The sequence below is a fragment of the Theropithecus gelada genome, unplaced genomic scaffold (assembly GCF_003255815.1).
Source record: "Theropithecus gelada isolate Dixy unplaced genomic scaffold, Tgel_1.0 HiC_scaffold_15884, whole genome shotgun sequence".
Taxonomy (NCBI): Eukaryota; Metazoa; Chordata; class Mammalia; order Primates; family Cercopithecidae; genus Theropithecus; species Theropithecus gelada.
The window spans coordinates 1,730,579-1,874,757 of NW_020257641.1; the positions used below are offsets into that span (position 1 = coordinate 1,730,579).

At 42.8% G+C, this 144,179-nt stretch overlaps 1 protein-coding gene across 1 annotated transcript; it reads left to right on the plus strand.

Annotated features, from left to right (window-relative positions):
* The first annotated feature begins 27,237 nt into the window (after positions 1-27,237).
* Positions 27,238-87,016, plus strand: LOC112617150 (macrophage receptor MARCO-like). The gene is made up of 17 exons (XM_025373889.1): positions 27,238-27,469; positions 60,510-60,611; positions 61,461-61,685; positions 62,838-62,873; positions 66,970-67,077; positions 67,158-67,202; positions 70,009-70,053; positions 70,358-70,465; positions 73,995-74,093; positions 74,203-74,238; positions 74,731-74,829; positions 74,923-74,985; positions 82,917-82,961; positions 84,093-84,191; positions 84,747-84,791; positions 85,450-85,626; positions 86,746-87,016. Exons 1-17 carry the CDS (start codon positions 27,373-27,375, stop codon positions 86,877-86,879), a joined length of 1,563 nt encoding a protein of 520 aa, XP_025229674.1. The 5' UTR covers positions 27,238-27,372; the 3' UTR covers positions 86,880-87,016.
* The last annotated feature ends 57,163 nt before the right edge of the window (positions 87,017-144,179 follow it).

A 144,179-nucleotide genomic window follows, 5' to 3' on the forward strand; every position in this document is an offset into this window, starting at 1 on the left:
AAGTGTTATTGAACTGAAGCTGGGTCTGCTCACCTAGCACAGCAAAGCCAAACACTGACACTGAGATTTTCAGGGAGAGAAAGAAAGCATTTATTGCAGGACACCAAGCAAGGGAAATCAGCAGCTAACGCTTAAGATCTGAGCTTCTCGATGGCTTACAAAAAAGGGCTTTCAAGGGCAGGGATACATTTCAGAAAGCAGAAGTTACAGGCAAAATCATAAATCAATACATGGAAGTTATTGATTTGGCCCAAAACGGTGGGATATCTTTCTTTCTTTCTTTTCTTTCTTTTCGGAGACAGAGCCTCTCTCTGTCACCCAGGCTTGAGAGCAGTGGCGCGATCTTGGCTCACAACAACCTCTGCCTCCCAGGTTCCAGTGGTTCTCCCACTTCAGCCTCCTGAGTAGCTGGAACTACAGGCCCTCGCCACCATGCCTTTTGTATTTTTAATAGAGATGGGGTTTTACCCTATTGGCCAGGCCGGTCTCGAACTCCTGACCTCAGGTTGTCCGCCCACCTTGGCCTCCCAAAGTGCTGGGATTACAGGCATAAGCTAGCACACCTGGCCCGGAATATCTTCAAGCAGGGCTTACAGGTCACAAATAAATTCAGAGATTCATTGAACTGCAGTTGGTTAAGTGAGCAAGACTTTATGTAAAAGCTTGGGGTTAGTAGAAAGAAATGTTAAGGCTTGGCCTTAACATAGGTTACTTAGGAAAAAGAAACCCATAAACTATCACGTACTATGCCAGAGTCAGGTCATGCAAGCAAGCTGCGATATACTGGGCCAGAGTGACCAGCTTAGCAAGATTGATGGCCTGTAGGCCTGACTCTGTCTGTGTCTCTCAGGAAGAAATTTAGAACAAAAAACAGTGGTCAGAGTTCAGTCCTCAGCTCCCCCTTATCTAATGTCTGCATGACAGCAGTTGGCAATTTTCATCTAGTGGGAGTCGTGTTTTCTGAAAGAAAACTCAAGAACATATGCTAAGGTGTTATCTTTTAGTTTCTATGGGGAAGCAAACATCTCATGATTCTGGCTTACTTGGGTGGCTGTCGTTTAAGCTATTTCTACTCTCTTCTTGCTTACTGGGCTGTTCATTTACTTCTCAAGGCTAGCTAGATGCCTGGAATTCCCTTGAAGGGACTCAAAATGTTTTCTTTATTTCCATGCATGAGGGGTGGGGTGGGGAACATGGCAGGCCCCTAAGAGGGGTCCCTGCTTCTTCTTAAAAGGATTGTAGCTATGCGTTGCCCACAGGACTGGGCTGTCCCATGAGCAGAGTCAAACTCATTTCCCCATACTTGTCAGGGAGCTTTCTAAGGGAAGCACTAACATTTTGAGAGTTCCAAAAAATAAGTAGCTACTGTTATTTTTACCATTGTTGCAATCATCTTGTTTCCATCTGAGGGAAAAGCCAGGAGGAAGCTGAATAGGGGAAGTTCTGGGGCTCTTGGAACATTTGTTGTGCATGCAACAATTCCCAACTGGTGGTGTTTGTCTCTGCCTCCTTAAGTCCCAGGACATGTCTGATGCATTCCCGTGAGACTCACAGGAGATGATAAATCCATGATTGCTGATGGAGAGCTGAGGAATTTGGGTCTTGACTCTCCCTTCTGGGAGCTGAGGGAAACACTGTTTTCAGAGATCTAGAAATAGTCACCACATGATTTACCATCAAAACAGGGTCACTCTTAAGAGTAAAAGAGGACACTACTAATAATCACACTGGAATAACAGGCACAATGACAGGCATAAACTGGGACTGTCCTTTCTACAAAGCATGTGAAGTCTACTTGGGGGCCACCTCTTCAGTCATCTGTCATCTCCCATTCAGCTCATCTCCCGTTTTCTTCAACACAAGTTTGCTGAAGTCTGGGGAGGAGCAGAACAGTGGTCGGAGGGGCAGGACTCAATAAGGCCATTCCTAAGGCCCTTGTGGGCATAATCAGGAAGCCCTCAGATCCTGCACGTGCTGGGGAAAGCATATTCCCAGCCTTTGCAGAACCCCTAGTCTGATAGGGGAGTCACTGGCCTTAACCTTGGTGAGTGCCTAGTCTGACGGGGACAATGTGGACCCTTCTCTTGGGGAGCTCACATAGTACTCTGAGTGTGCCTGGACATTCTCACACCTTCTATTCCTTAAGCCTTTTCTCTGGGGAATACACACTGCCATCAGTTTCTTGTGTCTCTTGTGTAAGCAGGCAATGCAAATTAGACACTTTTTTTTTTTGTATCATCTGCTGCAGTGTCCCAAGCAACTGCACTGATATCCACTGAGATGTGACTGGTCCCATAAAGTGCTGGCACCCTCTGTTGTTGACCTCAGAGATTGCAAAGTCTTTCAGCATCAAGATTTTGCCTTCGGTGTCCTTTTATTCTAAGTCCAAGCCTCTCCTAGTGCCTGGGTCTAGTCCCCGGTGTATTTATAGCTCCTTGGTGCCCCAGAAGCCCACGTGCCTTCACAACATCATGTCAAGATCTGCCCTCAGGTCTACCTGCCTCTCCCATGTGGTCCCCTTTCGCTGCTTAACCAGGTGAGCCATGACATTAAGCTGAAGGCTCATCTCTCTCTAGGTGTTTCCTGGAAAAGTACCACAAGAGCCCCTGGCTGGTCCGATTTCCCACATTCCTGTCTTGGTGCACCGCAAGGGGAGTGCACCTCTAAACACTCACTCTGCTCAACCACTCTCTCCTTCCAGCACCTCCTGGCTGGCTGCTCCTTTAGCACTAGGAAGGGCCACCCCTTAGTTGATCACTTTAATCATTTTATTGTCAATAACTCTGAGGCCTGCCCTCCAAACTTCGGTTCTTGAAATATGAAAATCCAGCTTTGGGAGTTGTGAGACGCACCCCCTTTTTATTTCTGGAAGTGTTGAACTTTCAAGAGTTTGTGCTCATTCTGAACCTTATAAGGTCCAGAAATCAGAACTGAAAAAGACTTCCCTATTCTAAGCTGATTCAACCGTCCCCCACCCTGACGGGACAGCAAGCACTCCGCACAAGCCCCGGGCTTCCGGACTAGACTTGATGGCCCAGGGTCAGGGAAAGAAAATGGAAAAAAAAAAAAAGAGAGAGAGAGAGAATTAGAAAGATGGAAATTACACAGGGTGATACTTCAGAAACATTACTGGATTATAAAAAGGCTCCGTTGTATGAATGGATCATAATTTATTTAACTGGCTTCCTATTAAGAAACATTCAAGGTTTTTCCAGTCTTTTCCTTACAAACTCTGCCTCCATGAACATTCTTCACCACATATATAAGAATACCTGTAAAATAAATGTTTAGAAGAGGAATCACTGAACCAAAAGACAGCTATATTCACAGATATGGCCAAATTGTTCTTCAAAGGAGGAGGCGATTTACATTCCCATCAATTTTGCATGAGAATGCCTATTCTCCTGATACTTTTGCCAGTAATGTTTTGTCATGCTTTTAAAATTCTTTCCAATTTGACAGATTTAAAAAAATGAAACTCTAACTTGCATTATCATTTGTTTATAACCCACTTCCCATGCTTTAAACTCCCTGTTTATGTGCTTTGTCCACTCTCCTAGTAGTATTTTCATTTGTTTGTGAACTCTTAACATACTAAGAACATCAGCCCTTTGCGAAATGTGTTTTAACCATTTTTTTGTCTTACTCTCTTTTTTTTTTTTGAGACGGAGTCTTGCTCTGTCACCCAGGCTGGAGTGCAGTGGTGTGATCTCGGCTCACTTCAACCTCCACCTCCCGGGCTCAAGCAATTCTCTGTCTCAGCCTCCCGAGTAGCTGGGATGACAGGCGCCTGTCACCACACCTGGCTAATCTTTGTATTTTTAGTAGAGACAGGATTTCACCATCTTGGCCAGGCTGGTCTTGAACTACTGACCTCATGATCCACCTGCCTCGGCCTCCCAAAGTGCTGGGATTACAGGTGTGAGCCACCGCACCTAGTGTCTTATCCTCTTAAAGTAAAACTTTGTTTACAGGATGTTCTTCCCATACAGCTATCTCTTATGTAGTCAAACTGATAGCTTCTATGTTTTGGTGTTGCTTGGAAAATTCTTCCCCACTCCAGAATGCAAAAAATAAACTAAAACAGACCACCTTTCCTTCCGGTATTTCCCACTTTTTATTTTAATGCTATATATCTGACTCACCAGCATTTAATTTTTGGTAAGGAGCTCCTAACCAGTTGTCCCAACGTAATTTATTAAATAATCTATCTTTTCTGGTATAAAGCCTACTTTATTCCACACCTTGAATTTTAATGTTTATTTTCGTATTTGTGGACTCTTTCTTCTCTTCCATTGCTGTTACTTAGTCATAGGCAGATAAGAGAAAACTCAGTTGCAGTACCTTTATAGTACTTTATAATATCTGGTAAGATAGTTCCCCCTCCATAACTCTTCATTTTCATTTTTTTCATTCTTACCTTTTTTTTTGCGCATAAGTTTTAGAAAAAAGTTGTATCTAATTTTCTTCTCTCAAAAAAATTCTGTTAGTGTTTTTATTGAGCTTGCATTCAATTTATAGATTCATTTGGGGACAATTGGTGTTGTTATAACATTGAATATCATTATCGAAGACATTTATTCATGTCTCTTAAAAATATACTTCAGTAGAATTTACAAGTTGTTTTTTTCACATGGAGTCTTAAGATTTTGTTCGTTTGTTTTTAGAGACAGGGTCTCACTCTGTCACCTAGGCTGGAGGGCAGTGGTGCAATCACAGCTCACTGTAGACTCAAACTCCTGGACTCAAGCGATGCCCCCACCTCAGTCTCCAAAGTAGCTGGGATTACTGGGGCAAGCCATCATGCCCAGCTAATTTTAAAAAATTATTTGGTAGAAATAGGATCTCACTATGTTGCTCAAGCTGGCCTTAAACTACTGACCTCAAACGATCCTCCCACCTTGGCTACGCAAAGTGCTGAGATTACAGGCATGCACCACCATGCTGGGCTGAGTCTTAACTTTTTTTGGTTACATTTATTTCCAGGTATTTCATCTCTTTGCAGTCTTAATGAGGTATTTTCTTATGTTTATTATATATTCTAATTGATAGTTGTTTCTATAAAGAAAGCTACAGTTGCATATTAATTTTGCTACCAGCCACCTTACGGGATTTTCTTTATGTTTTTGTTATTACTTCAGTTGATTCTTTTGAGCTTTCCAGGTAAGTAATCACAAATCTGCAAATAATGGTAATTTCTATAAAATTGTTAATTATTTTACATATATCACTAAACTCATCCCCTTCTCTGCCCTTAAATCCACCTGTAATAGCCACTGAGATGGCTTCCTCAGCATCCCTTCACTCTTCCCGCAATTGACCCTTCAGCGTACCCACCTTGCCTGCATTGTCCATGTGCTTTGGGAAAAGCTGCTTTCCCTTGCTTCTGGCAGTGAGGCATGTGGCTCACACCTACAGTAACCATGACAATCTCTCTACCACCCCTGGTCACAGATAAACACTCAGAGTGGGACACGTGGTCCAAGTTGGAGTATGATGGGGGCTTCTGGATATGAGTCTATCACTCTTTCTAGGCAATGAGGAGGCTTTAGCAACCTTCAACCCCCAAAAGAACCCAAATCAGGATACAACTGGCAGCAGAAAGACTGCACATTGGTGGCATCATTGAGCTACTGAACTAAACCAACTCTACAGGCCACCCTCACTTTGAACTTGCAATTGATGCACCAATGGCTCCCCTATGGTGTAAGCCAATTTAAGAGGGGTGTTCTGATACTTGCAACTGAACACACTGTGGTCTACACACCACTATCAAAAGTTAGTCAAGCTCAGTGGCCTTAAAGATTGCCTGGGTCTTAGGTCAGAATCCCTAGAAAGCGCCCCAGACTTCTCAATTTCTCCAAATGGATCATAGACCTTAATTGGAAATCTAAAGCTATAAAACTTCTAGAAGAAACCATAGGAGAAAATCTTTGTGACCTTGGGTTAGTCAAATAATTTAAAAATAGAACACCAAAAGCATGACACATCAAAGAAAAATAAATAAGTAAATTGAATTTCAAAATTAAGAACATGTGCTCATCAAAAGCCACTCTTAAGAGAGTGAAAATACACATCATAAACTGAAAGAAAATATTTGGATATCACATAGCTGATAAAGGACTTCTGTCTATGATATGTAAACAACTCTCAAAACTAAATAATAAAAAAGTAAAGACTCAAAGTAGAATGAGAAAAACGTGAACACTTTGCCAAACTGCAAATACTGCAATGTCTTGATTAGCTTGATTAGCTTTAAAATCAGTCTTAAAGTCAGTAAGTGTAAGTCCTCCAACTTGATTCTTCATTTCAAGTTTATTTTGGCTACTCTAGGCCCTTGACTTTTCCATATAAATTTAAGAATTTGCTTATCAATTTTGTTTGAGATTGCAATGAATCTACAAATCAGTTTGAGAAGGAGTAACAACGACATTGAGTTTTTGTGATCCTTGATGATGGTATACCTTTCTGCTTACTTAAGTCTTATTTTATTTCTTTCAAAAATATTTTATTGATTTTTGTCTATAGGCTTTATACATCTCTTCTCAGACTTATCCCTAAGTATTTCATACTTATGGTACTGCTGCGCATTGTATAATTTTAAACAATTTTAGTGATTGCTTATTACTAGCATATAGAAAATTGAGTTTTCTGTATTCTTTTGTATTCTGCACCCTTACTAAACTTCTCTTTAGTCTTAGAAGCATTTGTGTAGATTCCACGGAACTTTCTATGTAGATGATTATGTTGCTTGTGAATAAAGACAGAATTAGTTTTTTCTTTCCAACTGAGATTATTTTATTTATTTATTTATTTTGCCTTATAATAGGAGGAAATCTTTCAGTCTTTCATCATTAAATATCATATTTAATTTAAGTACTTTTATAATATATTTTATCAGGTTAAAAAATTCCTTTCTGTTACAGGTTTGTTGAGAGCCTTTATCAGTAATTGATGTTGCATTATGTCGCGTGTTTTTTGTCGCATCTGAGACAACCACATAGTTTTTCCTTTAAACTTTTTTCTCTTTTAACAATCTCAAGAGAATGAGAAAACAAATCAAGGGCCGGACATGGTGGTGCATGGCTGTAATACCAGCACTTTGGGATACTAAGGCTGATGGATTACTTGAGACCAAGAGTTCAAGACCAGCCTGGGCAACATGGCAAAACCCCATCTCTATTAAAAATTAGCTGGATGTGGTGATGTGCCCCGTAATGCCATCTACTCAGGAGGCTGAGGTGGGAGAATCACAAGACTCCGTCTCACAAAAAACAAAGAAACAAACAAAAGCAAGCCAAGTCTGAGAGAAAAGTCTTTGCAAACTGTACACCTGATAAGGGACTTGTAGTAATAAAATATAAGTAACTATACATAAATAAATAAATATTATTAGTCATTAAGAAAATGCCAACTAAAGCTATAAAGAAATACCACTGTAGACCTAACAGAATGGCTCAGATTTTTTAAAGTCACCATAAGACATGTGTTGGCAAAAGTGTGTAGGAACTGGAATTTTCATACGCTGCCAATTGGAATGTAAAATGGTACAATTATTTGGAAAAACAGTTTGGCAATTTTTTGAAAAGTTGAGCATAAATCTACCATATGATACAGCCATTTCACTCCTAGGTATTTACCCAAGAGAAAAGCAAATAAATGTTCATACGAAGGCTTGTATATATGTTTTTTCAAAACAGCTTTATTTGTAATAGCCAAAAACGGAAAACAACACAAATTCCATTAACAGGTGAACAGATAAACAAATTGTGGTATATCCATTCAATGAAATACTCTAAGTAATAAAAAGAATGGACTATTGATACAAGCAACAAGATGGATATGTCTCAAAATAATTATGCTGAGTGAAAGAAGCCTGACAAACTGACTATATACGTATAATTACATTTATAGAAACCCTAGAAAATGCAAACTAATCTGTAATAATAGAAAGCAGATGAGTGGTTACTTGGGGATGGGGTCAGGATGGAGACATTACAAAGGCGCCCAAGGAAACATTTTGGAGTAATGGGTATCTTGATTGTGGTGATTATATCACAGGTGTATATATATGTCAAAACATCTCAAATTGCACACTTTAAATATGTGCAGTCTATTGTATGTCAATCATATCTCAATGAAGTTGCTTTAAACCTTTATTTAGTATTTTTAAGGCAATATAAGCACATGATACAAAAATTCAAGCAGTATAGAAAATTATTTGATTGAAAATTTCAGGAGGAGTTCTCTAAGAAAAATGGAATTATGAGAGTACCGAGTATGTCTGATTATTTGAAAATGAATATCTGTTAATTAAACATTTTTTGGGACATTTGGAAAAACTTAAGGATGAATTCATAGAAAATGAAAACAATGTGGAAAAAAGCCAAGTATTAATTTTTTAAAAATCATACCAGAAAGGAAAGACAATTACGGTAGATGACTGGGCTCAGCTGTGTATATATATATATAGTCATGAAGATTTAAGCACTACCTATAAATTTACGAATCATTCACTAAGTGTTGGGAGAGCAGGAGTGGGAGAAATAAGAGGTGGCAGTAGAAGAGAGCTATGCCTCATCTTCCATAACAAGAAGTCATGCTTGTAATGGAAGATTCTGCTCTAAAATAGGTAAATCAAAAATAGCAGCATAAACCTACATAAGAGAAAGAGGTAATGAACCAAAAGAAACAGAAGAGTTTGGAAATGATTGCCTCTGGGGAGGGAGAGTCAGGCAGCAGACTCCTCCTTTTAGATATCAGTATCTTATCAATTTTTCTGTTGTAATCTACATGCATGTACTGGCTAAAAATCCCTAATCCCCAAACTCCAAATCCAAAATGCTCCAAAATCCAAAACTTTTGAGCACTGACATAACACAAGTGGAAAATTTCATACCTGACCTCGTGTGTCAGGTCACAGTGAAAATCCAGGCACACAACACACAGTTTAAGTGGCATTCCCAAGGGAAGAAAGAAAGACCTTTCAGCCCCCTTCAGCTGCAATGTATATTTTCCATGCCTGCCTAAATTCCCTGACAGAAGGACATCCACAAAGGAAAATAAAATGGCACTGGAGGCTGGACACAGCAACAGCAGGTTCCCATAAATCCCCATGTGGGGCCAAGACCTATGTGCATTGTTCTGTTTTTTTCATTCATCTCTGCTCTGTGGTGTAAAGATAATTGCAGTATTGAAAACCACACAGATACCCCTATGGGTAACCCAGTGATAAGAATAAGAGGAAGCATTTATATTTATCTATAACACAGAAAATCAAGCTGTTGGAGAACCTGGACAGCAGTGTAAGTGTGAAACGTCTTACAAAAGAGTATGGTGTTGGAATGACCACCATATATGACCCGAAGACACAGAAGGATAAACTGTTGAAGCTCTGTAGTGATCAACAGAACTTAATGAAATATTGAAAAACACTGCATAAAGCTAAAAATGAAGATCTTGATCATGTATTGAAAGATTGGATTCATCAGCATCACAGTGAACACATGCCTGTAAAAGGTATGCTGATCATAAAACAGCAAAGATCTATCACAATGAACTGCAAATTGAGGGGAACTGTGAATATTCAACAGGCTGGTTTCAGAAATCTAAGAAAAGACATGGCATTAATTTTTAAAGTTTGTGGTGACGAAGCATCTGCTGATCACAAAGCAGGAGAGAAATTCATTGATGAGTTTGCCAAGGTCAAGGTCATGCCTGATGAAACTCTGATGTCAGAACAAATCTATTATACAATGCTGATAAAACATCAATGTGTTGGCATTACTGCCCCAGAAAGACTGACTACAGCTGATGAGACAATCCTTGCAGGAATTAAGGATGCCAAGGGCAGAACCGTGCTGGAATGTGTAAATGCAGCAGGGTTGCATAAGTGTAAAGTTGCTGTGATAGAAAAATCTTGCGTACTCACTGTTTTCAAGGGGTGAATTTCTTACCACTTCATTACTATGTTAACAAAAAAGCATGGATCACTAGGGACATCTTTTCCAATAGTTTTCACAACATTTTGTATCAGTGGCTTGTGCTCACCGCAGGAAAACTGGATTGGATGATGACTGCAAGATTTTGTTGTATCTTGACAACTGTTCTGCTTGTCTGCTGGTTGAAATTCTCATCAAAAATAATGTTAATGTAATATACTTTCCCCCAAATGTGACCTCATTAATTCAGCCATGTGACCAGGATATTCTTGGGAAAATAAAGAGTAAATATAAAAACACGTTCTTGAATAGCATCCCAGCAGCAGCGAACAGAAGTGTGGGTGTGGACAGTTTTCAAAAGAAGTTTAGCATGAAAGATACCATGTATGCTGTTGCCAAAGCTTGGAACACAGTGACTAAAAACACAGTTGTGCCTGCCTGGCATAACCTCTGGCCTGTGACTGTGTTCAGGGATGACAATGAACAAGGCAGTGACTTTGAAGGAGTCTGCAAGTCAAGTGAGAATAAAATGATGTTTGATCTCGTATATGCAGATATATACCTTCAGAGTCTGTCAGTAAGCTGGAAGAATTGGATATCAAAGAAGTGTTTGACATCAACAAGGAGACTCCAGTTGTTCATTCACTGACCAATGGTGAAGTAGCCAAAATGGTTCTGAAACAAGGGGATCGTGATAATATTGATGATGAAGATGATGTTAATACTGCAAAAAAAGTGCTTATAGATGATGTGGTCAAAATATGTGATGGGCTTATTGAAAGACTAGAGCAGTAAAACAGAACAAAAATCATGTCTGTGGCAGAGCAGGAGCATCACCATCTTGGATAAGCACTGCTATCTTAAAGTTCACTTTGATCAAAAACTGCCTAAATCCAAAGGGCATCAGCCTGATGGCTAAGGTCAGCATGACCATAAACCACAAACGACATCTCCAACCAGAAACATTCAAAAACCATAAAGTAAACCCCTTCCCAACCAGAGACATGCCAGCCCCAAGATAACTTCACCTCTGGCCAGAGATATGTCAGCCCCAAGATAACCTCCCCTCTGACCAGAGACATTCCAACCCTGCCATAAACTTCTCCCCAACATGGAAACATTCCAAGCCTGTAATAAACTCTCTCACCCTAAAACCAATAAATAGTATTAGTCTGTAAGAGAGAGTACTCCTGACCGAAATCAGCCAGAAGCCCCTCACAGGTTTATTCTCCAAAAAAGGCCTATCTTTGACTGTTGAGCCACTTTTCGTGTTTCTTTCCTCTTCAACTCGTACAGTCTGTTTATAAAATCAAAGACAGACTTCTAAGACAAAAACCATTGCTAATGAGGCAGATGACTCTGGAGGAAACATTTTTAAAAGCCATCTAGCAGAATGCCTCTTCATCCCTCAAGGACCCACTGCCTGGTGCCCCAACTGTTCCTGATGTTTCCGTCACCTAAAGAGTAAAATACACCATACCGTAATCCTTCAACTGAAGCACAGCATTGTAAATGGAGACCGAAAACCTGCCATTGTTTGTTGTGGCTGTTGTTTTGCAGCAGATCTAGGTATCTGATGATGCCATTGTGCTGCCTCATTACCATGAACACATTATTTTTTTCACTCTATTAATGATGTAATATTTTTTACTCTCAACTACTTATGTGTGAGTAGTGTTGGAAAAGGACTGCTTATCCATAGCATATAAATTCAGTCAGGATGATGGTGATGCCAGACAACCACAGGTTGTCCACACGGGTGGCTGAGATAGTGGCAGCTATGCTTTCTGATGTGCACAAACTTCGTTTCATGAACAAAATTATTAAAACGATTGTGTACAATTATCTTAATGCTATGTGTATAAAGAGTATACAAAATATAAATGAATTTCGTGTTTAGACGTGGGTCCCCTCCCCATGATATCTTGTTACGTATATGCAAATATTCCAAAATCCAAAACTATCCGAAACTATCTGAAATCTGAGACACTTTTGGTCTCAACCATTTCAGGCACGGGATACCCAACTGTATTATGCTATTCTAGTAAGCAGTATTGTGTAGTGGTTATGGGCCTGAATGCCTGAGTTCAAATACCTACCCTGTTCCTTAAAGCTGTAAGACCTTGGGCAAGTTACTTAACTTCCCTGTACCCAGATTTCCTCATCTGCAAAATGGAGATAACAATGGTACCAATTTTGTAGTGTTGTCATGAGGATTAAATACATTTTTTAAAATTTATTTTTTTAGAGACAGGGTCTCACTCTGTTGCCTAGACTGGTGTGCAGTGAGATGATAATAGCTCACTGTAGTCTCGAGACTCCTGGGCTTGAGAAATCCTCCTGCCTCAGCCTCCTGAGTAGCTGGGATTACAGATGGGCACTATTGCGCCCAGATAATTTTTTAAAAAGAGTTTTGTAGAGACAGCATCTCATTTTGTTGCCCAGGTTGGTCTCAAACTCCTGCCTTCAAGCGATACTCCTGCTTTGACTTCCCAAAATGCTGAGATAACAGGCATGAGACACCATACCCAACCTAAATACATTAAAAATTCATAAAAAGCTCAGGACAGGGCAAGGGTGATGTAAATATGATATAAGAATTACAGCTCTTATAATAAAGTGATAACAAAATTATTTTTTAAAAGACATTCTTCCCACCTTAACTCAAAGGCAGCTACTGCTGAAATTCTGGTGTACTATTCTATTTTTTAAAAAATTATAAATAACCCATCATATAGGTGTACATACATATATACTTTTTAACTTGCATCACCAGAATCATATTATCCATTTGTTCCACTCCTCTGTTTTCTGCATAATAATAACTCTTGCAATTCTTTCCATATTTACTTAATCAGATCTACCATATTCCTATTAATGTCTTCATAATATTCCAGAATGTACTGATTGTGTTCCCCACTGAAGCTCATTTAAGTTAATTCCAGGTTTTTGCTATGGCAAATAATACGGCAATGTATTCGGATCACAGTGAATTCTGTGAGTATCTCTTTAGGGCAATTCAGGCTGGGGAAGTGCTGAGTGCACAGCTTCTTGCGGAGGAAGAACAGGGACCTCAAGCCAGGGAAACAACGTATAAATTTTAAAAAAGAACACGTCAAAGATATATGTTGCCTAATTCACAAGTTTCCTGTGGACTCACCAGCTCCTTAACACTCTGTGTTTGTTTTTAAAGTTTGGTTAAAGTTGTTAAACAGTTGGTGGCATCAGTTATATTGCTTCAGACAAAACTCCTCCCATAAACACACCACTTGAAAACGTTTGGTGCCTCTTCAGTGCCCCAGTCACTCCAGCATTCAGGATGATGCAGTGAACACATTGGACTCTGCAGCCAGTTGGGGCTGGTTGTGTGACGTTGGACAGGGGGCTTTTAATGGCTCCTGTGTCTCAGTTTCTGCATTCGTAGAAAGGAAAAAAATGGTATTTACATTAAAGAGGATTGTTGTAGAGAAAGAACCTGTTTAAAAGGCTAACTAAGCTTGGCCTGGAGTAGGCACTAAAATGTTAACTGTTCACCTCTCCTTCCTGGGGAAGTGATTCTATCCTGTACGCCACTTTGGAAATGAGTCTACGGAAATGCAGTCACTTCAGCTCCCTCCACCCAGCTCTTAAAAACTGCATCGGGATTTTGCTTCTCTTCTTATTTGTAACCAGTTTGCACAATCACCATTAGTTAACTTCTTTCTGTGATCAGAAATGACACAGAAAGAGAGATAATAGTAGACTGGGAATTTTGCATCACTCCTTGCATTTATGTTTTAGATCATTTTACTGTAGTCAGCTCTTAGAATTGTGAGCCCCCAGATGTCAGCCTCATCTAGAAGAAAGGACAAAGAATCAGTCCAAAGGATGGAAAGAATCAAGCTGTGTTGCTTATTGCACATCTTTCAATCAAAAATGGTTAAAATGTGGAGAGAGGCAGAGTTTACCTTTGAATGGCTAGAAATGTCCTTAGGTGTACACAATTTCCCAGCAGGGGCAGGGAAGTGAGGAGGTACAGCCTCCACCAAAGCCCTTAGCCCTCAGCGTCTCTTCTCTACAAAAATTTAACCAATTTATAGTTTAAGTTCCCTATTAAAATGTGTAGTTCTTGGGAAGATGAATACCCAGGGTCAGTAGCAGTTGTTGGCAATTAGGGGCTGAGGTTAAGAGCCTTGAAGAATGAATCTCGAGTGCACTTGGCCATAAACTTCCTTAGAGCATTCACAGCATAAGTTTTTGTGCTGGACAAAAACAAATCACAGGTTCCACAGAGCCTTTCTGGATCGCTATTCTTTGAGATCTCATCTAACAGATTTAACAGGAGAATAAAAGGGACTTTGGCCTGCCCTTTCCTCCTCTTTCCTTCCACTTATTTCTAGGGGACATACACAAACCCTGGTGTAGCTGGAATGCAGCATGGGAGCTGCTCCTTGGCACCTGGCTATTTCCCAGTAATGCCTTGACTTCAGTCTTGGTTGAAATGGAGTTGAGGAGATGGTAATGTGTAGTTCCTGCTCTTGGGGAGCTCACAGTTTAGGAAGGAGACTAATAAACACTAGCACTCCAGAGTTACTGTGCTATGGATGAACGTCCATGCAGAATATACCTGGAAAAGGCAGGTAGGGAGTGTGGGGGTCAGCTCCACTTGGCAGTAGGCTTTATGGAGAAGTATACCTTTAGACTGAGTGACAGGCATTCCCCAGATGAGATGCAGGAATGGGAAAGTGTCTTCAAGCTGAAGGAGCAGCTGTGGTAACCTGTAGTAATTTCAGGATGACAGGAGAAATATGGATTGGGTAGAGGAGAGGGTGGTGCTGACAAGCACAAAGGCCGTTATTTGCCAAGCTAAGGAATTTGGACCTTTTTATTCTCCAAAACTCTAATCACCTGGGCCTCCTGAGGGTCTGAATTGCTGATCACATCTCTTTGTTCTCTGTGTCAGTCTGCAGTGTGCTCTAAGCAACAGAAATGGATAACTGGCTGATTTAAGCTGAGAAGGAAATTCCTGGAAGACTGTTGGGATCTCACAGATTTACTGGTAAGACCATCAAACGAGGGTCTAGACAAGATCAGGGACAAGGATAACAGGTCACAGCTGAAATCATGCCACAGAACCCATCCAGTGAGGACCCATCTACTGCTGTGGCTGCCTCTGCTGCCTATGCAGGCGAAGTCATAGGACCAAAGGCATTGTCTAGCTGCTGCCCCTTCCCTGGTGTGCAGCAATCCCTCTTCTTTAAAGGAATGTGGTGGCATGTCTGGTTTGCCTCATGCCCATGCCTGTCTGCAAGTGAGGTTGAGAACTCAAGCAATTCAACCCTTTGGCCTCTTTAGTAGACTAGGGGTTTTGCCTCCCATTAACTCTCCAAAGGCAGGGAAGACCCAAAACATTGAAACGGTGCTCAAAAACAGGTTAGTCATAAAGAAACAAGCATAAAACTGCCTTATCCAGGGCCTTTGGCACATTCTTGACTTCACACCAAGTCATGAGCTGCCTCTGAGTCCTTTCTTAAGCGATCTTTGAGAGGGAGACCCTCTACTCATCACCATGAATGGCCCAACCCATTCATGAGGGATCTCCCCACATGATGCAAATACCTCCCACCAGACCCCATCTCCAGCACTGGGGACTACAATTCAACATGAGATATCCAAACTGTGTCAGAGACAATGTGACACCAGAAATACATTTGGATCTGCACAGCCAGCTGTCCACCATGATGCAGCAATCATCAATCATCTAGCTACTCATCTGTCAGGTATACCAACCAGCTACTCAACACTCTCCTTCCTCTCAAAGCCCTCTAGGTGCTCTCTGGATCTCCACGAGATTGTAAATGGATCATTCTTCACCCTACATTTCCAATTTACATGACCATTTACCCCTCTCCATTCAGAGCCTCACTGCTAGCAGTGTTCAGAAATGAAAGTCAGAAAGACAAGAGAAACCTAAGCAATTCTTTCTGACCCAGGTCCTCTTTCACATGCACTTTCTTCCATCTTTTAGGCTCAGATTACGCCATTCATCTTTGAGGTTCCCAAGGAGTCATACCACCCTGAATGGTTAGTGAATGAACACTGATTCTCTCCAAAGTCAGTGTCCATCTGAACCCAGACTTCTTGGAGATAATGGGCAGGAACAGGCTTGAGGATAGAGAAAAGGCAAAATACACACCCATCCTCCAGATTTCCTGGGCGTAAAGTTCTGTTTTTTAGCAAGCCATGGTACTAGGCCATTTTGTCCAATCTGACTTACAGTTTGTTTGTGTGTGGTAAAATATACAAAACATAGTATTTATCATTTTAACCATTTATAAATGTATATATGTTTTGTCTCTCTCTTGCTCCTTCTCTGGCCTTGTGATGTGCCTCCTCCCCCTTTGCCTTCTACCATGAGTAAAATCTCCCCAAGGCCTCCCCAGAAACTGAACAGACACTGGCATCATGCTTGCACAGCCTGCTGAAACTGGAAGATATAAAATTAGCCGGGAATGACACATTTGATGGTTCCTGTGCAAAGAATAGGTTCTGGACCTGAAGAGAAATTAAATCTGCACCTGATTTAATAATAATTAGGTGGAAATACAAGACTAATGTTGAATATGATAGTGGACAGCAAAGAAAAAGTTTCAGTATGCAGGGATTTTATATTAAGAGGAGAAGAGATATATAAAGACATAGAGCAAATTCGGACACAGAGACAGACATGCATAGAGAGAAGAGAGTGTGAAGACATGCAGGGAGAAGGTGACCATGTGACTGGAATGTGCATCTACAAGCCAAGGACTGCCAGTCAATCACCAGAAGCTAGAAGAGTCAAGGAAAGATTCTCTTTTAGAGCCTTCAAAGAGAGCATGACCCTGCCAATACCTTGATTTTTGATTTCTAGTCTCCAGAGCTGTGAAAGAATAAATTTGTGTTGTTTTATGCAAACAACAACAACAACAACAAAAAACAAGTGTAAGTTTTGATATGCTGTGTTTTCATTTTCATTCATCTTTAAATATTTTCTAATTTCCCTTGTGATGTTTTTCTTTGACCCACTGGTTGTTTAAGAGTGTGCTGTTTATTTTCACATGTTAGTGAATTTTCCAGTTTTTCTTCTGTTATTGATTTCTGACTTCATCTTGTTATGGTTGGAGAAGATACTTTGTATGACACCAATCTTTTAAAATCTGTTGAGACTTGTTTTGTGGCCTAACGGAGTGTATCCTGGAGAAAGTTACTTGTGCCCTTGAGAAGAATGTGCATTGTATTGTTGAATGGAGTTTCTGTACATGTCTGTTGGGTCTAGTTGGCTTATTGTGTCTTTCAAGTCCCCTATTTCCTTACTTATCTTCCGTCTGACTAATCTATCCATTATTGAAAATGTGGTATCAAAGTATCCATTTCTCCCTTCAATTCCATCAGTTTTGGCTTCGTATATTTTGAGAGTCTTTTATTAGGTTGATTTGTGTTGCTGTAACAAAATACCTGAGACTGGTGATTTATAAACAAGAGAAATTAATTTTTTCACAGTTCTGGAGCCTGAGAAGCACAAGATCAAGGTGCCAGCAAGTTTGGTTTTGTGGTGAGGGCTGCTCTCTGCTTCCAAGATGGCACCTTGTTGCTGTAACCTCCTGAGGGGAGAAATGCTGTGTTCTCACATGGCAGATAGTGGAAGGGCAAGCAAGTGGAACACTGCATGAAAATAACACTTTTTTATGTGGACTTTAATCACAATTGCCAAAGGAAGAGCCCTTATGACCTAATCACATTCACCATTAATTTCAACACCTGAATTTTGGAGGGGAGAGATTCAAATCATAGCAGTCTGTAAATCTTTATAATTGTCACATCTTTTTTCTTTATTGAGTCTTTTATTAAAATATAATGTTCTTTTCTGTCTCTTGTGACCTTTTAGGATTAAAGTCTATATTTTTCTAATATTAGTATGGCCACATCACTTCTCTTTTTGGTTACTATTTACATGGAATAATTTTTTCCATCCTTTCACTTTCAACCTACTTGTATCTGAATCTAAAGTGAGTCTCATAGTTGGATCATGTAGGATTTTTTAAAATCCATTTTTCTTTCTTTTGATTGGAAGATTTAATTCATTTATATTTAAGGTAATTACTGATAAGAAGGGACTTACTTCTGCCATTTTGCTATTTGTTTTCCATATGCCCTGTAGTATTACTTTCCTCATTTCCTCCATTACCACCTTTGTGTTTAGTTGCTTTTTTTGTAGTGAAACTTTTTGATTCCTGTGATGATTAGTTTTGAATGTGGACTTGACTGAATTAAGGAATACCTAGAGAACTGATAAGGTATACTTTTTGATGTGTCTATAAAGCCATTTCCAGAGGATATTTGTGTGCAAGTTGGTGGAATGAGTGAAAAAGATCCTCCCCAATGTGGGCAGGCACCATTCAAATGGCTCGGGGCCCAGATGAAACAAAAAGGCAGAAGAAGGGAGCATTCTAGCTCTCTGTCTTCTGGCTATAATGCTCCTCTTTTCCTGCCTCTGGACATCAGAACTCCAGGCTTTCTTGCCTTAGGACCCCAGGACTTACACCAGCAGCCCTTTGAGTTCTCAGGGCTTTGCCCTAAGACCGAGAGTTATATCATCAGCTTTCCTGGTTCTGAAACTTTCAGGCTTGGACTGGGCCACTCTCTGGAATATCAAGGGAGCGTATGGGACTTCCTCAGCCTCCATGATTGTATGAGCCAATTCCCCTAAAAATCTTCTCTCATATATATCTCCTGTTGGTTATGCCTCTCTGGAGAACCCTAATGAATATGATTCCCTTGTCATTTTCTTTGGAAGGGACACATTCAAACCATAGCAGTCTGTAAATCTGTATAATTGTTATATCTTCTTGCTGTATTGAACCTTTTATTAATATACAATGCTGTCTGCCCCTTATAACCTTTTTGGGTTAAAAGTCTATTTTTACTTTAAAATACATTTTCTTTTTAATGAATTTAACTGTTATTTTCTATTGTGTTAATTCAATAGATATTTTCTTTGTTCTCACTTCAGGGATTACATTGAATACACGAAAGCTGTAACAGTCTAATTTGAATTTTTACCAATTTAAGTTCAGTAACATAAAAACTTTGCTTTCATAGTGCCCAGTCTTCTCTTTCTGTTATTAGTGTCACAGATTAAGTCTTTACAAATTGTGTCCCCAATAATGTATATTAATAATTCATTTTTACACATTCGTCTTTGAATCACAGAGAAAATTAAAAATATAGTTATGAACCAAAATTACAATAATACTAACTTTTATAATAGCCTCTGTATTTACCATTACTGGAGATCCTTATTTCTTCATGTGGCTTCCAGTTACTGTCTAATTTTCTTTCATTTCACCCTGAAGGGACTCCCTTAAGGATTACTTGTAGGGAAGGTCTAGTGGTAATAAACTCAGCTTTTGTTTATCTGAGAATATTGTAATTTCGCTCTTATTTTTAAGAATAGTTTTGCTGAATATTGAATTCTCAGTTGATAGGTTTTTTTTTTCTTTAAGTACTTTGAATATATCAAACCACTGACTTTTGGCCTTCTAGATTTCTGATGAGAAATCAGCTGAAATTTTTTTTTAGAGATGGGTTTTGTTATGTTGCCTAGGTTGTACTTGAACCCCCTGGGCTCAAGCCGTTTTTCTGCTTCAGCTTCCTGAATAGCTGGGACTATAGGTGCACACCACCATGCCTGGCTTGCTGAAATCTCATTGAGAGCCCTTCTATGTAATTAGTCACTTCTCTCTTGCTGCTTTTAAGATTCTCTCTTTGTCTTCTGATTATAATGTGCATCACTGTGGGTCTCTTTGAGTCTACCCCACTTCTTTGTTTATCAAGCTTCTTGAATTTGTAAATTCATGTCTTTCATCAAATTTGGAGACTTACCAGGCAATAATTCTTCAAATATTATTTCTGCCCTTTCCTCTCTTTTCTCCTTCTGAGATTACCAGAAGTAGAAATTTGAAAATCATGGAATTTAAAACCATGAGACTAGGTAACATCACCAAGAAAGTATGTAAGAATGGAAAAGATGACAAAGGCTAGAACCCTGGGGCACTGCAACATTAAGAGGTGAGGAAAAGAGAAGGGATGAGCAGAGTGAACTAAGAGTAACCAGTAAGATAGGAAGACTATCAAGAAACTGTTATGTCTTTTTTTTTTTTTTTTGAGACGGAGTTTTGCTCTTGTTGCCCCGGCTGCAGTGCAATGGCATGATCTTGGCTCACTGCAACCTCTGCCTCTGTGGGTCAAGTGAGTCTCCTGACTCAGCCTCCTGAGTAGCTGGGATTACAGGCATGCATCACCACGTCCGGCTAATTTTGTATTTTTAGTGGAGACAGGGTTTCTCCATGTTGGTCCGGCTGGTCTGGAACTCCCAACCTCAGGTGATCCGCCTGCCTTGGCCTCCCAAAGTGCTGGCATTATAGGCCTGAGACATCATGCCCAGCCAAGAAACTTTTATGTCTTAAAGGAAAATGTAGAGATTATTTCATGGAGGACAGAGTGAGCAACCCTAAGAAATGCTTCTGACAAATAAAATGAAAACTTGAATTTGACCATAGGATGTCACCATGCAGAGTTCACTGGTGATATTAACATGAGTGGTTTGGTTGAGTGATGGAAATGAAAACTCCACTGGAGTTGCTCTAAAAGAGCATGGGAGGAGAGAAATTGAAGATAGTGGGTATAGACAATTCTTTTGAGAAAATTTACCTGAATAGAGAGCAAGAAATTAGGTAGTAAGTTGTAGGACAGCGTGTCAAGAGTAGGTGTTTTAGAATATGAGAAATGGTATGTGTGTTCAGCAGTTGGAAATAACTTCAGTAGAGACTGTAGAATCAATGTTGTAGAGGAGATTGAAGGAAGAATTGCTACTGAGAAAATGCCCATGAGTAGGTGAGAGGGGATGGAATTAGTGCACAGGTTGAAGTACTGGCTCTTGATAGAAACTTAAAAAGTTCATCTGCATCAAAGAGAGGCAGGCAGAAGCCTTAGCATAGATACTGGTGATGGTGGAGGTGCAGAGAATGTTCTTTCTGGTTGTTCGGATTTCCTCAGTGAAAGTAAGGTAAGAGCGAAGACAAGATTAAAGAGAAGACAGGTATGAAAGATTTATTTGGGAGAGTGAGTTGAATAAAGACTATTATACTATTCCCAGATAGGATTAAGGTTTATTTGCAGTTCACATCACAAAATTAAAGTAAGATCATCAACAGGGCCACATCGTTCTCTCCAGTTACATTCAGCTGCACTGAGAGTTGGATCTAACCAGGGTTGTGGGTTTAGTCAAGTGAGGACAATGAAGCAAAAAAGGGATAAAGGAGTTAAGGATGTGTGCAAGGGGGTGAGTAACCATAAATTTAAGCTGATTACGTAGGGAAGAGAGGACATAAAGTAGATGATGGGCAGTGGCAGAGTAGCAGAATAATAGATAAGAGGTCCTAGAGTCAAAAGATTGTTGGAGTTAGCGCTAAAGAAATGAGCTGGAAAGATAGGAGGCATGGCCAGAAAGAGGAATAAATGAACAATTAGGAAGGAGTTACAGTTGCTAAAAATGACAAGATAGGGCACAACCCCACGAGTACATGACTAAGGGAGGGTGAATAGCAAGCTCTTTGGAAAGGGTAAGGTTCTGTTTTCTTTTCCTACTAGCACAGAGCTTGGAACGTAGTAGGCACTCATTATACATCTGTTGAATGAATGAATGAGTGAGGAATGACTATCACCTCCCCAGCAGCTCTAATTGAATTCCTGGCTTCTCTATTCCATCCATATGATCTCAATCCAGGATTGGTCAGGCAAAATGGTTTCAGGTCAATGCAAATTAGCACAGGTGACCCTTGGTAGAACTGTGAAACCCGTAAAGTTTTTATTCGTGGCTCTTGCTTTTCTTTCCATGCATTTATAGCACTCTCTTGTGTAGAGCTTCTAGGGCCTGGGTGCTCCCACTCTCTCTTGTGCTCCCATCTCCTTCAATCCTCCAAACCTGCTCTGAAAAAGAATAATATTGCTCATTTACACTTCGGTGTATGTCTCTGTTTCCTCTCCTAGAGGGGATGTATGTTTACATCTCATTTCTAATTGAGGGAATATAAGGTTTGGTCCCCTATGAAAACATTGCAGGTGTCAGGAAGGCAGGGCATGGTGTCTGGGGTCAGGAGAACTTGTGTTCCTGAAATCAGACCAGGAAGGCTGCAGATTTCCCAGCCTCTGCCCTTTATGGTCCCAGAATTGGGAGTGCTGAGTCAGTGGAAGAGTCTCATAAGAGACCAGTTTGCTTCTCTTTTCTTTCCTATGTTCTCACAGCAGAGTCTGCAGTCCGAATTCTGCAATCCCAGTGTTCCCGGAACCAAGCCGGGTCTGGCTGCATTTTCTCAAGGCCCAATAATGAGAAGCAAACAAACTAGGAAAGAAGGGAATTTATTGCTGTAGCTGGTTACAGGGAGATGGACAGAGATAATTCCATCGTACCAACCCAAAGTATTGCCATTTTTTTAGTGCTTATATAGGTTGGGGTTATGTGCCTACATGCAGTATAGCGTTCACTTAAGTCTATTGGTAACTAATTTTGTTTCAGCTAGAAGGTCAGAGGCAAAAAATGCTTGCTAAGTCCAATGAAAAGGTCCCTATTGCTTTCAAGCCCTGTCTACTATGGTACCCGAGTGATTATTTCTATGTTATCTCCTTTACCGCTTGGTCCAGAGAGCTGCCTTAGGCTCTCCAATGAATCTATTCAAACAGCTGCCTCGGTTACCTTGAGTGGTCTCAAATGTCATCGACCCGAGACGGGTGCTGGCACTAGGAATGTAAGACTGTCTCTATTATTTTGGCTTGCTTTAGGTTAGGAAGAAGCCCATGCAATGCTCCTACTGACCATGTTTCAATTTTAGCTTTGATGTCTGGGCACTGATTTCCCTAGGTTTAACTATTTGTTCAATGTTAAGGCAGCTCTGTGGAAATTTGTCTGTGTAACTGGGGTGCTGTGCAGGCCTGTCTGTGTGACTGTCATGCCTGCCTGTCTGTGTGATTGTCAGGGAGAACTGACCTACCACACCAGCGAGTGTAAGGATCCTCGTCAGGCAAGAGAGGGTGTGGGTGGCCAGTGCACACCTGTCACTGGGAGGCTGGCACTGTCACCCTCTCATTCCAATGGCTCTCAAAAGACAAACCTCTGTGAGTTGGGCCAAGGTCCAATAACAATGATTCTTTTTTGTCCTTTAACTTCTGTTTTAATTAACTTTATTGAGGCATGATTTATATACCATAAAATGCACATACTTCAAGTATAAAGTTTACTGACTTTTGTAACTAACACCCCAAACAAGATACAGAACACTTTCCTCTCCCTAGAAGTTTCCTTTGTGCTCCACTGTGGTAGAGTCCCCCTTACTCCCACCCCAGGACCCAATGGTTCCATTTGCTGACACTTTGAATGAGTTTTGCTTGTTCTAGAAGCCTGTATAAATGAGATCATACCGTATGTCCTGTTTGAAGTCTAGCTTCTTTTGCTCAGCATAATGGGTTCTGAGACTCATTCACATGGCGTATTTCATTTTACTGCAGACTAGTATTCCATTGCATAGATAGGACACAATTCATTTGCCTGTTGATGGTCATTTTTGTTGTTGATTTTCTCTAATTTTTAAATGATTAACACTTCTTGAGCTTCATTAAGTACCAGGAGCTTAGGTAAGCCTGGGCACTCACAACCGGCAGGAAAAATGAAGTCAATAGATAAAACTTTTAAAAATGTTTCTCTCTTATACATTCCCTTCAGTCCAGGCTCTCCATCCCTTCTGCTGGTGGACATAGGCAGATGACTGAGCAGATGCGTGGAAGGGACTCCAGAGTGGTCCCCAAGGCTCGGTTCGCCTGTCTGCTGTGAATTGGTTGGTTCGTTTCGGATACATGGGTTTGCGCTGGTAATTTTTATATCATGCGTTAACTTGGTTGCCCCAGTTTTAAGCTGGAATTGGGTTGCTCAAGGATTCTTCTTGATGATCTGCCAGGCAGCTCACTGACTGAACTAATTTGGAACCCACTAGCTGATAGGAAATCAGGCTCCATGGAGACCATCAAGAGTGGCCACACTTGCCTGGGACTGCAGCCCCACCACTCCTGTGTGATTAAGCATTGGGAGCCACTTGACCATCACTTCAGAGAATATCAGAACTTGATGTAACTACACTGGGCATTGAGCCCTCTCCAAACGCACATTTAAATACTCCAGTCCAATTATATGCATGCCGTTAGACAAATAAAACTAGACCCTGCATTTATTGGACAACTTGGTCTCCAAATGCCACTTCACCTGGGAAGAAACAGCTGGATCTGTGTTTCTGGAGATAAAAGTGTCTGAGTAAGACTTCAGAAGAGACTGTACCATATTTCCTAAATTGTGTGTTTTCTATTTATAGAAGATTTAAAGGATTTGTAAGGGATTCATTGACAATGCAGTTTTGTATGACATGCTTTCTTGATATAAAATGCTATTCTATATATAGCCCTTTTGTTTACATGTACTTGCTCATTTATTATTTTATTTGATCCACACATCCACTCCATGGGCAAACAGGGCAACTCTGGGTATCCCATTTTGTAATGGGGATGCTGAAACACAGAGCTAATGAGAGGGCTAGGACTACGGTAAGCAAATGAGGAGAGTCATTGTACGTGCAAAGTGGGATTCTGTCTTTCTTTAAGATGTTGATATTTTGTTCATCACAGAATTTTTGCATTACCTTTGATTTTTTAAATATATTGCACTAAAATATTATTTATATTGATTATTGAATCTTTTGTACTCAAGGATAGTGAATTACTTGCTTCGTCCTAATCCCTGAGTCTCAGGCCCTGCAAGGTGAATGGATTAGCTTGAATCATATAACGTATCCATTTATTACATATGAAAAATGGATGATATCAGTCATTTCATATCATTCAAGCTAATGGATCCTCCTAGGATGGAGTCAGGAGGCCACACTGCACGTGAGTGCCTCAATTATACTGCTCAATGGTCCTAAGCCTGGTGCACATTAGAGCTCCTTCTGAAATTTTTATTAAAACCAGAGCCTCAGGCTTGCGATGGGAAACTGGCATGTGTGTTATCAAAAAGCTCCTCTGCTGCAAACCTCTGGATTGGAGCCCCTGGATTAAACCAGAATTAAATCTGTCTATAGTCTGAGGCAGAGAGTCTGGATTCAAATTCTGGTGTAGCTCTTTATAACCACACAATTTGAGGCAAGTTGCAAGTTATGAGTGTTGAGCAATGTATGTAAATTAGTCTAGCACAGTGTCTGGCATAACAGTAAATCCCGGATAAGAATTAATGCTTGTACAAGCCATTACTCTGTGTGGAAGTTCAGAGAAGTAAGTCATTGAAGGTCACACAGCAAGTCAATGAAAGAGTTGAGTTTGGGACCCAAGTCTCTCTGGCCCCATAGCCAGAGGTGAAGTGACTACACTTGATATCCACTAAGTGCTTCCTCTAAGAACAGGGATCCTCAATAATTAGCCCATGACATTTTCTAATAAGTCCCCTCCCCACACTCACGAGAATCAAAGCTAAGCTGACTAGGCAGAGGCAGGGGCAGAGCAGGGAGCTCTGCCAGGCTAAGTGAGCAGGTTCCTTTGCCTGGGGGATTGCCCTCCAATGAGCAAATCCCCTGTTATCTGTTCCTATCTACCCCTCAGACTCTGGCTGGAGCCATCACTTCCTCATTTCCAATTCTCCTCTTTAAATTTTTCTGTCCTGGCTTCTGCTGCTTGTCCTCTGGCGGAACCAGTGACTTCCTGAATGTTGAAATTGTGGGCACCACGGGGGACCTCTGCTTTTCAGGGCACTGCTAGGAACTCACTTTCCTGAGTTTCATCCCTTTTCACTTTCTGACATACCACAGGCCAAAGAAAGTGACTTAGCCTGGCTCAGCTTCACCTCCTGCCACCCGTCTTCCTCACCTCTTACATTTCAAATAGGCCAAAAGTCTATGGCTCCCCTGTTCCGGGCCGTCCCACCTCTGAGAGGCTGTGCCTCCCCTCCTTCCTCCCTGGAGGGCCTTTTCCTCATCTTGATCTGGATCAATCCCCCATTATCCCTTTAAGCCCAGCTCTGGCATCCCTTGATTCAGATGATAAAGCTTTTTGTCATATTTCTGCCCTGTCTCCCCTGCCTCCAGGCACTTCTGTCTTCTCAGGGACATCAACCTTTGCCGCACTTCTCAGCAGCTTTCTGGAATCTGGTTGTAGCCGCATCCATCTTGCATGCTAGACTGTGAATATCTTTAATGAAAAAAAGGCCATTTCTTCATCTCCTGGGCACCCAGCAGGCTCACAATGTCTCCAGTGATAATAATAACAACATAATCATAGTGTTTATTACCTAATACTTCCATCCTAGCCACCTTACCTGATTTAATTCATTTAAGGCTCACAAAATTCATGTCTTCCTTACTTTCACAAACAGAATAGTGAGATGCTCAAAGCTCAAGTGACTTGCCCACTGCCAGACAGCTCCTATGTGGAAGAGGTGGAATTTGAAGCCAGGCTTTCTAGCTCATAGTGTCTGTGTCTTAACCACCATGCTATACGGCATCCCTGGTAGCGATGCCTGCCAGGAGGGAGAGAGGGAAGAGGTTACTTTCCTTAAGGAGCCCAGATCTCACTAGGGCCTGGAAAAGGACACCTGTAATACATGTACACATGTGCACACATGTGTACACACACACACAGAGAACATGGGAAAACTCCAAGAAGAAATACTAAGTGCTAAAATATGTGGTTCAGAGCAGTGCTTCTCAAACGGTAATGTGTATATAAATCACCTGGGGATCTAGTTAAACTGTAGGTTTGGATTTGATCTGATGGGGTGGGACCAGAGACTCATTGTTAGAACAAGCGAACTTGCATTTCTAACAAGTTCTCAGGTGATCCTGATACTGCTGGTCCATGGACCACACTTTGAGCAGCAAGGATGAACTCTAAAGGTTGAGGCAGGTCAGAGAAGGGAGATTTCACTGTGGGCTGGAGAGGTCCTGGGACGGTGAGCTGAGTCTGGGCCCATGGCAGGGCTTGGTTGGCTCTCTCTGGGGCCATGCAGCTTTTGGGTCTCAGGGACCTGGGAGCGAGGGGGTGCTTTCAGAGGCCCGTAACCTGTGCCCCAAAGCCTCCTCCATCCCCCTTAACAAGCAGCAGCACTGTGTAGGAGATCCACATGTGAATACCCCGTGTTTGAGAAATGTCCAATCCTGATCATGTCAGGAAACATTCTGCAAATTCCGAAATCAGAGCCAAAGGGAAGTGCTGCGAGGTATACAACCAGCTGTAGTGGTTCGATGGGAAGGATCTTTCTCCGAGTGGTTCCTCTTGAGGGGAGCATTTCTGCTGGCTCCAGGACTTTGGCCATCTATAAAGCTTGGCAATGAGAAATAAGAAAATTCTCAAGGAGGACGAGCTCTTGAGTGAGACCCAACAAGCAGTTTTTCACCAAATTGCAATGGAGCCTTTCGAAATCAGTGGTAAAGTACTATTCCTCCATAATGGAATTGATCAGAAATGTAGTCTTTCTGCTAGTGAGATACGAAAATAGACAAGTCAATAGAAAGTCTGGGTTTGGCCTATTGCTGCATTTTGCACGTAACCATCACTAATATGTGTCGGGAGTGCTTCAATTTGGAATTTCTGGAATGCTAATAATAGATGCTGTATCTTTAGCATATAGTCAGGTTTTTCTTAGCTTCACTATTGTTTTAATCATATTTAAATATTTTCCCTTGAAAAAATGCCAATGCTTATTAAATGTTCCCTTTGTTTATGAGTGTCTTATTCTGACACACAGGTTGGGTAATAAAAATGAAAACGCAAAACAGGGGCACTGAAAGGGGACCACAAAACTGAAGTCAAGCATGACAGTTTTCAAAACACAGCTTCTTTAAAATTGTTTAAGGGGATTTCTGTTATAACTGATATGCTGGTCAGGAAACATTTGGTATTTCATGTTGACTGAAATATGTTCATAGTTTCATAATTAGTTTGTCTTAGGTTAAACTCAGATCTGTAATATTCAGTCAACTCTGTCGTGTTTATTTTCTCACTCAGTGCTCAACAGGTGATGCATTTTTAAAATCTTCTAGAATTTGTAGCATTCGAAGTCATGGGTGGGCTTGCATTCCACACATGATCTCTGATTTCCTAGTTCTAGAACATTCTCTTGGGATCATCTTCCAAGTGGATCAGTCATTTCCACTCCCAGGCTTTGCTGGAAGATGTCTATGCAGGAAAATTGGTGGCTCTGTCTCCTGGCCAAAGTGTCCTTATCCCACACCTGTCTGTCCAGGTTCACGCCTCGAATTTTTTTTTTTTTTTTTTTTTTTTTTTTTGAGACAGAGTCTCGCTCTGTCGCCCAGGCTGGAGTGCAGTGGCCAGATCTCAGCTCACTGCAAGCTCCGCCTCCCGGGTTTATGCCATTCTCCTGCCTCAGCCTCCCGAGTAGCTGGGACTACAGGCGCCCGCTACCTCGCCCGGCTAGTTTTTTTTTTTTTTGTATTTTTTAGTAGAGACGGGGTTTCACCATGTTAGCCAGGATGGTCTCGATCTCCTGACCTCGTGATCCACCCGTCTCGGCCTCCCAAAGTGCTGGGATTACAGGCTTCAGCCTCCGCGCCGGGCCCCTGCCTGGAATTTTTATGGGTACGAAGATGAAGCGTCTGGGGCTCTGCCTCTAGGAATTTACAGTGTAATAACAGAGAAAGGCATGAGTGCTGATGACTATAATAATCATTGTCTATTTAGAACTTCTCAGAATGTAACATTCTGGATACACGACTGTTGAAGAGACTGAAGATGTTCAAGCATACTCAGCACCTATTTCCAGCAAGGTACTGCGCTCAGTGCCAAGGAAACAGGCTTGAATAAACATAGCCTCTGGCCTCTGGCTTCTGGCAGGAGGGGACAGGGGACAGGGTGAGCTGCCCCTGAACTGACAATTTCCATGTTGTGACTGAGACTTCCACAGGACATGATAGATGGATCTAACTGAGTGTAGGGCCCTGGAGGGCAGAGCTGACACCTCTTCCAAAGTTTAAAGGATAAAGGGGGTCCGTTAGAGAAAGAAGTGAGTGCCTGGGGCAGGGGTGGGCGCCACATGTTTGTATTGTATTCACAAGAAATATTTGGAGAAATATAAATAATTCCATACTGTTTGGCCATAATTGGGAGGGAAAGACCAGTGGGGACTGAGGCCGGAACCAAAAACATTGACTTCATCTTGAAGTCAGTGGGGAAGCGGGAAGGGGGCGATGTGGGGCTGAAAGGCACTAATGTGTATGTGAGGTTGCTCTTAGTCCTACATGGGAATGACTGGAGAGAAGCTGAGGACAGAGAGGAACTTGGCAGCAAGAGGTGATGAGGGGCAGTGGATGGAAGGCAGGAAAAGAGAGGAATGCTCTGGAGAAACCCTGGAAATCAGATCAATTGGACTACAACGGCAGGACAGGGCTGGGGAGGAAGACGCAAGAGTTAAGGGTGAACCCCAGATTTCTGACCCGGGTTGTGTGTGTCACCAACTAAAAATGTAACCAAACCAGTGCAGGAGGATTCCTTGAGCCCAGAAATTTCAGACCAGCCTGGGCAACATAGCGAGACCCTATCTCCACCAATAAATAAATAAAAAATTTAAAAGTGTCTTACCAAAACACTAAAACTACTCCAATTTGGATGAAACATTTTCTTAAATGCATTCACAACCTCCTGCCTTCTAATACAAAGACTGTGGAACATGTGAAACTTCCTAGAAGAGTGCCATTATGCAGGTAATCACTGTGAGGCTCTGTAACACAGTGACCCCTCAGGGCCTGCTCTACGCACCCTATTTATTTTTTGTTTGCTGAAGATTTATTTATTTAGGCCATATATAGTTTTATTTTCTTTTGAAAATGCACTGTCTTAAAATTTCCTCATATGGTTCATGAAAAACAGCTGAAAAACATTTCTAATGTCCTTTTCCCCATTTATTTTTCTCTATTGTTTGTATTGAAATACAAAATGCTGCTTTTCCCTGATGACAAAATATTAAACTAGTTTTTTATTATTATCCAAGGATACCGGACTAGGAAAGTTTTAACCACATGCTGAAGAAAATTTTAGAAGTGAGTTTGGGAAACTTCTGGAATATAACTTTCATTTTTTCTAAAATTAATCTAAAAAAATGATGATGAGTGTAAATTTCACAGTATACCCTCTAGAAGCACAGTGCACCTTACCTCCCTCTTTCCTGACATCACCTCCAGCCTCCCTCATTAGAACAAGCTTCCTTCATTCCATTATCTGCACTAGAATTAAGGTACTCTTTCTTTTCTTTCTTTTTCATTCTAGCTTTTTAGAATTGTGATTAACAATACAAACTGTATATATATATGATGTACACATGATGATTTGATATATGTATCCACTGACAAATGACCACCACAAAGACTACTTTAGTTTCCTGAAGGGACTTGACATAGGGTGGGCTTCTGTGGCCCTCAGGGTCCCACACAATCCCAGGTCTCTCCTCAGAGCCATAGAAACTGCTCTTTAGCCCCATCATCCACCTCAACAATGGAACATTTGGGCTTGAATGAGAGGATTTACCTATTGACAATATCTTTCTGGGATGTGTCTCTTTCTACCTTTTTGAAAATTAGCAACCTGTGTCTCGCTTTAGGCTTCCTGTCACACTTCTGGTACATCTGGTTTCTCAAGGAAGACTACTGTTACCACACCAACAAGCACTGGTTAGGCTGTGCAATGTGATCTGTCGAGACCTCTTTTTTTTTTTTTTTTTTCTTTTTCTTCTTTTTTGAGATGGAGTCTCTTCTGTCACCCAGGCTGGAGTGCAGTGGAGCAATCTCGGCTCACTGCAATCTCCATCTCCGGGGTTCAAGTGATTCTCATGCCTCAGTCTCCCTAGCAGCTGGGATTACAGGTGCCCGCCACCATGCCCGGCTACCTTTTATATTTTTAGTAGAGATGGGGTTTCACCATGTTGGCCAAGCTGCTGTCCAACTCCTGACCTCAAATGATCTGCCCCCCTCGGCCTCCCAAAGTGCTGGAATTACAGGCATGAGCCACACACCTGGCCCTGTCGGGACCTCTTACCCCAGCTTCTCAACTACTTCAGGCTTCCCACCAACTTCAGTCTGAAGAACATTCTTCCTGAGAGAGAAGATTGAAACAAAATACAAGAAGAAAAGTTAAGGTTTTTATTGTTGTTTTAATTAACACTAACCATTGTGTCTCAGTAGTGAGCCTAACCATCCTTTCTTCCCACCCTTAAGATACTCTTGAGCGACCTTTAACAAACCCAAACCCTCAAGTCCATTCAGGCTCAGTCTTGCTGACACGACTGCTATTATTTCAGGTCGTTGTTCTGACTTTGCTCTTTATCATACCAATATTTCTCAACATCTTTTAAAATCTGGCTTTAATGTAGAGTTCTGTCTTCACTTTCTATTGTGAAATAGGTATAGATTCACAGAAAGTTGCAAAAAAATGTACAGAGAAGAAGCTTTTCTGACACTTGACTCATTCTGCCCCAGTGGTAACATCTTACATTGCATTAATACAAAATTACAACCAGGAAATTGATATTGGTGCAATCCATAGAGCTTATTCATTAATTTTACATGCACTCATCCGTGGGTATGTATATAGTTCTACCAATTCTATACTAAATAACCCCACATACCCCTCACTCCCCCACCAGCAATCATCAACCCCTGGCAACCACTAATCAGCTTCCCATCTCTATAATTTTGCCATTTTGGGAATGTTACATAAAGAAGTTACACAGTATGTGACTTTCTTTAAGATTGATTTTTTTTCATATAGTGAAACCCATCCAAGTTGTACCCATCCGTAGTTGGCTCTTCTTATTGAGTAGCATTCCTTGATATGAATGTATCAGAGACTGTTTAACATTCACCCACTGAAGGACATTTGGGTTGTTTTCGGTTTGGGGGCTATTACAAATAAAGTTGCCATGACCATTTCTGTAAATGCTTTTGTGTGACTTTAAGTTCTCATTTCTCCAACGTAAATGTTCAAAAGTGTAATTGCAGGATTCTAAGTGTATGTTCGGTTTTACAAGAAGCAGTCAATATATTTTCCAAAGTGACTATACCATTTTACATTCCAGCAGCATTGTACAACTGATCCTGTTTTCTGCAACCTTGCCAACCTTTGACATTATCACTATTTTTAAATGTAACCATTCTCATAGGTGTATAGTGATATTTCATTGTAGACTTAATTTACATTTTCCTAATGGCTAGTAATGTTGATTATCTTCTCATGTGCTTAATTTCCATGTGTATAACCTCTTCAGTGAAATGACTCTTTGTGTCTTTTGCCCATGTTTTAATTGGATCTTTTGTTTTTTACTGTTTGGTTTTAAGAATTCTTTATATATTCTGTATAGAAGTCCTTTGCTAGATATGCGGTTTGCAAATATTTTCTCCCAGTCTGTAACTTGCATTGCTATGTTCATATCAGCATCTTTCACAGAGCAAAAGTTTTTAATTTTGATAAGGTCCAACCTAACAATTTTTCCATCTATGTGTTGTGCTTTCGGTGTCAAGTCTAAGAGCTCTTTAGCCCTTGTTGCTGAAGATTTTCTTCTCTATCTTATCGTAAAATTTTTTTAGTTTTATGTTTTACAGTTAAGTTCATGCTCTATTTTATTTTTATTTTTATATGTTAGAGACAGGCTCTCACTGTGTTGCCCAGGCTGGAGTGTGCAGTGGCTCTTCACAGGTGTGGTCACAGTGCATTGCAGCCTCAAACTCATGAGCTCATGTGATCTTCCCACTTCAGCCTCCCAAGTAGCTGGGACTACAGGCTCATACTACCATGCCCAGATCATGCTTATGATCCATTTTGAATTGATTTTTGTATAACGTATAAGGTTTAGGCCAAGGTTTTCATTTGTTTCATTTTGTTGACCATGGATATATCATCATTCCGTGCACCATTTATTGAAAGGCTATCCTTTCCCTGTTGAATTGCTTTTACACCTTTGTCAAAAACAACTTGGGTAAATTTGTGTGCATCTCATTCTGCATTCTTTATTCTGTTCCAGTGGTCTATGTGACTGTCCCTCTGCCAATACCACAGTGCTTTGATTACTATAGTTATATTGTAAGCCTTAATATCAGGCAGAGTTATTCCTCAAATTTTAGTCTTCTTTTCAAAACTGCTTTAGCTATTCTAGGGTTTTTGCCTTTCCATATAAATTTAAGTATCAGCTTGTCTACGGTTACAAAAAGATCTTGCTGAAATTTTGATAGGCATTGTGTTACATCTATAGACAAATGTAGAGAGAACTGATATCTTTATTATATGCAGACTTCCAATTCATGTACGTCTCTCCATTTACTTAGGTCTTTGGTTCTTTTAATTAAATTTAAAAAATTTTCAGCATACAGATCCTGTACATGTTTTGTTAGATTTATATCTAAATATTTCATTTCTTAGAAATACCAAAGTTGTTGGAAATAGATAATTGGTGCCACGAAGAAAAATCAGCACAGAGACAAAAGATCTCTCAGCAAGGCCATCTTTACTTTCTGCAGAAAGGGTGCACAATCACAGATGGAACAATGGCGGGAGCACACCTGAACAAAAGAAAAGCAGACATATTTATCCTTTACGCATTTGGGTCGTCCTTACTGTGTGTCCTGCATCCATTGGCTGGAGCAGGACCTCACAATCTTAAACTGATACCCGATTTGCTAATAGCCTAAAACTTTCCTAAATAGGTAAGTACAGGAAAGAACAAAGAAGTTAGTAACAAAAGGTTTAAGGAAGCAATAACATTTCCAAATAAGGAAGCGGCATAGGCTGTGAGCTGGAACATGCCTGTGAGCATGTTCAACAGTTACATAGGATAGGGCTTCACAAAGAGTTATTAACACAAAGCAAGGAGGCTTGAAGAAAGTTAGTCCTTAAAAGAAACCATCATTTCCAACACTTACAATTTATTCTTCAACAAGAAGGAAAACTTTGAAGAGGAAATTTTTACTTTCTATAATCCCTCCTCTTTTACTTTTTACTTTTCCTCTTCAAACTTGCTTAACATGTCTTGGCTTAATTGTTTGGATTAACTCCTGGATATATGGTACAACATAATACCTAAGAAGAAAGAGTATACTTACTATAGTTGTTAAAGAGGTAAGAATTGAAGCTACTTTGTTGTTGTTTTCCTTTTCTGGTCGACAAAATACCAGAGTAAAAGGGATAGGCAATAGAACTAGAGCATAAGTGTTGCTTCAGTTATTTGGCAGAGTGTCCAGCAACGGTCCTCCACAATCCCACCGTACATCCGCTCAGGGCGAATGTTGAATAAGGGCAGACTGATGGGTCAGCTCTTGGAAGTGCCTGACTTCACTGCATCCTGTTATGTCTCCAAGGAATGCCAGATTTTCCCCCTTGTCATTGGTGATATGAGGTAAAATTGGTTTTGGAAATTGGAGGCTGGATGGCCCTCAAGGGCTGACCCCCAGGGTGTTGAACTTCAGGAAATAGCAGAAAAAGAGCTTGGCACAATTCTTTATTCCAGGAGGTGGAATCTTGAAAAAGAGCTACCATGCACTCCATGTCTGCTTGATTTGAGGACCATACTAGTGGAAAGGCAACAACGTGGGCCTCTGGCCTACCATGCACACAAGCGTAACAGTCACTTTTGTTTAAAGTGCAAACAGAATATTTAATCTATTTTAACTAAGCATTTACATTTTTATACCCTGTTTCAATGGCTATGGTTTGCCGTAGGTCTCCCATTTATACTACTGAGAACTTGCTTTTGTCATTTGGCATGAGGCGAGTCATAGTTTGATTTTGTAGGTTTGGAAAAGGGGCAGCTGTAGGAGGTGCCTATAGGATCCTTTCCAGTGACCTCTGTTCCTAAACCACAGAAGCGCCCTACAGTGGGGTTAGAGTTGCTGGTGGTAGGAATAGTAATGGATATAAGCACTGGGTAAGGAAACGAAAGGAAAAGATAGATAGACTAAGCTTTCCTTAGCTTTAATTTGATAGGGTTTGATCCAGGAACAATGGCCTATGATTCTGAGGATAATGGTGCTCGCTTGACTCAGGTGTGATGTGTCCATCCCTTTCTGCTATATGAACAGCAGTCTCAGTGGTTAGTAGCACAAGGTACGGTCCTTCCCACACTGGCCCGAGTTTCCCTTCTTTCCACCCTTTGAGGAGAATGTGATCCCCAGGCTGGTGCTGGTGTACTGGAAACTCCAAGGGTGGCACCTGTGCTAAAAGACTTTTTGTTTTAAGGGAAGAGAAGGTGGAGGATAAACCAAGTATATAATTTCTAAGAAACTGATCTTTTGTTTAAAATGTGGGGACATCAACAGTGGACTTTATAGTCCTTGGTGCCTTCTTGCTGAGAAATTTTCTTTAGCACCTATTTTTATTAGTTTTTAGACCAAAGAAAGCCAAACATCATTTTATATTTGACAATGCTTCCTGTATGATTTTATACCACATAAGCTAAATTTTACCTTTATATTAGTGTTATTAATGTTAAACTTAATTTTAATAAAACTTTGTAGACGTATTTATCTAATTTTAATGTCTGACCATAAGGTAAGATTTTTATAGACTGTTTTTAACCTTTTATAATTTTTTGTTAAAGAGCAGGTTAGTGCTTTAAGGAAAACCTGTTGTGCTTTTATTTTAATGTACAGTTCACAGAAAAACTGGATGACACCCCTTTAACTTTAGCCAATATGTTTACACATAGAATTTCCTTTACAATTTAAGTTTCAAAACTTGCTTAAACCTTCAAAACAAAATTTTTTTAACCTTTTAATGTAGGTGAAAATCCACATTCTTATGCCTCTTTATAATCCTTTTACCAAAAGTATATATTACTTCCCTTACACACCTTGCATATAAACTGTTTCTTCAATAGTTTCACATTCAGAAGGCCTAATCACTTTTATATTATACAACATTTCTTGCATAAATTCCCTTTTACAACTTTTTTTTTGGTGACTTTCACAGAAAATTCTTCGATATACTTCAACTTTCTGAGTTGTTGCAAACATCCCTTTCTTTAAACAACCAGTTAATTTATTTTAGGACAAGAATTAACCATATAACATTCCTTTTTACATAAATTTTTCCCCCCTCCCTTTTTTTTTCCTCAAAGGTGATAACCATTCTTTTCCAAAGTGAAATTACTTCATGTCTGTGGACTAGACTGTTTAAGACCACAAGATTAGAAGTTAGGATAATACGCGTTACACTGTTAACATTTAGCAAACTTTACTTTTGTTGAAAACCTTGTAGGTTTTGGGTTTCAATTATCCTTTGCTATTAATAAAACCTAATTTCATCCAAATTTAACTGAGAATTGGTATAGATGACTCCTTCCTGAATCTGTAAGTATTTTAAGGCTTGGCTGAGTGCAAACAGCTCACATTTTTGAGCAGACCAATTATTAGGCAATTTTCCTAACTCTGCTTCTACAAGAGTTTCCTTATCACTTACTGAATACCCATTGTGTCTTTTTCCCTCAGTCACCCGGGAGGAACCATCTATCTTCCTGTCACCCAGGAGGAACCATCAGTCATACTGTCCTGAAGGGAGTTCCTCCTAGGTCTGGTGGCACCTTTTCTTGGTAATTAAGATTTAGATCCCCTGTTAGGAAACCTACTGGGTCAAGGGAATTTTCAGTGGCTAATGTCAAATCATTTTTTCCTAACAGAATAGCCTCATACCTTAAGGTTCTTGAGTCAGTGATCTACCTTTTAGCTTTTGGGTTTTTTTTGTTTTTTTGTTTGTTTGTTTTGACCTAGGATAGTTCTGACCTGATGACGTGTGCTCACAATGAAGTTTCCTCTGAAAGTTATTTTTCTACTTTGTTCTGGTAGCAAAGCAGTTGCTGCTACAGATTGAATGCATTTGGGCCATCTGTGGGTTACTGGGTTAAGGATTTTTTATTAGAAAAGCTACGGGTTGTCAGTGGCCTCAGTGCTTTCGGGCTACGCCCTTGTTCCCACTGACAACAAGGTGATATTGGAGTGTTATAGGGTCATGGAGAAGACCTTCAATTATCAATTATAGGTTTTAAATTTACCCTGGCTTTTAAATGAATAGGGTATACTGTTTTCTCTTTACTGCTTCTATCTCTCTTTCTCTCTCTCTCTTTGACTCTCTCTCTTCCTCTCTTTTACTCCCTCTTTATCTCTGTCTCTTTCTCTCTTTCTCGCTCTCTCTCTGATTCTCTGTCTCTCTCTTTCTCTCTCTCTCTTTGACTCCTTCTTTGTATCTCTGTCTCTCTCTCTTTCTCTCCCTTACTTCCTCTCCCAGTTTCTCTTTCCTCTCTGCTGGTCTTTCCCTGCCTCTGCCAGCCGCTTATGCTGCTGTTCTCCCTTCTCCTTCCCCTTCCCCTGGGAAGCAACCAGCAGGAGTGGAGCTTAGCCTCTTTCTTACCCCCGAGAAGAAGGGAAAGGGGAGTTCTGAATATTTTTCTTACTACCAGAAGTTTGTTTGAGGTTCAACCATCTGAAATTTGAGGAAGGTTCAACCCCTCAAACCAGGGATGTCTTGCCTTGCCTGTCCTGGAAGGCTCAACCCCTCAAACCAGGGGATGTCTTGCCTTGCCTGCCTTGGGAGGTTGACCTGGTTTCTCCCTTTCCCCCCTCTGAAGGTCCCTTGCAGACTTCCCACTTGTGCTGTCCTCTCTGGCTGCTCCCCCAAGGGAGAATTAGGCGCCTCTTAGTGTTGGCATGCCAGTATAAATCCCATGGCAGGATCCGCCCTAAGCCATATGAGGTAGCGACGGAACCGCAGAGAGGACACACTCACTCCATCCAGCAGTAGGACTTGTCACCATCCACACAAACAACACCGCAAGCAGGGTTGTCTGTGATCATTCACGCACATGCACATTTAGCCCTCCAGAATTTCATCACCAAGGAAGTACTTTACCGGCTCCTGTGGCTTTCTTTCCTTGGTCTGTGCACAAAGTCGTTACCGCAGTATGTGAGGATATTTTAAGCTAGGTTGCTGGCCAGTTTCTTTCTGCGTTGCTGAGAGCTCGGGTTATTCCTCGCACCAGGTAGGTCTTGGTCCCTTATGTCTGAGGCCACGGCAACAGGTGGTGTGGTGCCTCCTCATGAAAGAGGACTAGAGACGCCCCTAGAGGAGAATGTATCCCCATACGATTGCCACAAAAATTGTTAGAAATATCAAAATTGTTAGAAATAGATAATTGGTGCCACAAAGGAAAGTCAGCACAGAGACAAAAGATGTCTCAGCAAGGCCATATTTACTTTCTGCAGAACGGGTGCTCAATTGCAAATGGAACAAGGGCGGGAGCACACCTGAACAAAGGAAAAGCAGACATATTTATCCCTTACGCATTTGGGTCGTCCTTACTGTGTGTCCTGCATCCATTGGCTGGAGCAGGACCTCACAATCTTAAACTGATACCCGATTTGCTAATAGCCTAAAACTTTCCTAAGTAGGTAAGTACAGGGAAGAACAAAGAAGTTGGTTACAAAAGGTTTAAGGAAGCAATAACATTCCCAAATAAAGAAGGGGCATAGGCTGTGAGCTGGAATGGGCCTGTGAGCACATTCAGCAGTTACATAGGCTAGGGCTTAACAAAAAGTTATTAAACACAAAGCAAGGAGGCTTGAAGAAAGTTAGTCCTCAAAAGAAACCATCATTTCTAACACTCACAATTTATTCTTCAACAAGAAGGAAAACTTTGAAGAGGAAACTTTTTACTTTCTCCATTTGGTGTGATTGTCAATTCTATTATGCTTTTAATTTGGTTTCCATTTATTGTTAGTATATAGAAATGTGGTTGATTTTTATGTGTTGATCTTGTATCTTCCAACTTTGTGAATTTATTTATTCATTCTAAAAGTTTTCTGGAGGCGGGGGGGATCACGGTGGATGAGAGGTGGGACTAGATTTCCGCTCCAGACAGAGCAGCATGCAGAGGCTTGCTTTGTGAACTTTAGCTCCATATCAACTGCAAGAACAAATCAGCAATCCTGAGAGGATCCACAGACGCTCTGAAGGAAGTGGCCTGCTCCTGGAGGACCCAGTAGACACTCCAAATACTGTGAGTGCCCCAGCCATGTAAGTGGGAAAGGGAGACCCTCGTCTCCTGAACACACATCCCCACTGGAGAAGCTGAAGATCTGTTTGCAGGAGAACTTTCCAACTTTACCTGGAACTGATCAAGTTAAAGAGCAGTGCCAAGTGAAATATAGGGGTGGGGGAAGCAGCAGAAAGGCCCTGGGAGCTTGCTGGGTCCCCAAGCAGCCCATTCCTGGCTGGCACCACAGGGATCCATCAGGAAGGTGGCCAGAGGAGCAGGGGATAAAACTCCACAGGGAGAAGGGATTCTCTAGCTGAACTTTGTAACAATTTGAACAGGGTGAGAAGCCTCCTGACCAGAACTCAGGGGAGGGCACAAATCCAGCTTGCAGACTTCACAGGCAGGGGAAGAATTAAAGTCCTTTTCTTTGGCAGCTTGGAGGCAGACAAAGCTTCGGGCAAGTTTTCAAGGTTGTCTAACCCTCCCCCTGGAAACACACTTGGGGTGGTTGCTGGGAGCACAGTGGGAGTGAGACTGGCCCTTTGATTTGTGTGGCAGCTGGGTGAGGCCTGTAACTGCCAGCTTTCCCCCACTTCCCTGACAACCTGCATGACTCAGTAGAGGCAGCCATAATCCTTCTAGGTACACAACTCCAGTGACCTGGGAATCTCACCCTTATACCCCACAGCAGGTGCAGCAAGACCTGCCGAAGGAGACTCTGAGATCATATACACCTAGCCCCACCCCTGGACCTGATGATCTTTCCCTACCTGCCCTGGAAGCAGAAGACAAAGGACATGTGATACTCGGAGTTCTAGGGCCGCACCCACCACCAGTCCCCCTCCACACTACTACAGCTGATGCTTTCTGGAAATTGCCACCTCCTGGCAGGAGGCCAACCAGCACAAAAATAGAGTATTAAACCACCAAAGCTAAGGACCTTCACAGAGTCCACTGCACCCTCTGCTGCCTCCACTGGAACAGGTGCTGGTATCCACAGCTAAGAGACTCTTGGGCAGTTCACATCAGAGGACTTTGTGAAGACACCCGCCAGTACCAGTCTGGAGTTGGGTAGAGTCACTGGGTGGCTAAACCTAGAAGAGAGACAAAAATCACCGCAGTTTGACTCACAGGAAGCCACATCCACAGGAAAATGGAGAGAGTTCTACATCAAAGGAACACCCTGTGGAACAAAAAAATCTGAACAGCAATCTTCAGACCTAGGCTTCCCTCTGACAGAACCTACCCAAATGAGAAGGAACCAGAAAACCAACCCTGGTAATATGACAAAACAAGGCTCATCCAAACCCCCCAATCCACTGCCAGAAAAAAAAAATCACACTAGTTCACCAGCAATGGATCCAAGCCAAGAAGAAATCCCTGATTTACCTGAAAAAAAAAAAATTCTGGAGGTTAGTTATTGAGCTAATCAGGGAGGGACCAGAGAAAGATGAAGCCCAATGCAAGGAAATCCAAAAAATTATATGAGAAGCGAAGGGAGAAATATTCAAGAAAATAGATAGCTTAAAGAAAAAAAAAACAGTTAAAAATTCAGGAAACTTTGGACACACTTTTAGAAATGTGAAATGCTCTGGAAAGTCTCAGCAATAGAATTGAACAAGTAGAAGAAAGAAATTCAGAGTTCAAAGACAAGGTCTTTGAATTAACCCAATCCAACAAAGATAAAGAAAAAAGAATAAGAAAATATGAACAAAGCCTCAAGAAGTCCGGGATTATGGTAAACAACCAAACCTAAGAATAATCGATGTTCCTGAGGAAAAAGACAATTCTAAAAGCTTGGAAAACATACTTGGGGGAGTAATCAAGGAACACTTCCCTGGCCTTGCTAGAGACTTAGACATGGAAATACGAGAAGCACAAAGAACACCTGGGAAATTCGTTGCAAAAAGATCTTCCTCTAGACACATTGTCATCAGGTTATCTAAAGTGAAGATGAAGGAAAGAGTCTTAAGAGTTGTGAGACAGAAGCACCAGTTAACCTATAAAGGAAAACCTATCAGATTAACAGCAGATTTCTCAGCAGAAACCCCACAAGCTAGAAAGGTTTGGGGCCCTATCTTCTGTCTTCTCAAACAAAACAATTATCAGCCAAGAATTTTGTATCCAGCAAAACTAAGCATCCTGTATGAAGGAAAGACACCGTCGTTTTCCAGCAAGCAAACGCCAAGACAGTTCGCCATTGCCAAGCCACCACTACAAGAACTGCTAAAAGGAGCCCTAAATCTTGAAACAAATCCCAGAAACACATCAAAACAGAACTTCTTTAAAGCATAAATCACACAGGACCTATAATACAAAAATATAAGTTAAAAAGCAAAAACAAAAAACAAAACAAAGTACAGGCAACAAAAAGCATGATGAATGCAAGGGTACCTCACATTTCAATACTAACATTAAATATAAATGGCCTAAATGCTCTACTTAAAAGATACAGAACTGCAGAATGGATAGGAACTCACCAATCAACTCTCTGCTGCCTTCAGGAGACTCACCTAACACATAAGGACTCACATAAACTTAAAATAGAGGGGTGTAAAAAGGCATTTCATGCAAATGGACACCAAAAGTAAGCAAGGGGTAGTTATTCTTATATCAGACAAAACAATCTTTAAAGCAACAGAGGTTAAAAGAGACAAAAAGGGACATACATAATGGTAAAAATCCTTGTCCAACAGGAAGATATCACAATCCCAAACATTTATGCACCTAATACTGGAGCTCCCAAATTTATAAAACAATTACTAATAGACCTAAGAAATGAGATAGACAGCAACACAACAATAGTTAGTGAGGTACTTCAATACTCTACTGACAGCACAAGAGAAGTCATCAAGACAGAAACTCAACAAAGAAAAGATGGATTTGAACTATACCTTGGAACAAATGGACTTAGCAGATATATACAGAACAATTCATCCAACAACCAAAGAATACACATTCTATTCAACAGTGCATGGAACTTTCTCCAAGACAGACCATATGATAGGCTATAAAATGAGCCTCAATAAATTTAAGAAAATTGAAATTATGTCAAGCATTCTCTCAGACTACAGTGTAATAAAACTGGAAATCAACTCCAAAAGGAACCCTCAAAACCGTGCAAATACATGGAAATTAAATAACCTACTGCTGAATGAGGATTGGGTCAAAAACGAAATCAAGATGGAAATTAAAAAATTCTTTGAACTGAATGACAATAATGACACAACCTAACAAAACCTCTGGGATACAGCTAAGGTGTTGCTAAGAGGAAAGTTCATACTCCTAAACACCTACATCAAAAAGTCTAAAAGAGCACAGCCAATCTAAGGTCACACCTCAAGGAACTAGAGAAACAAGAACAAACCAAATGCAAACCCAGTAGAAGAAAGGAAGCAACCAAGATCAGAGCAGAACTAAATAAAATTGAAACAAAAAATACAAAAGATAAATGAAAAAATAATCTGGTTCTTTAAAAAGATAAACAAAATTGATAGACCATTAACAAGATAAACCAAGAAAAGAAGAGAGAAAAACCAAACAACCTCACTAAGAAACAAAACAGGATATATTACAACTAACACCACTGAAATACAAAAGATCATTCAAGGCTACTATGAACACCTTTACTCACATAAACTAGAAAACCAAGAAGAGATGGATAAATTCCTGGAAAAATGCAACCTTCCTAGCTTAAAATTACCCCACCTCCCCAAGAAAAACAACAACAACAACAAAAAGTCCAGGACCAGACCGATTCACAGCAGAATTCTATCAGACATTAAAAGAAGAATTGGTACCAATCCCATTTGACACTATTCCACAAGATAGAGAAAGAAGGAACCCTCCCTAATTCATTCTATGAAGCCTTCATTACCCTAATACCAAAACCAGGAAAGGACACAACCAAAAAAGAAAACTACAGACCAATATCCTTGGTGAACATAGATGTTAAAATCCTTAACAAAATACTAGTTATGGTGAATACCAAAAAGATAATCCACCATGGATCAAGTGGGTTTCATACCAGGGATGCAGGGATGGTTTAACATTCCCGGGTTAATAAATGTGATACACTACATAAACAGAATTAAAAACAAAATCACATGATCATTTCAATAGATGCAGAAAAAGCATTCAACAAAATCCAGCATCCCTTTATAATTAAAACCCTCAGCAAAATCAGCATACAAGGGACATACCTTAATGTAATAAAGGCCATCTATGACAAACACACAGACAACATAATACTGAATGGGGAAAAATTGAAAGCATTCCCTCTGAGAACAGGAACAAGACAAGGATGCCCACTCTCACCACTCCCCTTAAACATAGTACTGGAAGTCCTAGCCAGAGCAATCAGACAAGAGAAAAAAGATAAAGGGCATCCAAATCAGTTAAGAGGAAATCAAACTGTCCCTTTTTGCTGATGATATGACTGTTTACCTTGAAAACCCTAAGGGCTCCTCCAGAAAGCTCCTAGAACTGATAAAAGAATTCAGCAAAGTGTCTGGATACAAGACTGATGTACACAAATCAATAGCTCTTCCTTATACCAACAGTGACCAATCAGAGAATCAAATCAAGAACTCAACCACGTTTGCAATAGCCGCCAAAAAAAAAAAAAAAATACAATACTTAGGAATGTACCTAACAAAGGAGTCAAAAGACCTCTTCAAGGAAAATTATAAAACACTGCTGAAAGAAATCATAGATGACTCAAACAAATGGAAACACATCCCATGCTCATGGATGGGTAGAAACAATATTGTGAAAATAACTATACTGCCAAAAGCAATTTACAAATTCAATGCAATTCCCATCAAAATACCACCATCATTCTTCACAGAGTTAGAAAAAACAATTCTGAAATTCATATGGAACCAAAAAAGAGCATGCATAGCCAAAATAAGACTAAGCAAAAAGAACAAATCTGGAGGCATCACACTATCTAATTTCAAACTATACTATAAGGCCATAGTCACCAAAACAGCATGGTACTGGTATAAAAAATAGGCACATAGACCAATGGAACAGAACAGAGAACCCAGAAATAAACCCAAATACTTAAAGCAAACAAAAATATAAAGTGGGGAAAGGACACCTTTTTCAACAAATGGTGCTGGGATAATTGGCTAGCCACATGTAGGAGAATGAAACTTGATCCTCATCTCTCACCTTATGTAAAAATCAACTCAAGATGGATTAAGGAATTAAACCAAAAACCTGAAACTGTAAACATTATAGAAGATAACATTGGGAAAACCCTTCTAGACAGTGGCTTAAGCAAAGATTTCGTGACCAAGAACCCAAAAGTAAATGCAATAAAAACAAAGATAAATAGCTGGAACCTAATTAAACTAAAGAGCTTTTGCACGGCAAAAGGAACAGTCATCAGAGTAAACAGACAACCCACAGAGTGGGAGCAAATCTTCAATCTATACATCTGACAAAGAACTAATGTCCAGAATCTACAGCAAACTCAAACAAATCAGTAAGAAAAAAAAAATTCCATCAAAAAGTAGACTAAGGATGTGAAAAAACAATTCTCAAAAGAAGATGTAAAATGGCCAAGTAACATATGAAAAAAATGCTCAATATCACTAATGATCAGGGAAATGCAAACCAAAACCACAGTGTGATACTACCTTACTCCTGCAAGAATGGCCATAATCAACAAATCAAAAAACCGTAGATGTTGGCATGGATGTGGTGATCAGGGAACACTTCTACACTGCTAATAGGAATGTAAACTAGGACAGCTGCTATGGAAAACAGTGTGGAGATTCCTTAAAGAAGTAAAAGTAGAAATACCATTTGATCCAGCAATCCTACTACTGGGTCTCTACCCAGAGGAAAAGAAGTCATTATTTGAAAAAGATACTTGCACTTGCATGTTTATAGCAGCACAATTCACAATTGCAAAATCGTGGAACCCCAATAAGTGGATAAAGAAACTGTGGTGTGTATATGATGGAATACTACTCAACCATAAAAAGGAACGAATTAGCAGCATTTTCAGTGACCTGGATGAGATTGGAGACTATTAATCTAAGTGAAGTAACTCAGGAATGGAAAACCAAACATCATATGTTATCACTGATATGAGGGAGCTAAGCCATGAAGGCATAATAATGATACAATGGACTTTAGGAACTTGGAGGGAAGAGTGGGAGGGGGTTGAAGGAAAAAAGACTACAAATATGGTGCAATGTATACTGTGGGGGTGATGGGTGCACCAAAATCTCACAAATCACCACCAAAGAACTTCCTCATGTAACCAAATACCACCTATACCCCAATAACTTATGAAAAAATAAAATAAAATAATAATAATAAATAAATAAAAATAAAAGTTTTTTGTAGATTTTGTGGAGTTTTCTATGTAGATAGTCATGTACTCTACAAATAAGAACATTTTAATTTCTTTCTTTACAATCTGTAGGCCTTTAATTTCTTTTTCTTGCCTTATTTATTGCACTGGCTAGAACTTTCCAGTACTATGTTGAATAAGAAGGCAAGAACAGATATCCTTGCCTTGTTTCAAATCTTAAGGGAAAAGTGCCCTGTCTTTCACCATTAAGTATGATATTAGCTTTAGATATTCTGTAGATGCAATTTTTTAAGTTGAGGAAGTTCTCTTCCATTTCTAGTTTGCTGAGAATTTTTATTGTGAGTTTATTATTTGTTATGAGTCATATTTATGAATTATAATGATGATAGTTTTACCATGAATTGGATTTTGGCAAGTGCTTTTTCTGCATCAATTTTATGATTTTTCTTCTTTAGCTTGCTGATTTGGTGGATTATATTGATTAATTTTAAATTATTGAACCATCCTTGCATATCTGGAATAAATCCCACTTTGTTGTGGCATATAATTTTTAAAATATATTGCTTGGTATTATTTACTAATTTTTTAATGAAAATTTAAAAAAATTGTTTCTATTTTAGGTTCCAGGTTACATGTGCAGAATGTGCAGGTTTGTTACATAGGTAAACATATGCCATGGTGGTTTGCTGCACCCATCAACCCATCACCTAGGTATTAAGCTCAGAATGCATGAGCTATTATTCCTAATGCTCTCCCCATACCCCCACTCCCTGACTGGCGCCAGTGTGTGTTGTTCCCCTCCTTGTGTCCATGTGTTCTCATTGTTCAGCTCCTACTTATAAGTGAGAACATGCAGTGTTTGGTTTTCTGTTCCTGCATTAGTTTTCTGAGGATATGACTTCCAGCTCCATCCATGTCCCTGCAAAGGACATGATCTCATTCCTTTTTATGGCTGCATAGTATTCCATGGAGTATATGTACCACATTTTCTTTATCCATATGGATATCACTGATGGATATTTGGGTTGATTCTATGTCTTTGTCATTGTGAAGAGTGTTGCAATGAATATACATGTGCCATATATCTTTATAATAGAATGGTTTGTAATGGGATTGCTGGGTCAAATGGTATTTCTGGCTCTAGATCTTTGAGGAAGCACCACACTGTCTTCCACAATGGTTGAACTAATTTACATTCCCACCAACAGTGTAAAAGTGTTCCTATTTCTCTGGAACCTCACCAGCATCTGTCGTTTCTTGACTTTTTAATAATCCCCATTCTGACTGACATGAGATGGTATCTCATTGTGGTTTTGATTTTCATTTCTCTAATGATCAGTGATGTTGAGCTTTCTTTTCATATGTATGTTGGCTACATGAATGTCTTCTTTTGACAAGTGTCTGTTCATATCCCTTATTCACTTTTTTAATGAGGTTGTTTGTTTTTTTTCTTGTAAATTTGTTCAAGCTCCTTGTAGATTCTGAATATTAGACCTTTGTCAGATGGATAGATTGCAAAAATTTTCTCCCACTTTGTAGGTTGCCTGTTCACTCTGACGATAGTTTCTTTTGCTGTGCGGAAGCTCTTTAGTTTAATTAGATCCCATTTGTCAATTTTTGCTTTTGTTGCAGTTGCTTTTGGCAAGTTCATCATGAAATCTTTGCCCATGCCTATATCCTGAATGATATTGCCTAGGTTTTCTTCTAGGGTTTTTATAGTTTTGGGTTTTACAGTTAAGTCTTTAATCCATCTTGGGTTAATTTTTGTATAAGGTGTAAAGAAGGGGTCCAGTTTCAGTTTTCTGCATATGGCCAGCCAGTTTTCCCAGCACCATTTATTGAATAGGAGATCCTTTCCCCATTGCTTGTTTTTGTCAGGTTTGTTGAAGATCAGATGGTTGTAGATGTGCGGTCTTATTTCTGAGTTCTCTATTCTGTTCCATTAGTCTGTGTCTATTTTTGTAACAGTACTATGCTGCTTTGGTTACTATAGATTTGTAGAATAGTTTGAAGTATGATAGTGTGGTGCCTCCCAGCTCTGTTCTTTTTGCTTAGGATTTTCTTGGATATGCAAGCTCTTTTTTGTTTCCACATAATTTTAAGTTTCTTCTAATTCTGTGAAGAATGTCAGTGGTAGTTTAATGGGAAATGCAATTGAATCTATAAATTACTTTGGGCAGTATTGTCATTTTCATGATATTGATTCTTCCTATCTATGAGGATGAAATGTTTTTCCATTTGTTCATGTCCTCTCTGATTTCCTTGAGCAGCAGTTTGTAGCTCTCCTTGAAGAGGTCCTTCACATCCTCTGTTGGCTGTATTCCTAGGTATTTTACTCTCTTTGTAGCAATTGTAAATGGAAGTTCATTCACGATTTTGTTCTCCACTTGCTTTTTACTGAAGATTTTTGTGTCAAAGTTCATGAGAGAGTTTTGTTTGTTTCTTTCCTTCTTTTTTTTTGGACTGCCTTTGATTTTTGTGTTAGGATCATTCTGACCTCATAAAATGAGTTATAAAGTGTTTCTTCCTTTTCTATAAAAGGTTGTGTAAAATTGATGCTAATTCTTCTTTAAATGTTTATTAGGATATGCTAGTAAAACTATCTGGGCCTGAATATTTCTTTTCTGGGAGTTTTTAAATTAAAATTTAGATTTATTTAATGATTATAGATATTCAGATTATCTATTTCACCTTGGCTGAGTTTTGATAGTTTGTGGCTTTTCAGGGACTGGCCCATTTCCTTTAAATTGTGAGCATAAAGTTAGTGATAGTATTTTCTTATTTTCTTTTTAATAGCTGCAGGATCTGTAGTAATAGCACCTGTTTCATTTCTGATATGGGCTCTTTGTGTCTTCTTTCATTTTAATTTTTGTCAGTCTTACTAGAGATTTGTCAATTTTATTGATTTTGTTCAAAGAGCTAGTTTTGTTTCATTGATTTTTCTCTATCTTCCTATTTTAAATTTTATTTATTTATATTCTTATCTTTATTATTTCCTTTTTCTGGTGATCAGGAATTATTTTGTTCTTTTCTAATTTCTTGAGGAAAAAACTTAGTGTGTTGATTGGAGGCCCTTTTTATTTTTAGTGTAAACAGTTTGTGGTATAAATTTTCTTTTTCAGAGCTGCTTTTGTTTTATCCCATAAATTTTAATATATTGTACTTTCATTTCCTTTCATTTCTAGTTTTTTAAAATTATTATACGTTAAGTTCTAGGGTACGTGTGCACAACATGCATGTTTGTTACATGTATATACATGTGCCGTGTTGGTGTGCTGCACCCATTAACTCGTCATTTACATTAGGTATATCTCCTAATGCTATCCCTTCCCCCTCCCCCCACCCCATGACAGACTCCAGTGTGTGATGTTCCCCACCCTGTATCCAAGTGTTCTCATTGTTCAATTCCCACCTATGAGTGAGACCATGCGGTGTTTGGTTTTCTGTCCTTGTGATAGTTTGCTCAGAATGATGGTTTCTAGCTTCATCCATGTCCCTACAAAGGACGTGAACTCATCCTTTTTTATGGCTGCATAGTATTCCATGGTGTGTATGTACCACATTTTCTTAATCCAGTCTATCATTGATGGACATCTGGATTGGTTCCAAGTCTTTGCTATTGTGAATAGTGCCACAATAAACATATATGCACATGTGTCTTTATAGCAGCATGATTTATAATCCTTTGGGTATATGCCCAGTAATGGGATGGCTGGGTCAAATGGTATTTCTAGTTCTAGATCCTTGAGGAATAGCCACACTGTTTTCCACAATGGTTGAACTAGTTCAGTCCTACCAACAGTGTAAAAGTGTTCCTATTTCTCCACATCCTCTCCAGTACCTGTTGTTTTCTGACTTCTAACTGGTGTGAGACAGCATTTCATTGTGATTTTGATTAGCATTTCTCTGATGGCCAGTGATGATGAGCATTTTTTCATGTGTCTGCTGGCTGCATAAATGTCTTCTTTTGAGAAGTGTCTGTTCATATCCTTTGCACATTTTTTTGATGGGGTTGTTTGATTTTTTCTTGTAAATTTGTTTAAGTTCTTTGTAGAATCTGAACATTAGCCTTTTGTCAGATAGGTAGATTGTAAAAATTTTCTCCCATTCTGTAGGTTGCCTGTTCACTCTGACGGTAGTTTCTTTTGCTGTGCAGAAACTGTTTAGTTTAATTAGATCCCATTTGTCAATTTTGACTTTTGTTGCCATTGCTTTTGGTGTTTTAGTCAAGAAGTCCTTGCCCATGCCTATGGCCTGAATGGTATTGCCTAGGTTTTCTTCTAGGGTTTTTATGGTTTTAGGTGTAACATTTAAGTCTTCAGTCCATCTGGAATTAATTTTTGTATAAGGTGTAAGGAAGAGATCCAATTTCACCTTTCTATAAATGGCTAGCCAGTTTTCCCAGCACCATTGATTAAATAGGGAATCCTTTCCCCATTTCTTGTTTTGTCAGGTTTGTCAAAAATCAGATGGTTGTAGAGGTGTGGTATTATTTCTGAGGGCTCTACTCTGTTCCATTGGTCTATATCTCTGTTTTGGTACCAGTACCATGCTGTTTTGGTTACTGTAGCCTTGTAGTATAGTTTGAAGTCAAGTAGCATGATGCCTCCAGCTTTGTTCTTTTGGCTTAGGATTGTCTTGGCAATGCAGGCTCTTTTTTGATTCCATATGAACTTTAGAGTCATTTTTTCCAGTTCTGTGAAGAAAGTCATTTGTAGCTTGATGGGGATAGCACTGAATCTATAAATTACCTTGGGCAGTATGACCATTTTCACAATATTGATTCTTCCTATCAATGAGCATGGAATGTTCTTCCATTTGTTTGTGTCCTCTTTTATTTCATTGAGCAGTGGTTTGTAGTTCTCCTTGAAGAGGTCCTTCACATCTCTTGTAAGTTGGATTCCTAGGCATTTTATTCTGTTTGAGCAGTTGTGAAATGGGAGTTCACTCATGATTTGGCTCTCTGTTTGTCTATTTTTGGTGTATAGGAATGCTTGTGATTTTTGCACGTTGATTTTGTATCCTGAGACTTTGCTCAAGTTGCTTATCAGCTTCAGGAGATTTTGGGCTGAGATGATGGGGTTTTCTAAATATACAATCATGTCATCTGCAAACAGGGCAATCTGAGTTCCTATTTTCCTAATTGAATACCCTTTATATCTTTCTCTTGCCTAATTTCCCTGGCCAGAACTTCCAACATTATGTTGAAGAGGAGTGGTGAGAGAGGGTATCCCTGTCTTGTGCCAGTTTTCAAAGGGAATTCTTTCAGGTTTTGCCCATTCAGTATGATATTGGCTGTGCATTTGTCATAAGTAGCTCTTATTATTTTGAGATACGTTCCATCAGTATTGAATTATTGAGAGTTTTTAGCATGAAGGACTGTTGAATTTTGTTGAAGGCCTTTTCTGCATGTATTGAGATGATCATGTGGTTTTTGTCTTTGGTTCTGTTTATATGATGGATTACATTTATTGATTTGCGTATGTTGAACCAGCCTTGCATCCCAGGGATTAAGTCAACTTGATCGTGGTGGATAAGCTTTTTGATGTGCTGCTGGATTCAGTTTGCCAATATTTTATTGAGGATTTTTGCATCGATGTTCATCAGGGATATTGGTCTAAAATTCTTTTTTTGTTGTATCTCTGTCAGGCTTTGGTATCAGGATGATGTTGGCCTCATATAATGATTAGGGAGGATTCCCTCTTTTTCTATTGATTGAAATAGTTTCAGAAGGAATGGTACCAGCTCCTCTTTGTACCTCTGGTAGAATTCACCTGTGAATCCGTCTCGTCCTGGACTTTTTTTGGTTGGTAGGCTATTAATTATTGCCTCAATTTCAGAACCTATTATTGGTCTATTCAGGGATTCAACTTCTTCCTGGTTTAGTTTTGGGAGGGAGTATATGTGCAGGAATTTATCCATTTCTTCTAGATATTCTAATTTATTTGCATAGAGGTGTTTATAGTATTCTTTGATGGTAGTTTGTATTTCTGTGGGATCCGTGGTGATATCCCCTTTATCATTTTTTATTGTATCCATTTGATTCTTCTCTCTTTTCTTTATTAGTCTTGCTAGTGGTTTATCAATTTTGTTGATCCTTTCAAAAAAAACCAGCCCTGGATTCACTGATTTTTTGAAAGGATTTTGTGTCTCTGTCTCCTTCAGTTCTGCTCTGATATTAGTTATTTTTTGCCTTCTGCTAGCTTTTGAATGTGTTTGCTCTTGCTTCTCTTGTTCTTCTAATTGTGGTGTTAGGATGTCAATTTTAGATCTTTCCTGCTTTCTCTTGTGGGCGTTTAGTGCTATAAATTTCCCTCTACATACTGCTTTAAATGTGCCCAAGAGATTCTGGTATGTTGTGTCTTTGTTCTCATTGGTTTCAAAGAACATCTTTATTTCTGCCTTCATTTTGTTATATACCCAGTAGTCATTCAGGAGCAGGTTGTTCAGTTTCCATGTAGTTGAACCGTTCTGAGTGAGTTTCTTAATCCTGAGTTCTAGTTTGATCGCATTGTTGTCTGAGAGACAGTTTGTTATAATTTCTGTTATTTTACATTTGCTGAGTAGTGCTTTACTTCCAAGTATGTGCTCAATTTTGGAATAAGTGCAATGTGGTGTTGAGAAGAATGTATATTCTGTTGCTTTGGGGTGGAGAGTTCTATAGATGTCTATTAGGTCCATTTGGTGCAGAGCTGAGTTCAATTCCTGGATATCCTTGTTAACTTTCTGTCTCGTTGATCTGTCTAATGTTGACAGTGGGGTGTTAAAGTCTCCCATTATTATTGTGTGGGACTCCAAGTCTCTTTGTAGGTCTCTAAGGACTTGCTTTATGAATGGGTGCTCCTGTATTGGGTGCATATATATCTAGGATAGTTACCTCTTCTTGTTGAATTGATCCCTTTACCATTATGCAATGGCCTTCTTTGTCTCTTTTGATCTTTGTTTGTTTAAAGTCTGTTTTATCAGAGACTAGGATTGCAACCCCTGCTTTTTTCTGTTTTCCATTTGCTTGGTAGGTCTTCCTCCATCCCTTTATTTTGAGCTTATGTGTGTCTCTGCATGTAAGATGGGTCTCCTGAATATAGTACACTGATGGGTCTTGACTCTTTATCAAATTTGCCAGTCTGTGTCTTTTAATTGCAGCATTCAGCCCATTTACATTTAAGGTTAATATTGTTATGTGTGAACTTGATCCTGTAATTATGATGTAGCTGGTTATTTTGCTTCTTAGTTGATGCAGTTTCTTCTTAGCATCAATGGTCTTTACAATTTGGCATGTTTTTGCAGTGGCTGGTATCGGTTGTTCCTTTCCATGTTTAATGCTTCTTTCAGGAGCTCTTGTAAGGCAGGCCTGGTGGTGACAAAATCTCTCAGCATTTGTTTGTCTGTAAAGGATTTCATTTCTCCTTCACTTATGAAGCTTAGTTTGGCTAGATATGAAATTCTGGGTTGAAAATTTTTTCTTTAAGAATGTTCAATATTGGCTCCCACTCTTTTCTGGCTTGAAGAGTTTCTGCTGAGAGATCTGCTGTTAGTCTGATGGGCTTCCCTTTGTGGGTAACCTGCCCTTTCTCTCTGACTGCCCTTAACATTTTTTCCTTCATTTCAACTTTGGTGAATCTGACAATTATGTGTCTTGGGTTGTTCTTCTTGAGGAGTATCTTTCTGGCATTCTTTGTATTTCCTGAATTTGAATATTGGCTTGCCTTGTTGGTTGGGGAAGTTCTCCAGGATAATATCCTGAAGAGTGTTTTCCAAGTTGGTTCCATTCTCCCCATCACTTTCAGGTACACCAATCAGATGTATATTTGGTCTTTTCACATAGTCCCATATTTCTTATTCATTTCTTTTTACTCTTTTTTCTCTAAACTTCTCTTCTCACTTCATTTCATTCATTTGATCTTCAATCACTGATACCCTTTCTTCCACTTGATCAGATCAGGTAGTGAAGCTTCTGCATGCGTCATGTAGCTCTCATGCTATGGTTTTCTGCTCCATCAGGTCATTTAAGGACTTCTCTACACGGTTTCTTCTAGTTAGCCATTTGTTCAATCTTTTTTCAAGGTTTTTAGCTTCTTTGCAATGGGTTTGAACATCCTCCTTTAGCTCAGAGAAATTTGTTATTACTGATTATCTGAAGCCTTCTTCTCTCAACTCATCAAAGTCATTCTCTGTCCAGCTTTGTTCCATTGCTGATGAGAATCTGTGTTCCTTCAGAGGAGAAGAGGTGCTCTGATTCTTAGAATTTTCAGCTTTTCTCCTCTGGTTTCTCCCTATCTTTCTGGTTTTATCTACCTCTAGTCTTTGATGATGGTGATGTACAGATGGGGTTTTGGTGTGAATGTCCTTTCTGTTTGTTAGTTTCCCTTCTAACAGTCAGGACCCTCAGCTGCAGGTCTGTTGGAGTTTGCTGGAGGTCCACTTCAGACCCTGTTTGCCTGGGTTTCACCAGCGGAGGCTGCAGAACAGCAAATATTGCAGAACGGCATATGTTGTTGCCTGATCCTTCCTCTGGAAGCTTTGTTTCAGAGGGGCACCCAGCTGTATGAGGTGTCAGTCAGCCCCGACTGGGGGCTGTTTCCCAGTTAGGCTACTCGGGGGTCAGGGACTCACTTGAGGAGGCAGTATGTCCGTTCTCAGATCTCAAACTCAATGCTGGGAGAACCACTAGTCTCTTCAAAGCTGTCAGAATGAGATGTTTAAGTCTGCAGAAGTTTCTGCTGCCTTTTGTTCAGCTATGCCCTGCCCCCAGAGGTGGAGTCTACAGAGGCAGGCAGGCCTCCTTGAGCTGTGGTGGGCTCCACCCAGTTCGAGATTCCCGGCCACTTTGTTTACCTACTCAAGCTTCAGCAATGGCGGACACCCCTCCCCCAGCCTCACTGCCACCTTGCAGTTCGATCTCAGACTGCTGTGCTAGCAGTGAGTGAGGCTCCATGGGCATGGGACCCTCTAAGCCAGACATGGGATATAATCTCCTGGTGTGCTGTTTGCTAAGGCCGTTGGAAAAGCACAGTATTAGGGTGGGAGTGTCCCGATTTTCCAGGTACCATCTGTCACAGCTTTCCTTTACTAGGAAAGGGAATTCCCCAACCCCTTGCCCTTCCTGGGTGAGGCGATGTCCTGCCCTGCTCCATGGGGGAGCTGCACCCACTGTCTGACAAGCCCTAGTGAGATGAACCCAGTACCTCAGTTGGAAATGCAGAAATCACCTGTCATCTGCGTCGCTCATGCTGGGAGCTACAGACTGGAGCTGTTCCTATTCAGCCATCTTGGAACCTCTCCAAAACTTCATTTCTAGTTTAAAATTTTTTTTTGAGACTTTCTTAATGACCCATGCATTTTATAGAAGTCCTTTTTTAAATGTTCCCAATGTTTGGAGATTTTCCTGTTGCCTATCCATTGTTGATTTTTATTTTATTGCATTATTGCCAAATAACATATTCTGTATGATCTTTTTTTTTTTCATTTTGTTGAAATTTGTTTTATGACCTAGGATATGGTCTATTTTGGTGAATGTTCCATGTGTCCTTGAAAAGGATGTACATTCTGCTGTTGCTACCTGGAGTACTCTGTGTATTCGTTAGATACTATCAGTCAGTCGTGGTAGTGTTTAGTTCTTCTTTAACTTTGCAGAGTTTCTATGAATTTCTGAAAGTGGGTGTTAAAGTCTCAATTATAATTGTGTATTTTCTATTTCTTTTTTCAGTTAAATCAGTTTTTGCTTCATGTATTTGGAAGTTCTATTGTTTGATTTCTTACTTATAGCACATAGTTGGATTATGTTTTTAAATATAGTTTGGCAATATCTGTCCTCTGATTTAGACCATTTATACCAAAAGTAATTATTGATATGTCAGGGCTTAAATTGGCCATCTTATTGTGTGTTATTTTTTCTTTGTTTCCCATTCATATATTTCTCTTTTCTTGCCTTCCTGTGGATTATTTGAACAAGTTTTAGAATTCCATTTTGATTTATTTATAGTGTTTTTTATTGAATAGCTTTCTTAAGGGTTTCTCTACTTATTGCAATATATATATATATATGGAAGTTATCACAGCGTGACTATTGCAATATATATACAGAACATATCAACATTTTACCATTTTGAGTCAAGTGTAGAAATATTACTTTCATTTATGTTCTTTAGCCTTCTCCACTTTTTAAATGTAATTGTCATATTCCCATTACATTCACTGAATACCACATCAGGTGGTATAATTTTTGTGTTAAAAATCTAATGTGATTGTTAAAACTCATGAGGAGAAGGATGGTGTAGTATATATCCCTATTTTTACTCATTCTATTATTGTCTTTCTTTTTTGAAATTCTAGTCTACTACATCATTTCCTTTCTGTTAGGGGAACTTCCTCTAATCATTCTTCAAAGTTAGTTCTCCCACAAAAGATTCTCTTCATTTCTCTTCCTCTGAGAGTGTCTTTCTTTCTTGTCCATTCCTGAAGCGTATTTTTACTGGCAATAGAATTCCTGGTTGACAATTCTTTTTCTAAAAAAACACAAAATAAGCTGCACCTCTTACATCTGGTCTCCATAGTTTCTGATGAGAAATTTTCTGTCATTCAAACTGGTATTCCTGGCCAGGCACCATGGCTCATGCCTGTAATCCCAGAGTTTTAGGAGGCTGAGGCAAGCAGATCTCTTGAGGTCAGGAATTTGAGACCAGCCTGGACATCATAGAGAAACCCCGTCTCTACTAAAAATGTAAAAATTAACCAGACATGGTGGTGTGCACCTGTAATCACAACCACTTGGGAGACTGAGGCACTAGAATCATTAGAACCCGGGAGATGGAAGTTGAAGTGAGCAGACTTCATGCCACTGTACTCCAGCCTGGGTGACAGAGTGAGACATCATCTTTAAAAAAAAAAAAAAAAAAAGAGGTATTCCTTTATAAGTAATGTACCATTTGTCTCTGGCTGCTTTCTAGACTTTTCTTTTTCTTTAGATGTTTAATTTTCTCTGCCTTTTTACGTTTTCAATTTTTTAATTATGATGTGTCTTGATATGGATTTCTTTGAGTTTATCATGTTTGGGATTTTTACAGTTTCTTTAATCTGTAGGTTTAGATCTTCCACAAAATTCAGAAAATTTTTAGCCGTTATTTGCTTAAATATTTTTAAAGCCTCACACTTTTTCTAGGAATTAAATGATATGAATTGTAGGTGTTTTGTTACTGGCCCACAGGTCTCTGAAGCTCTGTTCACATTTTTTTGTTTGTTTGTTTTCCCAGCTGACTTTCTCTGTTTTTCAGATGTGTAATTTCTATTGTTTTATCATTGAGTTCACTGATTCTTTCCTCTGTTACATCTATTACACTATTCAGCCCATCTACTGAGTCTTTTTTCTTTAACTGGTATATTTTAGTTCAATCATTTCTATTCAGTTCTTTTTTTATTGTTATACTGTTTTGGTGAGCTTTTAAAAAATTTGTTTCAAGAATAGTTTTAATTGCTCACTAAGCCATTTTGTTACAGCTGCTTTAAAATTCCTGTGGAATAGTTTTAACATCTGTGTCATCTCAATGCTGGTATCTCTTGATTGTCTCCTCTCATCTGAGTTGTGATTTCCTCTATTCTTGGTATGATGGGTGATTTTCCATTATATAATAGATGTTTTGTATAGTATGTTGGGAGATTCTGGGTCCTATTTAAAACTTCTATTTTAGTAGACAGTCACATAGTCACACAGTTTAGGTTTATTAGGTATGTTCTGGCTGACTTGTGTGGGCTACGGTACAATGACAATTTAGTTTTCAGAGCCCTGTCAGTGTTATTCTGGTCCACTTTGTTTACGTGGTGCCATTAGTGTTCTTGCTCGTCCCCTGCTGGTCTTTCCTGCAGGGCAGAAGGCACGTTCCAGTACTGGCTGGTTCTGTCAGGTAGGAAGTGAGATACATCAGGCCCAAAGGGAAGACATCACTTCTCTGGGTCTGCTCACTAGGCAGCCCAGTGCTAGGGTAGAGTGGGGACTCCTGCTCAATGTCCACTAGTGTTATAGTATGGGACGAGGACACCCTACCAGCACTACCTGCTACCCCAGGAGGTGGCAGACCTGGAAAGACTAGAATTTGTGTGCAGCCTTTTTTTCTTCATTGAGATCTTTTGCAGACTTGAAACATTATTTTTATTTCCCTCTGGAGCCACATTTTCATTGTGGGTCAGACAACAGAGCTGTCAAATATCTGAAACCTGCTTGCCTAAAATCCTTTCCCATACTTACCGAGGTTTACTCCAGGGAAGGCCATTCTTATTTACTAGAGGCTGTTTTTATCCTCTCATGTCAAGCAGCTCTTCCTCTTTGGTCAAACCTGATCCAGAACAGATGTTTTCTCTATAGTTTCTCCTCTAAGAGATGAAATGAACAGTGTAGAGGCTAAAGACTTCATCAGACTCTCCATTTTGTACAGAATGAGTTAGATAGGCCTACAGGCTCAACGTTCCCAGTTTCTAAAATACTTTGCCTCTATGCCAGGTGGTAGCTCTGAATTTAAAAAGCATTCTGGGCCTGGATAGCTATCCATGAACTACTGTCACAGCATTACCATACTCATTTTTTCTCATTGTGTCCTTACTCACATGCCTTCCACCATGCTCTGACCATATGGTTTTAAAATATCTGTGTTTTTCATGCTCGCTCCAACCTCCGACATCTCTATTACCTGTGTCTCTAAAGCACAGTTTACCTTTCCATTCCCATGATGTTATGTTTCATAAAATTTAGCGCTGTCCGAAAACAGTGCTGTCCATGACACTGTATTTGCCAATTTGCCATCCACCACCTTGTGTTAAATGTGAGGCTCCCTTCGTGTGTTACTCATCTTCATCATGATGGTTGCATGAATACTCGAGGCCCTGAGTTGCATTCCTGATGCTCTTTCAACACTTCTAAACTCTGCACATGTTCAGCACCCAAACCTCTGCAGCCACTCATTCATTCATCTATTCTGTCATCGTCTTCCCAGCATATTGTGTGCCAGATACCATATTGGTGCTGGAATACAACTCAAAGAGCTTCCAGGCCATTTGGAGTGACAGAGATATAAACATACACAATCCAGGGTGATCTGTGCTATGGAAGAGAGAAACAGAGTGATGTGGGAGAGCCAAGAGGGGTTCCACCCAGCCCAGAGGAACCAGAGTAGGTGTCCTGAAACAGGAAGGGCTCTACTGAACTTCCAAAGGATGAGCAGAAATTAGTCTTGTGAAATGGAAGGAGGAGAGCCAGTATTCAGGGGACATACATTGCCCCAAGTCAGAAAAATGCCACCAGTTGTCATCTGGCCTGGCCGTTAGTCAGGACCCATGTGGTGGTGTGACATGGAAGTGCAGCCGCAGGAGAGCTGGCCAGAGGGGCTTCAGGTCCCAGGTGGGGAGCAGTGAGCCCCCACTGATGGGCTGACAGCAGAGAATGACTTGGCCAGGTTATGTGTTGTGGGGCTTACTCAGGCTGCTGTGTGAGCCTGGATTCTGGGGGGCGGGGTGCAGAGGAGACAGGGCACTCCATACTAAACTGAGTATAATCGAGTACCGCTAGCTAAAGAACCAACCCACCAACAAAACCACTCCTCTCTGTGCTGCCAGAGCTACCTCTAGACCATTGTTCATCTGGGCAATTCTCAAGCAGGGCTTCCTGCTGTTCAGGGGTTGGAAGGAATATCAGCAGGGTAAACACAGGAGCTGCAGGCGATAGGAGAAGATCTGGGGTTTAAGTGCATCTGTCAAAATAGTTAAAACCCACCTGCCCCTATCACAGAAGCAAACATGGTTGGGCACACATCCCCTTGGGCTGCTTAATTATAATCTCTTTCCCTTTCAGATGTGCCCTTGGGGCCCATTTCAACTGGATCTTTCCTAGGGGCAGTGGTCTGTGCAGGCTAGTGAGGCAAGCTCAGGCCTTGGAGTGAGACCAACCTGGGGTCACATGCCTGCTGTGTCACCTGCCACCTTAATTTTTAACCCCAGTTCTCTCCTCTGTAAAGGAGCGTAACCATGCCTACCTTGCAGGGTTGCTGCAATGGTTAGAGATGATGTTGGTAAATGCCTGGTGTGGAATAGGTGCTCATTTAATGTGAGTGGTAGGAGCTGCAGGGCCTTCTGCATCTGGGACCCTCCCTTTAATACGCCTAAACAAGACAGAGTAACAGCTGACAAAAGGCTAGAGTCAGGACTTCCAGGCAAGAATTATTACAGCCTCTTTTGTAATGTCACAAACTGGAAACAGCTCATCAAAAGGGAAATATTAGCATGAACTATGGCTTTTGTCTCTAAGGAATATTAGGCAGCTAATCTCTCTCTACAAAGAAAACTAGGAAAATGTCCATGAAAATCTTTCATTGTGAAAAGCAATGTGTGATATTTTATGTTCTATGATAGCGTTTGTAAGATTAAAAGGAAAAAAGGCTGTCTCAGACTCTATGGGTTTGTAGGATTTCTGAGCAGGAGGGATGGGAGGAAGACCATACCCCAGAGTGCTAATAGAGCTTATCTCATTGGGTTAGGACCTTAGGGGGTTGAGGGATGATTATTAACCCTTGTCATGCCCTGTACATTATTTGATAAAATATATCAAGCATGTTTTGCTTTTATAATTTACAAATCTTAAGAAAAAAAATAAAAGATCTAGACATGAATTCCAGATCTGCTTCTTATATCCTAATAAGTTATTTAATTTCTCCAAGCCTCACTACTTGTTTGCTAAGTGGGAACAACCTTCCTCCTCCCAGAGTTGTGAAATTTAAACACATTAATTCATAATTTATTCCACAAATACAGATTGAGAACCCAGCAGGGCCAGGCACCATGCTGGGGCTTCAGTGGTGAACAAGGTTGATATAACACCTTTTCCAGCAAATGATATATGGCACAGATGTTTGCTTGCCCAGCCACACAGATGAGTGACCAACAGTGGCAATTTTTGCTTTGTGGCGAGAAGGAGGATCAGGGGATGATTTGAGGCTCATGAGCTTTTGGTGTCTTTCCTAGCTGACCTCACAGGGTGCCCCTGCTCACATGGAGTAGGGCCTGAAGCAGGCGGGGACTCCCTGTGCTGTGCTCTCCGCAGCAGCCACCTTCTGCCTGGCTTGTGTTTCAGATCCAAAGCCCAAGAGGAGAAATGGGGTGAACTTCTCCCTGGCTGTGGTGGTCATCTACCTGATCCTGCTCACCGCTGGTGCTGGGCTGCTAGTGGTCCAAGGTAAAGCAGGCTTGGTCCTGTGTAGTCCCTCCTGGGGGAGAGAAGTGACCCAGCTGGGTCCCTCAGATGAAGGGCTCAGGTTGAGTGGAGAACCTTAAGCCACTCCTCCCATCCACTGGGAGAGAGTCTCAGCCCCTGGCAGCCACAGTGATGAGAGAAGCAAAGAAGGTAGTGTATGTTGTGTGTATGTGTGCATAAGAGAGGGAGAGAGAGACATCGAGAATGCAGTTGGGAGCCTATGTGTCTAAGCAGTGAAAGACACAATAATTTCACACGGGGTATGCCACACATGTCTGACATCTAAGACTCCCAGCCTCTGAGTGGGAAGGGCTTTGCTGATCCAAGTGTCCATTTGAACATGATTTTACTTTTGAAGTATTCCCAATCTAAAGGTTAGAATCATGAAGTAATTCCATGAGCAGACACTGAAGTCACTCAAGAACGCTGAATGCAAAGTTGTCATAAACACATCATGTATATATTAAGATCACACACAAATGCTGCTTGCATATATTTATGTCAGACCAGCATGTTAGCTGTCATGCATCCACACCCAGAGCATGCAGGAAGGCCTTAACTGCCTGAAGGTTGGAGATTGATTATGGATGCAGTAGGCACAGCTTTAGGCCATGCAGAAATGTTTTGTGGTTGTGCAATATCATGCCTGAGTGTGGAGCACACATGGTCAAGATGTAGAAAAGGCTCTGTGCTTACCCTAGGTCTGACAGCACGTGGAATTTGTGTTTACAAATTCAGGGCCCGTAGAAGTTATGCACACATGACACAAGAATGTCAGGGATATGCTCAAATGCCTCAGTCCCTAAAAGAATGCTGTGGGGTGGGGCCCAGTTCTGAATCTGCAGGAGCGGCTCCGGGTCCTGGAGATGTATCTCCTCAATGACACTCTGTCGGCTGAGGACAGCCTGCCCTTCTCCTTTCTGCGGTCAACACACTCTGGAGAACGCCTGGCTCAGGGTGCATCGAGGCTGCAAGTCCTGCAGTCCCAACTCACCTGGGTCCGTGTCAGCCACGAGCACTTGCTGCAGCGGGTAGACAACTTCACTCAGAACCCAGGTTTGGCCTCCTCCCCTCTGGGTTGGGACTTCTCAACAGAGGTCTGGGAGATAGCCGGATCAGGAACCAGGAAATTAACGACCCTGTCCAAGCAAAGTGTGACCTCCAAGAGCCAGGGACTTACAGCAACAAATTCAATGCCAAGTCTGAACCCAGAGTCCCCAGATGGATCCAGAATGTCTAGGAGGGAGGGTAAAACACAGAGCTTGGGGTGGTTCTCTGGACCACTCTTCCACAGCTGACTTACATTGACATGAGGTTGGGGAGAGAGCAACTCAAGCCACCAAACTAGTTCAGACAATATGGGGACTTTGGAGGGAGGAGGACAACCAGACCTGCTGGGGGAAACATGGTGACTTGGGTGGTAGGACTGCAGGCTGGGGAAAACTGAGCCAAGGGTGAAAACCCCGGGAGTGCCCCTTCCCTCGTTGCTTTCAGGGCCTTGCGGCTTTACCCTCTCCTCTCTCAGGCTGCCCCAAAATGGGAAGAGCCTCGCCCTCAGACAGTTTGGGCAAAACCAGCTGCTAGGTGTGGCCCAACTGTTGTAGGGTTTACTCTGTGACACAGAGCTCCGGCCCCAGCAGGGTTCCTTGTTCTGGGCCCCATGTGAGCTGAGGCTTAGGAGGGTGATCCCATGGCTGGGTCCTGTGACCAAGGGGTACGCCCAGCATAGACCCAGGAGGAAAATCCCTCCAGAGGAGCCTCCCTGGGAGCAAAGATGAAGGCTGAGTGGGGGTGTGAAGAGGAGTAATAGCTGTGGGCAGATGAATGGAGTCCAGGTTCAGACACTCAGACACCATGGGAGTGTCTCTTCCTTGAAATGTGAAGGAGCTCATTTTGACCAACACGAAGGGGTTCTACCTCCTCACGCTGGTTTGAAGCAACTTCCTTTCCCCACTTCCAAGGCTCCCAGGGATCTACAGGTCTCAGGGTGCAGACCGCTAGTTACAGCTAAGCATCTGGCTCTTTCCAAGGACTCTTTCCCAAAAAGCAGCCAGGTGTTTGGCTCCTGTTGTCCAAACCCCCACAGTCTGATGGGAGTCTCACATGGGAGGGCTCACCCTCCCTCTGCAGAGCCTGGGCACTCTCAGCTGGGGCTAGGGCCAAGGGTGCCGCACAGCTCAGCCGTAGCTCACTCTCCTTCCCTTGCAGGGATGTTTGGAATCAAAGGTGAACAAGGCCCTCCAGGTAAGTTCATTTCCACTGACACCCACCCTGCTCTTTCCACAAAACCTCCCCAGAAGGTCCCCTTGGCCTCTGCCATTCTGGGTCGGGACATCTGACCCCAGCTTACCTTCCCCTGTCCCCACAGCCTCCTTTGTCTTCAGTTGAGTCTCCTCTCTGTTCCTGGACCTTAATTGGACTCCCAGCCCCTGGGCTATGATCCCCCTCCTTACTTAAAGTGGCTTCCTCTCTCAACCCCGCCCTTCCAAATCTAGCTACCTTCCAAGGCCAGGCCAGGCAGCATTCCAGCTGCCAGGGCAGCCTCTCTCCTGGTCTCCCATAAGCACTCCTTCCAGGTGACTCTTATCTACCACATACATAGCACTTCCCACCAGAGGTGCTGTGCGCATTTCCATGGTGTCTGACTCCTCTCTCCTACAGGGCAGTAATGATGGGAGGCAGGTGTCATGGAGGCACAGGCTGTGCAGTTAGGCCGACTTGAGTTCTAATGCTGGGTCTGGGGCTTACTGGCTGTATGACACTGGGTCAGTTGCTTAAGTTTTCTGGAGCCTCAGCCACTCACCTGTGTAGGAAGCAGTGGAGGTAATCTGACTCGCCTCACGGAGTTGCTGTAGGACTCAAGCGAGATGCTGTGCAAAAGCTGTCTGACAATGGCATGTGCTCTCTGAGGACAAGGCTATGGCTTGTTTGCCTTTTCTTCCCTCCTCAACCCACATGTGTTGTGTTGCACACACGCTTCACTCACAGCCCTGTTCCATTTCATCAGCTGAGTGGTTGAAATGTCCCCCTGGGGATAAATATACATGCCATTTTCTGAACGGAATCCTTTGGTGCCATAATATTTCAAGGACGGCCCAGATCACACTATTGACCAGGGAGGGTTTTGAGGCAACCTTGCAAAATGATGGAAGCAGGGACTTGGGAGACTGGTGGACGTACAGAAAACCCTGGATCTGCCCCTGTAAACTGGATGGCCTTGAGCGAATCACCTAACATTTCTGAGCTCTATGTCCTCCCCAATAAGATGGAGATAATGGTAGGACCTCCTAGGATTAGTGTCAGGATAAAACAATAAATGTAAACCTCTTAGTCGAGTGTCCAGCAGAGAGCAAGTACTCAATGATGTTCTTGCCTTCGTCATTATTATGACTATTATTTGCTATTGTTATTATGGTTGTTATTCTGTTATTCTTGAGAAGACTAAATGTTAATACTAGGAGAGCCTCCAGCCTGATGAATGCTGGCTCCTCTCCTTCAAGGAGGGGCAGTTTCAACAATTTCAATTGCTTTTGCTGACAGAATCAATGCTTAAACTTCTTCTCAACCCAATGGGTTCAGTACAACCTTCAAAATCTGCCTGTCACCCACCCTAGGCACAGTGCTGCCCATCTCATCCCAGAGCACAGAACATGGGCTCCCTCTGGCTCTCTCTTTCTCTGTATGAATATAGATGTGCGTACATAAAGAAAAACTCCAACTCTCTCTCTTCGTGTCTCCCTCTCTCTCTCTCTGAATATAGATATGTGTACACAGAGAAAATCTCCATCTCTGTCTCTCCATGTCTCTCTCTCTCTCTCTCTCTCTGTATGAATATAGATGTATGTACATAAAGAAAACCTCCAATTCTCTCTCTCCATGTCTCTCTCTCTCTCTTTCTGAATATAGATATATGTGTACATAGAGGAAAATCTCCAACTCTCTCTCTCCATGTCTCCCTCTCTCCCTCTCTCTCGGAATATAGATGTATGTACATAGAGAAAATCTCCAACTCTCACTCTCCATGTCTTTCTCAGTCTCTCTCTGTCTCTGACTTCTGTCTGTCTCTCTCTTCCCACTCTTTCTTTTTGTGCCTAGAAACCAGAGACAGGAAATTTCTTCCAGCAGCTGGGGCTATAGAATTCTCGGCTCCTCCTCAGGCACCACGTGCCTCTCCAGATTCCCCGCCCATCGCCCTTTCCCACCCAGGGAGGCTGTGTTCTCTCCCCTTCCCCATGGCTTGCCTTGCCTGGTCAGGGCTCCCAGGAGGTTCCTTGGCTGAAAAGGCCCCAGTGACAAATAGGTGGGCAGGGGAGGAGGGCTGGGTGTGGAACCCAGAAGTCATGGTCTTGCTGGAGGCAGCTGCCTGTGGAACTGCCTTCCCACGCAGGCTGCCTGGGACACAGTCAGGGGAACTGCTCCTCAGCCAAGCTTCAGGGAAGAGGATTGCAAAACCCACCTGTCTCTCTGTTTCTCTCCCCTATCAATCCTGGACTTCTTTCCTTCCTCCCAACAAAGATCTATTGAACGTTCCATGAGGATAAGAAGTTGCCATAGGCATTGGGGATCCAGACATGAAGAAGACAGACGAGGCTCTGCCCTCGTGAGCCTTCCTGTTTAGGAGGCAACCAATTTGGAGCCTGATGCAGTCACAGCCCTGGCCACTGCTCTGAAAGGATGGGGCAGTTCCCTGGGTAAGAAGGCAGAGAGCTAGCCTGAGCTGCCTGCAGGCAAGGCAGAGAGAGCCATGTGTGCAAAGGCCCTTGGGTCAGGACGGAGCTTAGTGAGTCAAAGACCACAGAGAAAGAAGGTTCATGTGTCTGAAGCACAAGAGCAACAGGATGGTGTGGGGAGATGAGGCTATGGAGGGGCAAGGATGAGGCAGGCCCTGAGGGCGCCCCTAGATAAGCACAAGCACTTTGCTTTAGGGTTTGTTGACTGCTCACACTAACCCCAAGCAACTGTTGGGGTTCAGAGGCACATCAACTCACTCAAGATGATGCAGGCAGGTTTGGAGAAGCTGAATTAGAGTCCTGAGCCTGAGCCCTATCCCTATCCCTGCCCCCAGGGGACCAGGCCACCACAGTGGAGCCGGAACAGCTTGCACTGCTCTTCCTGAGAAGGGATGGTACAGATTCTGACACTAATGGGCACAGGATCCTAGGAGCTTACCCTGAAAATCCCCTTCTAGCCTGGGAGTAGTGGGGCACTTTCCCTCAGAAGTGCCAGAGGCAGAAACCTCCAGCTTTGATCACCCGGGAGGAGGGACAGCTCTGCAGGGGAGGGGTCTTATCTCTGGCATCGTGGGGTGTCTGAGGTTCTTGTCCCTTCCCTTTGGCCAACAGTAAGAGCCCCTTTCACTGGGTTTCTTCCATGCGCCATGGCCTCTGCAGTCCTCCCGAAGACCATGTAGGGTGGATGTGCTATTCTCATGTACAGAGCAAGAAACCAGGGCTAGGCCAAGTGAAGACCCCTATCCAGGTCATGCCGCTCATCAGTGGAAGCAGATGTCAAACCCTGAAATGATTCTCTCTCCAGAGACACATCCAAAAGGGATCCCTTGCTGAAGTGAGAGGTTCTAGTCACCAGTTGGAACTCCATCCTTCCAGCCTTGTATATATAAAATGATAGGACATATGGATCCCACACATTGGATGGGATTCTACTTTGAAATAGAAAGCACATCACAGGCTTCACCGCCACAGTGTCTTGGCAATAGTGCAGGCTTTGCCCTGGGGAGACCTGGAATCTGTGGTCACACTCTAAAGGTGAGATCTCAGGCAAGACCTGGGCATCTCAGAACATCACTGCCCACCTTGGCGATGGGGACGAGGAGCCCTGTATGCCCCCTCTGGTTGTTGTGAGATTCCAGTGAAACTCCATCTGAAACTCCATTTCCAAGTGGTCCTTGGAAATGGTAGAGAATCATGTGAGTTCTAGAAATTATAGGCTCCATTTATCCAGAGCTTGCCATGTATGTTTTCCATGATTGTCCCCACATGGTAACCTCAGGACATCCATGTGTAACTAGTACACTAATTCCGTCTTACTGATGGGGGAGTTGAGGCTCAAAACGATAATGTAACTTGCAGAAGGTCACCCAGCTAAAGGGGCAGTGCTAATACCTGCCTCCAGGACTGTTTGACTCAGTGTCTCTCTTTTGCTTTCTAGGCCATGGGTTTCTTGCAGGAGAAACTCTGTCTTCTTTCCTTCTTTCCACACAGTTGGCTCATCTCCATGCTCAGTGAACGTTTGTTGAATGAATCACCATGTGAGTGATGGCATGGCGTTGTTGCCCCATCCTGTTGGCTGACTCATTAGTGTCTCTGCTCCTCTTCCTCAGGTCTTCAAGGTCATAAGGGGGCCATGGGCATGCCTGGTGCCCCTGGCCCACCAGGGCCACCTGCTGAGAAGGGAGCCAAGGGGGCTGCGGGACGAGATGGAGCAACAGGTACAGGTCTTTGTCTGTTGACCCTTAATAGTTTTCCTCCTCCTTCTTTGGCTTCACTCTGAATTCCCTTTCCCTTCCAGGCCCACCGGGACCCCAAGGCCCACCAGGAGTCAAGGGAGAGGCAGGTGAGTAGGTGCCAGTTGTGTGCCCAGAAATACACAGCAAGCTTCTCAGAGTGACTGCCGCGGGTTGCAGACTCAGCCCCCTTCCAGAGTCTGGACCTCGGAGGGGTCTGTAGGTGAACGGAGGTCTGGTGGGAGACCCCAGAGGGGCTGAGAGGCTGGGAAGCACCCTTTCTGGTGGCCAGAGTAGGGCCCTCAGGGGCAGGTATGGCTAGATGGCCTTCATCCTGGGTGGGGCTGGTGGGTGTGACTCCTACCCGCTCCTCTGTGTGAGAATGTAAGTCTGCCAGTGCCATTTCGGAAAGTTGGCCTCCTTGGTCCAACAGGGACTCTGTTGTCAGGCACATGCACCTCCACCTTGGACTAGCTCTGTGCCCTTGGGAATGTTTCCTGATGTTTCCAAAGAAACTGAGCCTCAGTTTCTTTTTCTGTGATTGGGGATGAGAGGGCTACAGAGGGCTGCCGGAGGTGGGGGGATTAGAGACGATGACCCAAAGCTCGTGATTGTTCCTGGGAAAGTATTAGTTTCCATTTTTTTAGACTGTTGCCTAATTCTGCCCAGCCATCTTATTAATATAAATGGGTTCACGGGGCCCAGTCAGAGAATGGGGGACCCAGAGCTGTCCCTCCCCAGCGACAAACCCAAACATCGGTTTTCCATTCCACTGTGCTCCCATCCACCCTTCATTTAGAACCTCCATCTTGCAAATTCCCCAAGGGGTCAAGGCTGCTGGGATGTGAAGATGCAAAGACATTAAGACCTTTACTAGACAAAGGGCAGACGAGAGGATTTACAAGGGAGTTGGGAGTAAACAAACAGGGCTCTAAGCTGCCAGGCTGCTGAGGCAGAAAGAAAACACCACCAGTTACAAGAAAGGAAACTTTTTAGAAGGGAGAATCCTCCAGAAATTGATTTTGGGAAGAAATTTAATAGAAGGGACCCCAAAGAGCCTATTGATCTGTGTCCAGCAGGGGGTTTTCTGAGGAGGATTTAAGCGGGGAGGATAGGCAGACCATAAGAAGGAAGGTTTATGGTGCAGTCAGAGGTGTGCACGTACATTCACACCCCACACACACTCACACTCATGTGTGAGAGCACATCTGTGCACATACTTGCATTCTCACACTCACGCACAAACATAATCACACTCATGCACACACATGCACTCATACACACGCATATACTCATGCACACCCATGTCTGAGCACACATCTATGTGCATATTTGCATTCTTACACTTACACAAGTACAATCCCTATGCATATGCTCACACACATTCGTAGACATTCACACCCCCCATGCATACACACTCACACTCAGCCTGTGGGGGCTTGAGCAGAACAAGCTCACTCAGAGGGGAGTGGGTCTCCCTCCATCCTCTTTCCTCTGAGAGAGAGGGACTCAGGCTAGGTGCCTGAAACTCACCAGAGTGGAGCCATTGAGGCTGGCTTGAAGGAAAAGCCAGAAGCCTGAGGAGCTCAGTCATTTCCTTCAAGAAGGAATAGAGCTGGAGCCTCCCCTTCTCTTTAGGACTCTGACAGGCAGGCACATCACACAGCCCTGACAGAGGGATCAGAGCAGGACTGTGCAATCACTAGCACTAAAACCAGGCAACCCCTTCTTCAGCCCAAATCCTCTGGAACCCACATACTGAAACAGATCCACAAAGCAGGCTGTTGTGCTTCCATAGAGAATGTGGAGTCCAGAGCCCATCTGCACCTTCTGCTTGGGCCCCACTGGTGTCCTCAGGAAAACTTTTGTAATTCAGTAACTCACTTAGAGCCTCTCTATATACACCCGCCTCCTCTCACTCCTCTCATTCCCATCCTTTTCCACTTTGCCTCCTGGATCCCTCAATTTCCCCTCATACTCTTACCGTTTCTCTCCCCAACAGATCCCTCCCTGCCCCTGCCCCGGCCCCAGGAACACCCAGCACCTCCAGTCTGTACTCCACATGCTAGCCTTGGATACCTGGGCCACATGGGTGGGAATCACCATTCTCAATTGCATTTTTGTCTTAGAGCACTAATTATGCATCAGCTGAGGACCAGGTAGTCATTACCAGCCCCATTTTACAGATGAGAAAATTGAGGTGCAGAATACTTAAGTGGCTTTTCCAGGGTCATCCAGTTTGGGGAGTGACAGAGCTACAATTCAAACACACTTGCCTGACTCTAAAGCCTTTCCTGCACTGCCATGCACGACATATTCCTAGGTGCTGTTCTGGACCTTTGGGAAGAGAACTGTCTTAGCCTGTTTTGTGTCGCTATTACAGAATACCTGAGACTGGGTAATTCACACAGAATAGAAGCTCATGATTCTGCAGGCTGGGAAGTTCAAGATTGGGTAGCTCCCTCTGGCAGCTTCTGGTGGGGGCCTTGTGTTGAGTCAAAACATGGTGGAGAAATGGAACTAGCTCTCTTGGTAACTAATCTAGTCCCACAAGAGCGAGAACTCACTCCATCTTGCCAGATGGGATTAATCTCTTCATAAGGGATCTGCCTCTATGACCCAAACACCTTCCCACTAGGACCTGTTGCATTGAGGACCAGGCTTCGAATACACGAACTTTTGAGGGACGCTTTCAAACCGTAGCAAGAGCAAACACAGCCTGGAACTGCCAGGGACTCTGCTGTTTGTGTTTGTGCAATCGTGTGTGTGTGAGAGAGAGAGAGAGCAAGAGAGAGAGAGAGAGAGATCTCCTTCTGGGCACCTTCCCAGCTAAGTGGATCTAGAATGTCAGCTGATTAAAGACATTTTAGACATTCTCAGACCACAGCAACTGAGCTCTTTTTCCCTTCCTCACAGGCCTCCAAGGACCCCAGGGTGCTCCAGGGAAGCAAGGAGCCACTGGTAACTTGTGCTTGCTCTGCTAGGGACAAATGATGCATTCCCTGAGGCACTGGGGCAGTTCCCCCCGACCTCTCTCCACAGCCCCACCCCAGCCCCAGAAGGTTACCGCCCACCGTACAGTCCTCTTCTCTTGAGTCCTGCCACACCTCTTCAAGACCACCCAAGAAATGAGCTAGCACATCCCCCAGAAGAAATCTGGGGGTCCCATTCCCTTCTCTCCCAAACACTTCCTGCCCCTTTGCCTCTAGTAGCCTGTCCCCAAAAGGATAGTGGGAGCCCACCTCACCAGCCATTCTCTTTGCAGGCACCCCAGGACCCCAAGGAGAGAAGGGCAGCAAAGGCGATGGGGGTCTCGTTGGCCCAAAAGGGGAAACTGGAACTAAGGGAGATAAAGGAGACCTGGGCCTCCCAGGTGAGGGCCGTATTGGGGGTGTTGGTGCTTGCCAGGAGGCCTGAGGGAACTGGGGCCTGACTTCTGTCCCAATGGGTCTATTCAGTGCCGAGGGCAGGGCAGTGCTCTGTCTATGGGAACCTCTGGAGCACCACATGTGGTCTCTTCTTCCCGGGTGAGCAAAGAGATGCAACGTGAGAGGGAGAACAATGTCATTCCAGGCATGACTATGGCAAGTCGGGGCACAGGCAGTGCTACGAGCTCAGAGAGGAAGCCGAGGGAATGAGGAGGGTGGGCCTGCACTGGGCCTTGGGAAGCAGGGCAGACTGACTGGCGGCAAGGGCAAGAGGGTTGATTCCAGGAGGGAGACCCCAGGCAGCCAGAATCCCCCACTGACTGAGGGTGCTATCTCTAGAACAGTGTTCCTCAAGCCACGGGCCAATATGATAAGAGCTGTTTGGGTGCTTGCTTAAAATGCAGGGAGGGCTCGAGGGTCTGTTTCAAATGCTCTGGACGGTTCAGACCTTGAAGGTCTGGGCACCAAACTCGGAGAAACACTGGCTTAGAGGCTCTGGACTTGACTGAGCATGCCACGCTCTCCACCTCTCAGCCTCCTGCAGCCATCGGGGAGGCTCTGCAGTGAATGGCAGAGAGTGAGGATTGTGCGGCCAGGTGGGCTTGGTTCCCATCCCTCCTCTGCACCTGGTCACCTGTGTGACTAAGGCAATACTTCACCCTTCTGAGCTTTAATGTTCTCATTTTAGAAAATAATGGTAATTAAATTAAAATAGTAATTAAATTAGACATATTTTACAAGACAGTAATAAGGGTTAGAGACCATGCTTTCAAACTGTCTGCCACATGATAGGCATTAAATATCTGATAACTAGTAATAGGCATCAAATACATGACAGCTAGTAATAGTAATAGTAATAGTAATAGTAATAGTAATAGTAATAGTAGTAGTAGTAGCAGTAGTAGTAGTAGTAGCAGTAGTAGTAGTTATCCCGTAAGGTAGAAAGGGAAGGACTTCAGTTTCAAGATCAGACAGACCTGGGTTCTGATATGGCTCACTAACTGTGTGACCTTGGGCAAATGACTTAACCTCTCTTAGCCTCAATTTACTCACCTAGAAAAGGGGACTAATAATAATACAAACCTTTAATGAGGATGAATTACTGCAGGAATATAGGACATATGAGATGTGTACCACTGTACCTGGCACATGGGAATTCCTTACAAAAAACTGGGAAGGCTGGCCCTCAAGATGACAGCCCTTAGCAGGGATGTGTCAGCCATCCTCAAATATTCAAAGGGCATTTGTGGGAAAGAAAATGGTCTTGCCCAGGGTGGTGCCCAGCAGAAGAATAAGGACCAAGGGACCAATGGACTAAGGTTTCAGGAGGACCAACTGTGCTAAGGCAAGGGAGGAAGAATGATTCAGAACCTGGGGTTGACCCCTGATGAACTGGGTGGGCACTGGTCTTAGCGGGAAGCTGACTGCTGGGATCAGAGGAGGGGCTGCAGAATTCTCCTAGGCTGGGCTGATGGGGGATACTGGCACAGGAAGATGGTTGGGCAGTTGAACTCTGAGGATCCTTCCAAAGCTGGAACAACATAGTTCTCTCTATAGATGGGAAAGGGAAACCCATACTTTCTCAAAGTGGTCCCGCCAGCCCCAGAGAAGGGGCCACAGCTAGGTCTTTGCCCACTGAGTCTGAGTTATGCTGCTTCCCAATCACCCTGTCACAAAGGCAAGCATAGAATCCACACCAAGACTCAGGCCTGGAAACGCTGTGTTCGGTGAAGAGAAAGGCAGCAGTTTGAGTTCTTCAAAACTCAGGACTCCAGCCCACTCCTCCTCTTGCCAAATTTCATTTCCCAAGATCATGAGATCTCTCTTACCCATGGCTTGCTCAATCCACTGCCAGTAGCTGGGCTGTGCAAACCAAGGGAGACCTGACCCCAATGGTGCTGAGATTTTACCTATTCTCTTCCTGCTAGTAGACAGATAAGCCACCAACTTGAAGTCCCAGGGGACAAGCTTATTTTCCTCACCATACTACTTAGCTACAGTTGGAAAGTTTTGAAGTCAGAGGCAGCTGTGCTTCCTTGGCTAGAGCCAGAGTGTGGTCTTCTGACTGATGTGGTCCTCTGACTGCCCTCTTCCCAAAGCCATCCCCTTCGCTGGGGAGTGGAAGTTATAGCAATGCAGATGCAGGCCCAGACCATTCTGAAGAAACCTCATGTGGCCCAGCGATGCTGTAACTTGATGGTCCTGGCCCACAGCAAAAAAGGCACCAACAGATTCCTCCAGGGAAACAGTTCTCAGTGCTTTCTAACAGGTGCCTTTGGCCCCGTCTCCAGAGTGGACACTCTGAATGGCCAAGAACAGCCTTCTCTGCTTTTTGCCCCTCCAGCTGTTATAGGACGGCTCAGCCACAACCAAGTTCCTTAGGATTGCTTTGTCTTCCTCAAGGAGCAGCCATGCTTCAAGCATTCAGCCATCTCAAGGGGTCTGATTCATGAGCCTCACAACTCATGAACTCACAGCACTCAATGCCAAGACCCAGGTCTCTCCCTTCTTCCTCACCTCTTCAGAGCTCTCTGCCCCCTTTTCTAAGTCACTGGAGAGAAGGTTGGTGTCATGCCTGAGTCCTCCCCAGCTTCAGAATTATCAAAATCATAGAATGGAGCAATAAATGCCTTTTAACAAAATTGCCTCCCAATAAGCCTTTTTGAAAGCCTAAAAGGTTGTGTTGAAGTGAGATGTTCCTCTTTAGACCTTTGCCCCACTCTCCCCAACCCCAGGGGAGTGGAGTTGAGCACGGACGCCCAGCTGATGGTGGGACTTTGGCAGCCTACCAGTAGTGTCCTGCATTGAGTGCCTGGCAAGGTCCAGGCAGTCCACCCTTAAACCAAAGAAGTCGCAGAGCCCTACCCCAGTGAGGAGCCTCTGTCAATTGATATGCACCAGGCACCAGCAAGAGACGAGGGAGCGACAGAGGACTCAGAAGGGGACAGGCTAGGATGAGCTCTGAATTCTGATGATAAGTGGAAAATTTGAAATCTTGGGTACCAGGAAAGCCCATGTCTGAAGTGCTGGCAGGAATATGAGCTGTTGCAATGTTTTTCTGTCTGTTGACGCCTCAAAGTTGCTATTCTCGGCATTTGGGATCTGCTTTTTGGAATACTCAGGTTTCAATTTTTGAAATGAAGTCAAATAATTGCCAAAATGCAGACACGAAAATGAGCCAGACAGTGCTGGTTGAGCCTGGGCTATTGTCCCTCCCAAGGGGACCAGGGTTTTCTGTTGACTGTCAGCCATACCAGGTCTCCTCACCAAATTTTCATGAGTTTCTTTCTTGTCTCTGGGGCAGAGTGGTCCGCTCCTTGAGGGCAGCGGTCATATCTTCCACTTGTGGGCACCAAGTAGGAGCCCAAGGAGTTTAGGATTTAGGATTTCAGTGGAATGGGAAGTGTCAGAGGAGGACATGGTGGCCTGATTGGTGTTCCTCCCACACCTGACTGAGACTTTTTGGTTTTTCAGGAAGCAAAGGGGACAAGGGCATGAAAGGAGATGCAGGGGTCATGGGGCCTCCTGGAGCCCAGGGGAGTAAAGGTGACTCAGGGAGGCCAGGCCCACCAGGTAAGACAGCGCGTGGTCACATCCATTGACCTCTAGGCATTTCTCTTTTTTCTTCTGGCTGGTTGAGCCAAAGGGAAAAAAAATTCCTAAAAGTTCTTTTTCATCTTAGGTTTGGCTGGTTTTCCTGGAGCTAAAGGAGATCCAGGTAAGAACTACAGGAATCTTGGCGTCATCCCAGCTACCACTGTCCCTGGCAGAGTGAAGCTGGGGACCTGGCTCCACCATCTTTTGCTTCATTTTGGTGTTCACCCAGAGCACCTGGGGTTTCTTTAAAACCTGGCCCTGACTAACAGGAACAGAGCAGCCAGAGGGAGGCAGGCCTCACTGATGTTTCTTTCTAGACTTCACCCCATTTTGCCACCCATGGCATGAAGTTAGACAGTCACACCAGAGCTCCTAGTAAGTCCATAAGTCCCAAACCCTGCAGATGGAAAAGATTAGTAAGTTGCTGAGAATCATTTTCCTACTACTAAGAGGGCTAGCTCATGGCTTCTAAAGAGAGGTGTTAAATCTGCCAAGAGGACTTTAAGGTGTTAAGAGGTACATGTCTCACTGCTGAGAACAGAAGCACCAGGGGTTGGGGTAGCCGGGCCCTCTGCCAACCACCACAGCCTGGCAGTCACTACTTTCCTTTCAGGACAACCTGGACTGCAGGGTGTTCCAGGCCCTCCTGGTGCAGTGGGACAGCCAGGTGCCAAGGGCGAGCCTGGCAGTGCTGGCTCCCGTGGGCTAACAGGTGAGATCCTGGGTCCCGTGGCGAGCAAAGAGAGTGATGTGTGAAAACCTGCCTAGTCCAGCCCTTATGCCCTCTGTGGTGTCTGTTGTCCAGGACTTCCAGGGAGCCCCGGGAGTCCAGGAGCCGCGGGCCTGAAAGGAAACAAAGGGGACACAGGTAACAGAGGGTGCGGTGGTTGAGTAGGTGGGCTTGCTGGGTGGCAGGATGGATAGGGAGAAAAACCGCCTCCTGTTAGGCCCACGGAGGAGGCAGAGGATCTTCTGCGCCTTGGCCTCTGAGGTTCCTGGTTATGGAGGGCAGTTGCCCCTGCCAGGACCACTTAAGCCCAACGGCCTAGGGCTGTTCTTTCTCTTCTCATGGCTCATGAAAGGCCTTGAATGCCATGACCAAACATCCTGCATCAGGGAGGAGAGCAAAGCACCTTGCTCATACCATCTCCCTGGTCTGCCTCCCAGCTGTATGTTTCTGCTCTCTCCTGCTGACCCTTCATTGGGACCCCCAGGAGGGGGTCCAGGAGTCTGGATTCAGGCTGGAGGATCCAGAAAACTCTTCTTCCACATTTTCCTAAGGGAGCAGCCTGGGAGCACTGACCCACACTAGCCAAACTCACAAAGACGAGTTTATACCATAATGCCAACCCAATCTAGGTTATATACCATCATGTCCATTTAGTCTAGGTCGTAAACCATTGTACCAATATAGTCTATTTTATAAGCCAGTTTGGTCCAGTCGCAGTATGCTCACTTGGTCTAGAAAGTCCAGACTACTATCACAATGCATAAGACCAATTCCTGCCTTTCTGCCCTCAGACATGCAGGGTATTGCAGTGAACAGAGAGACTGTTGCCTGATGGTGTGGGCACACTCTGATTGGGTATTTCTATGGAGAACTGTTGCATACATTGGAAAGCCAGGAGCAGGCGGGAGGGGCTATGGGGAAGGCAGGGTTATGATGTAAAGCTGCATGTCTGCCAAGGACATCTGTAGACAGTCTGCCTCCACCCCTGTCCTCTGCCTGAGAAGAAGGTCATGCTTATGGATGCCCTCACCCCCCATGCTGTGCTAGAGACCCACACTGGGACCTGGTCCTCCACGGTTCTAATTGATTGATTGATTCATTCATCACCACCTCCCGGCAAACCTTGGACCCTGGGTCTGAACTTTTGGGTTTTTTTGAAAGCTGTCGGGAGCCATGGCAAGGGCAGCTTTTACACCCTCTCCGTCCTTGTAATCTGTCCAGCCCCACAGCAGTTGTGTTTTTTATGGATGGTGTGTCGGTATGGGAGGATCCCTGCTACCTGATCCCATGTGGATGCCACCTGAAGGCCACCAGCAAGGTCTCACCATGGGAAAGGTTCCATCTGGGTATGGTCGTCAGACGTTCCTGGCGTGTTCACTGTCCATTCTGATCTTATAATTCCATCTTCACTGGTCCCCAGTCTCAGAATCCGTCTGACTATGAGTCCTGATGCTCTCTTGCCCCTGAACCTTCTGTGTGGTTTCATGGAGATGATTGCTTTAATCTCTCGGTTGTAAATGGTAGCCACCCTCTGTCCCCGCCCCGACTGCTAGACTAATGTTTCTTGACTAACCAAGAGTATTGGAGGTAAAACATGATTTTGCCCACAGGAGCACTGTGCTCAGTCTCCGAGCCCCAAGCCTGGGTCTCCCACAGTCTGAGGGTAGGGAATCCTGCCCCGCCCTTTGCATCTTGGGAGGATTTGCAGAACAAAAGCAGTCCTGCTAATGAGCATCTTCTTGACACCAGTGGGACAAGCACTCTCCGTAGCGCAACTTTACAGTCAAACAGCCATTAAGAGACACAGCCAGGTTCAAATCTAAGCTCATACAAGACAAAGCTTGGGGTCTTATTAGTATAGTCTATCATGAGGTCTTCCTCCCCAGCCCCACCATCAGGGTGTGCTGATGAGTGACACCTCCTCCCTTCATCCCAGTTCAGAAAGGATCAGAGCAGAAGGTAGCAGCTTGTTCCATTCCTGGGAGGAAACATGAAGCTCTCAGGCCCTATCACAGTTCTTAGTTATGTACCCAGGACCCCACACCCATTTTAGCAAAAGACTTTTGGCCCATAGCTTGGGGATTGTTTTAATTTCATCACCATTGAGACCTTGTATATCTGTTGAGCACTCTTATGGAGTTCTCCAATAATTAGGCCTAGTAGTGAATACCAGCCAGCAAATTCTAGGGGTTACCCCTGGCTGACCAAGTAAACATGAGGAATTGCATTTCAAGTTGGGGGCTTGTGATAATTACCATTTATCTAAAACTGTGCAGGTTGCCCACCCAAGTCCAAAAGTTTGCCTTGACTAAGTAGCTGACAGTCCACATGCACATCGCAGAGGGGAATTCCAATAGGAATCTGACTAATCTGGCTGGGTCTGTAGATCATCCTGGAGTCACAGGCTAATAAACTTCTGGAGAGATTACATTTGACAACTTCCAAAGTGGGAGAAGGAGGGGCACGCGGAGAGTGGAAGCCCGATCTCCCCATCATGGAGGACAGTGTATACTTGTCAATGTCCGGATGTCGGTATTCCCCAAACTAAAGCCACTGCAGTGCTTGGCCAGTTTTGATATATCAAGCCAGGTTTCCAAACTGACATATTTCCCATTTTGCAAATAAAATCATTAATCTCTCAAGAGAATATCTAGCCACTTTAAATGAAAACAGAAAAATTACTGTGTGTTGACTTGACCTAGGTGACAGCTAGGTTTCATGACTGTGCATTAATTATTTTTAAAAGATGAGTGGTCTGTTCATTGTTATCAGTGCTTCTGGGCCAGGCACTGTGCCTGGGTCTTGACCCCTATGATCACACTGAACTTACCATTCTCCTCTACAACCGAGGAAGCAAAGGCTCAGAGAGAGTAAACCCTTTGCTCACAGTATCACAGGGAGCATGAACTGAATTCAGAATTGAATCCCAAAGTCTGATTCCAGAGTTGTGCTTTTCCAGATTCGGTTTTATGGAAGAATGTAGAGTGTATGATTTGAGAGAAATCAGTTACCTTCACCCTGTCCCCACCCCAGCCACACCTTCCACTCCTCCATAAATGGGTAAATCCTGGCTTGGTCACCAAGCCTTTCTACCTCCCCCACAGCCACTGACCATACTCTACCCTATTCAGGTGAAATGCTTCCTCTTGTTTGCCCCTCTTGAGAGAGAGGAGCCAGCTCATATTAAATAAGACAAAGGGGAAATTCCTTCCATTCTGGTGGGAAGAAAACCTCCACATTTTATCAAGCAAGGCATGCAGAACCTTCTCTCAGGGTCACTTTTTTTACCTGCTAGAAACAGACCCTGTCCAGTCTCCATCACTTAGTATTTCTAACATTTTCACTTTCAACGATTGCAGAAGAATAATCCAATTTTAGCTCTGCATGTCTTAGCTATTTTGATATAATATTTGTTTAGAAATAAGAAAGGACTCTATTTCAGCTTGTAATCATGACATTTCTCTTTTTACTGTTTCTACCTCATGAAATAACATTAGAAGCAGCCAAAACATTTAAACTCCAAAACATAAATCTGATTGGAAATTCTTTATCTCAATGGCCTTTATGTCTAAACTATAACAGTGTGAATTTTCCATGCCCTTTTATTTTCCTCTTCGGGCAAAACCGAAGTGCAAATAACACAAAATCCATTTTCTCATCTGTATTGGAAGATGTTTCTCATCTGTATTAGCAGGTATAATTTCTCAGTTAATTCCATTCCTCATATCTAGGTACTGAGATAGTCCAATAATTTATTAAATTCTACTAAGTCAAATCACTAAATTGTCATTTATAAAACTCTTCCTCATTTTTCTCTAAGTTTCTTAGAGAGCTCTGCAGAAGTCTACATATACCCCAATTTTGAGTCCCTTATCCTTCATGTCACTTCTTACCACAAGGCCAATTTGTCAGTTATTCACTCAATCCTCAATTTGCCAGGTAGCACCTAGCCTCCAAGTTGGCATGGTATTTAGGAAGGTTTCCCCAGCCTGGGCAAGACAGCAATGGCCCCCTCTCTACAAAATACAAAAAAGTTAGCTGGGCATGGTGGCATGTACCTGTAGTCTCAGTTACTCAGGAGGCTGAAGGAGGAGGAGGAGGATCACTTGAGCCAAAAAATTTGAGACTGCAACGAGCTATAATTGCACCACTGCACTCCAGCCTGAGCAACAGAGTGAGACCCTGTCAGAAAAAGAAAGGAGAGGAAAGAAGGAAAGAAAGAAAGAAAGAAAGAAAGAAAGAAAGAAAGAAAGAAAGAAAGAAAGAAAGAAAGAAAGAAAAGAAAGGAGGGAGGGAGGGAGGGAGGGAAGAAGGAAGGAAGTTATTTTAATGTATTGGAAATTTCTCCATTTCACTCAGAATCAGGAGACCTGAGCCTCAACTTGAACTTACCCCTGACTGCTGGGTGACCACAGGCTCAGCTACTTGACTTTGCTGATCCTGTTTCCTTTTCTGTGGCGTGCAAGCAGTGTAGAAAAACACCAGATCCCTGACAGTTTCACAGCATTCTAGGTTTGAAATAGGCAGCTTCCCTGGGAGCAGGAACAGTTGAAGACTTTAGTCAGAATACCAGCTCAACACTAAACAACTGGAAGGCATGTGTTTTCTAAGGTAACACATGTTTCTTGGGGGAAAATTTTTTCTGTAAAAATACTTTGCAAGTAAATATTTGGAGCCCTCTCAGCTTGATAAGCTTGTGATACTCGGGGAAAGCCAGCTTACTTATGGTTAAGAAGAAAAATCCAGCATTTATTTGCTCTCCAGTGTAGTTTTACAACAAGCAGCTCTGGAACCTATTTTTTTGGCCATTTCTCCCTCTACTCTGCAGGAGCTGATCCTATCAGGATGCTGCCTTGATTTATAGTGAAGTAATTACTAGTTCCTCCATCAATTAGTCCATGAACAACCACTCAGCCAGTGTTCTCTTAGAGTCCAGTGAGGCTTGGAGAGAAATCACACAAACCTCAATGCTAATTTCCAATACCCATTAAACACATATCAGAAGACATTTCATCAAGGTCCAACCTCTGCCATATGAACTGTGGGTCTGGGAGGGTTCAGATGCCAGAGGGGCTGTAAGTTCCTGTAGAGACAAGGAAGGCTGCTCATAGGAGGTGGGCTGTGAGCTGATCCCTCAAGAATGAGTGAGACTTGTTTAGGGCAGTGCTACTCAAAATGTGGTCCTGAGACTTGCAGCATTAGCATCACCTGGGAACCTGTTAGTAATGTGGATTCTTGGATTCCCACTCCAGCCCCACTGGATCAGTGACTCTGGGTGGGCCCTAGCAAGTTGTTTACCAACAAGATGCACCCAGATGATTCTGATGTATACTCTAGTTTGACTACTCCTCTTTTAGGGGGAAAAATGGTTGCAGGAAGGCTGGAGGTGTCTTGGGAACCAAGTGCATAGACCAAGTGAAACTCTGGAGAGGAGTGAGCCTAGTACTAGTGGAACAAAGGTGTCTTCAGGGAACAGTGGGAGGCTGGGCCTGGGTGACAGCCCCGACTTCCCCATTCATTCCTATGTGACCCTGGATAACTCACCTAGCATCTCTGAGGGTGTACTTTCTCCTCTGTAAAGGAGGGAAATCACACTGCTTTGGAGGGTGGCAGAAAGATCAAACAAGGCAATGTATGTAAAGCCCCTGGCACAGTGCCTGGCACAATGCAGGCAGCAGAAAATGCTGAGTCCCCTGGAGGTGAGGAGCTAGGAAGGGAGAGTATGGGAAGCAAAGAGGGAGGGTCAGGCTTGGGGCCACGAACCTGGTGAACAGGGGCTTTCCTATGATTCCTGTCTTTAGAGGGCGTTTACTGTTCAGTGCTTTAGAGGACAGTTGGAGGGGTGCATCTCTTTGGGTGGTCACAATAAAGGGAGGTCACAGTGTTTTGAGGCCACTTCTGCTTACCTGCATGTGAACAGCGTATGTCAAGACTGGTAGGGGGAAAGATCACATTCTATACGTCTATGATGGTGATGAAGTAGGAAACAGTCCACATCCAGACTCTCGGCCCCTTCTATCTGCATCCCAGAGGGTGCCATGTTGCAGAAATCTCTACCTTAAGAGCATGTCTCTAGAGACAGGGTTCAGGGACCCCAAGACACTGTGATGTAGACTGTTTCCTACTTCATCACCATCATAGACATATAGAATGTGATCTTTCTCCTAACCCATCTTGACATATGCCGTTCAGATGCAGGTAAGCAGAAGGGAAACATCTGTCGCTTCTCCTGGACAATCTCAGCTCAGCCCTTCAGGTCAATAGAAGACATTTGCTGGGTGCTAGCTGTGCAGCAATCCTGGTGCTCATGTGTGGACTCAACCTCAGTACCTGAGGTGCTCCCCCACCTGGAGGGGGCACAGGGTCCTGTGACATCATTTATTTAGCACTGGCCAGGCACCAGGCTCAGCACTTGACACACACAATTTCATTTCAGCCTCACAACTGCCTCAGGAGGCAACAAGGAGACTCAGAGAAGGAGACTGAGGCTCAGAGCAGGGACACCTGGTTCAAGGTCACAAAGTCAGTATAAGACAGAAGTGGACTCAAGCCCAGGCTGTCAGACTGTGGAACCACTTTGCTTTAATACCTTGGGAGAAAGGATATCATGTCTTGGGCGAGAGAGGGAAGGCTTCACAGGTGGTGACATCTGATATCATCTTTGCAGAGTTTACAAGCTAAATGTGAGTTCTCTAGGTGAACCAAAGGGGTGAGGCATTCTATTCAGAGGGACAGGTGTGTACACAAATGGCCCAGTGTAAGCTAGGGCCCGTCTGCCAGGGGCTGACCTCTAAGCACCTCCAGCTCTTACAAAAACCTATCCCAGCCTCAGTTCTGTCCCTTTCCCTAACATGAGGAACAGAAGTACATGCCCTCTCAGAATCTTCTGGTGCTTCCTGCTTCTCTTGTTGCCTTGGCTCTCCCGCCCTCCTCCCCAGGCAGCACCAAGCCTGGGGGTGGGATCTGAAATGCCCCTGGATTTCAGGGGCATTCACAACTGCTCTTGCTCATTATTCCAAGAAGGGGCCCTGAAGAGTCTTGCCAGCCCCTTGCCTCTCCCTCCACTAACCAACACACTGCAGGTGCTTGGAAAATCCAGGGACTGAAGTGAGAGGTGGGGCAGGGCGGCAGAAACTTCCCCAAGGCAACTGCAAGGAGGTTGACTGAGCTCCGTGCTTGGCCAGGGGCACAGATACTTATGACTCACTGTTGGTGTTCCCCTTGTTACCCTCTAGTAACTTTTATTGATAGTCAATAATGAGCTTGCATTTTCCCAAGTTTGTGTAACTGCTTTGAGGAGTCCTATTTCTCTGAAATAAAATAAATATTGGCACTTAGAATCAAGAGGACATGATCTTGCTAAATGGACAAATTATTATCTCACAGTGACCCAGCAGGGCGCTGGGGACAGTGGGTCTTCCATGAAACTTTACTGAAAAAAAAGGATGAATGGACAGAAAGAAGGAAGAATGGGGCAACTTTAACATTAACTACAATAGGATAATCACCAATGATTGTGGTTATTATTTTTCCATTTTCTGGACATTAGACCCTTTAGCCATGTGAATCTTTAGCCACTGGGGGCCGCAATGAAATAAACCAACAAATACTTGTAGAGCATCTATTAAGGGAGAGGACCCCCAAAGCTCCTGGTGGCCACTGAGCCCCCTCCACAGTCTTTTGGCAATAACTTTATTTTGGCAATTACTTTATTTACCAGATATCTCCCAATTCTCTTCCAATATAAATGCAACAGCAGGGAACGGGATTGGGTTTAGACGCCAGGTCAGGTTACTGGTGGGCAGGGAAGGCCAGCGGTGCATCTGAGGTCTGTCTAATCCAGGCTTTCATCCAGTACCTTGCTGTTTCACCCCCCGTATACCTGTTCTCATTCATCTGCAGACTGTCTCTTTTTATGATCTGCTGAAGAGGCTTTAAACAATCGTGGAGAACCAATGTATCTTTCCATCTGCATTAATCAGACAAAAGGTAGAGGTTGTCTAAGATTAAAAATGTCTAATATCTAAGTTTTATTATCTCCTCCCCCCCTTTTTTTGTTTTGATCTTAGGACTTCAAGGACAGCAAGGAAGAAAAGGAGAACCAGGAGTTCCAGGTAAAGGGCTGACTGCATTTTCATCCCTCAGAGTGATGACGGGGAAGGCCTGCCCACTCAGAGGGCAGGTCTTGTTGACTTTGAACGCACAGCTGTGACCTTCTTCCAAAGTGGAGGTTAAGACTCCAGGGCTCTGTCACTCAAGTCTCAGATTTCTCCACTGCAAAACCTGGGAATAACAGGAACTCAGCATCCTGAGGGGTGTAGCTTGTGGGGCAGGGGCTGAGGATGGCAAAGGGGGAAAATGTCAGGAGAGCTAGGGGTGCAGGCGGAGGCTCCAGGCTGTACAGCTGCCATGGAGATGTGCCCCTTCTGCTCCATCCACGGCTGCTGCTTCCCCGCCTCAGCTGTGGCCCACTTGCCTCTTCTTCTTGGCCCCCAAGCCTCTCCTGTCTGCCTCCCACTGCCTGTCACTGGGCTTTCTTATTCTTATCCTCACCTCCAGAGCCTGTGCTTCAGTTGGGTCCTGAGCCGGCACCAGCTGCAGGGTGTTTCTAGGCCTCTCGACAGCCCTGCCCCTGTGAGTGCAAAAGTGAAATTTTTCAGACACATTTCTTGAACAACTTTTCTTCCTCCTAAGCTAGATATTCTATTACCATTTTGTGTTGTGTTTTGTTTTGTTTTTTCAGTTTTTTTAGAGACAAAGTCTCTGTGTCACCCAGGCCCGAGTGCAGTGGTGCCAGGATAGCTCACTGCAGCCTTGGCCTCCCCACCTCAAGTCATCCTCCCACCTTGGCCTCCCAAAGCATGGGATTACAGGAGTAAGCCATTGTACCCGGCCTCTGTTACTATTTCAATTCACTAAAGGAGACATCGAGGCTTAGAAACATTCTAGCAAATTCTCCCAGCGTGGCTAGAACTTCCACGTAACTATGTAATTCCAGAAGGACCAACAATCTGTGGAATACCACCAGCTATTTTAGCCTGCCTGTTCTCGACAGCATTTACCTAAGAGTTGAGAGACCAGTGCAGCCCCCATATGGACCAAAGACAGGCTGAACGTTCAGATAGCCCAGCCATGGGGGCGGTCTGGCAGTTAAGAATAACTCTTTTGTTAAACGGCAAGGCCCTTGGGTCTCTCTTGGAAAGGCAAAGCAGGGTACCTGACCAGGGCACTGTCTCTCCTTCCAGGCCCTGCGGGTGTGAAGGGAGGACAGGGGAGCCCGGGGCTGGCAGGCTCCAAGGGAGCCCCTGGACAAGCTGGCCAGAAGGGAGACCAGGGAGTGAAAGGTAAGGCCTCTGTATCTGATTCCTTGGTTCTTAGGACTATGCTTTACAGCCAGTTCTGTACCTGAAAACAGGAAATGCCCTGTTTTAAGAGTTTTGGGGGTTTTCAGAACCCAGGAGGGTAGAGGTTTATTTCCTTAATTGGCAAGTCTTGCCTGGGGGTTGTCCTAGGCGTGGAGCACACAGCAGTGGATTAGGCACAGCTCTAGAATCCGAGGCAGGGATATGAATGTGCACTTGAGCCATGCCCCATGACCCAACACCCCTAGACGGTTTGCATGAAGGAGATGAGCCCATCCCACTCCATATCCCTGACCAGACCAAGCGTCCCTCACCAATCTAACTTCAACCCCTCTTGCTATAGCTCAGGCCCGTTTCTTGCTGCTTAATCATTGACACCCACAGGACGTCCTGTACCCACAATGCCAGGCCACAGGCGAGACCCAGGGAGAGTCTGACCACCCCCACCCCTCCACCTGCTCCCCACTCCTGCAAATGCAGGCAAAGGCATCCTGCCTGGATTTCTTTCAAACCGTGTGGGTTTTCTCCTCATGACAGGATCTTCTGGGGAGAGAGGAGTAAAGGGAGAAAAAGGTGAAACAGGTAATCACTATTTATATTCTCTTTAATGTGTGCTTTAAAGTCAATTCTGTACCTGAAAATTGTGTGTGTTGGGGGAAAAGACGGTTCTCAAATAAATTTCTCATTTTGGGGAAGAGTTGAGGGTCTAGTCCTGTGAATGAGCGTGCCCACGGCACACAGCAGCAGTTAGCAGTTTCCCTCCCCAGCCACTCTCACTTCCTTCCTTCTCTCCCTTCCTTCCCCCTTTCGCCTTCTTCCTTTCCTTTTCTCTCTCCCTCCCTTCCTCCCCTTTTCCTTCTTTCTTTCCTCTCCCTCCCTCCTTCCTTTCCCTCTCTCCCTCCTTCTCTCCCTCCATTCTTTCCTTCCTTCCTTCTCTTTTATCAATTTTTCTTTTTTTTCTCTCCACAACACGTGACAAGACCTGGTGTATGCAATTTGCAAACCAGCCACAGGGGCACCTGCCCCCCTGGCCTTGTGCCCGCAGGCCCCAGGTGCACGGAGGCTGCATGCCAGGTTGGGTGGGTGCTGTAAAGTGGGATCTTCCAGGCTCTGGTGACAGTCAAGCAGGGGTATTTCTTTTCCTTAACTGTAGAACTCCAAAATGAAAAGAAAGAGCCCACACTTACCCAAAGCGCCAAGGGGCCTTCCTCACCTCTCCCACGTGTGTTTCTTCACCCAGGTGAAAACGCAGTGTCCGTCAGGATTGTTGGCAGTGGTAACCGAGGCCGGGCTGAAGTTTACTACGGTGGTATCTGGGGGACCATTTGCGATGATGAATGGCACAATTCTGACGCCACTGTCTTCTGCCGCATGCTGGGTTACTCCAGAGGAAGGGCCCTGTACAAAGTGGGAGCTGGTAAGTGAGTCACCAGCCAAGGGCCTCTTCCTCAGAGGTGTGGATGTGGCTTTCTCTCGCTGGTGGGGTGTTGGCGAGTGACTCAGTGTGGTTTGCCTTAAAAGAAAAGAATTGGTCCAAGCAACCAGAAATCTCTGCAGCACAGGGCTCCAGGTATGCGTCCTTCCAGCTTGGCCACCCCAGCAGAAAGATGACCTGTCTTCTCCAGCGCTGACAGTAAAGGCTGGCCTTGCTTCAGTCAATGTCCATCCAGCCCTGGAGTCAGAATGCCACATGGCTGAGGGTGTTTGCCGGAGATGGCTCTCCAAAGGACAGATGAGTTGCTGGAACTAGAAGAACAGAGAGAAGATTCAGGGCAGGCAAACACAGATGTTCACTCCAGCTATCTGCAAACTAGCATCCTGGATTGACCAGCAGTCTTGGCTGTGATCATGTTTAAAGAGAAGATGGGAAGGGAAGAGGAAACAAATCAGAGCAGGGACTTACTAAAATTTGGGGGAAATGTCTTCAGATGCTAGAGACTCAGCCTATGTCTTTCAGCCAAAAGTTCAAACCTTGAGCAAAGGAGTTAAGTCCCCAGGCAGAGCCCTTTTCTCTGGCCATAGAAGCTGCCCCAGCAGGACATGAGGCCTGTTTCCCCGCTTGCTCCCAACCCCAAGTGCTCCCTGTCCTTACTCCAACCCAAAGCAAATGCTAGCTTTAGAGCAGGGCGATGGCATGATTACAGAGGCATGTGAGAAAGGTGGACACAGTAGGAGTGAATTAGCAGGGAGGAGACTAAACATTAGGATACCCCCAACCCCCCAGGAAGATATTTCAAATAGTGTGGGGTTTAAGTATTAAATATTTGCATGAGACTTTCGTCAAAGGGTAGAGAATAGAATGGAGGCAGAGTCATTGTTAAAAAAAAAAAAAAAAAAAAAAAAGGTAGGCTAAGCCAGCCATCAGCACATTGGGCCAGAATGGGCCAGAATGACTGTGAGAAAATTCGGCAGTCTATCCCGGATGGAATCTCCCAGGCACACATGTGGCTGCTTTGCTATGACTAATCCTACCCTTCTTGCTTTCTCTCTCTCTCTCTCTCTCTCTCTCTCTCTCTCTTGCTTTCTCTTTATCAAGGCACTGGGCAGATCTGGCTGGATAATGTTCAGTGTCGGGGCACGGAGAGTACCCTGTGGAACTGCAGCAAGAATAACTGGGGCTCTCACGACTGCAGCCATGAGGAGGACGCAGGCGTGGAGTGCAGCATCTGACCGGGAAACCCTTTCACTGCTCTGCTCCTGAGTGTTCTCGGGCTCACACATGGGAAGGCAGAAGATCTCTGAGGAGTTCCCTAGGGACAACTGAGCAGCCTCCGGAGAGGGGCCGTTAATAAAGCTCAACATCATTGACTGTGGCTGAGTGTCAGTGTGTTCATACCTCTCATCCCCATTGATGTGCCCACTCCATGCACCACAACATTTCATTGAATTCTCTCATGTCCATAGCCAGGGGAAGGAGAGGGTGGAAGTGGTGACACAGAAGGTGAAGGTCACTTATGGTCAACCTTAGTCTTGACCATCTCTTCAGTCATTCAGACATACATCTCTCATGGTGAGCTCTCTCTCCCCTTTTTTGTCCTCCCCTGACCGTGACCTGGTAACATTCCAGCACACACATGAACTCTCTTCATGCCCTGTGCTCTGTGCTCCACCCTGACTCCACCTGCCCCCGGGTCCTTGCTCTATCTCAGCTCCCTGCCTGCTGGGCTAAGCCCACTCTCCATGTTGCAAACCACATAGTAAGCTTGAAATCAGTCTTAGAGTCTCACTGAACTTCCCTTCCATACACAAGTGGGATTTACAGAATGGAAATAGTTATCTGGAGTGAGAGTAATCAAAAAGGTTTTCTGAAAAAGCACAATTTGAACTGGACCTTAAAGGGTGGGGAGGATGTGACCCCTTCTTGGCATACAGTGACTCTGTCATTCTAGGACCTGTAGGTATAAAAGACTTTGTTTTCCTGAGCCTATCCTGTGTCCCTTCTTGTGGCAACAACTGACTAACCATCTACTGAAAGAACACAGAACGCTAGGTGTCAGGTTTTGACTGAGGTCCGAGGGGAGTCAGTGGGCAAGTGGCAGGTAGCTGGAAGAACAACTCGAGGAATCGTAAGGAGTTTTGATATGGTTTTATTCTCTCTCTCTGGACACAAGCCAGCTGTGGGCATGAGTGAGCCATGGGCACAAGAAAGCCATGAGTGCAAGCCATATGTACAGCGTCAGCAAGGTAGTTATACCTTTTACAGACAACAGTGGCTCTGAGCCTCACATGAGCATGTGTGAGTGGTTACATAATGTGCCTCACGTGGCATGGTTACATAATGTTTGGCGTGTGCGCCTGCACTCCAAACCCACTGAGTCACGCTGCACCGGCTGGCTGCCTCGGCCTATTCCTGACTAAAGTGCAGCCATTTCCCTTACACTAGGGTATCACATAATATAAATAATATTATTCTCATTTTATAAATGAGCAAACTCAACCTCAGAGTGGTGAAGCAATGTGGTATGCTGGCTGTGCTTTGCCCAGCTTATATTCATGGCACTAACAATGTGACTGCAGCTCCTTTCCCAAGAAGCAAGGTCTGCTTCCCACACCTTGACTCTGGGCTGGTCTCAAAGACTTGCTTTGGCTAACAGAAAGTGGCAAAAGTGCTGGGAAGCAGTTCCAAGCCTGGGCCTCAAGGGACCTTGCACTGGCTTGCTCTCTCTTGGAATCCAAGCTGTGTTATGAAAACAAGACTGGCTAGCCCATTAGCGGGGGAGTGAGCAGGTGGAGGGGGCCCAGTTGCCCCAGCTGAGACCATTGTTCACCAGCTGGCTCACAGCTAACCACGGCTGCATTAGTAAGCCCAGCTGAGTTGGTCAAGTTCAGTCCACAGCGGAAGAACTACCTGCCCAACCAACCCACAAACTCTTGAGAAATCACAAATGGCTGTGGCTTACCACCACTAGGTTTGTGGGTGGCTTGTTATGCAGCAACTGATAAAAATTAGTTTACAGAGGACACACAGCTAGGAAGGGCAAGGCTGGGATTCAAACTCAGGTCTGTCTGACACCAATAAGATTGAGAGAAAGGAGGGTTGCTGCTGTTGGCATCTCTGCCAGGTGACTCCACCCATAAGCTCTCAGGCTGTGCTAAGCTGAAGAGATTTCTCTTTCAGATCCACAGGGGCTACCGCATGCACATGACTGCCATGTGTCAGGACACTGGTTTTGTAGTTGGTGAACAACTGGGTAAAATCAGCACTACGACGTCATCTAGGGCCGCTGAATGTGAAGCATGGTCTCCACATGACTCTGTGGCGGGAGACTTGGCTGCACTGTCCACTTGAAATGTGTCTTCCCTCCTATGCTCCTTTCCTGGCTGAGGCCTGCAGCTCTCTGCAGACTGGCTGGGCAGGACAGAGATGGTGGGCCTCTCAAAAAGAAACCCTGTGCACAAGCCCTCCTGCCACTCCCTCGCCTAGCAGGGCAACCCACAGGGCAGATCATAGTGGTGTGGCTGAGAACAAAAGTTCTGGACTCCGATGGCCCAGATTAGGGTCCTGGTGCTGCTGTACAACAGCTCTGTCATCTGCACAAGAACGGCATCAAGCCTCTCCAGGCCCAGTTTCCTTCCCTGTAAAATAAATAGTAACAGTTTCTTCCTCATAGAGTTCTTGTGAGGATTCATTGAAATCACAAACAAAAAGACAGCACACAGTAGGCACTCAGCCTTTGTTGTAGTCATCCTTTAAGACCCTTCCCAGCTCACCCCTCCCCAACATTGGCCCCACTGAGCCCTCTGCACAAGGTGGATAGGTCTTCTCAGACCCTCCCACCAGCACCAGGCTTGGGAGGTCTAGGATGGTGAGTCTGTGGCTCCTCCAGAAGCTGACAGAGATGGAGTGAGGAGTGCAAGAGACATATTGGGGGTAGTGTCTGTGAAAGAGAAAAAGTGGAGGGAGTGGGATGAACAGGAGAGCCTCAGACTGTGATGCAGACATGCCCTGACTTGGCTACATTGACAAGGAGATGCAGAGCAAAGATGGCCTCTCAGAGGGGTCCTGGGTGGGCAGGAGTAACAGATCCTAGTGCCCTGCCCTGCCCTGCTCGGTCCCTGGCCTGGGGCTGCCCCAAATGCACAGCCTTGCCTGGGGAGTGGAAGGGAGTCCTGAAGGTGCCACCACGGGGCTGGAGGCTCCCATGCTCTCTGTGGCCCGAAGGCACGTTCTCTCCAGAGGCCAGAGATTCCAAAACACTGGAGAGATTCAGAGAATCCCTGGCTGCTAGATGGTTTGCTGAAAAGAGAATAGGATTTGAGATCAGATTCAGATCCCAGCACTAGTGACCAGCTGTGTGGCTTTGGGAATGCCACAAAGCCTCTCTGAGTTTCTGTTTCTCATCTGTAAGGTGGGAATAATGATAATGAAAATACTGCCATCTGGAGTGACTGCTGTGCTCTTGGTACATACTGGGGACTGAATAACCATAGCTTGATTAGAATCGCTTCTGATACCAAGCCTCAATCTTACCACGTCTCCACCCAGCATACCTTCCCTTCTTCCTTCCATCACTCCAGAATTCTCCCCACCCTATAAGGCCCAGTTCAAATTGTGCCTCCTTTAGAAAACCTTTTTGATTGCTCTCACTTCAGAGAAATATTTCCTTTCTCTTTATCCATATAGCCCACCCACATAAAGAAGGAAAGTTCAGCAAGAATCTAAGACTTACTTACCATGTGGTTTGTAACATGCTACATGCTAGATGCGTTATATCTTTGCACTAAATACCCATGATTGTTTTTATTCCTCTCAGCAACATTTCGTGAAAAATTCCATTATTATCTCCATTTCAAAAATGTAAAAACGGAGGCTGAGAGAAATAAAATGATTTTCCTTTTGTCTTTAGTCTTTAAAACTCATCTTCTGGTCTTTCAGTTTTAAATACATTTTTGCTTGCACCATGCTAGATTCAAGAGGCATTCAGAAAACATGCATTGTTGCAAAATGAATCAGACAGTATATAGGAATCTTTATTATTACAATTGTACACAAATAGCACTCACCTGATGGTGTTGTTCTAAGTCTGTGGGATTAGCCAGGTGATTAAGCCGACTTCAAGGAATTTGTTGAAACACTCTTCAGTTCCCCTTTGCGGCAGGGTAATCAGAAGTGAATAAGGCCAAGTCCTAGGAATATAAACCAAAAACTCACAGAAAGAGAGACGATAGGCTAGTAAACATATTTTCTAAATGTTTATTCTCACTTATAATAAAACAAATGCAAAAAAGAGAGAACATTTATTTGCATGTTAAATTGGCAATTTAAAAAAATCCTTGATGTTGACGAGACAGGGAGAAAACAGGCCCCAGTACCCACTGTGAATAGAAATAGAGATGTATTTTCAGTGACAGAAAGGGGCAAAATGGCAAGACGTAACCCAAGCTTTTTTTTTTTTTAATTGTACTTTAAGTTCTAGGGCACATGGGCACAACGTGCAGGTTTTTTACATATGTATGCAACCATGTTGGTGTGCTGCACCCATTAACTCGACATTTACATTAGGTATATCTCCTAACGCTATTTCTCCCCACTCCCCTTACCCCACAACAGGCCCTGGTGTGTGATGTTCCCTTCCTGTGTCCAAGTGTTCTCATTGTTCAATTCCCACCTATGAGTGAGAACATGCAGTGTTTGGTTTTTTGTCCTTGCGATAGTTTGCTGAGAATGATGGTTTCCAGCTTCATCCATGTCCCTACAAAGGACATGAATCCATCCTTTCTTTTTTTTTTTTTTTTTTTTTTTTGAGACAGAGTGCCGCTCAGTCGCTCAGGCTGGAGTGCAGTGGCTCGATCTCTGCTCACTGCAAGCTCCGCCTCCCGGGTTCATGCCATTCTCCTGCCTCAGCCTCCGGAGTAACTGGGACTACAGGCACCCGCCACCACGCCCGGTTAATTTTTTTGTATTTTTTTAGTAGAGTCGGGGTTTCACCATGTTAGCCAGGATGGTCGCGATCTCCTGACCTCGTGATCTACCCGCCTCGGCCTCCCAAAGTGCTGGGATTACAGGCGTGAGCCACCGTGCCTGGCTGAACCCATCCTTTTTTTATGGCTGCATAGTATTCCATGGTGTATATGTGCACATTTTCTTAATCCAGTCTATCATTGATGGACATTTGGGTTGGTTCCAAGTCTTTGCTATTGTGAATAGTGCCGAAATAAACATACGTGTGCATGTGTCTTTATAGCAGCACGATTTGTAATCCTTTGGGTATATACCCAGTAATGAGATGGCTGGGTCAAATGGTATTTCTAGTTATAGATCCTTGAGGAATCACCACACTGTTTTCCATAGTGGTTCAACTGGTTTACAGTCCCACCAACAGTGCAAAAGTGTTCCTATTTCTCCACATCGTCTCCAGCACCTGTTTCCTGACTTCTTAATGATTGCCATTTTAGCTGGTGTGAGATGGTATCTCATTGTGATTTTGATATGCATTTCTCTGATGGTCAGTGATGATGAGCATTTTTTCATGTGTCTGTTGGCTGCATAAATGTCTTCTTTTGAGAAGTGTCTGTTCATATCCTTTGCCCACTCTCTGATGGGGTTGTTTTTTCCTTGTAAATTTGTTTGAGTTCTTTGTACATTCTGGATATTAGCCCTTTGTCAGATGAGTAAATTGCAAAAATTTTCTCCCATTCTGTAGGTTGCCTGTTCACTCTGATGGTAGTTTCTTTTGTTGTGCAGAAGCCCTTTAGTTTAATTAGATCCCATTTGCCAATTTTGGCTTTTGTTGTCATTGCTTTTGGTGTTTTAGACATGAAGTCCCTACCCATGACTATGTCCTGAATGGTATTGCCTAGGTTTTCTTCTAGGGTTTTTATGGTTTTAGGTCTAACATTTAAGTCTTTAATCCATCTTGAATGAATTTTTGTATAAGGTGTAAGGAAGGGATCCAGTTTCAGCTTTCTACATATAGGTAGCCAGTTTTCCCAGCACCGTTTATTAAATAGGGAATCCTTTCCGCAATCCAAGATTTTTTGAAACAAACAAAAAAACTAATCAAAATGCCAACTGTATTGGTCAGCTATTGCTGTGTAACAAATCACACTTAGATGGTAGGTTACAACAATTATTTATGCTGATCCATACATCTTTGGGTCAGCTGGGGATTGGCTAAGTTGGACTCGACTAAGCAGCTCTGCCTCAGGCCACAGGACCAGCTGGACTTGGTTCCTTGCTGTGGCTCAGGCTCAGGCTCAGGTCTGCTCCATCTGTCATCTCTCTGGAGCTCTTCTGGTGAAAGCAGTGGACACAAAGGCAAGCAGGAAGACATTGATTTCTCCTAAGGCCTGGGCTCAGAAGTGGCACATTTCACTGGTCAAAGCAAGTCACATGATCAAGCCCAAAGTCAGAGCAAGGAAGTTCACTCTACCTAGAGTGAAAGGATGGTAAAGCCACATAGAAAAGGGCGTGGACAGGAGGGATACAGAACCAGGCTAATGAGACAATCTGCCAACCCACAGAAGTATATGTGAGCTCTTTGGAGTATTATGAAGAGTGCTGTGGAGTCACACAAATGTGTCTTTAACTTATGTAAATTCTCCCACCTGTGTTCAGAAACATGTAAAGAAAGCGGCCATTTAAACAGTAGTCTAAAGTGCTATTTCATATGTATCTTCTTTATTATAGGCTACACATTATATCTTTACACATATACATTAGTATATGTGGTGTGTATATGAAACAATGAATACTGTACTTTATGGATAACTTAAGGGGTTTTCCAAGGTATTTCACTTTATTTGACAATATGTATGAGCGAAGATTTGCTTCTATTCTAGAGAAGAATTAGAAATAGTCAATGACCAACAGTAGAGGTTTGGTTAACTAAATGATAGTACATTAAATGTAATTATAGACTCAAAACTATTATAAACCATATTACAGAGGATGCTTAGGAATATGGGGAAGCATTCACGATATATTTAAGGAAAAAGTTGTAAAACAATATGTACAGAAGGACTACAATGAAATAAGAACAGTTTCCTCCTTCTCCCTCACTGTCTCCACTCCAGATTCAATCCAGCACCAAAGACCTGTGAGTCTCCCTCGATGCTTCTTGGGTCTGTCCTCTTATTCCCCATCCCCAGCCACTCCACCCCTACCCCTTCCATGCCCAAGCCACACCATTCGTGGCCTAGAAGACTGCAATAGCCTCTGAACTGGTCTCTCTCCCTTCAGTCATGCTCCCTTCTATCCATTAGACCAAAACAGCCAGAAGGACCTCAGATCTAGTCACTTCCCTTGTTTAAAACCCTTCCAAGACCACCTGCTGCCATTACAAGGAAGTCCCCACTCCCAGCCACAGTGTAAGACATCCTTAGTCATCTGGCCCTGATGACCTCTCAGCTTTCAGATCACCACTTTCCACCTATCCGGAATCTACTCTCCAGCCTGATGTCAGCTTTAGTCTAAGTACTCAGAGCGCCTGTGATCATTCATCTCTCCCTCCACCCTTTTTGTCCTGAGGCTCAGACACCTGGATTCTGCTAACATCATGGTACTCAGCGAGGTCTGGAACTGCTCACTGTCTCTCTCTGCTCTGAGGCAGGGGCCGTATCTACCTTGCTGCAACCCCATTGTTGAGCACAGTGCATGGCACACAGTGAATATATACATATTTAACAAATGAATTGTTTAAAAAATGTACACGCTGAGGGGAAAATTACAAAGAAATGGAAGAAAACACACCAAAATATTTCTCTTTGGTAAAAAGATTATGATTGATTTTAATTTTATTTTTTATACTTTTCCATGGCTTGGGGGTTGTCTACCATGAGTGTAAGCTTATAAACAGAAAAAAAATTGCCAGTTAAAGCAAACAATAAAAGTGCAATATGCATCATCAAAAAACCCAGAAACCTTCTCCTCCTCCTGAGCTCAGACTTTCAGTCTTGGTCACCATAGGTCTGCTGTGTGTCACTGGTGGGCGGGCCCACTCCAGAACAGAAGGTACAGTGTCCAGAGAACACGGATGCTGGGCGGGCTGAGAAGAGAAATGAGGCTGAAGATGGGGGAGAGAGAGATGGGGTGGAGGAGAGAACTTGATGTTTTAGAGCAAAATATAATACATCCTGTTTGTATGCCGATGGGAATGACCCAATAGAGAGGAAGAAATCAATAATTCAAGAGACAGGGCATAATTTCAGGAGCAGAGTCGTTATGAAGACGAGAGGGCAAAGGATCCTGAGCAATCGGTGGAAACAGGAATAGTTTTTCCAGTACAGCAGTAAGGAAGACAAAACTATGAATAAAGATGCAGTCACCGGTGGATCTGGTGGTGGGAAGATGAGGGATGAAGGAGTTCTCATCTGAAAATTGCTTCTATTTTCTTAGAGGGCATGAGCCAAAGTCAGCAGCTGAGCGGATGGGGAGGAACAGGGGCTGGCGGGTTGTCAAGGGAGAAGGATCCAACTCTAGACTGGGGAGGGTGTGCTGCTGCCTTTCCTGAAAGTGTCGGGGATCCTCAGGAGGCCATCGTTTGAGGGCTCACCCTGTGCCAGGCACACGCTCTCTCATGTAATCTGTAGAGCAACCTGCAAGGTAGATACTGCAAGGACCATTTACAGATGAGGAGCTGTGTGTTCACAGTTATACAGCTGGTAGGAGGCCAAGGCAGGATTTGAACCCAGGTGTGTGTAGAGATGAGTGGTCCTCCACTCATCCTGCAGAAGACACCTGTGCAGCACCTTCATCTGCTCCCTCTCCTTTCTACCCAGCTAGGCACCAAGTCTTGCCATGGCTAGCCTCCTGGTTAAGTCCCATTTCCCAAGAAGGGCAAATCTGGGAGCTCTAATACATTGATGGCTGCTGATAGTTTAATGTCCTAACCCAAGGGTTCTCCACTGCTTCATCCTGTGCCGCCCCTCTGTTTTCCTTTGTACCTGTCACAACCGTGTCCCCAACCTCACCATCTCACGCTTGAATCTTCCCCACCACAACTTAGCAGATATTGACACATGCCTGCTATCCATGAGGCACTGTGCTGAACACCGCTGATAGGAAGATCAGAACCCCAGTTCCTGCGCCAAGGCCGGGGTCCACAGAAAACCACTAGGAAGTGTGATTTCAGCACAGTGATGAGCTAGAGTGGCCCAGGAAGGTGAGAGCCAGCAGGCCCTCTGATGTGAACTTCTACCAGGCCCAGGGCCAGATTGGGATTCCTTCCTGCACCCCGCTCCCTAACTCCATATAGTACAACCTTAATGAACACGGACAAAATTGCTCTATTTTGTCTCCTCAAAATAACATTAAAGATAAAACGCGAAATTTGCAGATTTGTTCAAATGCATGTTAAAACAGTATTTTCCTGGATTTTCTGATTGCAGTGCTTGGATCCGCTGATGAGAGCTTTTCTCTACATCTCCACACCTTGGCGGGGCTTGGGAAGAACGTAGCAGGTGTTCCATGGCACACAGAAGCTGCTTGGTACACACGGGTGCTTGGCCCCGGAGGAACTTGGCAAACCCTGGGCGGATGACTGGCTGTTGCAGGTAGTGGCAGGGCTGGAGACTGGGGAACAGCTTGCGGAAGGGTGAGTTTCGGGGCGCTGGGCTCCACAAACGTGACCTGGGCTGCCCGGCCCCTGTCCCTGCAGAGTAGAAGAGGGGGTTTCGTCCAGTGGCTGCCGGCCGCGCTGTAGGAGGTTGCTTTCTCTCTGCCGGCACGCGGGGGCGCTGCAGGCCGTGCTCAACCCTCCAGGAGCCGGCCCGTCTCCGCGCTGGCGGGCGGCGCTGGGACAGGGAGAGGCTGCGGCTCCCCGCTAAGGCTCCTGCGGCCGGCCGGCGCCTCCTGGACCCAGCCCTCCCACCTCGGAAGAGATACTCCCCTCTTCAGCTGTACCGGCCCCAGGCTCCGCCAAACCCCCTCCTCGCCCTCTCCTTCCGAACCCCCGTGATAACAAATCCACTGCTGACCCTGGTCAGATGGCATTCAAAAAGCTACGTGCAGGGGGCCATCACCCTTAGGACGCTGGGAAACTCCCCCGACTGTGAACTGGTACTCTGTGGGGTTCTTTATAGACATTAATTCCTCAGAACAATCCCATGACACGCTAGAGTGCCCGTTTTACTAAGAAGAAAACAAGCTCAGAGAGGTTAGGTTATTTGCCCAGGGCCACACAGCAAGCCGGTAAGCAATAGAATTGGTGGTCGAAACCTAAGGTTGACCCAGAAGGCCATGTCTTCCCCTATACCTGTCGCCCTCTTCCCATGCCAACCCCCACGGGGTAAAGAATTTGGGCAGGAGGAGGTGGCTACTCCAGCAGGTTTGCTGGAGGGACTTCTGAAGAGCCTGGGGAGACTAGGAGTTCTGTAGTGGGAAAGCATCGAAGTAGTCAAGGAGCCTGAGTTCTAGTCCCTTGTCTGCCAAATAGTGGGTTATGGCGTCAAGCCAAGTCTTTCTCCTCCAGGTCCCCTTTCCTCCTTTGGACTAGGAAGAGTGGGACTGGGTCATTTAAACACCACCACCATCTCCTACAGTTTGTGCACGGAAGACTCCTGGATCAGGGCTGGTTAGTGAGAAGAGAAGGGAGCCAAGAGGAGGCCGTCACACAACCCATCTTTGGGCTGCGCCATCTGTGAAGTAAGGTTGCTGGATACCAGAGGCCCAGAGACCCTGAAGAGTGGCCCCAGCCACAGGCCTGCCTGGGTGGCAGGGCAGCACAGGCCCACTCCAGCGGACACTCACCCATGGTCTCGGTGACCACCTGCTGTCTCATGCCCTCTGGCATTTGATAGCCCCCTTCCCCCTGCTGGAGGCTGCCTCTGTCCTCCAGCTCTTTTCCTGAGGAGTGTTTCTGGTTTAATTATGTTTCAACAAACTTACCTGGGCTCATTCTAAGTGCCAGGCCTGCAGCAGGTGCTGGGCATGTGACCTGGGCTAGCCGGACCCTCAAGGTGCTCAGCCCACTGCGGGGACAGAACCATCAACAGACAACTAGATGATCTAGTATGAGGCGCAGGGACACACAGGAGGATGGGAACCCGCCTGGGCTGGTGAAGGGCGGAGAGCCTTCCCCTGGGAGCCCTACCTGAGTTGGAAAATGAGTACAAGGCAACAAGGGGAGAAGCAGACACTACAGGAGGAGGGAGCTGCATAAGCCAGTATGGGGCTGGCCATTCGGGGGACACGACCAGGGAGGAGGCCAGCCCAGCAGCCCAGCCACGACAGCATGGGGCAGGGACAGGCCAAGGGGCGTGGGATGGGAGGGCCGCAATGCACAGAACAGCGGGCACGGTCCTAGCTGATTCCAGGTTCCCAGCTGCGGTGCCCAGGAATGTCACCAAAACAGAGAATGAGGGAGACAGGCAAGTCAGGGAGGGATAGGCTTGGGTTTCCCTTCGGGGCCTGAGAAGAGCTGTCCAATTGGTATGGGCAGCAGGGACCCTTTGGGGCTACCTGGGCCTGCTGAGGAGGCCCTCCCATGGCACCCCAAGTGTGGAAAGTTCTCAGAGACAATAAAGGCGACTCTGTGATGCTGATTGTGGCCCCTGCTGCCATTGATAAAAGAGGCTGCAATTAAAAATCAGCCTCCTCCCCGGGCGGGCTGCGTTTACAGATGCTCCCAGCTCTGCACCCGATGGCACTCTATCTCCTGGATGAATGGACTTGACTCTTGCAGAAGCTAACAGCCTAAGGCCAAATCCCCATGGGGCAAGGAGACCAAGGTGTCACTGCTTACATCAGTGTGCCCAGAGAGCCCTCTTCACTCGCATCCATAGAGGGTTAACTTACAGAGCGGGGGCATAGGCAGACCAGAGGGAAAATTACCCTGTAAAGACTGCAGGCTTCTCAGGCCTACGTGTGGCAAGAAACCACAGGGATGCACTTACTTAAGAAAAGTGTATTGAGCAGCTTCTTTGGGCCAGGTACTGGGGATCCAGGGATGAAAGTCCAGATCCAGGCCCCTCAGGACTTCACAATCTAGTGGACATCAGGCAATTCCAGCAGGGCATGACACACACATCACACACACAGTCACAGGATGGTGACATAAATGCCTAGAGGAAGGGCATTTGAGAAGACTTGAAGAAGGGGAGGAAGCAGGGCACACTGTGCTCTCCTATCATACTTTCTGGTGCAAACATATGAATTTTTTTATTGAGCATCTACTATCTACCAGATCCCTGAGAGGAAGCATCTCTAATCTGTGCCACCACTCAGAAGGCAATTTATAGTGGGAGAAACCACCCTCCGAAAGGATAACTGGCTTGTTCTAGCCCACACTGTTGGTGAGGAGAGGAAAAGAGGTTCAAATCCAGGGGTATCTGACTCCAAGGCCCAAACTCTCCATCCTACAGTGCCATGTGCTCCAGCCCTTGGTAGGCTCCACTCTACGGGAGCTGCTATAGTAAAGTAGAGAAATGGAAGAATACATAACCAAGGCTTGAGCCAAGGCCTAGGACAAAATGTAGAAAGATCAGAATGCTAGTGTGGGAGGATTATTAAATGGCATGACTGCAAGGCGTGGTGGCTCACGCCTGTAATCCCAGCACTTTGGGAGGCCGAGGCGGGTGGATCACCTGAGGTCAGGAGTTCAAGGCCAGCCTGGCCAACATGGTGAAACCCCATCTCTACTAAAAATACAAAAATTGACCGGACATGGTGGCACACGCCTGTAATCCCTGCTACTTGGGAGGCTGAGGCAGGATAATCACTTGAACTCAGGAGGAGGAGGTTGCAGTGAGCTGAGATTATACCACTGCACTCCAGCCTGGGCACTAGAGTGAGACTCAGTCTCAAAATAAATAAATAAATAAATAGATGGTAAATAAATAGCATAATAACTTCAGTTGAAGTCCTTCATTTAGAGACAATGGAGGCCTACGGTGGCAATAAGATTGGCCCCAGGACACAGCTGGTTGACTGCTGATCTGGATTAGAATTCAGATCTCCTGGCTCCCAATTCAGGGCTTCATTCACTCAAGAAACTGTGCCACTCTCCTTGGAACACACACACACACACACACACACACACACAGAGTTGTTCAAATCAGTGAATGATTCTATCTTTGGGCAGCACAATTCTTTGATGTTTTGAGATCACAGTGAAATGGAAATTACTCAGAACAAACTTCTGCTATGGGAGTGTCTTGGGCCAGATGAAGGGGGCTGGTGGTAGGGAACATCTCAGACACTTTGCAGGAGATCTTCCTAAGGGCCTCAGTGAACAAGATGCAGTGACAAAAGGACTTCACAAAATAGAGAAACGATGTGGTCAGAGGGGTTGTCAGAGAGACTCCCCGTCCTGGCCCCTGTTCGCTGAGCAATTCAATGACGTTTCCCCTGTGCGGACCAGCTACTCAATTGTCGTCTTAGTACGTAATTTTATTTAAAATGCTCGATAAAATAGCAACATATTTAGCTGATTAAAAAGTTCAAACAGTTTAAAAATTTTTGGTTTTATTTTTTTAAATTAATTTTTACTTTTATTTTAAGTTCCAGGGTACATGTGCGGGATGTACAGGTCTGTTACACAGGTAAACGTGTGCCGTGGTGGTTCGCCGCACCTATCAGCCCATCACCTAGGTATTCAGCTCAGCAGGCATTAGCTATTTCTCCCAGTGCTCACCCTCCCCACACCGCACCTCCCACCATTCCCCAGTGTGTGTTGTTCCCCTCCCAAAACAGTTCTTGAAAACATAAAATACACAATACCAGCCTTAGCCTTCTTTTCTACACCCATCCCCACTCAGTTCTCCTCCCAGACGTACTTTAAACTCCACAGTCAAAAGTCAGACTCATGGTTTACACCAAAGGGGCAAGTCTTTTTTTTTTTTTTTTTTTTTTTAACACATCTTTTCTTAGGAATCTGCTCCTGTATTTCTTATCTCACTTGATGGAACAACCGTTCACACAGCGTGTCAAGCCAGAAATGGTTATTAGTTTCACATGTATCCTCCCCCAAAATAATTTACTATAATCTGTATACAGTATATAGGGTTTTTATTAACACAGATGGCATGACGCTGAACATACTGTTCTCTGCCAAGCCAATTTTTAGCCTTCCTTATGGCTACAGCATATTCCACAGTAGAGACGCTGCATAACTCACTCGCCTGGTCCTCAGTGGGTGGTGGTAGGTTGTTTGCAGTCAGGGCTATTGCAGACAGTGCTGCTGGGAGCCCCTGCCCAGGGCCTCTTGGTGAATCTCCGCAGAGGCAGCTGTAGCGGAATTGCTGGATTAAATAGTATATGCAATTGAAATGCTGACATATTCCTAAATTGTCTTCCAAAAACGTTGTGCCCATTGACTCCCACCAGCAATAAGAGGGTGCCTATTTCCCCACACCTTTGACAGCACCGGGTAATAATTTGCATTTTAATATTTGCCAATCTGAGATGTGACTAACGAAGGTTCGTTGTTGTTTTGAATTACATTTCTTTAATTATGAGTTGGGATGAGAATATTTCCCTCCCAGCTTTCATGTTTAAGAACTTCCTGTTCACATCTGCTCATCTAGGGTCTTTTTTTCAATGATTCTCTCAACGTAAATTAAGGAAATTAGTCTTTTGTCTGTCATATGCATTTTAAATACCTTTACAGTTTATCCTGAAGCTTTTCCCCCGTCTCTGTACTAAAGCTTTTAAATTTTTGTGTAGTCAAATGTATCAGTCTTTTCCTTTGTGGCTTCGGGGTTAAGCTGTTATTTAAATATTTTATAGATCATTTCACTTTTCACCCAAATAAAGTATAAGCTGCTTATAACATTGCCTGCAGATTCTAACACAATGCCTTGTGTTTGGCAGGTATGCCTTAAGGTATTTACTGATAAGATAGATGATAGATTTACAGATTAGATAGGTAGATAGACAGATAGATAGATAGATAGATAGATAGATGGATGGATGGATGGATGGATGGATGGATGGATGGACGAACGGACGGACGGACGGACGGACGGACGGACGGACGGACGGACGGACAGACAGACAGACAGACAGACAGACAGACAGACAGATAGATAGATAGATAGATAGATAGATAGATAGATAGATAGAGATGGATACAGGAAATATTTGACAGTGTTCACCCTTGCTTTGCCCCATTTAAAAAACTGTTTTTAAAATACCAAATGCATTGTATATTTTTTGAAACATTTTCTGCTCATGATTTTCTCAACCTCTCTTGGAGTCTCAAGCCACTTGTCTCCCAGCCTCTCCCTGAGCCTTCCTCCCTGGCTCCTTTCTCACAGCTTGCCCCTTAAAAGTTGACACCACCCTCGTCTTTCTTCTCTGTCCACATGTTCCCTAGCAGGGATGACACCAAGGGGTGGTTGGGGGTGGTTACCACCCAACTTCATCTGCTTCCTCCCAAAGAGCCCCGCAAAGCAGACGAGGAAGAAAGACGGGGGAGAAGAGGAGGAAAAAAAAAGAAGCAAAGTGTGTGTTTTCTCATTCTTTTTTTTTTTTTTTTTTTTTTTTTTTTTTTTTTTTTTTTTTTTTTTTGAGACGGAGTCTCGCTCTGTCACCCAGGCTGGAGTGCAATGGCGCAATCTCGGCTCACTGCAAGCTCCGCCTCCCAGGTTCACGCCATTCTCCTGCCTCAGCCTCCCGAGTAGCTGGGACTACAGGCGCCCGCCGCTGCGCCCGGCTAATTTTTTCTATTTTTAGTAGAGACGGGGTTTCACCATGGTCTCGATCTCCTGACCTTGTGATCCACCCGCCTCGGCCTCCCAAAGTGCTGGGATTACAGGCGTGAGCCACCGCGCCCGGCCGTTTTCTCATTCTTAAGTAAAGCTTGAATGAACACATGTTTCAAAGACTTTGCTATTTCTATTGGGGTCATCTGAGCAAGAGCAGGGTGCTATATGTGTGCATGCAACCTTGAGCCAAGTGCCCCCCCAACATTACTACTGCTCTGTCCCTCCTGGGTGTCACCTTGCTGCCTGGGCCACTTTGCCCACTGCCACAGCACTGCCACAGCTCTGCCACCCTCCGGATGCCCCATAAATGCCTTCAACCCATGCAACGGATTATATCGTGAAAAGTAAGTCTCACCCTGACTGAAACCCCTCATTCTCATTCCTGGTCTCTGTTAACAGTTTATTGTGTATCATTCCAAATATATTCTATACATATAAAAACATGTGTGCTTATCTTTCCACGAGTGTCAGCTTAGTACTCATCCTGCTCTGCATGGCACTTTTCACTTAGCAAAGTATCTGGGAGATGGATCCCTATGACCACAACCTTGATACCACGTTCAGATCCTCGGCAGCCTGATATTCCACCGAATGGCTATATTGGAACCAGTTTAACTAGCTGGCTATTAAAGAACAGTTAGGCTTCTCAAGTTCTTTGAGGTTACAAATAATGCTGCCACGAATATCTTTGTGTATCACTATCCCTAGAATATTGACTCTATGAGGCAGTGTGGCAGGCAGAATAATGGATCCCAAAGATGCCCATATCCTAGTCCCCTGACCAGTGAACAGGTTACCTTATGTGGCAAAGGGGAGTTTGGAAATGTGATTCAGTTAAAGATTTTAAGGAGGGAAGATGATCCTGTGTTATCTGGGTGTGTCCAATAGCAAATCCCAGGGTCCGAGGAAGAGGAATGCAGGAGGGTCAAAGTCAGAGCAAGAGTGAGGGGGCCACGAAACCAGGAGTGCTGGCAGCCTCTAAAGCTGGAAACAGAAGGAAACATTCTTCCCAATAGCCTCCAGAGGGAAGGCAGCACTACTGACACCTTCACAGTAGACCGCCGACCTCTAGAACTGTAAATAATACATCTGTGTTAAGTCACTCTGTTTATAGCAGTTTGTTACCACTGCAACAAGGAACTAATACAAAGGTGGTTTTGGTGCCTGCACGTTGCATTCCCAATGTCACCACCAGTGCCACGTAGTAGGAGCTTACTACAGATTTGTTGAGTGACTAGCAGTGCATGTGTATTACAATTGTAAAACAGTTCCTGCCAGTGGCACTGCCCTCTGAAAGGGAGACACATTTAAATATTGGCAAATATTTAAAAATTATTGGTAAATATTGCCAGATTCTCATCCAAAGAGGCTGCACTGATTTACATTCCCATTAGCAGTACACGACTGCGCCTTCCTCCCCATGCCCTGGCCCGCACTGTATATCATCATCATTGTTTTGCCAATATATTTGTGAAAAATGGCATCTCATTGCGTTGATGTGCTTTTTTTAATGACGAGTGAGTCTGAGCTTCTTTTCACGTGCTTAGTGATCATTTGTACTTCCCCATTTGTAAACTGCCTAAACGCGTTCATTCCCTCTTTTTAAAAAGTTGAGTTATTGCTCTTTTTCACTAATTTGTAAGTGCCCTTCATGTTGCATGGATATGAATATGTAAATATATTCCCTTGGTTTGTCCCTTTGCTTCGTTCATGGTATTTTTTCACCATGGAGAAAATTTTAATTTGACAAAGGCGTGAATGAGGTGCTCATCCTAGTTTGGCAGAGAGGAGAGGGGCGATCATTCAGTCGCACCTGACAGGAGCAAAGGCTCTGAGATAAGAAAGAACAAGGAAGATTAATATGACTGGAGCAGTTAGGGCAGAGAAGGATTGATGAGGTGTGTGTTGTCAGGCCGGGGGAGCCGGAGAGTGACAGTGGAGACAGCTAAAAGCTGGATGGGGGATTTCGATCCTCTACTCCGTACAGGCAAGTGAACAGTCTTTACTTTTACACATTGTAAAAAATCCTTATAAAGTGCAGGTACTGTGTTAAAATTTAAAGTATTTTAAATACGAGGCACAGTGGCTCACGCCTGTAATCCCAGCACTTCGGGAGGCCAAAGCGGGTAGATGACTTGAGATCAGGAGTTTGAGACCAGCCTGGCCAACATGGTGAAACCTCATCTCTACTAAAAATACAAAAATTAGCTGGGTGTGGTATCATGCTCCTGTAAACCCAGTCACTTGGGAGGCTGAGGCAGGAGAATTGCTTGAACCCAGGGAGGCAGAGGTTGCAGTGAGCCAACATCATGCCACTACACTGTAGCCAGGATGACAGAGCAAGACTCCATCTCAAAAATAAATAAATAAATAAATAAATAAATAAATAAATAAATAAATAAATAAAATAAAATAAAACACTTTATCCTATTCTGTCTTCACAGTCCAGGGAGGTAGTACTATTATACTCATTTAAAAACTGAAGAGATGAAGGTTCAGAGAGGTTAGGTACCTTGCCTAGTAAAAAACAGAAGCATCCAATAAAAAACAGAAGCATCTCTGCTTGACCTACAAGTCAAGCTTTCATCACTGTACTCATGACAGTCCTATGAGGCATAAGCATGCCATTCACAGAGGAGGAAACTGGGTCTCAGAGCAGTTAGTTAACTTGTTCAAGGTCACACAGCTTATAAGGGAAAGAATTAGATTTGGACTGAGACCTGCTGACCCCAAAGACCTTGCTGTTCTCATTCCCTCTCTTTATCCATTCTCTGAGCACAGAAGTCACCAAAGAGCCTGATTAAACTGATCTGGTGTGACTTTGGGAACATCTCCAAAAAATACCAATGTCCCACCAGGTTGGGAACCCCTGCCCTGGCTCAGGAAGGCAAGGCCCAGGGAGAAATGCCAGCCTTTGAGTTATTCTGTGCAAGTAATGACCTCCCTGGGAGAGCTGGGCCACCACCGCCCAAGCTGAGCCCATTTGCCCAGCTTCAGCCCAGCAGGCCCACAGCAATGAGGCTGAATGCTGGACAGGGCCGAGAAATTCCTAAGCAATTCAGTTTTTCATTAACCTTAGATTAAAAATCTCATTCAGCACTTTCTTTGGAAGTATTCCCTAAGGCCCAGGCATGGAGGTCCTGCGCTGGCCCTGTGCCTCAGGTGTCCCCACTTTGGAGTACTTTCCTTGAAATTTTCTGAGTTCCCCTTGGGTACCTGGGCCCAGCGAGGGCTAAGAGTTCTGTTCAGGCAGGCCATCCCAGGCCCAGGCCAGGTCCTGTGTACATCTGAGATTCTAGAAGCACCCCCACCGACATTTCCCTAAGGTCCCTCTAGTACCTGAAAATCTCCAGGGCTGGCAGAGCCATCTATGCTGGACATCTCCAGCCACCCAGACCTGAACCAGAAAGGCCTCTGTCCATATTTCTCCCCTTCCAGGTGCTCGGATGCCCTCTTACCTGCACATAAGATCCATAAGACAACTGAAGGAGCTCCAGCACTCATGCCTGGAGGGTTGTCCCAAGATAGCCCATGTTTCCAGTAGGCTGGTCTGCTGAGTGGATTGTGACTACTGACCAGGATAGTATTTCTTTTGCTGGATGGCAAGAACATGGGCCTCCAGAATGGTGCTGACTTGCTGACTGGGGATAAGCCTCACTCAAGATGGACAGAGGAGGAATTTAGGGCTCTGAACTACCCACTATCTCCTTCGGACCCTTGGGTGCAAACCACCTTTGTGTGCCCATGTACTGGTCTCACTGTGCATGTTTCCACCACAATGCTCTCTCAAGTCTATGGCATCTAAGAGTGGTGAGGATGGTGACAGGCATCCTTTACTCCATGTACTTTTCGTCACTGGCCCCAGGACGGTGCCTGCATCTCCTCCACAGATTCCAAGTCTGGCAGCCTCCAGAGGTGGCCATGCCCAACTCTGAGGGCTTTGGAGAGAATGCCAATGGACCTGTCCAATGGATGCATGCTCTTGCAGTGATGGGTGTGGTGACATCATGCTTCCCTCAGATCATCTTAAGACACACCAAAGTGGGAATGGACCAGTCTTCTTGCTCCCCTCATCTCCTTGCCTATCCTTTGCCCTTGTGATGGTGTGTGGAAGGCAGGGATGTGGGCCACGATGACAGCGGCCACATTCTAGCAATGCAGCGATCACAGCCTAACAAGTTCAAGAGAAGATGTGGGTGGAGGATGTGTGGTTTTATGTTTATGCTACAAAATTCCAAATGGTAAATTTAACATGACTGGAAGACAAATTATTGTTCTTGCATTATTAAGGCAAGGCTTGCACATGTGGTCATCAGCAACACAATAACAACTCAGAGAGAGTCAATGAAGTCAGCACTCGTGGGCAGCACGTGGGTGAGGAAGGATGTAACCAGCATTAAGTAAACAGCATGAAGGAACCGCAGAGATAGAAAGACTAATATGGTTTCAATCCATACAGTTTACAAAAAGCTGTGGCATTGTGAGCTACAATGGTGCTGCCACCTCTTTCTCACAGTAGGAAATATGAAATAAGCCAGGTATGTGATTTGACAGGGAGACAGCTCCTGGACCTGACCAGGAAGACACAGTGCCTATTCACTCCAAATTATCTTCACCGGCACTGACTGGACAATCAGCACACACTTAAGCTCCTTTTCTCTGCTCATTATTCTAAATCTTCATCAGTAAATCATTATACTCCATGTGGATTTCATAACACAGTTTTAATCAGATGTTTTCCTGGGGCTCCATGCACCCTAAGGATCATTCTGTTCTTCGGGCTTGTTGAAGCTGCAAAAATGCACATATTTACTAATGTGTATAATTCATTCAATGCTTCTTACGTTCTGTGAACCATGTTAAGCATGGTGTTAGCATTGTTTCATCCTCACATCACCCTCTGTGAGGCCTGTTCCAGCACTATCTTCATTTTCTACCTGGGGGATCTGAGGTTCAGAGAGCTAAACCAGCTTGCCTGAAGTCACACAGCAGAATAGGTGACCAAAGCAGGATCTGACCCAGTGCCTGTGTGGTTGCTGTCACATTCCCCTTCCTTTGGTCTCTGTTACATTTCAACAGGGCTAGGGTGTCTGCAGCTGGGCAGACCCACTTCCTCCAGCCACAGCAAACACACCCTTAGAGCAGCAGCAAATGAAGTGCTTGATGAGCTTCTATTTTCCTCTTTGAGGGCCCTTGTCCCTGGGCCCTCCACTCCCACCTCTGCACTCTCCAGGCTTCCCACTGCCATGGTTGTTTTCTCCCACCTTAGCCAAGCTAAAGGATGCTGTGGGGAAGCTTTGCCCATCTTGGGAAGCCTCACTAGGCCCTAAAAGGCTCACCTCGGCCAAAGAGAGGTGTTAGGGGTGGAGAATGACATTGAAGGATGGGAGGATAGGCTGGGAGGGGATGGGTGGAGGCAGAGAAAGGTGTCAAGCATTGGAGAGAGAAATGGATGTTTATTGGGGATCTTCAAGGTGTCAGGCACTGGGCCATGTAAGCATCACAACTGTGTGAAGATCTTATGATGATCAACTGATTCAGAGGAACCTGAGGCCCCAGGAATCAAAGCAAGTGGCTCCAAGCATGATGGTGTAAGTGGCAGGGCCAGGCCTGACTCCGAAGCTCAGAGTGTCTCATTCCTCCTACACCTCCCAGCAGTCAGGGTCTAAGGAGAGCTGGGAGGAGGAGTGGAGATGTAGGGCCACCAGGAGAGATGACCAGACCAACACCATACATAGTGAGCGCCCTCACAGCAGAGATGCCATTGGGCTGGGTTTGGCTAGCAGCTCAGTTCGACCCAAGTGGCATTTGTTGAGCATCTGCTGTATGCCAGGGCTCATGGTGGGATGGGGTCAGAAATGAGTAAGGTAAGACACAGTTTTGCCCAGGTGTGGTGGCTTGCGCCTGCAACCTCAGTGCTTTGGGAGGCCAAGGCAGGAGGATTGCTTGAGGCCAGGAGTTCAAGACCTGCCTATGCGACATAGCAAGACCCTGACTCTCCAAAAGGAAAATAGATAAAAGTTTTTTAATTAGCTGAGCAAAGTGGCATGTACTTGTAGTCTCAGCTGCTCAGGAGGCTGGGGAGGGAGGATCAGTTAAGCCCAGGGGTTTATGGTTCCAGTGAGCTATGATCCCAACAATGCATTCCAGCCTGGATGACAGAGCAAGACCCTGTCTCTCTCTCTAAAAAACAACCAAACAAAGAGGCAGCCAGTCCCAGGGAGGGCATAGTGGGGAAGAGCAAGCCAGGAAAGTCAGGCAGCAGGTTGTGAGGGCATGAGGAGCAGGAGTGGAACAGGAAGGGGTGATTCACTCTCCTGGGCTGTGGGTTTTGGGCTTTGGAGAGAAGAGGCTGTTCGCAGGGTTTTGCAGAAATCACAGGAGGGGACAGAGATTTGGACAGGGATAAACCAGCATGCAAAGGCTTGGGGATGGGAGCCAGCTCTTGCAGTACCAGATGAGTACAAGAAGCCTGAGTGTAAAATGTAGTGGTGGGTGGGACACGTCACAAGGCCTGCCTGAGCCTGCAAATGCCCCTCCTCACTTCACCCATTCCTCCAAGTTCCAGCCACACCCCAGCTGCCTATGGATTTGTTCTTTCCCTTCCATTAGCCCCATCCTCCCCTTGAAGCCCTCATTGCCCAGGATCTCCTACCACCTGCAGTCCCAGCTGACCATGAAGCTCTCCCATGGCTTCAGTTGTTCCCAGACATTGTCTCTTGAAAGGGACTCCAAGCTCCTAGAGGGAGATTCTCTGTCTTCTCATTCTCTGGAAACTCTGCAGCCACATCTGGCAACTGGCAGATGTGCAGCCTGCTCACCAGGCCACAGACAGAAGACACTGCATGCGGGTGCAGCTGGTCAGCCTCTTCCAGACTGGCTGGGGGCGGGGGGTGCATCTGTATGTGGGAGGGAACTGGCCAGAGTGGGACACCAGCTAGTGGATGTTTAATGAGAACCAGCTCCTCTGAGGAGGACTTAAAGGCTGGGATGCAAAGACAAAGGCCCCATGGCAGGCAGGAAACCAGGGTGCTCAAGAAGAGCCACCCCGGAGAGCCCACAGCTGTGGGTTCTTTAACCTTCATACCCAGGACTTGGCAGACTCTTGCAACTCAGGGAGGACCGGGAGACAGGCAGACAGATGGGAGGGTGGGTGCAGGGCTGGGCAGGCCAGAGAACCCACGGTGAGGGTGCTTGTTTCCAGGCTGGGTGGCCTGGACGGCCAGACAGGCTGGCTGCCCCATCAGGGGTCAGCGATCAAGACTGCCAGCGGCATCTTTCAGCCAGCATTTTTGTGTCTGCTACAGGGCAGGGACGGTGTGCAGAGCTAAACATGAAGACACTATGGGCCACCTCAAGAGGGCTCACACTCTGCTCTCGTGGAAGCACAATGGCCCTGCTGCTCCCTGGCTGGCTGGCTCCTGGCTTCTCCTGGACAAGAGGGTAATGACATGTGAAATGGAAAGCCCTGTCTTCTACCTCAAAATTAGCTGTAGGCTGCAAGTGAACAAGCAGGGAGGGGGAGAAATGTCATGCTTAACAGGCAATTAGGCACCTAATAGATGGGTTTTGTTGATGACATAGACCAAGACCCAAAGTAAGACCTGTGATGGGTATGTCCTCAGGCACTTTACAGATCCCACGTCTGGCCAGCCCTTGTCCAGCAAGTTGGCTGGCATCTGATGAGCCCTAAATGCTCACACAATCAAGATAAATAATCATCTCAACCCATGATAAGCCACCCTATACATATTTCTATAATGTGCCGGTCTTCTCCCTAATTTTCTAGTTTTTAAAAATTCTTTATCATATGCTTGTATTTTACAGGCAGTAAATGAAAGCTTAGCGGTCCTACAAACTCCACTCCTTCATTCATTCTCAATTACAGAGAGTTTGCTTGGTGAATCAATGTGCCTAGCCTCTTTGGGAAGATTTAAAAGTCAGTTCATGTAATTCCTGCCCTCTGTAGACTCCTTGAAGCTGGGAGCCGTCATGTCTCACTGATCTCGTGGCACCGAGCCCAGTGCCTGGTGTATAGTAGATGGTCAGTAGGTGTGGAAGGAATGCATGAATGAATGGATAGATGGATGGATGAACAGATGTTCTTAAAGGCCTATGGTATACTCGAGAAATCCTGGTTTGAAAGCTACAGAGCTCTGCTCCATATAACGGTGACAAGAAAGACGTGAATAAAATGTGTCTCAGCCACTTTGTGCCCTAACTGTTGAGGTCCTCCTCTGCTCCCTCTAAGACTTGTTAAACACGCAGATTACTGGGGCTCACCCTACAGAGTCTGACTCACTAGGTCCGACATTGGGCCTGTGAATCTGCATTTTAGCAAGCAACCCCAGCAGATTCCAATATTAATGAACATTGGAACACACGTTAAAAAACACCACAATTAACCCAAATCTCAGTTGTCCAGTGGATATTTTTGCTAATTTTTCACTATATGAGCAGGCAAGTTTTCCCTGTAGACTGCTGTGTGTTCAAACCTGATCACTACTGCTTCAGAGTCAGGTATCTTTGAACAAAACCGGTGACAATGGTGGTTTTTGTCAGCCTAACTCTCCTTTCATCTCCTGCAACAATACCCCTCCTACTCATTATCCACACCCCCACCCCCACACACTGCCTTGAAAAACTGCTCTTCAGATTTCAGCTGCACCACTGGCTTGCCAGCCATGGTGCCACTATGAGGGGTCCAGAGGGTGGGCACGTAATCCTACCTGGATAAATCGAAGAAAGTCAGAGCTGCCAGGCGGAGGGTGCGAGTGTGCAGGGAGTGAGACAGCCAGGAGTGGTGGGGAGAGAGCAAGGTGGGGACAAAGGCTCTGGGGTCCACAGCCCCAGGATTCACACAACACCTTTCTGTGAACCTGAAGATGCGCAGGCGCTTCTGGATAGGTGATGAGCCGCACTGTGAGAAGCATGCTCTCCGGCGCTGCTCTGCACCTGCCACCCTCAGCTCTCAGGCCTAAGCCCGCCATGCCCTCAGCCTGCTGTGCTGCTGGGCCAGGGTCCTGCCCATAAAAGTTAGTATGGTAGGGGCAATAGTGGGTGGTGGCTCTTAATGTGAGCTAAGTTTGGGGACCTGAGGCCCCTTTGTCCTCGCTGGGTGGGTCAAGGTCTGGGACCTGTCTTGGGCTGCGGGAGCCTCACCCTCACCTTGCCAGGCCTCTCCCCTGCAGGATGAGCACTGTGTCAGTGTGAGGTGGCCACTGCCTTTGATTAATCTTTGTGTGCCAGGGTCTAAGCAGGGTGGGACACATAGGTGTCCAGAGGGAGAGGGGTGGGCCAGAGGCTAATGGTATCACTGTGTAAAGTTTTTGACATATGAGCTCTGTAAATGTATGAATATGGACCAAAAAAAAAAAAAAAAAAAGCTCCCCCAGAACCCTTTCCCTAAACCTCCTTTCTTGCTCAAGCTACATTGAATTGAGCTTCTGACACTTGAATCTGGAAGAATTCTCACCTCACCAATGCTCAGTAGCTCCGTTGGTAAAATGGGGATAATATCTTTGAGGCTCTCTTTTGTGAAAATTCCTATTTGAAAGCTCCTTATGCATGAGAGATGCTCAACAGCTATGAATTTCTTCTGTTTCATTTTAATATCACCTACTTCTTCCCTGAGATCCAGCTGGACCTCTGGGACTTGGTGAGCTCTCTGTATTGAGCTGGCAATTCAGATGGGTATGTGAACTTTGTCTCACACTCGGCAGAAGCTCAGCAAGTGAATGGACTGGGTGCACGCGGCCACATAGAGTGTGTCCTCTGGAAGCTTGTGTGGAGCGGTGATTTTTTTTAAAACTGCAGTCTCAATCTGTCTGCCTATAGAATAAGATTTGCATAGTGGTGTGGGGGAGAACTCAGCAGCTTGTGATTTACAGATGTAAATTTCTTTTTAATTTGGAAGAAAAAACTGCTTGGTCATGAGCAGGGCTTCTCTTTAGACACACAGTCCTGGCTTGTGAATTATTCTTCCAGCTACAGGGCATTGGTTAAAGACTCTGGTGCTCCCTATACCTCTGGGAGGGCTAAATTGCTGCACTAACTCCTAAATTTCCTCCTAAATTTCCCGCTGGCCAGAGACCCTCAATCCAGTCTCGTTTAGCAAATCTGCTCAAGATTTATTATTTTCTTTTAGGCTTACTTCAACCTTAAATTTTCCCCTTTCATGAAGTTCCTGATGTTCTCACACATTTGTGCCGTGGGAACCACCCCAACCCTGTCCTTCACAGACACAAACTCCTGCCTCTGCTTCCTAGAGGAAGAGGTGATAGTGCCCTCAGATAAACAACCACCACTCAACAATCACTGGTTTAATACCCACAACACTCCACGCCTGTGCTAAGCATTATGTAAGTATAGATATATATATACATGCACACACATATGTGTATATATAATATACTACATAGTATATTGTCCATATATGTGTGATAAACACATTTATATATACATATAAATGCATATATAAAATATGCTATATATGTATATGTAAAATATGCTATACATGTATATGTAAAATATGCCATGCATGTATATATCATATATGCCATACATACATATGGTGTATATTTTATATATGTATGTATACAAACACATGCATGTTCGCACACATATATGTATGTGTGTATGTGTATAATTTATGTGTGTATGTATAAATTTTGTAAGTGGAAGTGGATATTATCTCCCGTTTTGCAGATGGGGAAACTAAGACTCAGAAACATTAAGTTTATTTGATCACACACCTGCTAAGTGATTGAGCTAAGATTTAAGTATAGAAAGTTCATCCAAGTTCAAAAACTGTGCTTCTGACCACCAGGCTGGCCTGTCTCCCTGTTGAGTAAAGCAGAGCCTTCCGGAACCCAGCCTTGTGACAACCCACTAGTGACCCTTCAGGCTGACTCAGGTCTCCTCATGAACACGCTTCTGGGCCGCCTCGTCAAATCCAACCCGAGTCCTCTCCCTGCAGCCGTGTAGCCCACATGCTTCTCTCTCATGAACCGGACAATACTGAGAGACTGTGAGGAGCTTTGCAGATGGGCAGACACCTTCATCAACCAGGTCCATGAGGCACTGCTCTTCTTCGGGAACCCTCCTCACTGGCCAGCTGCTTCCCTCCTCACACAGGCACAACTGGACCATTTAACAACTGCGTTTGGAGTTTTTCCCCGGGAATTAATGCCAAGGTCAATGGCCTTTAGTTTTTGGTTTGGAAATTGACTTTGTTTTGTGTTTTTGGATTTTGAACATCCAGACAGCATTTGTTGGTTGCGAGCCTTCTCCTCCCTCTTGTCCTTTCTGAGTCTTCAGAGATTCCACACAGCGGATTCCTTGGGCTCATGTCAGGGAGTTCTTTCTGGATTTGAAGTACAATTTGGGGCAGCCCAGGATTTGAATGAAGTCAATGCTGATGATGCTGCTAGCATGAATGGCCGACAGGGAGCTTCCTTCCTCTCCCTAATCTACCCACCTCACAGCTGGGTTCATTCTCTCGCTGTCTTGAAAACCCCTCGGGAGGAAAACAATGGGAGAGGAGTGGGTGGCTGGGCGGGTGTGCTTTCCCTCTGTGCCCTGTTACACACCTGTCTGCCCTGTGGGCTTGGGGAGCACCTGGTCACCGAAGGCAGAGAACCCCAGTGGCCCCAAATTGTGGCCACATTTGTATTTTCCTGGCTCCAAACAAAATGAGAGAAAAAAAAAAAAAAAGAATTGATTTTCTCTTGCCCTTGGCTTTTTTCTTCCAAATCTCAGCTCATTCCAAACGGTAGCTTTTCCTGATGCTGTTCTTACCGCCCCAGAGCATGCTTCAGCGTTTGTCCTTGGCTGTGTGTCTGCCTTTTGTGTGTCTCCTTCCGACATCCCACTCAGACTCAGCTCCCTGTGCACCCGTGGCCCTGCCTTCCCCACTGCTTCCCTTGGGCTCAGGCGGGATGTGCAGTCAGGACAGCTGGTGGCATTTAACTTTTGCCCCATTGTGAGTAATGGAGCAGCCCTTCCGGAAGTCATCAGCTCTTCCTTGCTCCTCCACATAGGGTACTTCAATTGACACGTCTATTCCCAAGCTTACATACAGTGTTGCGAGTTATTTTTTTAGACAGCCTCTTTGCTTTAATAAAGAGCCTCTGTGTTTCAGCCTCATGAATATGTTTAAATTTCAAAGGACCTGGATCACAGAGATCTGCATCAGAGCCTCAGGCTGAGTAAACATTTTCCCTGCACACACTCATATATAAGACATAAGGCTTTACTTAAATACATAAACGTTGATGAGGAAGTGCAGGGACAGTGGCAGGAGCTTGCTCATTGTTCCTCCCTCAGTTCCCCATGGGTCATAGCCCAGGGCTGAGAACTCTCCATTGAGGAACCTGTGTGGTGACTGATTAAACTTTTTCCTTGCCTCAAGTGGAGTGTGTTTGTCTGTTTTCTGCCCACAGCCGAGTTCTTACTGGCTGCACTGGCTGCTGAGTTAGCATGCTGATTTCAGCTACTCAACTAAAACATACTTTACTTGAGTCTCATGGACACGGTGAGAAAGGAGAAAGGCAGGAGGAAGGGATTCTCAGGAGAAGGCCACTTGCCTACGGCTACCTTCCTCTCCATTAACAGATCTCATTAATTTGATTCTCCCATGTCAACCAGTCTCTGGGGCCAGTGTGTGGCCTGTATGAGGCCATGAGTATAAGGTGAGTCATGGCCAAGGAAACCAACATAGAACTTTCTCCTACAGGCCCCGTGGCAAAGATGGTAAGGCAGCAGGTCCTCTTGTAGGGAGCTGCTACCCTCCTTTCCCCCTGCTCTCATGTGCCTGGCCAAGAGAGAGTTGAATGAGTAGACTGAGTCCTCCCTGCTCCAGCAGCTGAGAGAATAGGAGGGGCCAGGAAAATGTCCTCCAGATGCCATACATGGTCACCCTCACTGCCGCTGCAGTGAGAGGACTGCTCCACCACTCACCACCAGTTCTGAAACTGCTGCCTCTTGTGAGACACAGTAACAGGCCAAAAACTCAGGGCAGAACAAAGAAAAATACCAGCCCATCTGTAGTGGATGCTGTATTGTGTCACCCTACAGGAATGAAGGGCTCCTCCCTATCCTCAGCCTCTGAGAGGCTCTTGGCAACGGCACTCAATTGTCAGGTCTCTTTGGGAGTTGCCTTGGCATATCCAAGGCAGGCAATGTCAAATGCCTCATTGATACAGGGATATAAAATCCCAGCCCTCTCAACTCGGTTCAGGACAACTCTGAAGAGTCCTAACAGCCTAGTGGCTCTTCATAGAGTGTGGCTTTGTGGAGGCAACCACCACACTCCATTATCTCCCTCTTCTCAACCCTGCTTTCTTCCCTTTTCCTCCAGGGATGGTCCGAAGAGAACTCCCTGATACACTTGTACAGGACACTCTCCAGCTTACTCTCCTTCCTGGGGATCCCACCTGCAACAATGCTCAAGGTGTCCAGAGTGAGGATGACCTATCAGACAAAGTGCACGCCTAGCCACAGAAGGCTGCTCTCTTAATCCTTCAATGTCTGATACAATTCAGCTGTGATATCATTGGGCCCTGGTCGTTGATTAAAAGGTAGTTTACTTTCTCTCTCTTCTGTCATAATAGGTCTTTTGAAGTGTTCCACTTCTTCTGAAGTCAATTGCAGAAACTTTTGTTTGCTAGAAAATCATCCATTTTTTCTAGATTTTAAAATTATTGCCAAAGTTACATATACTCTTCTCTTGTAAGTATTTTAATTTATCTTGTATCTGCGGCTGTGTCTGCTTTCAAATCCTTATCTCTGAGACTGAACAGAAAAACAGAGCACTTATTGGTAATCAAGAGCAGGACACACCCAAAAAGACTTTCAAAAGCTAAAGTGTGGATTTCCCAACTACAAAACATAACAAGTGAAGGAAAGAAAAATGTGGCTACTGTTGAGACCTGAATTAGAGTCAAGTGGAAGTAATATATGCCAACACGCAGAGCAAAACTATAAGATGATGAAAATGATGAAAAACAAGTTGGGGAATAGATGCATGAACCTAACATTCAAGTATTGAGGCTCCAGAAGGAAAAAAAAGGGGGACTATATAGCAAAAAGATAATAATTCAGTAACAGGAGAAAAATCTGAATGGAGAAGAATGGATTCTCTGGAAATGTGAAATATTAATCTTCTGGAAATTGAAGGGCGATATTTCAAGGGAAATTATTACAATAGCCAAAAACTAATAGCAGGAAACCATTTCAGCAACACAATTTCAGCAGGGGCAGTGGGAGGGGGAGGAGGTTGGAGACATTCCAAATGTCCGTCTCAGGACTGAGAGAAGGAGGGATGAAGGGAAGGATAACAGAGGAAGGTGTTCTAGTGCTCTTATCTTATGCGGGGAGGAAGGGGAGAAAGCTGTGGAAATGTCTCACCCCATGAAATAGTTGGTATCTTGTTTCAAAGAACAATAGAGAAATATGTGTTCGATTGTGAGTACAAGGAAATAGAAACCATTAATAAAATGTAACAGTTTTGTTAGACCCTACACATTAAAAGATGAGTAACAATTTGACCAAACCAATGAAAATAAGGGGGAAAAAGCAATTTAAAATAAAGTACAAATATAAAACAATAGGAAACAGAAAAGACAGGCATGCACATTATTAAACATTTAATTATTAAATATGTGAACAAACTGAATCATCTCATCAAAAGATACAGCTTGTCAGAGAGGGTTAAAAACCAAAAGCAGGCTGGGCATAGTGGCTCACACTTAAATCAGCATTTTGGGAGGCTGAGGTGGGAGCATTCCCTAAAGCCAGAAGTTCAAAACCATCCTGGGTAACACAGTGAGACCCCATCTCTACAAAAATAAAATAATTAGCTGGGTGCAGTGGCACATGCCTGTAGTCCCAGCTACTCAGGATGCTGAGGCAGGAAGATCACTTGAGCCCAGGAGTTTGAGGCTGCAGTGAGCTACGATGCAGTTTCATTGCACTCCAACTTGGGCAAGAAAGTGAGACCCTGTTTCAAAAAGAGAAAAGAAAACCTACAACATTTATACCCTTAGAATAAATACACTTAAAATAAATTGGTAACAAGGGATTCAAATTATAGGGATAAAAGGAGGGATACCAGGCAAATTGCAAACAAATATAAAAGAAGATTGGCAATATTTAATATTAAATAAGATAGAATTTAAGATTGTATACTAAACAGGATAAAAAAGTGACATTGAATAACAACACATTGTACAATTTATGAAAATATTTCAAAAACTGTATGTGCAAAACAACATATAAGCTAAACATATAAAGCTAAAGCTTTTAGAAATATAAGAATAAGCCACGCATGGTGGCTCATGCCTGTAATCCCAGCATTTTGGGAGGCCTAGGTGGGTGGATCGCCTGAGGTCAGGAATTCGAGACCAGCCTGACCAACATAGTGAAACCCCGTCTCTACTAAAAATGCAAAAAATTGGCTGGGCGTGCTGTTGGGCACCTATAATCCCAGCTACTGTGGAGGCTGAGGCAGGAGAATCACTTGAACCCGGGAGGTGGAGGTTGCAGTAAGCCAAGATTGCGCCACTGCACTCCAGCCTGGTGGCAAGAGTGATACTCCATCTCAAAATAAGAAAAGGGAAGAAATATAAGAATAGCTTGATTTATAAAATTATACAGAAAAATTTTCAGAAAATGTATTCAAAATATTATATCTAATAAATTAAATTAAATATGGACACATACGAATTTTAAAAAATCAATCTTGACTTCATATATATGATCTATAATTGCTTTGACTTTGTTACATAATAAAATATAAATGCAGCATAAACAAATCATATAAAATATTGACACTATTTCCCCAAAAGAAACGTTTTGAATATTCTATAATCTAGAGATTCATATAAAATAGAAAATTTTTTCATTTTTTATATATATATATATATATATTTATATATTTTTTTTTTTTTTTTTTTTTTCTGAGACAGAGTCTTGTTCTCGTCGCCCAGGTGGGAGTGCAGTGGCGCGATATCAGCTCACTGCAACCTCTGCTTCCTCAGTTCAAGCAATTGTCCTGCTCAGCCTCCCAAGTAGCTGGGATTACAAGCACACACCACCATGCCCAGCTAATTTTTGTATTTTTAGTAGAGATGGGGTTTTGCCATATTGACTAGGCTGGTCTTGAACCCCTGACCTCAGGTGATCCACCCACCTTGGTCTCCCAAAGTGCTGTGACTACAGGCATGAGCCAATGTGCCCAGCCTTTTTTATTATATGCCAATAAAATTAGAAATAACAAAAAGACAGTTAAAAATATTAACCACTTACATAAACTAACACATAAAATCCTAGAAAATCCTTGGATAGAAAAAGAAATAAAAAAGGAAATTACAAATTCTGTGGAAGTCAGTAAAAAGAACATTTCCATGGGTCACAAAAAAACCATACCAGCAAAAATTAATAGCCTTAAATACCTTTACTACCTAAAATTAAAATTAAGGCAATTTAGAATTTAAGAAATTAAATTAAGCAAAAGAAACCAAAAATCTAGGAATACACAACTCATTAATATAAACTTTGAAATTAAAGAACAAAAAAATTCAAAAAGGAAAAGAAAAAACAGATCTAAAATCAGGTACTTTGAAAATATTGATAACATAAATAAATCCTCACAAGCTGAATTAAGGAAAAGTGAAAGAGATTAGTAATGTGAAAGTAAATATAAATACACATACAAAATAAATTAAAATACTTTCAAGAAATTAATATATACAACCTAGGGGCAATAATGTAAAACTCTAGAAGAAATGGATGGATTTCTAACAAACACAAGTACCAAAATTGACCTCAGAAGGAGTGGAACATTTATATAGCAATTATCACAGAAGAGTTAAGAAAGCAGAAATTTCTGGTTCCAAAATGGCAGCATAGAGCAAGGTGGTTTAACTCCCCTCCCAGAAAAACTAAAACAAATACACAGCACCAAGATTATCACCAGCAATATCCCAAATCTCAAATATAAGAAGGAGACAGTTTCTGAGGCCACAAAGAAGTAAAATAAATAAATAAATAAAAATAAGCAGATAGGAAAAGAACCAGACTTTCATGTCTTTAAAACCCTTCTCCCCAGTCTGCCCAACTCACAGTTTCTACCCTGGAAAAAGTTAGATTGAGGCAGAAACCAAGCTTCCCCATCATCTTGAGTTCCCTAGCAAGAGACACGTCTCAATCTCAACACACAGACAGCATCAGAAATGCCTGAAGGGAGAAATATCCCTGAGGACAGTCACAGACAAAGGAGGGAGGCAAGACTACCTTCTCCAGCCCTGAAAACTCTGTTCTATAACTCAGCCAAAGGAGACATCAAATTAGAGTGGCTGTTCAACAGTGCCACACTACAGGAAGTTTCTTCCACAGGTCCCTAGGGCATGAATCCTTAACCAGCCTTCCCACACTACTGGGATATCCCCTTTGGAACCTCCCTTATCTGGGATGGTTTACTAGAACCAAGCAAGCCAGGGCTTAAAGTGCTATTTAGTGCCAAAATGGCATCAGAAACCTAGTGGGGAAAAAGGAAGGAAGGAAGGAGAAAAAAATAAAGAAAGAGAGAAAGAAAGAAGAAAAGAAAAGAAAAGAAACAGAAAGAGAAAAGAAAAGAAGAGAAAGAAAATAAGGGGGCTTTTCCAAGATGGCCGAACAGGAACAGCTCTGGTCTGCAGCTCCCAGTGTGATTGATGCAGAAGATGGGTGATTTCTGCATTTCCAACTGAGGTACCTGGTTCATCTCACTGGGAATGTTTGGACAGTGGGTGTAGCTCTCAGAGGGCGAGCTGAAGCAGTGCGGGGAAGTGCAAGGGTTTCCTTGCTAGCCAAAGAAAGCCATGACAGACTACCTGGAAAAAGGGGACACTCTCACCCAAATGCTGTGCTTTTCCCAAGGTCTTAGCAACCGGCAAACAAGGTGATTCTCTGTCGTGGCTGGCTTGGCGACTCTCACACCCATGGAGCCTTGCTCACTGCTAGCACAGCAGTCTGAGATCGATCTGCAAGATGGCAGCCTGGCTAGGGGAAGGGCGTCTGCCATAGCTGAGGCTTGAGTAGGTAAACAAAGCGGCCAGGAAGCTCGAACTGGGTAGAGCCCACTGCAGCTCAACAAGGCCTACTGCCTCTAGACTCCACCTCTGTGGGCAGGACATAGCTGAACAATAGGCAGCAGACAACTTCTGCAGACTCAAATGTCCCTGACAGCTCTGAAAAGAGCAGTGGTTCTCCCAGCACAGTGTTTGAGCTCTGAGAATGGACAGACTGCCTCCTCAAGTGGGTCTCTGACCCCCATGTAGCCTAACTAGAAGGCACCTCCAAGTAGGGACTGACAGATACCTCATATAGGCAGCTGCCTTCTGGAACAAAGCTTCCACAGGAAGGATCAGGCAACTATATTTGTTGTTCTGCAATATTTGCTACACTGCAGCCTCTGCTGGTGATACCCAGGCAAACGGGGTCTGGAGTGGAACTCCAGCAAATTCCAACAGACCTGCAGCTGAGGGACCTGACTGTTAGAAGGAAAACTAACAAACAGAAAGGAATAACATCAACATCAACAGAAAGTTCATCTATACCAAAACCCCATCTGTAGGTCACCAACATCAAAGACCAAAGGTAGATAAAACCACAAAGATAGGGAGAAACCAGAGCAGAAAAATTGAAAATTCTAAAAATCAGAGCACCTCTTCTCCTCCAAAGGATCACAGCTCCTTGACAGCAACAGAACAAAGCTGGACAGAGAATGACTTTGATGAGTTGACAGAAGTAAGCTCCAGAAGGTTGGTAATAACAAATTTCTCCAAGCTAAAGGAGGAAGTTTGAACCCATCGCAAGGAAGCTGAAAACCTTGAAAAAAGATTAAATGAATGGTTAACTGGAATAAATAGTGTGGAGAAGATCTTAAATGACCTGATGGAGCTGAAAACCATGGCGCGAAAACTATGTGATGCATGCACAAGCTTCAGTAGCCTATTTGATCAAGTGGAAGAAAGGATATCAGTGATTAAAGATCAAATTAATGAAATAAAGTGAGAATTCAAAGTTAAGGATACAAGAGTAAAAAGAAATGAACAAAGCCTCCAAGAAATATGGGACTATTTGAAAAGACCAAATCTACGTTTGATTGGTGTACCTGAAACTGAAGAGGAGAATGGAAGCAAGTTGTAAAACACTCTTCAGGATATTATCCAGGAGAACTTCCCCAACCTAGCAAGGCAGGCCAACATTCAAATTCAGGAAATACAGAGAACACCAAAAAGATACCTCTTGAGAAGAGCAACCCCAAGACACATAATTGTCAGATTCACCAAGGTTGAAATGAAGGAAAAAGTGTTAAGGGCAGTCAGAGAAAAAGGTCCGGTTACCCACAAAGGGAAGCCCATCAGACTAACAGCAGATCTCTCAGCAGAAACCCTACAAGCCAAAAGAGAGTGGGGAGCCAATATTCAACATGCCTAAAGAAAAGAATTTTCAACCCAGAATTTCATATCCAGCCAAACTAAGCTTCATAAGTGAGGGAGAAATAAAATCCTTTAAAGACAAGCAAATGCTGAGAGATTTTGTCACCACCAGGCCTGCCTTACAAGAGCTCCTGAAGGAAGCACTAAACATGGAAAGAAACAACCAGTACCAGCCACTGCAAAAACAGGTAGAATTGTAAAGACCACAGATGCTATGACGAAACTGCATCATTTAATGGGCAAAATAACCAGTGAACACCACAATAACAGGATCAAATTTACACATAACAATATTAACCTTAAATGTAAACAGGCTAAATGCCCCAATTAAAAGACACTGACAAGCAAATTGGATAAAGTCAAGACCCATCAGTGTGCTGTATTCAAGAGACCCATCTCACGTACAGAGATACACATAGGCTCAAAATAAAGGGATGAAGAAAATCTACCAAGTAAAATGGAAAAACAGAAAAAGCAGGGGTTGCAATCTTAGTCTCTCATAAAACAAAATTTAAAGCAGCAAAGATCAAAAGAGACAAAGAAAGCCATTACATAATGGTAAAGGAATCAATTCAACAAAAAGAGGTAACTATCCTAAATATATATACACCCAATACAGGAGCACCCAGATTCATAAAGTAAGTCCTTAGAGACCTACAAAGAGACTTAGACTCCCACATAATAATAATGGGAGACTTTAAAACCCCACTGTCAATATTAGACAGATCAATGAGACAGAAGGTTAACAAGGATATCCAGGACCTGAACTCAGCTCTGCAACAAGCAGACCTAATAGATATCTACAGAACTCTCCACTCCAAATCAATAGAATATACATTCTTCTCAGCACCACATCACACTTATTCTAAAATTGAACACATAATTGGAAGTAAAGCACTCATCAGCAAATGTAAAAGAAGAGAAATCACCACAAACTGTCTCTCAGACCACAATGCAATCAAATTAGAACTCAGGATTAAGAAACTCACTTAGAACCGCACAACTACATGGAAACTAAACAACTTGCTCTGGAATGACTACTGCGTAAATAAAGAAATGAAGGCAGAAATAAAGATGTTCTTTGAAACCAACGAGAACAAAGATACAACATACCAGAATCTCTGGGACATATTTAAAGCAGTGTGTAGAGGGAAATTTGTAGCACTAAAAGCCCACAAGAGAAAGCAGAAAAGATCTAAAATTGACACCCTAACATCGCAATTAAAAGAACTAGAGAAGCAAGAGCAAACACATTCAAAAGCTAGCAGAAGGCAAGAAATAACTAAGATCAGAGCAGAACCGAAAGAGATAGAGACATAATAAAACCCTTCAAAAAAATCAATGAATTGAGGAGTTGGTTTTCTGAAAAGATCAACAAAATTGACAGGCCTCTAGCAAGACTAATAAAGAAGAAAAGAGAGAAGAGACAAATAGATACAATAAGAAATGATAAAGGGGATGTCACCACCAATCCCACAGAAATACAAACTACCATCAGAGAATACTGTAAACACCTCTATGCAAATAAACTAGAAAATCTAGAAGAAATTGATAAATTCCTGGACACATACACTCTCCCAAGACTAAACTAGGAAGAAGCTGAGTCTCTGAATACACCAGTAACAGGCTCTGAAATTGAGGCAATAATTAATAGCCTACCAATCAAAAAAAGTCCAGGACCAGATGGATTCACAGCCAAATTCTACCAGTGGTACAAAGAGGAGCTGGTATTATTCCTTCTGAAATTATTCCAATCAATAGAAAAAGAGGGAATCTTCCCTAACTGATTTTATGAGGCCAACATCATCCTGATACCAAAGCCTGGCAGAGACACAACAAAAAAAGAGAATTTTAGATCAATATCCCTGATGAACATTGACACAAAAGTCCTCAGTAAAATACTGGCAAATCCAGCAGCACTTCAAAAAGCTTATCCACCACAATCAAGTCATCTTCATCCCTGGAATGCAAGGCTGGTTCAACATCCACAAATCAATAAACGTAATCCACCACATAAACAGAACCAGTGACAAAAACCACATGAATATCTCAATAGCTGCAGAAAAGGCATTCGACAAAATTCAACAGCCCTTCATGCTAAAAACTCCCAATAAACTAGATGCTGATGGAACGTATCTCAAAATAATAAGAGCTATTTATGACAAACCCGCATCAAATATCATACTGAATGGGCAAAAATTGGAAGCATTCCCTTTGAAAACTGGCACAAGACAGGGATGCCCTCTATCACCACTCCTATTTAACATAGTGTTGGAAGTTCTGGCCAGGGAAATTAGGCAAGAGAAAGATAAAAAGGGTATTCAATTAGGAAAAGAGGAAGTCAGATTGCCCTGTTTGCAGATGACATGATTTCATATTTAGAAAACCCCATCATCTCAGCCCAAAATCTCTGTAAGCTGATAAGCAACTTCAGCAAAGTCTCAGGATACATAATCAATGTGCAAAAATCACAAGCATTCCTGTACACCATTAACAGACAAATGGAGAGTCAAATCATGAGTGAACTCCCATTCACAACTGCTTCAAAGAGAATAAAGTACCTAGGAATTCAACTTACAAGGGATGTGAAGGACCTCTTCAAGGAGAACTACAAACCACTGCTCAATGAAATAAAAGAGGACACAAAGAAAAGGAATAATATTCCATGCTCATATATAGGAAGAATCAATATCATGAAAATGGCCATACTACCCAAGGTAATTTATAGATTCAATGTCATCCCCATCAAGCTACCAATGACTTTCTTCACAGAACTGGAAAAAAATACTTTAAAGTTCATATGGAACCAAAAAAAAGCCTGCATTGCCAAGACAATCTTAAGCAAAAAGAACAAAGCTGGAGGCATCACGCTACCTGACTTCAAACTATACTACAAGGCTAAAGTAACCCAAAAAGCATGGTACTGGTACCAAAACAGAGATATAGACCAATGTAACAGAACAGAGGCCTCAGAAACAACACCACATGACTACAACCATCTGATCTTTAACAAACCTGACAAAAACAACAAATGGGGAAAGGATTCCCTATTCAATCAGCAGTTCTGGGAAAACAGGCTAGCCATATGTAGAAAGCTGAAACTGGATCCCTTCCTTATACCTTATACAAAAATTAATTCAAGATGGACTAAAGACTTAAGTGTTAGACATAAAACCATAAAAACCCTAGAAGAAAACCTAAGCAATACCATTCAGGCCATAGGCATGGGCAAGGACTTCATGACTCAAACACAAAAAGCAATGGCAACAAAAGCCAAAATAGACAAATGAGATCTAATTAAACTAAAGAGCTTCTGCACAGCAAAAGAAACTACCATCAGAGTGAACAGGCAACCTACCGAATGGGAGAAATTTTTTGCAATCTACCCATCTGACAAAAGACTAATATCCAGAATGTACAAAGAACTCAAACAAATCTACAAGAAAAAAAAACAAACAACCCCATCAAAAAGTGGGCAAAAGATATGAACAGACACTTATCAAAAGAAAACATCTATGCAGCCAATAGACACATGAAAAAATGCTCATCATCACTGGTCATCAGAGAAATGCAAATCAAAACCACAGTGTGATATCACCTCATGCCAATTAGAATGACAATCATTAAAAAGTCAGGAAACAACAGATGCTGGAGAGGATGTGGGGAAATAGGAATGCTCTCACACTGTTGGTGGGAGAGTAAATTAGTTCAACCATTGTGGAAGACAGTGTGGTGATTCCTCAAGGATCTAGAACTAGAATTACCATTTGACCTAGCGATTCCATTACTGGGGATATACCCAAAGGATTATAAATCATGCTACTATAAAGACACATGCACACGTATGTTTATTGCAGAACTATTCACAATAGCAAAGATTTGGAACCAACCCAAATGTCCATCAATGATAGACTGGATTAAGAAAATGTGGCACATATACACCATGGAATACTATGCCAGCATAAAAAAGGATGAGTTCATGTCCTTTGCAGGGACATGGATGAAGCTGGAAACCATAATTCTGAGCAAACTATCACAAGGACAGAAAACTAAATACCACATGTTCTCACTCATAGGTGGGAATTGACCGATGAGATCACTTGGACACAGGGCAGGGAACATCCCACAGTGGGGTCTGTTGTGGGGTCAGGGGCTGGGGGAGGAATAGCATTAGGAGAAATACCTAATGTAAATGATGAGTTGATGGGTGCCACAAACCAACATGGCACATGTATATCTATGTATCAAACCTGCATGTTGTGCACATGTGCCCTAGAACTTAAAGTAAAACAACAGCAAAAACGAAAATTAACAGATGTATTACAAGTCACAAAGAATCTCTAAGCAAATATACCTAAGAGAAAAATCAGAATAAGCCAGACAGGGAAGACTAGAATACATAATCCTTCAGTGTAACTCAGTTATTTCCAAGACAACACAGAAAGACAATTCGAAAATTTATTAGAGAAATTTAACAAGGAGAATAAAATACTTAAAAAATCAAATAGAACCCTTGGAACTGACAAAGAGTTTTGCTGAACTGAAGAATTCATTAGAGACTCTCAACAGTGGAATAGATAAAATAGAGGAAAGAACCAGAAAACTCAAAGATAGGCTATTTGAAAATACAGTTGGAGTAGAAAAAAGAAAAAAAAGAATAAAAAATATGAAGGTCACCTACAAGGTACAGAGAATTACCTCAAAAGAACAAATGTAAGAATTATTGTTGTTCAAGATGGAGTAGGGCAAGAGCAAGGGGAAGAAAGGTTATTAAAAAAAAAAAAAAAAAAACAGAAAACTTTTCAAAACTTGAGAAAGGGAGAAATATCCAGCTATAGGAAAGTCAGAGAAAACCAAACAGATTCAAGCCAGATAATACTACCCCACAAGCATATAATAAACTCTCAAAGGTCAAGGATGAAGAGATCTTAAAAGTAGAATGAGAAAATAAGTCAATAACATATGAAGGATCGCCAATTCATTAGGCAACAGATTTCTCAATGGAAATCATACAGGGCAGGAATAGGATGACATTTTCAAAGTGCTGAAACTAAAAAACAAAACAATGAAAAACTGCCATCCGAGAATACTGTGTCCAGCAAAGTTATCCTTCAAATATGAAGGAAAGATAAAACTTTCCCAGACAAAAAGCTGAGAAAATTCACCACCACCAGATCTGCCTTACAAGAATTGCAAAAGGAAGTCTACAATCTGAAAGAAAATCTTGTCAGACACCAGACCTGTCTTACAAGGATTGCAAAAGGAAGTCTACAATCTGGAAAAAAAAAAAAAAAAAAAAAACTAACACGCAAAAAGAAAACATGTAAAGTGTAAACTGGCTGGTAAAATTAAGTACACAGACAAACCTAGAATATTCTAATACTGCAATTGTGGTGGGCAATTCACTCACAACTCTACTATGAAGTTTTTTTTTTTTTTAAGTGAAAACAAGTTTATTAAGAAAGTAAAGGAATGAAAATGTGGTGTCTACTCCATAGGCAGAGCAGCCCTACTATGAAGATTAAAAGATGAAGCTATCAAAAATTATAATAGATATAGCAACCTGTTAAGAGACAGGCAATATGAAAAATATGTAAACTGAGACAACACAGTCAAAATGTTTTGGGGGTAATTAAAATGTCAAGTTTTAAAATTATTTCTTTGTTTCTATTCTTTTAATTGTGATCTAAAATAAGTTGTCATCACTTTAAAATAACTTGTTATATCTATAAGATGTGTTGTGTAAGCCTCACGGTAACAATGATGCAAAAACCAATAAGAGATTCACTAGAAACAAAAGCAATGAATTAAAACATACTACCAGAGAAAATCACTTAAACACAAAAAAAAAGACAGTAAGAAAGGAAAAAAGGAAGAGAGGACTTACAAAACAACCAGAAAGCAAGCAACAACATTAGCTTAGTAAATCCTCACTCATTAAAAAAATGAATCAATGAAAATTGATACAATTTTTCAATTAAAAGGTATAGAGTGGCTGAGTGCGTAAAGAAAAAGAACTAACTCTATGCTACCTACAAGAAACCTACTTCACCTATAAAGACATATATAGGCTGAAGGTGAAGGAGTGAAAAAAAAAATTCCAGGCAGTCGAAAACCAGAAAAAGAGCAGGAATACCTACACTTTTTAGATAAAATAGACTACAAATGGGATTACATCAAGTTAAAACGCTTCTGCATAGCAAAGGAAACAATCATCCTAATGAAGACACAACCCACAGAAATAAGGGTAAATATTTGCAAACTAGCCGTGTGACAAGAGATTTTTTTCTCTCTTCCTGTGACAGATTATGACGAGAGATTAATAACCAGAATACATGAGAAGCTCAAATAACTTAACAGCAAAAACAAGCAAATAATTTGATTTAACAATGGACAAAAAGATCTGACTAGATATTTATCAAAAGAAAGCACACAAACAATCAACAGGTATATGGAAAAAAATGTTCAACATCATTAATCATAAGATAAATGTAAATCAAAATCACAATTATCTCACTCCAGCTTAAATGGCTTTTATCCAAAAGAAAGGGAATAACAGATGTGGGTGTGGATGTGGAAAAAGGAGAACACTCATATACTGTTGATGGGAATATAAATTAGTACAGTCACCATAGAAAACTATTTGGAGGTTCCTCAAAAACCTAAAAATGGAACTACCATATGATCTAGAAATTCCACTTGGGTATATATCCAAAAGAAAGGAAATAAATATGTCAAAGAGTATTTGCAGTACACTCCCATGTTTACTGCATCACTAGTCACAATAGCCAAAATATGGCATCAACCTGAGTGCCCATCAAGGGATGAACTGATAAAGAAAATGTGGTGTACATGCACAATGGAATATTATTCAGCTGTAAAAAGAATAAATCTTGCCATTTGCAGCAACATGGATGGAACTGTAGTTCATTATGTTAAGTGAAATAAGTCAAGCACAGAAAGACAAGTATCACATGTTCTCACTCATTTATGGAAGCTAAACATGCATGTCTCATGAAGATAAAGTGTAGATTGGTGGTTACCAGAAGTAGCAAGGGTAGGAGAGAAGGGAAGGGTGAAGAGAGATTGATTAATTGATGCAAACATACAGTTTGATGGAAATTTGATAGAAGCAATAAAACCCAGTGTGATGGTTAATATTGAGTGTCAACTTGACTGGATTAAAGGATGCAAAGTATTGTTCCTGGATGTGTCTGTGAGGGTGTTATCGAAGGAGATTAACATTTGAGTCAGTGGACTGGGAAAGGCAGACTCACCCTCAATCTGGGTGGCACAATCTAAACAGCTGCCAGTACAGCCAGAATAAAAGCAGGCAGAAGAACGTGAAAAGACTGGACCGGCTTACTCTCCCAGTCTACATCTTTCACCTGTTGTGGATCTTTCCTACCATCGAACATCAGACTCCAGGTTCTTCAGCTTTGGGACTTGGACTGGCTTCCTTGCTCCTCAGCTTGCAGACAGCCTATTGTGGGACCTTGTGATCTTGTGTGAGCCAATGCCACTTAATAAATCCCCCTATGTATGTGTGTGTGTGTGTGTGTGTGTGTGTGTATACATATAATATATACATACATATATACATATATATATATGTATATCCTATTAGTTCTGTCTCTCTAGAGAACCCTAACACACCTAGAGTTTGATAGATGAGTAGCGTGGCTATAGTTTAATCTATTGTATATTTCAAAATAACTAGAAGATAAAAATTTGAATGTTTCTAGCATAAATAAAAGACAAATGTTTACGATGATGGATATTCCAAATATGATCTTTACAAATTACATTGTGTTAAATTATCAGATTGCCAAAATATATGTACATCTATTATGTGTCAATTTTTTAAATATAAAAGGAAGAGTTGGAAAATGATTAGAGAGCTACTATAAATAATTAGGGCCCACTGGAATCACAGTTGGCTGTTTTGTTTTGTTTTGCTTTGTTTTGTTTTTGAGACAGAGTCTCCCTCTGTTGCCTAGGCTGGAGTACGATGGCATGATCTTGGTCACTGCAACCTCTACCTCCTGGGTTCAAGCAATTTTCATGCCTCAGCTTCCCAGGTAGCTGAGATTAAAGGCATACACCACCACACCTAGCTATTTTTTTTTTTTTTTTTTTGTATTTTTACTAGAGATGGAGTTTCACCATGTTGCCCAGGCTGGTCTCGAACTCCTGAGCTCAGGCAATCCACCCACCTCAATCTCCCAAAGTGGTAGGATTACAGACATGAGCCACCATGCCTGACCTGGTTAGGTTTTATTTAATATTTAAAGAGCAGATAAATCCGATGTCAGGTAAACTAATTTAGGTCTTATGAAAATATGGAAAGGTGGCTTGATTTATTTTATGAAGTCAGTATAACTGTAATGTCAAAAACTAAAAAGGAGATTATTTTAATAAGGAATAGGCTAATTTCTCATGTTTATAAATGTAAACATTCTAACTAAACTATTACTGAGTAGATCCAATGATATTTAAACTAAAAATATTTCATAAAGCAGAGTTTATTGAAGAAATGCAGACTAACTCAGTATCTGGAATTCTATCAACATAATCCAGTGTATTAACACACTAAAGAAAAAATATATATTCCATCAATAAATGCTGAAAGAACATTTGCTATGTCTATAGCCATTCCTAGTTAAAACTTAAATAAAACAGTAAAAGATTACTTAAATATAAATATAATATAAAAGGTGAATATAACAATTAAATATTAGGCAAATTGATAAAAGTTCAACAAACAATAGAAAAATAAGCAAAGAAGTGGAGAAGACAATCCACAGGACAGTAGAATTAAGTGCCTAAAAAAACATACAATATACCTAAATTCTGAAGGAGTCAGAGGAACATAAATTAAACTAACAATATAACAAAAAAAAAAACAAATATTATTCTAGATGCCAAATTCCTAAAAATATTAAACTTAGAAATCAGAAACCAGACAGGAATGCTTGTTCTCATAGTGGTTATTCAACTATTTCGTTCTGGTAAACACAGTGAGCTTAAAAAAATGGAATACACATTAGAAAAGAAAAGATAAAAAATGTTCTTTTTTTTTTTTTTTTTTTGCTAAGACTATTACATTTCTAGAAACTCAATAGATTCTAGAAAAAAATATTCTTAGACTGTATAAGATAATTTGGTAAAACCTTACAGGTTGTAGAATGTAAGGTAAATATACAAAAAATCAGTAGCTTTTTTTCTATTCCAACAATGAACATGCCAAAAAAAAAAAAAAAATGAGAAAAAGCATCCTACACACAAATTAGAAAATGCTTAGGAATGAAGTTAACAAGAAAGGCATGAGTCTTATGTGAAACAAATCATAACATGTTATTTAAATTTTTGTTACTCTAGTTACAAAAATAAATTTCAGGTGGCTTAAAACCTAAAATGTGAAAAAAAAATTACTTAAAAATATCTAAGAATCTACACATTTGGAAGGAACAAACACCTTCCAAACGGAGACTGGAAAACCAGAGGCTTTAAAAGCACAGCACAGCAGAGCAATTACAAATTTATGAACACAAGAGATACCATAGAGTAAGTCAATAGACATAAAATAGATTTTGGGAAATACTTGCTATGTAGTGGATAGAGAGAGTTAAATCCATATGTACAGCAAATTGTACAAATTGATAAGAATTGGACAATTAGAGGAAAAATAAGCAAAGAAATTGAGAAGACAATTCATAAAAGAGCAGATTTAAATGATCAACAAACATAAAAATATACCTAAATTCTGAAGGAGTCAGGGGGATGTAAATTAAACTTACAATGATAATTCACTTTATGCCTATTAAGTATGCAAAAATTAAAAGACTGGGACTATTTACTGCATGCTTGAATGTGGAAATCTTAATTATTATGACCATTTTGGGAAAAAGATGTGGCAACATCTATTAATATTAAGATATTAAAATTAAGAGCAATCTCATTTATCATAATTTATAACACAGAAATAAAAACACCAATATATAAGAATATATATGCAAGAATATTTATTTACTATAGCAGAAAAATGTAAATGCCTATCAATTCAAAATAGTTGAATAAATTATGGCACATTAAATTATATTATAGACTATTATCATAATAGCCTATTTTTAAAAATAATTTATATTTATTAATTTGTACTTATAATTATGGCACTATTATATAGATATATACAATTGTTTGACTACAAACAGTAGAGAGAATGTCAGTATCTTAATAGCACTTATATCTTAATTTAGTTTCCTAGTTAATTTTAGTCACTTAATTTTGTACAGTTGTGAGTCATAAAAGATCATTATATTGGGCCAGGCATGGTGGCACATGCCTATAATCCCAGCACTTTTTGAGGTTGAGAAGGAGGGATCACCTGAGGTCAGGAGTTCAAGAGCAGCCTGTGTAACATAGCAAGACCCTGACTCTTACAAAGAATGTTTTTTATTAGTTAGTTAGTTAGCTAGTTAGTTAGTGAGTTAGTTTTAATTAGCTGGGTGTGGTGGCTTGTGCAAGTAGTCCTAGGGATTCAGGAAGCTTAGGCAGGACATCTCTTGAGCCCAGCACTTTGAGGTTCTGGTGAGCTAGGATCACACTGCTGCACTTGAGCCTGTGCAACACAGCAAGATCTTGTCTCTAAAAACAATAATATAATAATAATTGTATTGCTTCCATTTAATTATTTAAGTGTTCTATTCCAAAATTGTGTGTGTGTTTACGGTGCTTTAATTATGAGTGCCCCCTCTGATCCTGTGCATTTATTTTTTTGAAAAAACTTTTTATCCTGAAATAATTATAGAAGGATATGAAAACAGAGATCCCATGTACTCTTCATACAGTTTATCCCAATGGTAACATCTTCCATAATTATGGTACCATGTCAAATCTAGGAAGCTGACAGATACAATTCAGGCATCCTTTTTCAGAATTTCACCCATTGTACATGCACTCATTTGTGTATTTAGTTCTAGGCAATTTTATGATGTTTAGATTTGTGTGATCCACCCTAACCCAGTTAAGATACGGAGCAGTTCCCTCACAAGGATTCTTCATGCCATTCTTTTATAACCAAAGCCACCTCCTTCCTTAACCCCTGGCAACCACTAATGTGTTCTCTATTGCTATAATTTTATCATTTCAATGATATTATATAAATGGAACTACACAATGTAATCTTTTGAGATTGGCTTTCTTTACTTAGTACAATTCCCTTGAGATCAATCCAACATGTGTGCACAACAACTTGTTCCTTTTTATGGATTTGTTGTTTTGTTGTTTGTTTTTTTTTTTTACTTTATATCTGGGTATTTTATACAGAGATGTAACAGTGCCTAGTAACATTACTTCAAAATATGTAAAGCAAAAATACAAAAAACAGATGGAGAATTTTATGAAAATCATAGTCTTAATCCAGAAAAAAGATAGCAGATTTTTATATAAATATATTCTTTTTTAAAAATGGAAAATAATTGTACATATTTATTGGGTATGTGATATTTTGACACATGCATATAACTATAATGACAAAATCAGGGAAATTAGGATATCTATGACCTCAAACTTTGATCATTTCTTTGTGTTGGAAACATTTCAAATCTTCCTTTCTGTTTTAAAATATACAATAAATTATTGTTAATTATAGCCACCCTACAATGTAATTGAACATTAAAACATTCCTTCGATCTAACTGTATTTTATTATAATGCTGTGTCTTGAGTCTATTCATTTATTTTGTAAAAATAAATTTTATAGCACATATTTGAAGTTTACAACGTGATGTTATGGGATACATACAAAACACGGTTACTGTAATAAAGAAGATCAACATATCTATCATTTCACAATTACTTTTTGTGTGTGTGAAAAGAGTATCCAAAATCTACTTATTTAACAAAAATCCCGAATATAATACAATTTTATTAACTTTAGTCCTCATGTAATACATTACATCTCTGGACTTGTTCATCTTACGTATCTGCTATTGTGTGTCTTTTGACCTACACTTCCCCATTTTCTCTCCCCTCACCACCTCTGGTAACCACTATTTCATTTTCTGTCTCTGTGTATTTGAGCGCGCGTGCGCGCGCGCGCGCGCGCGTGTGTGTGTGTGTGTGTGTGTGTGTGTATTTCACATATAACTAAAATCATTCAATATTTTTCCTTCTGTGCCTGGCTTATTTCACTTAGCACAGTACCCTCCAGGTCTATCCATGCTGTGGTAAATGGCAAAAACCTCTTATTTTCAAGTCTGAATAGTATTCCATTGTGTGTGTGTGTGCGTGTGTGTGTGTGTGTGTGTAAACACCACATTTTTAATCCATTTGTCCATTCATGGGCATTTAAGTTGGTTCCATAGCTTTCTTGGCTATTGTGAATACTGTTGCGATGAAAATGGGAGTTCAGATATCTTTACAAGGGTGATGATTTTATCTCCTTTGGGTATGTATCCAGGAGTGGCATTGCTGGGTCATGTAGTACTATTTTTAATTTCTTTAAGAATCTCCATTCCGTTTTCCATAATAGCTGGAAATGTATCAGTCTTCTGTATCAGTCTCCTCTCCCATCAACAATGTACTAAGGTCCTCTTTTCTCCACACCCTCATCTGTCATCTCTTGCCCTTTGATAGTAACTATCTTTACAGGTGTGAGGTGATGACTCACAATGGTTTTAGTTTGCATTTTCCTTATGATTATTGATACTGAGCACCTTTGTATATACCTATTGGCCATTCTTATGTCTTCTTTGGAGAAATGTCTATTCAGGTCTTTTGTTCACTTTTCAATTGGGTTATCTGCTTTTCTGCTATTGAGTTGCAAGAGTTCTTTATAAATTTTAGATTTCAACCTCTTAACAGATACATGGTTTGCAATTATTTTTTCCCAGTCCATAGGTTGCCTTTTTTTTGTCAGTTGTTTACTTTGCTGTACAGAAGCTTTTTAGTTTAATGTTGTTCTATTTATTTGTTTTTGTTTTTGTAGCCTGTGTGTTTGGTGTGATAACCAAAAAAAAAAAAAAATTGCCAAGACCAATGTGAAATAGTTTTTCCCTTAGGTTCTCTTCTGATTTTACGGTTTCATATCTTACATTTAAATCTTTTAATCATTTTAAGTTAATTTTTGTTTACAGAGTAAGGGTCCAATTTCATTTGTTTGCATGTGGAAATTTCTGTAGAGCCGTTTATTGGAGAGACTATTCTTTTCCCATTGTGTTCTTATGATGCCTTTGTCAAAACATAGTTGTCCACATATGTGTGAATTTATTTCTGGGCTCTCTAAAATGTTCTATTGATTTATATTTCCATTTTTATACTTGTATCATATTGTTTTGATTACTAAAACTTTGTAATAAAATTTCAAATCAGAAATTGAGTTGCCTCTAACTTTTTTTTCTCTCCAGGATTGCTTGGGCTATTCAGGGTGTGTGTGTGTGTGTGTGTGTGTGTGTGTGTGTGGTTTCCTGTGAATTTTAGAATTGCTTTTTCTATTTCTTTGAAGAATGCTATTGGCATTTTAATAGCAATTGTGTTAAATCGGTATATTCCTATGGGTAGTATGAATATTTTAACATTATTATTTCTTCCAATTCATGAACACAGGATATCTTTCCAGTGATTTGTGTCTTGTTCAGTTTCTTTCATTGGTGTTTTATTGTCTTTAGTGTAACCATCTTTCACTTCCTTAGTTAAATTTATTCCTAGGTATTTTTGTCTGATGCTATCATAAATGGAATTATTTTCTTAATGTCTTTTTCAGCTAGATCATTATTTATGTATAGAAGTGCTGATTTTTGATGTTGAGTTTCTATCCTGCAACCTTGTTGAAATTTATTTATTAGTTCAAACAGGGTTTTTGTAGAGTCCTTGAGGTTTTCTACATGTAGGATCACATCACCTGCAAATAGAGATAATTCTACTTTTTCCTTTTTATATTTTCCTTTTTTTTTTTTTTTTTGAGACAGAGTCTCGCTCTGTCACCCAGGCTGCAGTGCAATGGCGCGATCTCAGGTGGCTGCAAGCTCTGCCTCCTGAGTTCACGCCGTTCTCCTGTCTCAGCCTCCGGAGTAGCTGGGACTACAGGCGCCAGCCACCACGCCTGGCTAATGTTTGTATTTTTGGTAGAGACGGGGTTTCACTGTGTTAGCCAGGATGGTCTCGATCTTCTGACTTCGTGATTCACCCGCCTCGGGCTCCCAAAGTGCTGGGATTACAGGCGTGAGCCACCGCACCGGCCTATTTTTTACTTTTTAAATTTAAATTTAAATTTTTCTATTTTTCCATAAGTTATTGGGGTATAGGTGGTATTTGGTTACATGAGTAAGTTCTTTAGTGATGATTTGTGAGATTTTGGTGCACCCATCACCCGAGCAGTATACACTGCACCATATTTGTAGTCTTTTATTCCTCACCGCCCTCCCACTCCCCCAAGTCCCCAAAGTACACTGTATTATGCTTGTGCCTTTGCACCCTCATAGCTTAGCTCCCACATATCAGTGAGAACATACGATCTTTGGTTTTCCATTCCTAAGTTACTTCGCTTAGAATAATAGTTTCCAATCTCATCCAGGTCATTGTAAATGCTGTTAATTCATTCCCTTTTATGGCTGAATAGTATTCCATTGTATGTACATATCACAGTTTCTTTATTCACTTGTTAATTGATGGGCATTTGGGTTGGTTCCACGATTTTTGCAGTTGTGACTTGTGCTGCTAAACATGTGTGTGCAAGTATCTTTTTTGAATAATGACTTCCTTTCCTCTGGGTAGACACCTGGTGGTGGGATTGCTGGATAAAATGGTAGTTCTATTTTTAGTTCTTTAAGGAATCTCCACACTGTTTTCCATAGTGGCTGTACTAGCTTACATTCCAACCAGCAGTGTAGAAGTGTTCCCTGATAGCTGCATCCACACCAACATCTACTGTTATTTTTTATTTTTATTTTTAAATTATGGCCATTCTTGGAATGAGGTGGTATTACATTGTGGTTTTGATTTGTATTTTCCTGATCATTAGTGATGTTGAGCATTTTTTCATATGTTTGTTGGCTATTTGTGTATCTTCTTTTGAGAACTGTCTATTCATGTCCTTAGCCCACTTTTTGATGGGATTGTTTTTTGTTTGCTTTTCTTACTGATTTGTTTGAGTTCATTGTAGATTCTGGATATTAGTTCTTTGTCAGGTATATAGATTGTGAAGATTTTCTCCCACTCTGTGGGTTGTCTGTTTACTTTGCTGACTGTTCCCTGTGCCATGCAAAAGCTCTTAAGTTTAATTAGGTCCTAGCTATTTATCTTTGTTTTTATGCATTTGCTTTTGGGTTCTTGGTCATGAAATCCTTGTCTAAGCCAATGGCTTGAAGGGCTTTTCCAATGTCATCTTCTAGAATTTTTATAGTTTCAGGTCTTAGGTTTAAGTCCTTAATCCATCTTCAGTTGATATTTGTATAAGATGAGAGATGAGGATCTAGTTTCGTTCTCCTACATGTGGCTAGCCAATTATCCCAGCATCATTTGTTGAAAAGGGAGTTCTTTACACACCACTTTATGTTTTTGTTTGCTTTGTGAAGATCGTGGGCTGTAAGTATTTGGGTTTATTTCTGGATTCTCTATTCTGTTCCACTGGTCTATGTACCTGTTTTTATACTGGTACCATACTGTTTTGGTGACTATGGCCTTACAGTTCAGTTTGAAATCAGGTAGTGTGATGCCTCCAGATTTTTTCTCTTTGCTTAGTATTGCTTTGGATAAGTGGGCTCATTTTTGGTTCCATATTACTTTTATAATTGCTTTTTCTAAGTCTGTGAAGAATGATCATTGCATTTTGATGGGGATTCCATTGAATTTGTAGATTGCTTTTGGCAGTATGGTCATTTTCACAATATTGATTCTACCCATCTATAAGCATGTGTTTCCATTTGTTTGTGTTGTCTTTGATTTCTTTCGGCATGTTTTGTAGTTTTCCTTGAGGAGGTCTTTCAGATCCTTTGTTAGGTATATTCCTAAGTTTGTTTGTTTGTTTGTTTGTTTGCAGCTATTGTTAAAGTGGTTGAGTAATTGATTTGATTCTCTGCTTGGTCGCTGTTGGTGTAAGGAAGAGCTACTAATTTGTATACATTAATCATATACTTGGAACTTTTGCTGAATTATTTATCAGTTCTAGGAGCTTTCTGGAGGAGTCCTTAGGGTTTTCAAGGGAAATAATCATATCATCAGCAAACTGGGACAATTTGACTTCCTCTTTACCAATTTGGATGCCCTTTATTTCTTTCTCTTGTCTGATTGCTCTGGCTAGGACTTCCAGTAATATGTTGAAGAGGAGTGGTGAGAGTGGATATCCTTGTCTTGTTCCCATTCTCAGAGGGAATGCTTTCAACTTTTCCCCATTCAGTATTATGCTGGCTGTGGGTTTGTCATAGATGGCTTTTATTATGTTAAGATATGTCCCTTGTATGCCGATTTTGCTGAGGGTTTTAATCGTAAAGGGATGCTGCATTTTGCTGAATGCTTTTTCTGCATGTATTGAGATGATGCAGATATTTGTTTTTAATTCTGTTTATGTGGTGCATCACATTTATTGACTTGCACATGTTAAACCATCCCTGCATCCCTGGTATGAAACCCACTTGATCCATGATGGTTTACTTTATGATATGTTGTTGGATTTGGTTAGCAAGCATTTTGTTAAGGATTTTAGCATCTATGTTCATCAAGGGTATCAGTCTGTAGTTTTCTTTTTTGTTTGTGTCCTTTCCTGGTTTGGTATTAGGCTGATGCTGGCTTCATGGAATGAATCAGGGAGAGTTCCTTCTTTTTCTATCCGTGGAATAGTGTCAAAAGGATTGGTACCAATTCTTTGAATATCTGGTGGAAGTCTGCTGTGAATCTGTCTGACCCTGGACGTTTTTTGTAGGTAATTTTTAAATTACCATTTTAATCTCACTGCATGTTATTGATCTATTCAGGGTATCTAATTCTTCCCGATTTAAGCTAGAAGGGTTGTATTTTTCCAGAAATTTATTCATGTCTTCTAGGTTTTCTAGTTTATGTGCATAAAGGCATTCACAGTAGCCTTGAATAATCTTTTGTATTTCAGTAGTGTCAGTTGTAACATCTCCTGTTTCATTTCTTAGTGAGGTTATTTGGATTTTCTCTCTTCTTTTCTTGGTTAATCTTGCTAATCATCTATCAATTTTATTTATCTTTTCAAAGAACCAGCTCTTTGTTTCATTTATTCTTTGTGGTTTTTTTTTCAGTTTCAATTTCATTTTTCTCCTATGATTTTGGTTATTTCCTTTCTTCTGCTGGATTTGAGTTTGGTTTGTTCTTGTTTCTGTAGTTCCTTGAGGTGTTACCATATATTGTCTGTTTCTGCTCTTTCAGACTTTTTGATGTAGGTGTTTAGGGGTATGAAATTTCCTCTTAGTGCCACCTTAGCTGTATCCTAGAAGTTTGGATAGGTTGTGTCATTCTTGTCGTTCAGTTCAAAGAAATTTTTCAATTTCCATTTTTATTTCATGTTTTATCCAATGCTCATTCAGGAGCAAGTTATTTCATTTCCATGTATTTGTGTGGTTTTGAAGGTTCCTTTTGGAGTTGATTTCCAGTTTTATTACACTGTGATCTGAGAGAAAACTTGATATAATTTCAATTTTCTTAAATTTATTGCAGCTTGTTTTATGGCCTGTTATATGGTCTATCTTAGAGAAAGTTCCATGCACTGTTGAATAGAATCTGTATTCTGCAATTGTTGGATGAAATGTTCTGTATAAATCGGTTAAGTCCGTTTGTTCCAAGGTATAGTTTAAATCCATTGTTTCTTTGTTGACTTTCTGTCTTGATTACCTCTCTAGCGCTGTCAGCGTAGTATTGAAGTACCCTACTATTATTGTGTGGCCGTCTATCTCATTCCTTAGGTCTATTAGTAATTGTTTTATAAATTTGGAAGCTCCAGTGTTACGTGCCTATATGTTTAGGATTGTGAATTTTTTTGTTGAACAAGACCTTTTACCTTTATATAATATTCCTATTTTCTCTTTTAACCACTGTTGCTTTAAAGTTTGTTTCCTCTGATATAAGAATAGCAATCCCAGCTGACTTTTGGTGTCCATTTGCACGAAATGCCTTTTTCCATCCCTTCACTTTAAGTTTATCTGAGCCCTTATGTGTTAGGTGAGTCTCTTGAAGGCAGCAGAGAGTTGGTTAGGGCGTTCCTATCCATTCTGTGGTTCTGTATCTTTCAAGTGGAGCATTTAGGCCATTTATATTCAATGTTAGTATTGAAATGTGAAGTACTCTTGCATTCATCATGCTCTTTGTGGCCTGTGTACCTTGTTTTTTGTTTTTTAGTTTTTAGTTTTTGCTTTTTAACTTGTATTTTTGTCTTATAGGTCCCATGTGATTTACCCTTTAAAGAGGTTCTGTTTCGATGTAGTTCCAGGATTTGTTTCAACATTTCAATCTCCTTTCAGCAGTTCTTGTAGTGGTGGCTTGGTAATGATGAATTCTCTCAGTATTTGTTTGACTGAAAATGGTTGTATCTTTCTATTGTGTAGGGTGATTAGTTTTACTCGATACAAAATTCTTGGCTGATAATTGTTTTGTTTGAGGAGACTGAAGATAGGGCCCCAATCCCCTCTCGCTTATAGGTTAATGCTGAGACATCTGCTGTTAATCTGATAGGTTTTCCTTTATAGGTTACCTGATGCTTCTGTCTCACAGCTCTTACAGTTCTTTCCTTCATCTTAACTTTGGATAACCTGATGACAATGTACCTAGGTGAAGATCTTGTTGCAATGAATTTCCCAGGTGTTCTTTTTGCTTCTTGTATTTGCATGTGAGGTTTCTAGCAAGGCCAGGGGAGTTTTGAAGTATTCCTTGATTATCCCCCCAATATGTTTTCCAAGATTTCAGAATTGTCTTCTTCCTCAGAAACACTGATTATTCTTAGGTTTGGTCATTTAACATAATCCCAGACTACTCGGAGGGTATGCTCATATTTTCTTAGTCTTTGTTGGAGTGGGTTAATTCAAAGACCTTGTCTTCGAGCTCTTCATTTCTTTCTTCCACTTGTTCAGTTCTATTGCTGAGACTTTCCAGAGCACTTCACATTTCTTAAAGTGTTCCCAAAGTCTCCCGAATTTTTTATTGTTTTTTTTCTTTAAGCTATCTATTTCCTTGACTCTTTCTCCCTTCACTTCTTGTATCATTTTTTTTATTGCCTTGCATTGGGCTTTTCCTTTCTCTGGTCCCTCCTTGATTAGCTTAATAACTAACTCCTGAATTGGTTTTCAGGTAAATCAGGGATTTTTTTCTTGGTTTGGAGTCATTGCTGGTGAAGTAGTGTGATTTTGGGGGGGTATTGACAAGCCTTGTTTTGTCAAATTATGAGGGTTGGTGTTCTGGTTCCTTCTCATTTAGGTAGGCTCTGTCAAAGGGAAGGTCTACGGCTGAAGGTTGTTGTTCAGATTTTTTTGTCCCACGGAGTGTTCCCTTGATGTAGTACTCTCCCTTTTTTTCTGTGGATGTGACCTCCTGTGAGCCGAACTGCAGTGATTGTTGTCTCTTGTCTCTCTTCTGGGTCTAACTACCCAGTGAGTCTACCCAGCTCCGGGCTGGTACTGGGGGTTGTCTGTACAAAGTCCTGTGATGTGAACCATTTATGGGTCTCTCAGCTGTGGATACCAGCGCCTCTTCCAGTGGAGGTGGCAGAGGGTGCAATGAACTCTGAGAGTCCTTAGCTTTGGTGGTTTAATGCTCTGTTTTTGTGCTGGTTGGTCTCCTGCCAGGAGGTGGCACTTTTCATAAGGTATCAGCTGTAGCAGTGTGGAGAGGGACTGGTGGTGGGCGTGGCTCTAGAACTCCTAAGATTATATGCCCTTTGTCTTCCACTACCAGGGTGGGAAGGGAAGGACTATCAGGTGGTGGTGGTGTTAAGTGTGTGAGCTCAGACCCTCCTTGGGTGGGTCTTGCTGCAGCTGCTGTAGGGGATGGGGGTGGGATTCCCAGGTTATTGGAGTTGTGTACCTAAGAGGATTATGGCTGTCTCAGCTGAGTCATGCAGGTTGTCAGGGAAGTAAGGGAAAGTCGGCAGTCACAGGCCTCACCCAGCTACCACACAAACCAAAGGGCCAGTCTCACTCCCACGGTGCACCCACCGCCAGCATCCCCAAGTCTGTTTCCAGGAAGAGGCTTTCTCTGCCTCCCAGTTGTGAAAGAAAAGGGCTTTAGTTCTTCCCCAACCTGTGAAGTCTGCAAGCTGGATTCGCGCCCCGTCAGAGTTCTGGTCAGGAGGCTTCTCACCCTGTTCAAGTTGTTACAAAGTTCAGCAGGAGAATTCCTTCTCCCTGTGGAGTTTTACCGCTTGCTACTCTGGCCACTCTCCTGATGGATCCCTGTGGTTCCAGGCAGGAGTGGGCTGCTTGGGGACCCAGCAAGCTCCCAGGGACTTTCTGTTTCTTCCTCTAACCGTGTATTTCACTTGGCTCAGCTCTCTAACTTGACTCAGCTCCAGGTAAAGTTGGAAACTTCTCTTGCAAACAGACCTTCAGCTTCTCCAGTGGGGGTGCGTGTTTGAGAGAGGAGGGTCTCTCTTTCCCACAGCCACAGTTGGGGCACTCACAGTATTTGGTGTGTCTCTTGGGTCCTGCAGGAACAGTCTGTTTACTTCACAGAGACTGTGGATCCTCTCAGGATTGCTGGTTTGTTCTTGCAGTTGATCTGGAGCTAAAATTCACAGTGCAAGCCTCCGCATGCAGCTCTGTCTGGAGCTGCAATCTAGTCCTGCCTCCCATCTGCCATAATCTTGAAAAAAACAAATACTGCTTTTTCCTTTTCAGTTTGGGTGCCTTTTATTTCTTTTTCTTGTCTGATTGCTCTCGCTAGTACTGTCAGTACTACGTTGAACAAAAGTGGCAAGAGTGGGCATCCCTGTCCTGTACCAGATCTTAGTGGAAAAGTTTTCAGTTTTTCACTGTTGAGTATGACGTTAGCTGTGAGTTTTTCATAAATGGCTTTTATTATGTCAAGAACCTTTCCTTCTACACGTAAAAAGTCAAGAGTTGTTATCAAGAAAGGATGCTGAACCTTGTCAAATGCTTTCTCTGGGTCAATTGAGATGACTATGTGGTTCTTATCTTTCATTCTGTTAAAGGGGTGTGTCACATTGATTGATTTGCATATGTTAAATCAGCATTGCATGCCAGGGATAAATCCAACTTGGTCAGGATGTTTAATCTTTTTGATGTGTTGTTGAATTTGGTTTGCTAATATTTTATTGAGGATTTTTGTGTCAATGCTCCACGATAGCCTGTTATGCAGCCACTTAACAGGGTGCATTAGAAGAACTATAGTAGTGGTCCAGGAGTCATTTTCACAAGTTATTTTTTGGTAAGAGAAGATAAAGATAAATGTGCAAGATATGATCTAAATAATAGAAAATGCTGACAAAAAACCAATACTATATATGTGAGTGATGTATGTGTCTCTATTTATATTTACATATGAGCATAAAAAGGACCCATAACACCTATCAATTTATAAACCTAGGTTACCCAGAGAAGGGCTGGGGCTGAGGATAGGGGCTGTTGTAAGCAGAGGGTTGAAGAGGAAAGGGAAAGCCAAGCAAAATGGGACTGTTACTAAAAATATGTATAAAATGGTGATATGTTGGCTGGGCATGGTGGCTCATACCTGTAATCCCAGCACCTTGGGAGGCCAAGGTGGGTGGATCACTTGAGGTCAGGAGTTTGATACCAGCCTGACCAACATGGTAAAACCCCATCTCTACTAAGCTACAAAAATTAGCTGGGTGTGGTGGCATGTGCCTGTTATCCCAGCTACTTGGGAGGCTGAACCTGGAGAATCACTTGCACCCAGGAGGCAGAGGTTGCAGTGAGCTGAGATGGCATCATTGCACTCCAGCCTGGGCAACAAGAGTGAAACTCCATCTAAAAAAAAAATAATAATAATAATAAATATATATATACACACACATATATATACACATATATAGTGATATGCATGTAAAATTATGAGTGTATATATATATAGTAATATGCATGTAAAATTATGAGTGTATATGCAAATAAATTTGTAGTAAAAATTCTAAAATAGAAAGGTGTAGGAGTATGCACAAGTGGAAGAGATAACTTTTGAACTGGCTGAATCACTGCAGGGTTGTGATTAATGTATTGGTTTGAATGTATTGAAACCAATCTGGTGGCAAGAACTGGAACTCTGCTCTTCACCCAGTTCTCATTATCTTGGTCATAATAGGGGAAAGATGTGGAAATCATGTTTATTATACTTGCAGGTAAAAGAAAGAAAGAGGAGAT

Coding starts and splice junctions, on each gene's coding strand:
- LOC112617150 (XM_025373889.1), top strand. CDS start 27,373: ATGAGAAATAAGAAAATTCTCAAGGAGGACGAGCTCTTGAGTGAGACC. Junction 70,054..70,357: donor AGGGAAGCAAGGAGCCACTG/GTAACTTGTGCT, acceptor TTCTCTTTGCAG/GCACCCCAGGACCCCAAGGA. Junction 84,192..84,746: donor GGGAGACCAGGGAGTGAAAG/GTAAGGCCTCTG, acceptor TCCTCATGACAG/GATCTTCTGGGGAGAGAGGA.